This window comes from Eleginops maclovinus, chromosome 23 (assembly GCF_036324505.1).
Source record: "Eleginops maclovinus isolate JMC-PN-2008 ecotype Puerto Natales chromosome 23, JC_Emac_rtc_rv5, whole genome shotgun sequence".
Lineage (NCBI taxonomy): Eukaryota > Metazoa > Chordata > Actinopteri > Perciformes > Eleginopidae > Eleginops > Eleginops maclovinus.
In genome coordinates this window covers 20,701,438-20,818,683 of record NC_086371.1, presented here as the reverse complement: position 1 = coordinate 20,818,683, position 117,246 = coordinate 20,701,438, and the positions used below count along the sequence as shown (strand labels likewise).

The following is a 117,246-nucleotide window of genomic DNA, read 5'->3' as shown; positions in this document are numbered from 1 at the left end:
TGTTTATTTCACTTAGTATGTAGTTAATATTACATAAGGCCTCATTTTATTGGGTATTGGGGTAGTTTCATGTTGCCCTAATAGTTAAATATTTTACCCTCTTCTCTTGTTATTACGAGCAGCAAGACATGGAAAAGCAGTGTGTCGCATTGGTAGTATTATTGGAGCACATTATTGATCTATAACATCGTTCTGTATTACTACAGCATCTCACTGCTTGCTTGGACTCTATTGAAAAGCAAGTCAGAAGAAAAATGGAAACACTCAAACAGCAGTTACAGTGTAGAATTATGTAAATGTCTCCTCAAACTTCGTTCATGTCATAAACCCATTCATCTTATTTATTTCAGAAAAGTAGCCCCCACTGTAAACTGTAGTGCAGTACTCGTGTACGCCCTGACCTCCCTCCCAGCAGCTATTTTGCTGAGTCATGTCTGCCTGATGTCGATGAACAGCTGTGACTACTTCAAAGCTCCTTCCTGATTATAACCTGCCAGTTCTTACATCATCACCCTTTGAGACTTGTCGAGGGGGAAAAAAATAGCCAAGTGCAAAGATTTATTGTTGGAGCCACAGCGTGCAACTTTTTCCCCTCAAGGCAGAAAAAGGGAATTGTTGGTTCCTGCCCCGATACTTGTCACTCACCTTGATGAGCTGTCCGCCTTGAAACAGCATCTCGCCCGGGGCTAAGATCACTGACATCCCCCCAAGGTGCAACGGAGGAGCAGCTGCCAAAGTGGGGATGGGGTGGAAAAAAGCACCGCTGGAGTTCAGTTAGTTGTGAGTTTTTTACTGCGCGCATCACACTTTTTTGTTTTGCTGCTAGTTGGTGTGACTCACCTTGACAGGCACAACCTCGACGTTGAGCATACCCACAGAAAACTGAATTTAAATGCCCTGAACATCATTGAAAAGTCAGACAAACAAGAGGATTTACATTTGAATACACAGGGTCACTGTCAGACAAGTGCTGCATATGGATCACTTCAGCTCGTCTGCATCAGAAGCAGGTTTCCACTTTGAGCTGTTAAAACTCCAAGCTGAAAGCACCCTTTCTAAATTGACAGCATAGTGTTGTCAAGTGCCTTCTTCCCTATTCAGTTTAACAGAAATAAAGTTTGATGGAAATAGTTTATGAACCAGGTTATAATACCAGTAAAATCTACAAAAGGGCGGTCAGTGGAGTGCAGATCTCCCCCAGGTGTGTCTTTCCCCTCCGTTCAAACAATGACGGTTTAATCGCACTATATCGTGACTCCCTTACAGTCAAGATAATGCTTTTCATGCCTAACTTCAATGGATCATAATTTACCAGCCATGGAATTAATCTGCGTAGGCCCAGTTCATTTAAAATTTTGTGAGCTCCAGCAAAAGTCAAAATGTGGCCGTCAAAATCGAGGCTTGAGGCTGACTTTTCAATGATGTTCAGGGCATTTAAATTCAGTTTTCTGTGGGTATGCTCAACATCGAGGTTGTGCATGTCAAGGTGAGTCACAGCAACTAGCAGCAAAACCAAAAAGTGTGATGCGCGCAGTAAAACACTCTGAAACTAACTGAGCCTCGATTTGGATGCTGTCCTTACAGCCATGTCGTGTGAAAACTTGAGCAGTGTGTGAATCTCGACCGGGTAGTGTTGTCTCAAATCGCACACTGCTGCTGTGCCCCGACCACAATAGACAATCGCCACTGTAAGCTAGCTAACCAACAGCGGCTAGCTAGATAGCTAACTATCAACGTTATCGTTTATAATTATCAACTGCCAAATTATTCCAATAAAACGTGGGTGTAGGCTTCTATTTGACACTCGTGTAGTGGTACGAGTGTCAAATATTTAAAAAATCACATGTATAACTACTCTGTGTGTTGCTGTGTTAACCAGAGCGTCCGCAGTCGCGGCTGGCCCGACAACTTCCATTGCTTAGCCAAGATGGCGATTGTTGATTGTGAGTTAAGCATTCCACTCTTGACTTTTTGAACGTCATACATAATTTGACATACTTAGCATTGGGACGCACTCGGAGAACTTATTACAGAAGTCAGAGAATTGAGCCGATTGCTGGAAATGCCTTTAAACAGAAGCAGTTGTTGATAACAGGATGTCTCTACCGGCCCTTTGAGAGGAGTAAGAACTCAATAATGGTATAAAAATAAAAAGGATATTTGAAAACTGTTATAATAGAGGGAAAATATTTTGCTAACAGGTCAAATTGAATGAGAGATTTGTATGTAGACAGACACACGTTTTACAGCTGGTGAGGATGATCAGTGTTTAGGATGCTTCATGTCACTTTGCTTGACTATCGGCCATCATAATGACTAATTATGAATAAATGGCATCCTCAACCAATAGAATAATAGCCAAATATATAATTATGTTGACATATAATACAACCCTCCATCTTTTGTTAATAATATCTCAGTTTCTCATATAATTGTAACACATATGATTAATAAACTGAACAGCATCACATCTTTTCTGAGGTAGGATCTTCTGTTCTGAAAGGTAAAAAGGAATGTAGTCGTGTCATGTCGTGTCGCACTCTGCTTGTTTTGAAGCACTGACGATGAATTATGTTTGATAGGGCAGCGTCCCTTTGCATCTCATCAGCTAACTTGGACTAAAACAAAAGCTGTGACACCACTTTAGTTTGGTGGAGTTTGAAAAACTTGTGAAGTACTTCGGGACACTGAGTTTGATAATATCATTACATCGATCGTTTGTCTCCGTGTTGGCAGCAGATTTAGCGCCAGCGGCCAGCAATGTGATTTGTTATTCCTCTGGTTTTCTGCTGATGGAGTTCTGTGAGGGGCATTTTTCAGGTTATTTTCTTTTTCCATTCATATTTACACAAGTATTCATTCTTGAAGTGACATAAACTTATTGAAGGACATCAACATTACCCATAGTGACTCTTAGCTGTTGTCAGGTACAAGTACAGAAGCCAAAAAAGGGTCTTTATTTACACAAAAACCATGGAATCTGAATAGCTAGAGGGTCAAACAGTAATGAACTCTAATGAAAATCCTTCGCTCACAGAGAAAATAATAATCCGGGTAATAACAACAGGTGCATCAGAGCTCTCTTTAAATAGTTGTATTTTTTCTTCCTCCTGGAGCCTTGAGTAAAACCTGACTGCAGCAGTGCAAGAAGAAGCCTCAGTGCAGCTTCTCACAAATCTGATGGGACCACACTTCCTGTGTGAAATCATTCCTCTGTATCCAAAAACTACCAGGCTGTGAAATGGATCAGAATAATTGTAGTTTCCACCTGGTTGAGAACATTTAAACACATGTTGCCAATGCAGTTATACATCCCAGGAAAGGTGGACTGATTTTTGTGTTGATGTTTATTTCGAAATTTGTAGAAATGAGGGTACAGCTTATCAGCCTTCACATCAATATCCTGCCTCGTTTCGTGGCAGTTTGTCTTGTTATGTGTGTGTATTTGTATTATTGTTTTTTCTTAAAGGTTAATGTTGTCCTTTTTCTGATCCTGTATAATCTGGGTGGAGGTGGGTGTTTGCCTTTTTTGTTTTTTTTGAAAATGAACAAAAGTGATGGATGAATTTTTCCCTCATTATTTTAATCAACTCCTCCTGAATTATTTATGTCCCTATTAATGAAATAAATGATTTCCAACACCGTACAATTTGAGTTTCTGTGTCATTTTTCAGCTGTAACAAACACCAGAAGAAAGCCCTGACATTCACATTCTTTAAAGCAGACATTTTAATAAGAACCCATGCTGTAATATTAGTGATTATCTGCGCATTAAATTGTCTTTCTGCTCAGTGCAGCCTTGCTGGAGCCCCATCTGTCTGCTCCGGAGGACGGCTGACATATGAGCCACTTTTCACCGGAGTTTCTCCTTGTTGAAGTTTCCTACTGACTTTGTAAAAAAGTGGACACGAAACCATCTGTGAAAGGGCGCCTAGCGTAGCTCCACGCACGGTGTAGTTGTAGGAGGATGATAATTTAGTATCATCCTCCCATCCACCCACTAAACAATTATTTTATGCCTTCAGGAGCCGGACTCCAATGCCATCATTAAAGGAGACTCATCGTTTTATGTGGTGCTCACTTCAGAGTGAGAGTCTCTCTGAAAACACCTTCAAAGTGAAGATTGCCCTGAAGAGCTAAACTCAATAAGTTTTCAAACAAAAATATCCATAAATGTCGATATTTGCAAGCATCAATAAATTACCCAAGACTGCATTTATTTCATACATTAAAACATATATTTGACTATTTTCTTTTTGCTTTTTATTTATATATTCAAAGATATCACTCATGAATGTATGCAATGGTGGAAAAAGTACTCAAAACCATCATTTATGTCAAAGTAATTAAACAATTAATATTAGATAAATATGATAAAGGTAAATAAATATAATACATTTCAATTTCAAGTAAACATGAGTCAAAATAAACTTGAATTTTTTTAAATAAGGTACCCATTATACGGAATGGCACATTTGAAAGTTTAGTATTTATAATAATATATTATTATGACTTACAAATATATGAAAGGGTTTTTTTTATGTTAGTAATTAGTCCATTTCGAGCAGAGTTTTGATATTGTGTGTACTACTGAACAGCATATGTATCATATAAAACACAATCTGGAATTTATGTAAAAAGTAACTACATTACAAGTGTCAAATAAAAGTAGTGGAGTAAATAGTACATTATGTTCCTCTGAGCTGTTGTAGAGTAGAAGGAAAAGGTGGTAGAATATGTTAATATTGAAGTAAAGTCCCTTAAAAGAATTCTTTAGTACATTACTTACTTGAGTGAAGGTACATCCTTCACTCGGCCTGGGTCCCAGGGCCTTCTCACAGTTTGACATGTTCTGATCAGATAGCGATCCTGGAGCTTTCTGCTGCAGCCATGTGTCACAGACAGACAACACTTCACTCTCCACAGACAAGTCTGGGCAGCCCTGCTTCCTGCGGCGTCTGTCGCTTGGCTGGAACCAAAAGTCATTAGGCTCGTGGTTTGTGATTCTGCAACCTAAGAGGCTGCAGCCCTTTTGGCCTGCGAACACCAGTCGGCACGTCCAACAGTTTGTTAGGAGCCCAAAAATCCATTCAGCAGATGTTTTTTGGGCTTCTATTACAACCAAATACAGCTGTGCTTTTCTCTATGCTAAAACACAGTGGTTGTTTTGCACACTTCCTTGCTATCACCGAGGTCTGATGCTGCTTTCCAGACAACTTAGAGCTCCAAAACTATTGCTACCAAAAAAGGCAAATTGAGTGCCTCTCAAAGGTGGCCTTGATAACTTGGGGCAAATCCATGAATTCATAAGAGATTTTGACATTTTCAAAGAACTGTCTCGCTTCACACAAAAATGGAAGTGCATATTGTAAATATGTTGTAAAAAAGACACGATAAACAGGAAATATGAATGTATTCAGATTGACTAATACATAGCATTTAGTAAAAGCTGCTCTGCAGATAAAACACATGCTAATGTTGCAATTGCAATTGTTCGCTGACAGGTTGCCATATCAACTTATTAGACAATAATACCGCTTTCTGTTCAGCGCTCCCAAGGGACAGAATGGGTGAGGCTTCCTATCTTTGTGCGATGTCTCTTTAAAAAACAGTTTCATGAGCTTTATCAGCACAGATCAAGTCATCATAAATCAGTAAACATGTGGAGCCTTCTCAGCATGCATGCTGTTGGAATATATATCTGAAACATGTTGATGTATGTGTCTTCCTCATCCCTCTTCCATGTGCAGTGAGGACTAATGGCTGCCCGTCCAGCAGAAAACTAATTGCAGGAGTAGAGCAGCTGGAGGACTAAATTTGGGCCTTTTGAGTTGAAGCTGTCCGTGTGAAAGCGAGCTCACCTCAGCTGCACCGCTCGGCTCTTTTGATGCTCAAGCAGTTGTCTGCTAAGTGGCAGATGGCATGGAGCCAAAGAGGTTATTGCAAGTTTAGAGCTGGCTGGCTCTGAAAACACAGTCACTGCAGGAGCTATTGATTGACGCCCAGCTCTCTCGGTGGCTGCAGACGCTGCTAGGGTTCCCCCTTCCTTCTCCCCTCACCCCATCTCACTTTCTGCTCTAAGTTGCTGAGAGGAGTCCAGCTCACTAAAGCTCTGCTCGGTTGTGAAGAAGCCTGGAGGGGAACACTTGCTGTTTGCGTTAAATTACTACTGGCAGCAAAGCTGCTTGTTAACCCCATTAGGTTGCGTGTCCTAAATGTTAGAGGCAATTCTAAAGGGAAAATGGAATGCATTTGTATAGTGCTATAGGTCTTTGCGACCCCTCAAAGTGCTTGTGGATATACAATTCACCATTCATACAGAGGCAGGGGCTGCCATGAACCAAGGAAACTAACCATCGCACCAACCTTCACACACTGCTGGCCATCTGGAGCAATTTGCCATTAAGTGTCTTGCCCAAGTACACATCGTCATGTTGACTGCAGAGGCTGGGTACCAAACCGACGACTTTCGATAGGTTGACGGTCACTATGCATCCTGAGCCCCCAATTCTGTATTTTTTTTGTCATTATATATGCAGACTGCTCTCTGGCCCTTACATAATGGCTCCTCTGGAATAATATACTAGTGTGTCTCTTGGAGAATTTTTAGGCGAGAAACTACACCCTCAGCAATCCCATTGACATTCAAATTTCCAGTGTTAAAAAGTGGCTGAAAAAACTTGACAGGAGTTTTGCGACAATAGGAAACACCTTTCTGTGCTCCACTGATGGCAGACTCACGGATAAACAGACATCTGGTGCAGGGAGTTTGGGTCACACTGAGTAACTAAAAAAAGAAAAGAGTTAATTAAACATCAACAGCAGGGAAAAGTTTCCATTATTATTCATTCAGCAGGCGGCGGTGTGAGAGGAGTCGATTGCAATCCACAGATCCAGCTGCAGGTCGGTCATTAGGGAGTGTTTACCTAGTCATCCATGACACTCATCGACCACTTTTGGGCAACCAGCAGGAGGTCAATAGAAGTTTTTCTCCTCTTATACAAAGTATTTCAACCTTTTAGATCACAGTGAAGGTGGTTTGTGATACAAACTTCTTATCAAATATAGTATAGGTGATACAGTCATATATGTATATTTAATAGTCCTACTGAATAGAAAATAGCCTGCACTTAGCTGTCATCACTAAATCACTGCTCATCAATCGACAACTTCCTGCAGCATCATCTGCACCTGTGTGGTCGGAGTCCAGTAAACGATCATTGACATTCACATTAAAGGTAGTGATGACTATGGAAACTGTATTCAATCGCATGGTCTTCATCTGTGGAGGAGATGCATTTGGAGTCAGATTTCATCGCACTTTAAGGACTTCTCGTCCATCTGGTTAATCCTCTCACACAGGTATCATAAGCAGATCACAACCGTCTGGTTCTACATGAATGGGAAGATAAAGCTTGTGATGGGATTTGGAGAAAAAAACATGTTTAAGCCCGACATCCTCTGGTTCCAGCTTCTAATGATTTAAGATTTGTTGTTTTTTCGGTTTTGTAAATTAACTTTGGGTTTGTCACTTTGAGCTGGACAGAAAGAATGTTTAAAGACATCATCTTTTCACATCATGATCCGCAATTTTTCAGTGTATTTTCTCAATAAATAGACACAATTATTCAGTTTAAAAGCAATCATTAGATTAATCCATTTTGTAAGTTACTTGCTCTTCCATAGACCACTACGCGCTCCCCCTCTTGTTATCTCTCTCCTTACTGCAAAGCTGCACCTGCTCTGCTCCTGGCTCCGCCTCTGCCCAGGTGTCCCTGATCTCAGATAATCCCCGTATTAAAGGAAGGCTGGAGGAGAAGGAGCTCTTTCTGACACTCGCTGACACTCTGCTGCCTGACTTAGTTATTTCATGTGTTTTGTTTATTCTTTTAGACTGAAGGACCTGGTAGTCCAGTTTTTGCGGCTTTGTTTATCAGTTTAGTTTATACATTTGCCTTTTAGTTTAGGGTGGGAGTTTTGGGTCCTACAGCCCATGGTGTGGCTGGCTCAGGCTTTCTCCATCTTTTTGTTCTTTTTGGCCAGTCCTCCAGACTTCTATAATTTAAGTTAGTTTTCTCAATAAAATGATGTGGTTGTTGTTAACTCTATGGGTTTGGCGTTTTAAATCTATGTTGCGGGTCAACAGGGAAACTCCCTCTGGAGGGAACACAGAGATTTTAGCCACAGGACACTACAGGAAAGGGAAAACTCGATTAAGCATAATAAGGCCCCTTTAAGTTAATACAAGTCCACTGACACCAACGACAGAGATGATGTTTTTCAAAAGCATACAACATCAGTGTATCACCTTCTTGTGATTATGATTCAGCTCGTAAAGCCACAAGCTATAAATTCACAATCATCCACAAATAACCTGAATATACGGTACACATGTTTTTTTGCTGCGAAACAAACTTGAAGTCTTTTTTAGGCTTTTGTTGCGCATTCAGTCATAACACTGTTGCTCCTGCTGAGGAGAATTCTTCTGTACACTACAAAGAGGAGTCTGGCACTAATGGCTTAGAAGCTCACACATAGGTAATGAACCACATTTCTGTCAGGAAATGCCCAGTGTTGGCTTTTAAAAGCCACTGGAGCTTTTCCAGACAAGTTTTCCTGGCAGCTGCACACAGACAAATGGATATGTGTCTAATGAAAGGCTTTTAGAGGGTATTGATTTTTTTTTCTTTCCATAAGTTTGGATGGGCAGTTTTGTCCTTGACATACATTCGGACAAGTATGCAGATGGGAGAAAACAATGTAAAGCAAGATATGTGCGTTTCATCCTTTTGTGTTTCTCTCAGCAGTACGGCAATTTTCTTTCAGTGTGAGCGGCAACCAAATTAGATCTTTTAGCTCCTCTGATTGGCCAATTGAAACGTGCGTGTGAGCCTTTTATGTTTCTCTCAGCAGCACAACTGTTATTTTCTCTGTGTGAGCGGCTTCCAAATGAGATCATTTAAAACATTATTACACGCGTTAATGAGCTATCTGTCTCGCGTAGCACCAAATACGTTTTGATCTCCCTTCCTCCATCAGCTGTACTCTCCTGTCCACGTACATCACTCATCCAAATATCTGCAGAGTCATCAGTTGTGCTGAAACCCTCCCTCAGACTCCTCAGAGTGAGGAACCTAAAGATGCGAGTCAGCGCTTTTTCTTACTTTGTGTGACCAGAGCTGGGGGCTGTCATTACACTAATGCAGCTCCGCTATCCAACAAAGCATCAGCCACCAGGACACAAAAAAAAAAGACCGCACAAGATCTTAAGATAATACACTGCGCTACATTACAGCCTGACATGTCTTTGCTTTTTATAAATGTGCAATTATTCATCATTATGAGCTGCGTGTGAAACAGCAGGACTTGTTCATATGAAAATATAACATGAGTTATCTTTGGGGGCACAGTTTGTACAGTAAAGGAACTAATGACTTACAGATGCACCCTGACAATGGCATTTTTATATTGCATTAATGTTATTGTAAGTTCCAATTTCTGAAATAAGTAGGCACGTGAACAGAAAGGTCGACAGGTGGATTGTGATGAAAAGATGCACTAAGCAAGGCTCTAACCCCTCTAATGCCCATCGGAAGTAAACACTGACGCATATGTTCACCATTGTTAAGTTGCTCTTAAATGCATACTGCCTGTTCAACGCGTTCATTTTGTTTTATCTTTTATAAGTGTGATATGTACGGTGGCCGAAAAGTGTAAACATACTACAAAACATATCCATTAGGAGAAATGCACTGCAGCTTCAGCACTGATGCAAATGTAAAAACACAGTGCCAAAACAAATGCAAATGAAGAAACATCTTCCCCAACTTGACGACACATGCTCACAATTTAAAAAACATTCACCAACTTCACGAAACATGCAATGCATACGCCAAACGTTGCAAATGCTGGGACACTTAAAAACATAATTCTTTTCCCCTGTGTTGTCAAGTTGGTGAAGGTCTTTCTTCATTTGCATGTGTTTTGGCACATTTGCGTCCATATATTTGCATCGTTTCGGAAGGGAATATTTTGGGCCATTATAACGCGTTTGCACGCGTCGGCCGCCGTAGTACAGTATGTATTTAGATAAACTGAATATCCATATATTGTTCTCTAATTGATGATTAGACTCGGTGAGTTAGTTTTTCTGTCACCGTTGATTTTGGAAACTCGGGGTATGCATAATATAACTACCTGGGGATATCTACTATAAGATATTATGTTGAAATGCCTCTTAGCAAGATGCTCTCTGGTAGGCAGTGATTGAGTGTATGTGTCTAGGGCTTTTATTGTGAGAGTGAGAACACTACCCGAAGGTAGACAGAATGAGTTGTAGAGTGAGGCTTCCAGGGAAATAGAAACGATGGTGTCATTATTCTACAGGCGTTACATAGCGCAATGATAATTTAATTTATTATGATTAGTTGAAGCACCATTGTTGCTACTTTAATTTATCAAATAGCTAAAGCTGTGTAAGGAAACAGTCTGCATGGAGTGATCCTTGGGTGTGCAAAGGTGACCCTCTGGTGCTCTCCGGTACAAAAACTATATCTGTCAAATAAATGTAGTCTTTAGTAGTAAAAAGAGTCATGTTCTCCTGGACTGTAGTGGAATATAAGTTTTAAGTGGCATGAAATGGACACACACTGAAGTATTCAAATGTCCAATGTAGGATAGGTGCCATAGCATTGAGGTTGCAGATAGCACCGACTGAATACTCCACCGCCCTACATCTCCATTTTCTAAGCATGTGGAAGAATCTATGGTGGCACTAAAGGTAACTTGTAAAGCAATGATACAGGAAACTATATTCTATGGATTCAACTAAATGACCACTACAGGTTCAGCTCTGAAAACTACACCATAGACTGCCATCTTTAAAATGCCCAACTTTACAGCAGAAATAAACATGTTTCCAGGCTGGTACAAAAGGTTTTTAGACTCAACCCTAACTTTTAAAATGTTTATGTAACCCACCTGTCGAGATTACATCAATGCTAAATATTACATATTAAAGGTTCGTGGCCTCTATGAGTGACACGCAGGATGTCCGATCTGCTGTGTCAGGCTGGCCCGCCTCAACTCCAACGACAATCCACGTCTTTGGCCAGTTTTTAAAATGCCTTGGTTACAGAGGTGTAGTCACTGCCACGATGACTTTGAAAAAAGGCTCTTCAGAAAGCTATAGGTTACATCACAGAGGGTACGTCTGATATTTATTTGACCTTTTTTACGTGTATGTACTTCTTAGTTTCATACACAAATGAAAACAGAGTTATAAATATTATATTCAATTTATGCTAATAAATTCCTTTAAAGCTTTCCTACTGCTCCTTCAAATTGGATGTGGCATATCCAGCTCTGCAAAATCATTGAATACTGAATAGAATTTTTTGCTTGAGTTTCACCATTCTCCATGTGATAAGAATTTCTGTACAATGTATGATTGACGTGCCTGCAAACTGCAGAGAACTGTTTTCCCAATGTCCTGAACAAATCATACCCTATAGAAAACTGGGTTCCAAACTATGTGCCCAGTCTGTTGTGATGGCAGTAGCTAAAGTCTATGTTAAAAGTGTCATAATGGACATGATTACAGGTTTTAGTGCTGTGAAATGAAATGTTACAGGGTCCTATAGGAGCATGAAGACTGCCCAGTCCTAATTAAATCACTCTGTTGCTGTGAGTAAAAACAACCTCCTTGTGTTGTCAATGCGATTGATTTAATCTGTAAATGTCAAAAAATGCTATTCTGGGCATCTGTGTGTGTCTCTTAAGCAGCAATTTAACTAAATATTAGGATGATGTTTGGCTTCTATGCATATATTCTGGACATTATTTCAATGATTCCATATGTAGATAGACCTTGTGCATATCTCTCTATGCTTAACTTAACCAGACAATCAGCTCGAAAATGGAAAAGGGGAAAATGGAAAACATCTTCGCTCCAATACCTCCCCATGCAAACAAAGCCAGCGCTAAAGTCCCAGTGATTTAATAACGGCGATCACAGCACCATCGCAGACTGGATTTCCATATACCACCACAGTCTATATTTAAGATTTATTTATACCACATTAAGTCTCCGCAAGATCCAATTCATAGGCAGCCAAGCAAAACCAAAGATGCCTATTTGCCTCATCTTCTCGCCATATTATTTCGACTTCAGTTACTGAATGTTGGACCATTTTTTGTGAGTAAAAAAATATGTAATATAAGCACCAACCAGCTCCTTTTACAAAAAAAATTAACTTATGTTTCAAAGTGTTAAGAAAGAAGACCGAAAACAGTCTCTTGCACTTTTCTCCAAAGGTAAATCTATGATGTGCCCAATTAAAAGTCGTTTTCCAAACAGATTAAAAAAGGAAGAGCTACCTTAGTAGTTTTGTTGTGATACTGCTGACCTGTTATGTGCTGCAGTTTGAGGACTTGCTGCTGGCAAGGGCACACACCTTATCTGTTTGAAAGGCTCTGAACCCATAGACTTGATTTTCTGTTTTCTGTCTGTGGAAAAAGCTCTTACCATTAGCTTTGTTTGCATCTTTCTTTGGAAGCACCTCCATGAAACTTTTAGGACATCAGCTCTCTTTTGTTCCCTTGTCGGTCGCTGGCTAGATCTTGGGTTTATATTTTTACTGGCATGAAGCAGAGAGTAGCAGTTTTTTTTAAATTTTTATCCTGTATTCAGCTCTGGCACTTAAAGCCCAACTTAAGTAGAATGAGAGAGTGGTTTTGAAAAGGATAAGAGGAAGATTATTACACGGAAGCAGAGAACTTATTAAAGTTTTTCCCTCAGAAATCTGGCTGTGGAAACCCTTTTGAGGGCTTTAATTTGAGTGAAAAGGGACCATAATGATGAAACAGCTTCCTTCTGTCACTCTTAGCTTTAAAGTGAAATTAATAACACTGAGGCTGAGTGTTTTGATGGTCCCGGGAGGATGCATGCTGAGGGCGGATGTGGTTATTTGTGTGCGCTGGAGTTCATCAATTATTTCAAGTCACATCAAACAATATGGGGAGCTGTGCAGCACATCTTCAATTTTTTACATTGAAAAAGGTGCAGGACGACCTTCAGTCTGTATCATATGTGACCAGCCTGCTACATTTTGGATGCATTAAAAGACCCCCAAAATGAAGGGTTTTGTATCATTACCCCTCATGCTACTTAAATGCAAATGAGGTGCTTTCAGCTTCCAACTCCTAATCTTTCCCACATTATCGTTATCATTAATACCATTAATCTTACCAGCTACGTGACTTTTTGAAAAAGAAAACTTTAAAGGGGCGCCCCACAATTTTATAATGATTTCTGTAACTATTTGTTCTCTATGAGACAATTATTTTGATAATATCATTGTTAAAGTTAATCAAAAATGACAGAAAATGCTGTTAACATCTTCTCAAATATTGAAATGTCCTTTCTTTGGTTTAGGACAAATAGAACAGGACATGGATTTCTCACTATTTTCAGACATGTTGTAAATCAAATGACTTAACAGTTTATGCTGAAAAGAATCTACAGAATAATCAATAATGAAAATAATCATAAGTCATAGCCCTATAGCAGCAAGACTTGAATAAGTTACCATGATGATGTCATAGTGATCACTGGGGTTGCTTCAGTTTTGGCTTGGAGACACATTTACTGTCTAACACAAGGAGGCTCTAAAATGTGTCCCTGTTGCATTGGAAAGGAAGAGCAAAGTGTTTATGGTGCTAACCAACATTTGGGACTTTTAGCATCAGCTACTTTGATTTCGGTTGTTTTACTTGTTTTTACTTCACCAGCTTTTTAAACAAATAATTAAATGTGTGGGCGTCCTTTGGTTTTTCCTCAATAATATGGCATAGTGGTGATGTGTTCACAGTATCTTCTCAGATCATGGCTCTAGATTATTTTCTAAAATCAATTGATCAACGAAAAACTGAATGGATTATCTACAGTATATTGGCAGCAGCTTCATGACGTCAGTTGAGGTTAAATACACTTTTTATTCACAAGTAAAAATGTTAACAGCAAACATTCAGAACACAAACTCTGCTTTTGTCATACTAGCAAGCTGTTGCGTTTATGGGCCTGCACTGTCTGGGCCTGTATCACTTATGATTAGTTCATATTCTCACTGCTGATGTACAATACCAGGCAGATGTAAGAAAATATCAGAATGAGAAGGAATCAGGTGAATTACATCCACTGCTGTAGTCCTCCTTTGTAACTTACTGCTTTTTGTTGTTGTGTGAGTTGGAAGAAGAACATGAAGGATGGGATTGTTTAAGCACAAAGTCACTGATTGTCACAGCAGAGGAAAAAGAGAAAGCTGTTCCAGGGCGGCTATGTGTTGCATGCCTCAGCGGGGAAAATGTCCTCGTATGCGGGTGGCAGTTCGCTGGGGAGCGGGTATGAGAAAGGGAAGCAATGGTTGAGCTCCGGGTCTGTTGGTGAGTATCCCGGCAGCTCTATTGACGGATGCCCCCCGCACTGCACTTCTGCACCTGTCTCGTCAAACACGTTAAAAACACCCAGATTGATGTAAGACACCGGCTGGAAATCCGCCAAGGAGCAGTCGCGCTCCTCGCTGAAGATGATCGCCTCCGCTCGCTGCCTCTGTCGGCTCCTAGAAAACTGCGCTGTGTTGTACCTTTTGATAGCCACCAGGTTGATGAGCCCGAGGAGGCACTCCAAGGTGCTGAGAACAGTTGAGATGACCAAACTCCGCTGGTAATCCCTCAGCTGCTCGCAGGCATGGTTCACTTCCAAAGAGTGGAAGCAGTAGTGGGTGTATTTCCTCTCCACCAGAGAAGCAGTGTCCCCGTCCACCACAGCGCCCGAGAAGGCAGTGAGCACCCCCAACAAGAAGACCACAATCCCGAGGAGGAAGAAATTCCTGCAGCCGGGCTTCTCCATGCAAAAGAGCAGCGCGGAGCCCAGCAGCACCTGCCCGATTCCCACAAGTAGCCCGGAGTAGAAAGCTCCGGCCGCGGCGCCGAGGTGGAAATGCGCCCTCACCGTAGATCCCAAAGAGACGCATCTTAATCCAACCACAACTTCGCTCAGGGCGCACACGAAGAGGAGGGTGCTGGTGAACACGGTGCACAGTCCTTTCCCACTCAACTTCATTATATTCCACCTCTGCCGCTCCAGAGCCCTCTTCCCCCTTCTTCATCCTCCCTCGTCTCCTCTGGAAGCACTCTCACATCGGGACATCATCTGCCGGTGACTCCTCCGGTTCAGCGCGGGCGATCCTCGCCACTGTGGCGTCTCTCTCGCATCCCCGCCGCTTTACAGGAATATATTAATAACTAATGCCCTCTTTTTTTGCACTTATCGATAATCCATGCACACGAAATGATCACTTTACCCCTCACCGCCTATCAGACTCCTGTTGAGGAAAAGTTATCCCTTTATTCCTGCTCTTGAGGAGCTAGTCTGCAGTCCGCAAAGTCGTCGAGTTGAATGCTGTGTGGCGTTTTTGTGGCGGAGGAGGAGGCGGCTGCTTGATTCGGAGATGCTCAAGGGTCCTGTGGACCAATGACCGATGACCCACTGGCCTTTTAAATCCCTGCAACACTCCTTCGGGGACTTTAAATGTGTCTTAGCTGCCCCGTGGTGACTTTGTAGCGACGTTGTGGTAAATGATAAGGTGGGTTAACTATTTTTGGTTGGTGCCTGGGAAAGCAAACACGAGCAGGAGCAGAAATCATTGGCTTTCAGGAACATCAGTTTCTCCACACCCCCTTTACAGCCCCAAACCTGGTCATAAAATCAATTTGGGAGCAGTATGAATGTAATTAGTGCTCAACTGTATTCCTGAAAATAAGCCGAGATATGAGCGTTTTTTTATTTCTAAAATGATATAACTCTACTCAACTGGGTGATATAAAAGCTAAACATGTTTTTGCGTTATCCTTGCATAGTGTTCTCTTGAGGGTTGCTGTTTTTCAGGTGGATCTTTCTGCAAATCCTCACCAGGAGCATTAATAATGGATCTGCTCGGTGCGCTGTCCGTGGTGCTGAAACATCCAGATGGCAGCTGAGTCTCAACCAAACTCCACATAGAAAATACGTAGGAAAAACTATAATTCTCATGTTTTATTTAGCACATATAATGACACTTTTGTGGAGGTGTGGATGGTATGTTTGTTAAAAGGCTAAAGGACCTTGGTGTGAAGGAGATTGTGAGGGCAAAAAAACATCACAGAGAAACATAAGAAGCAGCAGATTTAGATTAAAGTTCAGAAATTACCTTTAGCACCAAAACCAATAAGGACAGTGTGAGTCATCCAAAGTTGATACTGTAATGACTAACAGAAGCTGACTCACAGTCTAAAAGTAAATATGTGAATAGATAGAGGTGCATGACGTCAGATGAAGTTTGTTAAGAAACAGCGGTGCTTTGAACTAAATGCTCACCATGATGACGCTAAGATGTTAATGTTTAACAGGAATAAAGTGAACCAAACTCACATTTATTATTACAAATCCTAAAGAACATTTAAGGGTATTTATGAGTGATAACTATTCTTAGAGGCTAAAGCCAAAAGCAGATTATAACACATTATAAGCATATTTATAATACATTATAGACATGGGAATTATAGAAAGTTCCACCAACATTTCATGGCAATCCATCCTGTAGCTTAGTTGTTGAGGGATTTCCGTCCGGAACAAAGTGGAGTGCCAGTTGAAAAACGTTTCCAAACTTAAGAAGCAACCATGTGAGAAAAGGTTCAAGGGTATGTAAAAATGATCCCATGGTTTGACCTGCTGCCAGATTGCTGCAGGTTGTTGGATTTGATTTGTTTCCAATTCATTTACCCTGAAAATGAAAACTTTCACAGGACAGGTTTGACTTTTTGAATTAATGAACCAAACATTTGATGGGTGCAGGTGAGAGAATTACACCAGGGAAAACCCTCGCCGAGCCATTCATCACAATGAACCACCTCATTGACTGTACCAGTACAGCTGCCAGTGTGTGTGTGTGTGTGTGTGTGTGTGTGTGTGTGTGTGTGTGTGTGTGTGTGTGTGTGTGTGTGTGTGTGTGTGTGTGTGTGTGTGTGTGTGTGTGTGTGTGTGTGAGTGAGAGAGAGAGAGAGCAGGACTCTAATTAGGTCATTGCTACTTTCCCTATGTTTGCAGATAAGAGAAGGTGCAGTGAATGATGTTTTGATGATCAGCTGATTGCTTGATTGATTGGCAGTCTTGCTTGCTGGCAGTGGGTGTGTGTCGCTCCAACAGCAGCGCTGAGGATGCCAACACCATCACCAGCAACGATGAGACGGACTGAAAGTTTTCACCCCAAGTCTTTTGACTCAGAAACACTAGGTTTCAGCAAGAAAAATAACGCTTTTGCTACCCTATTGTTTAGTGTCCACACTTTGTCAATCAACAGATTCAAACTAATTTCCACATTTGTTGCTCAATAATGTGGGCGTTGCAAAGCCTTTTGAGACTGTAACTGTGATTAAGTGCTATACAAATGGACTTGGCCCTATGAGGCGCCCCTAGGGACATTATTCAGAAATACCGTTCACACACACATGTGAAACACTCTCACACACACAACTGAAACCAAAAGCTCTCATAAACACATATGAAATGGTCTTACACACACATGTGAAACACTCTCACACACACATATGAAACGCTCTCACACACACATATGAAACGCTCTCACACACATATGAAACGCTCTCACACACATGTATGAAACGCTCTCACACACACATATGAAACGCTCTCACACACACATATGAAACGCTCTCACACACACATATGAAACGCTCTCACACACCCGTGAAAATATTTTTTTAAATGTATATATTAATTTCAGTATGTTGTGTGAGAGGAATTTCAGTATGTTGTGTGAGAGGAATTTCAGTATGTTGTGTGAGAGGAATTTCAGTATGTTGTGTGAGAGGAATTTCACTTGAAACGGAAGGCATTTCACTTGAAACGGAAGGCATTTCACTTGAAACGGAAGGCATTTCACTTGAAACGGAAGGCATTTCACTTGAAACGGAAGGCGTTCCAATTAAACAGGAAACGGTTGAGAACAAACAGCGCATTGCAAAATACAGGCGAAATACTATTGTTTGTTGGTTCGCTACACCGATGTCTTCTCAACACCCCGCACGTAGCCTAACTGAGGCAGCAGCGTTGCTCAACACTATATTGGCCTCAGCGGAGACCATTAGAACGCTGTCAAGTGCAACCACAATGGTGCAGCAACCGACCGTTCCAACTCGAGGTGAGGACACCGTGGACGGTCACCTAGCATCGCTCTTCCCATCCCGCAGCGGGCAGCGGCCAGCTACAGCTCCTCTTAGGAGAGATTGTGCACCACGTTATCAAGCACAACATTGCTTTGGCACATGGACATCTGGCACGAGGAAAACAAGGTAATTATAAATATCCGGAGTTTGAAATTATCTTTATATATAGCATGAACATCGTTTCCACTGCTAACAGACTGTCAATCCGTTTTCACTTCAAAAACGAAAAAAACAACATTTTGAGTGTTTTGGTCTGATGTCATTTTAATTTGTCAACTTTTGCTTGCGTATTGGAGACAAAACTTGACTGAAGTTAATAAAAATGATATGTGAGATAACTTTACTGCCAGGAGAACCAGGCTATTAGCTCCAGAGTAAGCGGAAGTTAGCTAGCTAGTGTGCTAAATAAAGTTATATTATTTTAGTTCAGTGGCATTAATTAATAATGTGGAAACTGTTATTTCCTTCCCAAATGAAGAGCATTGTCGGTTTTATCATTATTATTAATAACAATAATAATAATAACATTAACATTGTTATAACCTTCACAGTGGGAGATATGGACCTGTGCTGGTGACTCAGATGCACTTAATTTTTGGTTTAAAACGGGGAAAAAAAACATTTGCTCGTTTTATCGTTTTTAATTAAGGGGAAAACTGATTATACTTTAGTACCCTGACTTACTGTTTTCTCATTATTGTTTTATTATAGCAGTATGACTTAACTGTCTGCCTTCATGTAGTCGAATAGTAGACTTATAATGCATAATACATTCTTATTTCAGAGCTAGGGCACAGCAGCATGGCCATTTCAATAAGGACGTGATACTACTCCCCAATCCATCATTGGATGTAGTGTGCAAACAACGTCCAAAGGTACGGTTACACAAACATGGACATATCCTCAGTGCCTTTGAGTTCCAGAAGGCCTGGGACCACCGGACTGTTATTGATCGTATCAGACAAGGCTTTGGTGAGCATATTCCGGAGGACGTCAGGTAAACCTTTTTCTTTTTCCTTCTTGCGTTGTTAATAATACAATAATCTTTATTTAAAGAGCACTTTTAAAACGTAGTTTCAAATTGCAATCATCATTTATAAAAACACATAAAGTTGAATTTGGCTCAAAATGTACAGGATTCAGTCACACACCTTATAGGAGCAAGAACCTGACAGACAGACAGACACACACTAACACAAGCATACTGTTACATCATATTGTTAAGCCCTTAGCCGTAAAGTATTTCTTGTTGTTGTAATATCCTACATCTTCTTTGTAGCCTCCAGCTTGTAATGTCTTGTGGCAATAAGTTGGTGTCCCCTAAGATCCAGGAGGGTCAGGAGCTGAATGGGATGCTAATCCACAAGGTTTTTAAAACCAAAGCCCTGTATGTAAGACCATCAAGGACCCTTTTAGTAAGTTTGCTTTTTTGTTTGTTTTACCACTTAATTAAATTCAGTATAATTACCTTTTGAAAAGAAAATGTTAACTGTTACCTGCTTATAGCAATTTAAAGTTTATATTAAATTAAAATAGAGCAATTTAATTGAGAAGAGTGTGAACAAAGGCTCCCTATTTTAATCGGTTATGTAATAACTTGTTTTTTATTTAAGGTTATTTAATTTCAAAGTCTTGCTTTTTTTGCTTTTGATATATCATTTTGGGTTTTCTTTCTTTCTGTTTCAAAGACTGACTCAGAGGAGGAAAGTGAACTTTCTGCCACTGACAGATCAACTGCTAAGGACAGTGATGAGGATTGTTGTGAAATCCTGCAAATCCCTGCAGGCATGAGCAGCTGTGTCACCACCAGGGCAGCCTCAAGAGCAATGAGAAATAATGATCCCTGTACTGGCAATATTGATGGTGAAGGCAATCCTGGCACTGGCACTGGTATTGACGATGATTATAATGATGATGCCACCAACCACCCAGCTACCAGTGCTGTTAAAAGGAGTAGATTAGTAGTGGAAGGAGTGGATGGCGGCCCTGGCACAAGCAGTCAAGATGGAGGCTGCCTTCCAAGGAGTGATGGCAACCATGGGACTAGCGGCCATGATGACTACTCATCATATTTAGCACTTGTGTCAACTCTTCCTGACGACTCCTCAGATGACGAGGAATTAAACAAGGCCATTATTGCCAGTATGGAGTGTCCAATGTGAGTAGCTCACACAGACTGCGAGCGTGACAGATCAGGATAACTAATAAGGATGTCATCTGACAATTGAACTTTAAATTATTGTGACGTACACATTGAGGATTATTTGGATGCTTGCAATGACGAAAAAAGGGTTATTCTAAAATGTGTAACTTTACTGTGTTTTTGATCATTTTTGTCTTTATAGTGCAGAAAAGGTCCCGAGTCAGGAGATACTGCTGGAACTGTCAAGCAAAATTATTACAAAACGACAGTGCAGGTTCAATATAAATCGCTCTGCTGTCTGGGAAGGAGCCATGCGGGGTTTCCAAAGGGTATCCTACGACCCAAACTTGATGATTTCTGTAAAGTTCTCAGATGACATGGGGAGAAATGAGGAAGGGATTGATTTAGGAGGGCCAAGGAGGGAATTCTTGAGGCTGCTGATGGAGACCATTGCCAGATCCGCCATGTTTGAGGGAAAAGAAAACAGCAAGAACTTCGCTCTTGACAGTACTGGTAATGTCTTGTTGTTTTTTTATTTTATAGCTATTTTAGTGTATGGTGATTTTTACATGCAAACTGATCTACAATGTATTTAATAACACATAAAATCCATGATAATATGTAGCAATGAGTCTTTACTCATTTTTCAATATTACATTTCCTTTTATGTGATTGTTTTGCAGCTCTAAGAGAGGACCGGTACTACAACGCTGGCAGAGCCATTGCAGTGAGTTTGGTGCATGGTGGTCCACCACCAAACTTCCTGTCACCAACAGTGTTTTCGCTTCTTGTTGATGGTTCAGCAAATCCAGCTGTAGAAGACATAGCTGACCCAGAACTCCTTGAGAAAGTCAAAAAGGTCAGTTGGTAGTTTTACATGTTATATTCCATTAGAATGAGGTAATATTACAATGTTCTCTTGCTGTTTTACATTTTGAGAGGCAGTATCGGTCCTGCCCAGTCCATTGCTGAATGCCCACTTTCCATGTGTTGTAGTTTGAATTTCACCACAATCCAACAGACAAGCCAATTATAATTTCTATGTTTTCTGTGACATTGTAGCTATGTGGGAAAAAAAACCCTGAACCTCAATGAACTGTTAAGGGACCTTTTGTTATCATGTAATTATGCAGTCCTCTAGTGTCTGTTTTTTTAACCGTTAAGTTATAAGCATAACAAGTAGCCCCCATAACAAGCCAACCTGCTGCTCCTTGTGATGCTAGGTATCTGAAAGTACCACGGTTGAGGAGCTTGAGGAGTCAAAGGCACCTCTACTTGAGTACCTGGCTAATGCAGGATGTCTAAGGCCTGTGCAGTCAATCAGGGACAGGGAGCTGCTGGTACAGGACATAGTGATGTTTCAGGTTGTCCACAGGGTCCAAGGTCCATTTCAAAGGTATTCAGTGTTGGTTATTTCGTCAGGTTAATCAGAATAGGAATCAGAATTTGAATTATTGACCAACATGTTGTAGGATTAACTTCACTAAAACTTAAAACTATTATTTGTATATACAAGTAAGTCACAAATTGACAATTCATAAGTGAATTAGGAACCCTATTTAAATTATGCAAAATTAGTAAAATGTTTCCATGTACTTTGTACAGATTCTGTGAAGGTCTGAAGACTCTTGGGGTTCTTGAAAAAATCAGGAGACATCCTGACAGCTTTAAGCCCCTGTTTTGCTATGAGGCAAGTCTTCTCACTGCTGACCAGATGGACAATCTCTTCAGCATTCCACTCTCTCCAGAAGGGAGCAACAAGAGAACTGCAGAAGAAATGGTTGTAATCTTCTGGAGAGACTATCTCCAGGATGCAGAAGGTAATTGATAGTTTATACTACTCGTAAAATGATGCATCTATTTATATTTTTACTTTAAAAATAGTTTTTCATACAAAGAATACATGCCATCATCAGCTAATGATAATAACTCAAGAGATGTTCAATAAACATGTTAATTGGACCAACTACCACTTAAATTGTTTTTCTGTTTTTTTGTATAGAAGAAGAAGGGCCATCCAAACTACAAAAAATATTGGCCTTCGCAACAGGAGCCTCTGTGGTGCCACCCATCGGCTTTTCCCCAACACCTTCTGTGGAGTTCATTCACAAGGGAGAGGACGACTATGCCTCGACACCATTGTTCCCTATGGCCAACACATGTGTCAACTGCATCAGGTTGCCGCTACATGTGTCATATGAACTCTTTAAAGACAAGTTTGACTTTGCTTTAGGGAACACTCATGGGTTTGGCAGGTCATGAATATACAGTGGTGGAAATAAGTTTTGAACGTGTCAACATTTATTTCTTTAAATGTTTTAATATTTTTCTGATGCAGCTATTCATTTGAAATGTATACCACATATTGGAATTGACTCAATAAAAGTCAATAAGTAAAGCTACACAGGTAAAGACATTTACATGTGTGTTTAATACTTTTTCCTGTGTTATTTCACTTTGTTAAACACTTTTTATGGAATGGAATGTTACGTTTCCTTTACCTGTGTAGTTTTATTAAGTCAATACCAATATCTGGTTCATATTTATTTCACATTCATTCATTTATTTCATTTCATATTTAGTTCATAATATTGCTGTTGCAATAAAGTTTGCAATCTTTAAAGTCTCAGTCTCTGCTTGTCTCGCAGTATGTCTTTTTGAAAAAAACACTTTGAACAAATGCTTCTTATAGTTTTGAAAACATGTTTACTAGGTTCATTTAGTGTTGGGAAACAGCTTATTTACAAAGTAACTCCTATGTGGACTGAATATACTGCAAGAGTGACAAAAATAAATGTATTCCATGGTTTCCATCATTTTCAAGTGGATTCACTTGTTGAATATTGTTCATTGTGGTCTCATTAATGGCAAGATCAATGTCTGGAATGATAACATTATTATTGGTTTGAAGTTCAGGTAATGGTCCTTCTTCATCAATACCATAATGGGTGTCAACATCAATAATGTCATTTATAACCGGATGGATTCCTACGCTGTTTATGACACCTGTATGCCACAGCTGTAGTGGTGTCTGCCCCCCTTGTGTGGAGAGGCCATGGTTGTTCCACTGGTTGATGAATTCTGTTACTGCCCTTTCAATTCTTGGTAAATAGACATAATGCAGACAAAAAAGATGAAGTTCATTCAATGAATCCAGTATACCCTGTTCCTCCATAAAGTTAAAAATATTTGCAAAGTGTTTTGATACAACTCTATTGAGTTCTGCCCATAGTCTCTCAATCCTTTGGTTGTGTACTGAAACACCTGTAATAACGCTACGACTGTTCAACCCCCTTCTTTCCAACATAAAACGGGCAACATGTATATTTTCCATACCGTGATCACATCTGACCCTTAAAGGCAAACCAAAGTTTTCTACTGCTTCTATAAATAATGACAAGACACTTGAAGCTCTGTTGTTAGATAAGCACCGTAAGTATATAATAGTCCGGCTAAAGCCATCGACACAGCCATGAAAGACCATCCGCCACGTAACCAGCTTGTGGTTGCCGTCAAAATGCCTGTTGGGAGATATACACTACCTTAAAGAAAGTATGTACTTAAAATGTGCACATCTGAACAGTTTACAAGTCAACTTACCATAATTGGTTGGGGACCTGAACACTGTAGACCCTTCGTCGTATAGCATGACGACGTCTAAATGACCGCCCAATGGGATCAACTTGATGCAGGCTCTGTCTGACCCGCCAACGCTGAACTCTTAGGCCACGTGATCGCAGGCTTCCAATTACATATGCTTCACCTGCATTTGGAGTGTTCTGCAGTATATTTGTCACAATGCTGTCCAGATCTTGGTTTGACAATACTGCATATCTTAATGGCTCAACTTCCAGAGTTTGCCTGTGTCTGTATAGGGTTCTTCGACTGATTCCAAAGCATGATGCAATTCCCTGCCATGTCATACCAATGGACACACAATGAGAAATCTGTTCAGCGGTTATGCTGTATTGGGGTCGACCTGGATGGCCAGTCAAGGTTGTTGGGGGTATTAGATTGTTTGTCACATCAGTGGATCTCCGTCTGGCCTCATGTTCATGCAGCAAGTTGCGAAAGCATCTATATAATGATCCTAGTAGCTCACTGACATCCCTATTATCATGACCATACCTTAACACAGCAAGAAATGCAGATATAGTTCGTGTGTGGTCATCGAGCACTCGAAAAAGCCTCTCCTGATCCAAATTGTTGGATTCTTCACTTTGCAGTGACTCAATGCATTGCAAAGCACTACTGAAAAAACTTAAAACATCCTCTTCATTACCTCTCACTGCAAAAAATAAAGTTTGGACTTGGAAAATAATGAGGATCAGATGAACATTCATTGTGGTTGAAGTTGACTTCCTTGAAATTTAGCATCCTGCTTCCTTCATGTGACAGGAAGGCCTTCCTTTTTAACTGTAATGCACTCCTAATTCCCTACTGAACTCAACATTTCATATGTGTATGTGAGAGCGTTTCACATGTGAGTGTGAGAGCGTTTCATATGTGAGTGTGAGAGCGTTTCATATGTGTGTGTGAGAGCGTTTCATATGTGAGTGTGAGAGCGTTTCATATGTGTATGTGAGAGCGTTTCACATGTGAGTGTGAGAGCGTTTCATATGTGTGTGTGAGAGCGTTTCATATGTGTGTGTGAGAGCGTTTCATATGTGTGTGTGAGAGCGTTTCATATGTGTGTGTGAGAGCGTTTCATATGTGTGTGTGAGAGCGTTTCATATGTGTGTGTGAGAGCGTTTCATATGTGTGTGTGAGAGTGTTTCACATGTGAGTGTGAGAGCGTTTCATATGTGTGTGTGAGAGCGTTTCATATGTGTGTGTGAGAGCGTTTCATATGTGTGTGTGAGAGCGTTTCATATGTGTGTGTGAGAGTGTTTCACATGTGAGTGTGAGAGCGTTTCATATGTGTGTGTGAGAGCGTTTCATATGTGTGTGTGAGAGCATTTCATATGTGTGTGTGAGAGCGTTTCACATGTGTGTGTGAGAGCTTTTGGTTTCAGTTGTGTGTGTGAGAGTGTTTCACATGTGTGTGTGAGACCATTTCATATGTGTGTGTGAGAGATTTTCACCTGTGTTTATGAGAGCTTTTGGTTTCAGTTGTGTGTGTGAGAGTGTTTCACATGTGTGTGTGAACGGTATTTCTGAATAATGTCCCTAGGGGCCCCTCATATGGCCCCGACCAGCACAGAAAATGGCTTCAGTTCACTCCGGTTTGTTAAAGCACCGGTATACGCAGCATGTATTTTAATCTGAGGGAAAACCACTGAATTCAATTGTCCGGCAAATTTGATGAGGCAGAAGCTGTCAACAGCATATGTCCTTCGTTAGGGCACACGCCTGCACACCTCCATAACACAGACAATCACCCTGTCTTGGTCACAAACCTGAAAGATGCTGCTACTGAGGAGGAAACAAATTCCTAACATAAGTGGTCAAATTCTAGGCACGCACGCACGCACGCACGCACGCACACACACACACACACACACACACACACACACACACACACACACACACACACACACACACACACACACCAAAAAGGATGCAACAGCAATGTGAAGAAAACATGAACATAAACCAGACCTATTCAGTCCTCGCATTGTGTAAAATCACCTTTCCCTTTCAGGACCAGCATTTTAACTAAATTCATGAGAAGTGACTGTGTGTGTGGGAATGTGTGTGTGTGTGTTTAGGGCTTCAGCTGTGCCAGAAGTAAGCTGTGAATGGACTGTCGGGCATCTGAGATGCATTTTTACAGCAGCAGTTACAACAGCGGTGACAGGTCGGCCTGTAAAAACCTGCGTTAGCCTATAAATATTAATGAATCTAAAGCAGTCTCTCTCCCCTGTTGTTGGCTGGTGCTGGGATGGACTCTAACTATGTTTATTTTAGAACTGTATGTAATCAATAGAGAGGCAGAGGAGCTGTCCATCCAGGATGGGACAAAGAACAGGGACTGTCCAATTGTGAGGATTGTGAGGCAGCTGAGCAAAGAAAAAAGGTGGTCAGGGGGAAGAGTATTATTGTATAGCTGTGCCAGTCAATCATTCTATATGAACAATGTATCGATGGCAATGTGAAACCTGAAATGTGCTGCTGGTTGCGACAATCAGAAAATCATAACTTATCTCTGCAGATTTTAGCTGAGGAGCATTTAGCCTCTTTTAGCTTTAGTTTTAGTTTCCAGACCGTAACTCCTGCTCTCATTTACCTCATTTACAGCCACTGCTGTAGTCAGGAAAAACAATGTGAATGACCAGCTGTACCTGACCTATATTTTAGATAGACCCTTATCTAAATAGAGAGTTGCGGACAAAAAGTGGGGGAGGGGGCTTGAAATAAAAAGTATTTCCTGGACTCTTATCTAGAAAGTTTACATTTTATATGAATCTTTTTTTCATTAGTTAAAAAGTATGAAAAAAAACATGTACTTTTTAATGTTGCACAAAGAGCAACATTAACTAAATCCAGGAAAAATCAATCAATCAAAACGATTTAAAACAATTAATTTGAGAGAATTGTGTTCATTTAATATCCCACTATTATTTTGGTGATAGTCACACTATGACTGTGCTTTAGAAAGCAACGTATGTTATCATAATGATCACATGTGCGAGGTTTACAATTAATATCTTAACAGAATATCTTTATAGAGGATTATATTTTTCAGACCTGTCACTTTTCAAAAGGTGAAAAAGGGTCCGGATCTGTTGAAGAGTAAAAAAAAACACAGGTCCAAACCTATTGAAAAAGTAAAATAACATCGGTGCCCTTTTACACCAGTGTCATATGACTGTTGTGCTCAGTCATGAAATAACAGTTTGATGTAAACGTACCAATCTGTGTCCTCCACACTGAAGGAGCAAAGAAAAGCACGAGTCCCCACTCTAATAGCATACGTTTACTGAAGCTGCTATTACACACTGCTGGCAAAACAACTGCTCGGTTAGAACGCGGAGGGATGTCAACAGAGGTAGAAACAGCTGCATCTAGTGGAGAAAACTCATATCCTACCTCCAAAGGACTGTGGACATGAGGCTGTCAGTCATACATGTGTCACACACATGCAGGCTCGCTGCTACGCTCACTTTTCTGTAAACTGAAAGTGGCTCATTTAGAGTAACGGATAAAGATTTAGATTTATTGTCAGTGATAAAGTGTTTCAAACAACTCTCAGTATTACTGCAAACTGTTTTATTTTATTTGTCTCGGTACTCCTCCATTAAAACAAAATGACAGTACATGTCACAACACAACCAAACACTGCCCTAGAGTGGTACATGCAGACTATGCTTCACTTCAGTCGTTTTTGGAGTTAAAGGTATCATCCTTTTGGCAATAAAATGTCAAAGAACTAGAGCTGTTATCTCTTTTGTTGTCTGCTTTTTAACCAGTTTCAAACCACATTTTTACACTTTTTACATCTGAAGTCATTCTTTACTATAATTTCAACCCGGATGAAGGACATTAGACAGCTTGGCTTTAAGTTATCAGAGTTATCAGTTAGCAGCAGCCATACACTGATATTTTTATCCCCCTGAACAATGAAGACATCCTAACCATGAGAAGCTGGCTGCAAAAACAGCAATAGTGGTAAAGACAGCAATTCCCATGATGTCACACCATTTCACAACCCACCAAACTATATCTTTATTATTGTTTTGATTTGGGGGAAATATATCATAGTGACCAATGAGTGTCCTCAGGAAATAGCACGGTTACCAAACTGACTTAAGTTATATATATTTTTTAAACCAACACAACACAACATAACAATGAGAAAAGATGTTGTTTTCTTACAACAGATAATAACGCTAGATGTGAACCCCCCCTCACTCTAAGACACTATAATGAATTCAGTATGCATGGAATAACTGACGGGGCTTTATCAGTACAGGGTCTGCTGTCAAACACAGAGGTTCATAAGCAAACAGGAAGTTGTGTTGAAACAAAGTGAGAACAGCCGCTTGGTGACCCGGTGGTTTAGCTCATCTCCTGCTGCCCCGACGCTGGGACCGATGGTTCCTCCGGCTCATCAGCTCCATGTTTGTTCTTTAAAGAACGTCCCAAAAACAGCCAGTACTCTTTACGGATGGTGTCTTTCTCATGGGCCAACAGATGACAAATCTAAGAAGGGGGAGAGCAATCACAGGAAGGGTCAATAACCCACAATAATGGAAAATGCTTCGTTTGTTTCTATTAAAAAAACATCCAGATCTGGAGACTAGATTTTAAAATGTCCCGCATTAATGACTTATTTTTGTAGGCCAAAAACCTAAATGGGACTTTTCAATTAGATTGTTAATCATTGCAAGAAAAAACAAGTTATCTTTAGAAATAAACACCACTTGTATGATTTTTTAAGCCTAAATGGAGTGTCCCACGTGTTGACGAGATGGCGTTTAATGTCCAAAGCAAGCACTTTCAGACATTTATTAGCAACAGCCCTTATTTAAGACGCATAAAAGCTACACATTTACGGGTTGAGTACTTACTGACATTTCTAATGTCACAAAATAAATAAAAAAGGATATTATTATTAATATGCATTTATTCAAAAAAACCTTGACCTTGCAACAAGGGACCAGAAGTACAAAAATGCGGACTCATTTCCAGGTTTCAGGATTCCCCCCCAGTGCTCTATAATCCCAGTTAGAATCATTTTCTAAATTTGTATTTCCACTCACTTCAAGTGCCCTTTTTAAAGTCTCCTTTAGCTCCTCATCTGACTTGTTTTCCTTTTGATTGCTGTTCTCTAAGGCGTCCTCGTAGCAATCAAACAGAAAAGCAAGAAGATAGGGTGAGCAGTGTGTCTCCTTCAGCTCGAGGACCCTCTCCAGCAGGCCCGGCGCGGACGACAGACCCTGGTCTTGCAGCATCCTTAAGGAGGAAAAGAGGAAAACTGTCAATGAGCTTTTCTACTTTTAGCTGTGTCACTTGATGAAGAAATATAGGTTAAATAGTATTTACTTGTATTAGCGGGGAAGATAAAGCAAATACTAATTTGGTTTTGTGAGAAAGAAATTCATGACAAACTGGTAATAATATAGATTTCATTCAAATAGCGCCTTTCAAGGGACCCAAGGCCGCTTCACAAGAGGTAAGGATTGGGACAACAATACATGTCACACTGTTACGACCCAGCCAGAGCTCTCAGATCATCAGGAGCAGATGTACTCCCCAGGGTCAGAACTACATCTGCTGAGGCAGCTTCTAGCTTCTATGCGCCGCAAACCTGGAACAAACTGCCTGAAAATCTGAGGTCCGCCCCAACCCTGAGTTCTTTTAAATCAAGGTTAAAAATCTTTCTTTTTAATGCTGCCTCTCCAGAGATCCTCTAACTGTGTTTTATCATTGCACTTCAGCACTTTTTGCTGCCATCATTCTTTTATCCCTTTTATGAATTGTCTTCTTGTTTGTTTTGTTTTTAATTATCATGTGTTTATGCATATGTAAAGCACTTTGAATTGCCTCTGTATAGAAACTGTGCTATATAAACAAACTAACCTTAACTTGTAACCCTGTCAGCCCTAATTTTTAAATCCAGTCCAATTTCTCCAGTAGCATGTCACATATTGTACATTTCTGAATTAGGAATGGCAGACTGAAATATCAGTGATTTCTCCAGAAGAAGTTCTTGGTCAGTCATAGCAAATGAAAGAAGACTAAATACTGTTTTGCTGTTTGAAAAACATGTGACAGCTTACCCTTTCAAATAGTTCCATGCACTCTCATTGTGGGGAGCCTTCTTGATCTGGGTCAGACAATACCTTTCGTAGAGAGAGGGAAATCAGTCGAATGAATGCAACAGAAAACGTAAAGAGCTTGCAGAAACCATGTTTGGTTGTATTGGCAAGTAAATAACAGCATGACTTTAAAAAGGTGTGCAGGTCAAAAACTTGCCATCACTTTTCCTCCAATACTCACTGAATCTCTCTCTCGACTAATGCAGGTTCAGAGAATCCTGTAGTGTGAGAAATGACAAAATGCCTCTGGTTCCACGCAGAGTTATTCCTCACATCATCGTCCAGAAGATTCTCCACATACTCCAGCTCATTGTCCCACAGTTTGTACTCCTGCAGGTAAAAAAGGACAATGTCGATGGTGCTAGCAACATACTTGTATCATGAAGTGCTGTTGGTCGTGGCCCTGCAAATCTAAATACTGACCACAGAGGGACTTCACATCATCTAAAACCACATTTATAAGTAAAGCATTCATTCTGGCCAAGTTCACTTTGAGCATAAAATTGGATTTCTGTCCTTTTTTTTTTCTCGGCAAAGTGCTCCAACACCCACCTGGATGACCCACTGCCTGTGCTGCCAGGCGTGGTAGTTTTTGGCATCTTGGCTGAGAATGTCTGCAATGAACTCCAATTCCTCTGAGGGGTCACTCAGCCACTCAACCACCATACGTCTGTGATGCCTGGAGGAGGAGGAAGAATAGTAGTGTGATTATAATGCCGCAATCAGTCAGCCTTTGTGCATTTCTTGAGTCCAAGTTAATGGATTTTTGGTTAGATTTTACCATGACCTATAACATAAACTTAAAACCTGTCGATAAATTCCCCATTCATACAATTTGAATCTTTTAAATGTCTTTAAAAAGTGGCTAAATTAGTCTCTATCTAGCAAAACATAAGTCCACCTTTAGCTTAGCGATGGTCACGCAAGTTTTTTTATAGCCCAACATTACCTCTTACTTCTGGCGATAGCATTTATGATTCAAAAATCATAGTGGTGTTGTGAAAGACTCCTTCTGGATGTAACTTCGGGATTTTAGCCTTTGCAAACCATTTAAATGCACCAAATAACCTATATAGCACACTACAGGAAAGGGAAAAACCCAAAGATCATGATAGGACCCCTTTATCAAAACATAAAACTTGACAAAAACAGTCCTTTGCCAACAAACACTATACATATATTAACAGACCTGATGATGAAGATTTCCTTAAGGAATGCAGCATTCTTTGAAAAACAGCTACATAAATGTGTGACCTGAAATTAATTTGACAGCACTCACCAGACTTGATAGTTTTTGGGTTGCTCCTCAATGATGGCCGTGATGTACCTCATCTCCTCCCTAAGGTCCTTTGCTAGGGCTTGCAGCAGCACTCGCCTGTAGTGCCTGAACAAACCCAACACAAGAACGGTCAATACATTTTCATTCAGGAGGTGAAGAAGTGTAAATGAATTAAATAGCTGACAACTCATGAGAGTGTGCTTTTCAAGGTATGGCTCCATCCAAACACATCCTGAGATCGAAAGATTAAATGTCATGGTGCACCTTTAGTGATCCACAGCCCAATTAACAATCCCCTTTACTCTAAAGTACCACTTTTACGCAGTTTTAGACAGTATTTATAGTTTTTTTCTGAAAATGAGACCCTACTGTATGGTGAACATTGGTTTTCCATATTCCAAACATGCAGCCTGCTTACCAAACTGTGTAATTGGCTGCATTTAGCTCGATTGCTTCTGCTGTCAAGGCGAAAGCCCGATCGCTTCTTTCATCGTTTTTCAAGAGTGCACGGAAATAGTCATACACATCGGAGACTGTGGGAAGAAATATAAGCACATTTAGTATAAACCACAAAGTTGTGACTGCAACAGATCATAGTAATGTTAATAATTCAGTTATTACAAATGTGTCATGTTTACAGACAGTACATTTGAAATTAAACAGCGTGTTTTAAATCTTACACTTTTCAGAGTAGGCGATCTTCACTACAGGACTGGGACCATCATCCTGAGGGACTGGCTCTAGGTCAGCCCACTCCTTTCTGTCCCTGAAAGACAAAAACACGGGGGTGGATTAAATGGCTGTGACCTATCATTCTGAATGAAGGAAGCTAATGCAGCTAGCACTACTTACAGTTCCTACTGCTTTGTTAAACAAACACAATACCCATGTTTATGCGTTTATCCGTAGATAATTTAAATGAACGTATTGCTATTGCGGCTTCGGGACAGTTTAGTTGTGCCCTGTTAAAGGTTAGAGTCTTAACTTCTTACTCTGCAGGGGTGTGGCGGACTAACAGAAAGTAATACTGGTTACCTTAATAACAAACGGTTGAAAATCAAAAACTAAACAAACATTAAGCTAGAAGTTACCAAACATTACTGCGTTTAACTAAAGTTAAAGAATAAGTGGTTACCGTTAGAGCAGCTATCAAGCTAGCCTGCAGAATATTCAAGATAAACAAGCATTACCTGTAAAACATATATCGGGTCGGGTCAACAAAATAATCATCTTCGAGGTTTTCTTCAGCCTCTACATCAAACTCTTTGTTTTCTTTCAGATCTACAGACTCATTTGAAAGGTCTTCAGCACCTGACATGATCACTTTGTAGCCTAAACGCTGCTGTGTTCCGCGAGGAAGGAAGAAAACGTCATATCCGGTGTAGCAGAGTTGCTTTCAAGTAGTGCGGGAATTAATCATTTAGCTACCACCAAAGTAGGTGTAAAACATTAAGATATAGTGAAAATAAAAAACTCACTTGTGTCCTTCAAGGCAATTGTATAGTAATTTGCAATCCTGTAACCACTCATATTTCCTCAGACACGCTGTTGAGATGTGACGTTTATGAAACAGAAAAGTTGCGAACGCTTTCAAACACCGTCCCGAAGTGTATGTTTTCACTAATCTGTATTTGATGGCTGCCTCTTTATACATTAGTTAATATTTATTAGGCGTGTAGGTCAATAACTGCAACTTCTTTTTTGTCTTTACCTGCTTGATACATTTGCTTAACACGCTATGACAATTTGACTTTCAAGTTGCACCTTCATATTTGATCACATCATCTGTTACACTCATAGAGCAATGACAGCTTTTGCTCGCCAGCCCAGTCTTGAATATTTTGGCTTTTATTGTTGGTATGCATCTGTCCAAATGACTACATATGAGTTTATATGATTCTTATTTTTACTGTTTAGCTCCATCATATGGCAGCATTTATTGTAGTTCTTATATTTGGGAGAAATGCATCTAAATATTATGTACAGTATTCCATATATTAATTACCTTTTAAAATACAGATTATATGTAAATCAGATCAAAGTTAAATTATTTCCTACTTCTTCAAAGTTGTGGACTTTTGCTTCAACCTTTAATCGAAACAGTATCAGTGACACACTTCTTAAGGTCAAGCTGAACTTTATTTTTCATCAACGACTCTGGACATTATAAAAATAAATAGATGATTCACAGTCAGTGGATCGTAATACAAATTGTTATCAAAATTATGTACCAGCCAGGATGAAGAATTAAACACATGCATAATCACCATTCCATCAACATAACATGTTCTAAACACTCTCCTTTATTTGCAATTAACAAGATCTGTTTTGCACAGAACCTGTTGACAGAATATAAAATCACCATTCAAATTAGACAGCTATGCAGGTTGAATATGCTTCTCTCGGACATATTATCAATGATGGCTTGACCCAAAGCGTGTTCAGTGACTGTCTTCTTGATCCAATCCGTGTTTTTCTATGTAGCGTCTGGATGAGAAAAAACAGATAGAACAGTCAGTGCTTCTTTATGCATTACAACGCCGAACAAACACTACATTACAGACGGTTCAGTTATCCATTTTCTAACTGCTTCAATCAATCCTGTTTGGACCAATTTAAAATGTATGCATTACGATTATTATTGACCAGAGAGTAAATTCTAAAGGGGTGTTTTTTAAGAATACAGAAAAGAAAAATTAAAAATTCTCAAAAGAGAGCAAATACAAACTAAATAGCTATACGTACGTTTAAACTGGGTAAATATGCTTTCCGGAGTATGGTGACCTGCACGCTACTGGCTGACTATGCGTAATGCTAGAGAGAGTATAGTAGGGAGGGTGGGTCAGTCCAAATTTCTCTCAATTTTCACCTTCGCTGACTTTTCAGAAATAATCTTAAATGACCATAGAAAAGGAATTCAAAGTAAATCTCGAACCAAATGAAGATTGCAAACCTTCTGCAAAACGGCAAGATGTTGTGCATAATGATAGCTTTACTCGGAGGTGTCTTTATCACATGAACCAAACAGATTATTCCACAATACATTACTAAAACAATGGTGGAGGGTATAATAGAAGCTTTTATTCCACCATGGCTGACCTTTCTGCTGAAATATCAACACACATTCAGCTCGTCTTGCTTAAAATACTATTTTCTCTGTGATGTAATTATGTGACACTGCTTATGGACGGAATATCTCACCTTCTTGCAAAATTATACAGTGCTTCTTTTCTCTCTTGGAGAGACAAGTGTCTGTCAACTGGTGATCTCCCGAAACATTTGGCAGCAGGCTGTGGACGAGAAGACATTTTATAATAATAAGTCAAAAACAGTTGGATGGATTTACAGACAAATCAAAAACACTTGCATAAGACAGATGGTGGACCTAACTGTTTAGTAACATTTTAAGAATCCTTTTGATGCTTTTTGGCATCCCCTCCAGAGGGAGTTTCTCTCCCACACCCCTCCATTGGGACTACTTTTGTTTACTTCTGCAACATAATGACATCACTATGTAACACGTGCACTTATTGCCTAATGCTCCACAGATGGTATGTGATAGGCTAAGTAAGAGGCAAGAAATCTCTAAGTTATTGACCAATCACAAATGCGCTGGCATGCTAACTAATCAGAGCAGACTGGGCTCTGGTTTCAGACAGAGGGTGAAAAGAGGTGCTGCAGCACAGGCAGTATGAGAAACATAAAGAGCTTTATGAACATTAAAGCAGGGAGACATGTCCCAGAAGAGGAACTAAATACAGATATGAAACTGAAAATGAGCATGATAGTGTTTACAATATTATTCTAGCAAATACAAACTAAATAGCTATACGTACATTTAAAATAGATACTAATAAATTCACTCTCCATTCAGAGAGCTCTGACAAACCTTTATGGTGGGGGCAGGGTCAGAAGAGTAGGAGCTGTTCATAGAAGACCCAAACGTTGACGTCCCGGTTGCTTCCATCGGACCTTCCTCCTTGTTCTCCAGCAGATTAGTTATGGTGGTGTCCACACAATTGGTTTTAGCTGAAGACAATCAAAAGACAACATTAAGTCCACAGATATTCAAACCCTGCTCAAGTTTATGAAGGATGTGTTATAAATTGAAAGAAAGGATAAAGCAGAGTTAGCAATAGCGACCCTACCTAGGTCCTTTGCGATGACATTCAGCGGGACATGAGGCAGCACGTCTTTCACCTGTTGGGCCATTTTGGCAATCCTATGATCATCCGTACCCAAACTCTGGACCATGAATCCAAGGCCGATAGATGCAGGTCTGACACCTAGGGGGTAAGGAGAGGAACGGCTTGAATCATTCTTTTATTTCATTTTGAAATGGAGCAGCTGTCACAAAACACATGTTCTCCTGGGATACATCCAGTATTTAGATCCTTTAGATTTTGTAATTGACTTACTTGTAGAGGTTTGTGGTACGGTGTGTCTTTTCCGTTTGATGTGCTCTGCTTTATCAGCTTTAGTGATCTTAGTGGAGACCACACCAAGTTCCCCGGCTAGGAGCTGAGAGACACAAACAGACACACCTCTAGTTCAGGACTGCAGCACCAAGGCAAACTAGAATAACCGCTTTGCAATTAAAGCTTCGCCAACCAGCCAAGTGGTAATTTACATCCATGTTTGTCCAAAATGTCTTCACTTGGTCATTTTATTATATTAGACATAGGTGGTTAATTTTTCCAATTAGAATATCATTTCTTAGCCAAAATCATTTTGTTTTGTCACAGCGATTTTTACCTTTGCCGACGGAATTTAAATGAGGATTGTATTTCATTAATAAGAATGGGAGAGACTAAAAACCCCACAACACATTTTAATAACACTAAAATGTTTTAATTTATTTCACTGCAATTGCAAAGGAATAAACTGTTTTCCATCTTTTTTATTTTTAATAATACTTCAAAACCACTGTTTATATTGTAATATTTACATATGTATTCGTGTTTAATATTATAATACAACATTTTTGTAAAACGTCTTATGCTGATGTATTTTTTATTATGTTTGATTAATATTTTTAAAGCACATTTTTACTAAAACATTTTATAATTATATAAATATATATATTGATTCCATTTATTTGATCTTATTTCATTTTGGTATGTTATCTTAAAGAGGGAGCAAATTTCACAAAGCGTCATTTCCCAACAGGTTGAATAAGTTATCTGATTCTGATAAATGCTCTCAGCCAGAGCTGTAAAAAAACGTACAGGGGGAAATCGTCTCATTAAAGCAAGGTCTTTGAGGTTTCCCAGCGGGGGACCTGGGTATGTGTGCTTGGGACAGGACATTGAATAAATTGTCTAAATAGTGTAACTTTTTATTTGTTTGTATTGTTAGGAAATGTTGGCTTTTGCAAATCCACTCATCCAGCAAATCTTGGTTTTACCTCCTGGACTTTGTTGGCAAACTCCTGTGTGGACTCGCCGTCTTGTCTGGATACTGTTGGGAGCCAACTGGGATGAAAATGAACAACAAAGCACAACATTTGAAGTACAAGAACTATTATTGCAGCAGAAATATTGAAAATAGTTTGAAACTCAAAGCACGAAGCAAGCATTTTAGTCTTAAAATATTGAGTGAGTGGATACGGTTTACATACATCACAAAACAACCTCAATGTATAAGAAAATGAATCTAAACTATTTGTTATTATTGATCATTAGGCTGCAATATCTGGATTCCAAGCAATTGCCGAAGAAATAATGATACAAATTATTTAGTACCTTACATGATACACTGTACATGGAGCAAAAAATGTCCATAAGAGCTCCTTCAGCCAGCTCGACTCAGGTGTGCTCTGTGAACAGACAAAACACACTACAGTCAACCACATGGATGTGTAACAGCGTAGTGGGACAGTCACAGGGAGAATTTGGACAATCAGGGTCCTGCTGCCCCAAACAATCCTGCAGCTATTTAAAAATATCTGCAGCAAACGTCAATACTCAACGCAATTATTCCCGGCACTGAGATGTCTGGATTAGATTAAAGCAGCACACACTAATCCGCTTGCTCCTTCCAGGAAAGTTCACCCATTTTGAAATCATATTCCACAGTTGAGAATCCTTATAAAATCTCTGTGTTAACACTTCTACGATTATATTAGGGAAATATCTTCTCCTTATACTCTGGAGATGTAGAAAATGTAAGGTTCAAACAGTTAATGCTATAAATACAAAATAATCATAGATCTTATTGTTTATTTATCCCTTCACTAAGCTGATGTCTTAAATAACACTCACACAGAAGATTGACTGACATAAATGCAAGTTCAAATGTAATTACCAAAGCAATCAATGGTCTGGTCACTCGTAAGGCCACAGGTTGAATGGAGTCAGTCAGTGAGAAAGGCCAAGAACTGAGAAAGGAAAATATATATAATTAGTTTGGTAGTTGTTGAGGATGTATATTTGAACTAATACTTAAATATAGGCCTTTTTAACTGAAGAGAAATGGATTTCTGAAAATGTCAAATTTCTTTAGTTATAAAAAGTAAATAATCAGAAGGCAAACTGTCAGGCAACTGGTAGGAGGTTGAAGACATTATTAACAAATGTAAGACTTCACCAAACAAAGACATTGTAATATTCTTGATGTTGAGCGTTTTAAATGTTTGTTAGCATCTCGTTTTGAGTCACTATTGCTGCCGTCTCGGACAGGGCTTCTTTAGAACAAAATAATTGAATGTTAATGAAATGCACCTGGTTAAAAATGTTTTATGTATATTAGAAATAATGATGCATCTCGAGTTAACTTCAGCTAAAGATACAGGACTCTTTATAGTACACTGGTTCTGAGTGACTCAAATAAACAGTTGAACTGAAACAATTTTGCTGCTGTTTTTCACTGCCTTATACCAATTTGCTTGGAGAACTCTAGATGGAAATTAGTGAGGGGTAAATTATATCCAAGAAATTCATGTTTTTTTTCAAAGTGCTTTGGAAGAGAGATGATAATTGCGAGACTAGCTTGATTATATCACTTCCTACAACTACGGAATATTTCCAAAACACTGTCTCTCTCTAAGTGCAGATAATGATAGATACCAAAACATAAATCACTAGCAAAAACAGAAAAAAAGATGGCTAAAGATAGAACTTGCAGGAACAACACTACATTTTTGTCAGCGAGTCATACTTTCTGCTTGCATTGAATCAACCAAATTCCACAGTTCCTCAGTGACATTAATCAAACATCAAGCAGATCCTGATCGCACTAACCTGAACTTCAGCAGGCCAGCGCGGCCGTTTGTGGTCTCCTCTTCAGGGAACAGGAGCAGAGGTGGGGTGCCTTCAGTGGAGCAGTACCTCTGAAGAGTCTCTCCTATGGCTCCCTGGCCTGATGTTGAATGGATCTCCATGAAGCCTCTGGCCCAGCACACAAAGCCGGTGGAGCCCCCTAACTGGGGCTAAAGGAGCAGAGACAGACAGAGCAAGCTCACCAACACTGCATTTAGCAGAAAACAATATCAGCATCTGCACTGGTTCAGCAAAAACATTTGGAGTTGCATAAGCGCTGAAAGTCTGGAAAGGTGCACACTACAGGAAACAGGTGGCATTCTAACAACTGAGACGAGGTTTATACCAAACTGTACGACATAGTTTAGCACCTTTAAAAGTCAAACACTCACAGTATGGCAGGGGGTCAGAAGGTTGATTATGTTGTGGTCGAACTCTGTCACATGGTTGCATACGTAGAGCTTGGTGTTTTTGTCCCTGGAGCGAGGGTTCTTCTGTCTCACGTGCATCCCCAGGACTGAGCACATAATCCTGACAATAAATCTAAAAGAGCAAAAGGAATGAAGGTGGAGTTAATCGGGATGCTTATCTTAATATGTAGCGAGCCATTATCTATAACATACATGGTTTATCACTGCTGTATGGCTGTTCTTTCCCACAATCATTACCTTTAAGGTGACATTGAAATTACTAGAAGTCCCATTTGAAAAAGGTTAGAGTGTTACAGATTTATATACCATATAAAATACAATGCAACTAGCCTTAACAGTGCTTTATGGGGTGGAAGTGACTAATAGGGTCCTTATAACTGAGAGGCAGCCATTATGCAATTATTTGAATGAATTACAAAGTATGCATTGTATAGTTTATGATAGCATAAACAGTTTCGGTTTTCTTCATATAATTAATATTTCAATTATCATGGATAAACACCTTTAAATTACAAAAAGGTTCATTTTGATTCTGTAACTACAACAGCTACTTCTGCCACATCTTTGACCGTCATGAATGTTGAGAGTAAAATTGGCCACAGAGAAATGTATACTGTATGTTAAATACTTGCCTTCTGACAAAACTCTCCGGAAGTGCACAGCTGACCAAGAACACATGAACACCGATAAAAATCCGTATTAGCATCAAACAGATACCAACTGGAAAGTAAATCAGCAACAGCATGAGGACTACAGCATCTTTGGGAAACCTGTCCAAAGAAAAGACGCAAACGTTTTAGAATTCAGTGCACAGAACTTTAAAAGAAAGGTGAAATTTGTATAGCAGATTACATATGGACAGTGCACAGGAATAACATTGTGACTTAAAGCATTCATCAGACTTTGCATTTATTCCAATAGTGTATGTACATTTACTGAACCACCAAATAAACCAACATATAACCCAGCAGGGAAAATGTGTCCCTTCTAGACTACTACTACTCTGGTACTATTAGAGTTAACGCTACATGATGACTTTGAGCATTTCTCTCAGGTTTAGTATGGTAATTATTCTCTACCAGATGAATAATTGTTTAAAACTCCAGTTTCCCTTCTTGCATTACAGCCCGAGGCGTATATTTTTCAAGTTATTACACGTGTCGCTACTTGATGTCACTGCGGTTGGGTGCTTGACAACCCAGGGGATGTTTTATATCAAAGTAGTCCTATTGTGGCCTGAAATCCGAAACCATAATATGCACTGGTGCACCTACAGGCCCCATGTCCTACCTACCTGCATTGATGTGAAATATACTTGTATTGTTGTGTAGTATATATTGTCAAAGCACAACATATACTCTTCAACTCGGAGGTAACGAGTAATGGCCATGTACTCCACATGCAGAGGTTAGACATTATCTCAGACTACTGTGCACGCTTTAGAAGTTCACAAAACTTAACTCTGAGCTTTAAGACAGTCATTTAACGAAGTCAACTTTAACCACCATGTAAGGCCAAGCTAGCCTCCATTACAAGGCACGTTTAAAGCTACTGTGAATGGCAGTGCGACGTGTTTACTGAAATGAGCATTGCAGAAGGTTGCATAACAAAAGTTAGCAATAAAAGGTTAACGTCACCAAACCACAGCTATGATAGCTAGCTGGCTCAAGTTAATAAAAGACTAAATAGCCTCTCGTTTGGACTAAGAAGCATTTAGCAACATGTTGACGCTAGCGGGCAAACACTACACGTCAATGTAGATAATGTTACTGTATTTTTATAAGACACTTGCTAACATTCGTGCTAACGCATACTAACATCCGTGCTAATGCGGCTAATTAGCGTTAGCATGTTAACAACAGCTTGCATATGCTAGCTGCAGTTAGCTGACTTACCGACGAAAGTCAAACATGTCTTCAATCTCCCGGTTCTCCATGTCTGCCAGTCAGACCTTTGCTCGGAGGCTAATGCTAAGAATACAACCTGATCCCTAAAAATAAATTAGTCATTACGTTCAGGGCAGCTATGTTGTCGCACGGCGGGCTTAAGCGACAGCTAACGTTTTTATGCTCACGATGCCCCCGGGAATAACTAGCAGTCTATTTTTCAAGTTTGAAATGTTAGCTTAGCTAAAATGTTGCTGTACGCGGTGCTAGCATCGCTAGCGCCTGTGCTCCGCCCCGTGCTCCGCCAGCAGACACAACATCAACACTTCCGGAGAGAATCCTCCAGAATAAAAGTGCCATAAATGTAAACTGAATAAAGTTTACCTATTTTTGCCATATAAATGCAAAATAATACTCATCTGACCTGCACCATTTGCCCATGTTTTATGCATCTAGAACCGTGAAAGAAATAACTGAGAACCTTTAAAACCACATTAGTTTATGACTGGTCGCCTGGTCGCCTGGTCTTTGAATTTCAAAGTAGAGGTCCCCTCAATAAAAATTGTCGAGATGTGGTGTACTCTGTCGCCATCTGGTGGCTGTATTATATTATAATTGGTAATTGAGTGCTACGACAATGATGTGTTACTTAAGAAAACATTACATTATGCCATATTTTCAGGTATATTATTTTGAAAATACTATGCAGTGTCTGATTGATTGATGTTATTTTGTGTGGGATGACCCATATTCATTTCAAAAGATAGGGATTGCCACACATTTAGTGGTAGAAAAACAAATTTAACCTATTTAAATAACACATATTTAAAATATATTATACTTTACAATGTCACTTATATATGATAGCCAGGTAATTTCCATTTTTAGTAATTTTAATGTATATAGCAATCTTTATCTGTTATTACGGATTTGCAACATTGTTACATCGTGTGTGTTGTTAAGCATAGCACGTTTCTTGAACACAACCCGCCTCTGTCTCCTCCCACATCCTCACTCCAGTTCTGTTTGGCAACAACGCTATAGCCTCTTGTATAACCACAGCTGATTTGTTTGAGTTGGAAATAGATTCATCAGCTAAGGAACAGATCACATATATCTTTTAACTGGAGCATTTCTTACTGACAATACACTGAAACCAACATGATGGTCGGATTCGGCTGTCCTGTAATCCTGTGGCTGGCCTTGGCCGCCGTGCTGGGCTCGGTACTCGGGCTCGGTGAGAACATAGACCGGCCTCTGATCGGGCCTCCAGGCTCTCCCATTCGGCTGCTGGAGTCCGACACTGGGCTGAAGAAGGCTCTGCAGTTCGCGGAGGAGCGCTACAACCAGGGCTCCAACGCCATGCACCTTCGCAAAGTCAGCCGGCTCCTCTCTGCCACCAAACAGGTACACAAACGGTTTATTTTTTACAGTATTTACATGTTTAATTAATGACGTCATTGTGTCGTCATTATATAATTTGCTATGTCAATGGTCGTCTGTACGGAGTGATTTGTGGCATTGTAGTAAGAGTTATATGTTCTCCATTCTTTGTAAACAATATCACCATTTAAATCTGCGTGATGCTAGCAAGAGTTAGCTAAACAACGACCGGAAATACGGTGACTTACCTTCAAAGTAATGGCCTAAACTCGTCTGCGTTATAAATGTTTCTTACGTACAGGTATACAATTAAAAAATAAAATGTGTTTTTAGTTTTATCTTTGACAGACTTAACATTGAGTTTGTCATATATTTACATGTTTGCACTTGTCTACAGAGAAAGATTTTTGGCATTTCCCCCTCAATTATTTTTGTTTTGTCCGGAAGTCATTTGGTTGAAATACACCTGACTTGACACTACAGCCAAATTGCCTTATCCATTTGTGCAAGTCAAGCTCCCTTTGGCTAGTGCCACCAGAGTCTCTCCATACAGCATGGAAGCATCCAGAAACAACAACAATAGTCGATAAAAATCACTAAAATTTGGTAAATTCAAATAAACACATACTGAATAACCACTAATAAACTAGGCCTCCCCACTCTTAGAGTTGTAAATGAATTAATGCTTTATTTAAGTATTTTTTTCTTGTTTGTACATTGAAATTGACCACTGTATGTATTTGTCCCCTTGTCAGCTTGTTAAGGGTATCCGCTACTCCATAACAGTGGAACTGAGTAACACTCAATGCAAGAAATCCACCATGCTCAGGACATGTGACTTCTATCCCGAGTTACAGAAACTCAAGGTAGGGTGTGTGTGTGTGTGTGTGTGTGTGTGTAAGAGAGTGTTTTTGTTAATAATCTAATGGATGTCATGGATATGTAAGGAGATACAATGATGACATTTTTTGGGGGGTATCATTTATTTTGCAGAGTGGTGTTTTATTTTTGTGTTTAATCAGCGGATATGTCACCGGTTATATGATCTTGTGACTTGAGTTTGACTTCAAGTGAACCCAAGCATGCTAACGCCTTATGCCTAGAGGCATACACTTACAAATACGTTTCTTTGTTTCCTTTCTTCTTTACAGTGATGATCCGTTCCCATTTTTAAAAACACCTTTTATAAAAGTGTCGAAAACAGATAATCTGAAAGGAGATGTTTTACTCTTGAAAATATGTAGGAATAGAAGAGAGATGAAACTAACTAACACGTTTAGGCTGCAGTGTGCTAAACAGATTATTCCACTTCTTTAATCATTTTTCAATAGTTCCAATATACACTGTACATGAAAACCATGTTAATTAACCATTGATATCTCTGCCTTGTTTCATGTTTATGTCAGACGGAGGTGTGTTTGTTTGAAGTGTGGGACATTCCCTGGCAGGGCACTTCCACTCTGCTCAGGCAGAAGTGCCAGCCTAAAGGTGAGTTTGACCTTTGACACTAATCAGTCCACTCATGGTTTAGTCTAACAAAAGCTGAATAACACATCTGTGTTCCTCTGCACCGGTATCTTACTTTTGTTCTTACCCTAATACATCAGGGTTAACAGCAATTACTATTAGCCTGCGGTTTATATTATCTTTGTAATATCCCACGGTGCTTTGCTTCTTCTGTAGAAGCAGTAAGTTCCAGGATAACAGTGGCTCTTAAAAATGGGTTAAATAATCTTTAAAATGTGGTTTTAGATCACAAATGTTATAAGTTCCTGAAAATGTTATGAATGTTTGCACTTAACTGATCAAAATGTTATAAAGTGTTTACCGATATAGTGTTATACGTTTTTACTATATGTGGAATTTAAAATAATTATTTTTAGAAATATTACGTAAAAATCTGCTACCCGAAAGGTATAACATTATTGGTCCAATGTTACTACAATATAAATCAGAACATTCTATTACATTATTCATTAAGTTATTACATTTATGGGTTTATATGTATCAAGTCAAGTGCACATTTAATTACATTTTCAAAAAATGTATTACATTATTGGTTGCTAAAGAATTCAAATAATCTTATGAATCTTATTTTTAAAAAATCCCAATTTAGGATTTAATAAAGTATATCTTATCTGATGAGGAATACATCATTGACTGATGATTTACAAGCACAAAAAAAAAAGAAGCCAAATAATAGGCATACTCATTGGACACATTAATCAAGATGGTGTGCACACTGACTCATAACATGTCGTGATTTCTTTCTCATCAGTTGAAGTTCAACAAGAAGAGACCAACAAGGTCGTCGGTGCATCGACCAGTCAGCCTCTGGAGGTAAGAAATAATGTCTGAGGACTGACAAAAATGTTGTTCAATCTTGATTCTGAAAAAATTTACCTGGATGTAAATCATTTATGGCCTGATTTATAAAACATTTAGCTACAAAATGTATTTCTTTAAAGGCTATTGATAGTATTTTCAGAATTATTACTCACAACATTTGACTGTAATATAAGAACTTTGATCCTCATTATCCGATGTTCATGTTTCTATTGTGGAAGTTTATGCAAATATAAAATACAAAATAAAACTGTCTTTACAAAATTAATATATTGAGGAAGTTTCATAGTGATGTCAAAATGTCATTTCAAATACCTTATTCATCTTTATTGTCTCTTATTCTCAGGTGTTCCATTGTCTTAGTAAACTGCCGTCATCAGCAGGTTTCAGGTTGTTGATTCTGTGTGTTTGTTTGTCTCCTCTTCATCTGCCAGGAGTCTGTGGAGCTTTTGGGCCAGTTCAAAGAGTTCATGGTCAAATACAACAAGGACTACAGCAGCCAGGAGGGTGAGTGACTGACACTAATGTATTGCACACCACAAACATTGCAACGTGCGTGTTCTTTCCTCTTTACACAACCTGCCTTTATGTGCCCACAGCCATCTCGTAACAAAAGACTGCACAGATAATGCACAGAGAAAAAAGTCATTAGCTCTGACCTGTAATCACAGATGGTTTCAAATAACATAGAGGCGTGAAAACTGTTGACAAAAACAAACATATAATATTACTAATACAATTAATATAATAGGTCTTTAGATTTAGATTTCCATCAACTATGCTGTAGCTTTTGTGCAAATGACAAATAAAGCCTTTGAGTCTTTAAATCAATAAAGACCCATAATATGGTATGTAAGCCTAAACATAAGGCTTAATAACCCACACCCCTTCAGCACCTTTGGAATGAATCAATCCTGTGTTAAGATATATAAAAACATGATAAACAGGGATAGACAAAGTAGGGGTTTATATCTCAATCAGTAAGTCAGCACATCATTTTATAAAAAAGGATAAAAGATTGAATAACATGAATAGAAAATAGATGTATGAGGCTGGAGTTATCCCCTGGATTCTAGCTTAAAATTCTATGTAGATTTCTTGTTTATGAACATTTATTTATAATTATGTGGAAAACAAGGACTCCATCAAATTCCAAAAATTAATAAGTAGGGACGGCCACAGGAAATTAAAGTGTATGTGTTGCTTTGCATACAGAATTGTGTGTCCTGTCAAATGAACCAACACACCAGTGCGTTTTCCACATCACTTAACATGTAAAATATTGAAGAAACAGAGTGTTTGACTGTCACATGCCAAATCATTCTTTAAGTAGTAGTCTATGTTTCATTGTTGGAGGAGACATAAGATTGCCAAGAGCTGTTCTGTGTATGACAAATAAAGCCTTTGAATTTCTTTGAAGCTTTTAAAAAGTTTGTCTTGATTTGACCTTTGATCCTGCAGAGGCAGACTATCGCCTGCGCGTCTTCCACGAGAACCTGAAGACTGCAGAGAAGCTCCAGACATTAGACCAAGGCTCAGCCGAGTATGGAGTCACCAAGTTCAGCGACCTTACTGGTACGTGTGTGTGTGTTAGTGTGTGTGTGTGTGTGTGTGTGTGTGTGTGTGTGTGTGTGTGTGTGTGTGTGTGTGTGTGTGTGTGTGTGTGTGTGTGTGTGTGTGTGTGTGTTTACTTGTATCTACTTTCAAGTGAGGGAAGGCACCTTCTGCTTTTCTTGTGTTGCATCAGCTTTTCTTCAGTGAGATCCTTTTGAAATAACACTAAAGTGTTTCTGCTCTTCTTCTGTTTTCCTCCAGAGGAAGAGTTCCAGTCTGCATACTTGAACCCGCTACTGAGTCAATGGAATCTTCACCGATTAATGAAACCCGCTCCTCCTGCCCGAGTTCCCGCTCCTGCCAGCTGGGATTGGAGGGATCAGGGGGCTGTCAGTTCCATCAAGAACCAGGTAGGTTTATGTGAGTCACTGTTATTAACAGGGGATACATTGAATACATTACACCTCCTACCCACTTCATACTGGTACTGTGTGTGTGTGTGTGTGTGTGTGTGTGTGTGTGTGTGTGTGTGTGTGTGTGTGTGTGTGTGTGTGTGTGTGTGTTTCACGCAGGGTATGTGTGGATCCTGCTGGGCATTTTCTGTGACAGGCAACATTGAAGGCCAGTGGTTCCTGAAAAATGGGACGCTGCTGTCCCTCTCCGAACAAGGTAACACACACACACACACACACACGCACGCACGCACACACACACACACACACACACACACACACACACACACACACACACACACACACACACAAACACACACGTGCACAGACCTCAACAAACACAAATGATACAATAATTCAGAATCTTACTCCTGCTCAAAAAAACATCTCTCCTTATATTACGAGATACAAGCCATGTTTTGAACGGTTCATTTTGTTGTCCTTCTCAGAGCTGGTTGACTGTGATGGGCTGGACCAGGCGTGCAGAGGAGGGCTGCCGTCCAACGCTTACGAAGCAATAGAGAAGCTGGGTAACAAATACTTGAGATAAAATATTTAAGCTTCAAATACCCAATAGTTTTACTTTGGAAGGGACAGCTTTTTATTGACACTGATTTAGGGATGGAATGATGTAGGATTTTATTGCAACTCATGGTAAAAAAACACAACGAACAATCTGATCTTTGTATATTTACTTTATTGGTTTAATTTAAGCTTAAACTATCATTGTAGAGAAGGAGAAAAATAGACCCTCAAATACAAGATGTTTAAATAACAAATTGCTATGCTGTTTTTTATTTATGCAGATGGGCCTATAATTATGATTCTTAGTTTTTTACTCAAAAGGATGTTCATTATCTTAACAAAGTTACGTGGTTTAGTGTCATTTTAATAAATAATAATATTATGAATATTGTGAATCACAACTCTTTTGGTCAGAATAATCAGGACATGAAATGTTTTCATCATCCCATGGGTAATCTAAACACCCTGCAGAAGTTTACTTGTGATCAATGATACTACGATGTGCAAGCTCTTCACTTTTTATCCCCCTACATGTGATGTTTAGGTGGCCTGGAGACAGAAACAGACTACTCCTACACCGGGAAGAAGCAGAGCTGTGACTTCACCTCCATGAAGGTGGCCGCCTACATCAACAGCTCTGTGGAGCTGTCCAAGGACGAGAAGGGTGAGGGGGCTGAGCGTATAGAGAGGGAATAAAGACATCATTTTATATTTAATATACTAAATACACATTTTCAAAAAACGGCAATTATGTCAGGGGTTCTGCAGGAATATGTCGCCCCTATAATAAATACTGTTCAGTTGGCTAAAATTATTATATTTAAAGCTCAGTCAAGTAAGCTGAATCTAATTTTCAAAATACTTGACAAAGAACATTTATTGTGGATAAAATCATTGCAAAACAAAATTAAGTAGCACAACAGGACATGAAATTAGAAAACTTTGTTCTAGTGTAAGGTAGATCTTACAAAACACTAAATACATATACTGTACCTCTTAGCATTGATAAACAGGTCAAATGAAAATATGACTACAATAGGTTGCAGTGCAAACGAGTAGGTGTTGATTTTTATTGTTACTAGATAATGTATCTGTGTATCAATATGTAACAAAGATTTATTAAATGGACTACATGTTAATTATATTTTTTACAGAAATTGCCGCTTGGCTGGCTGAGAATGGACCCATCTCTGTTGCACTGAATGCCTTTGCCATGCAGGTAAGCAGTCCTGTCTGAAACACTTTAACACTGTCCCATTAACTCTATGTAAATTATACATAAACAGATAAGATTATGTCAAATTGCCCCTTATTTTTGCTGAAATGTGAGCATCAACCTGCAGTCACATTTAATTCATCTTGTCTTTTGCATTTCCGCAGTTCTACAGGAAGGGTGTGTCTCACCCTCTGAAGATCTTCTGCAACCCCTGGATGATCGACCACGCTGTGCTGATGGTGGGATACGGAGAACGTAAGTGTTTTTGTGGCATTTTTTTCCCTCATACGCACTTACTGCCGGTGTAATAATGCTTCTGTGATTTCAGGTAACAGTATCCCATTCTGGGCCATCAAAAACAGCTGGGGAGAGGATTATGGAGAGAAGGTAAGACAACCTCACCTTCTTATAGTCTTTTTTTGATGATTAGGGACAGAGTCAAATAAAATTGTATTTATTATTTTTGGGAAATATAGCAATGGCAACCCAAATTCAGAATTTTGAAAGAAAGATCAGCAGAATTTCTTGATTTGACAATAGGACAATGAGTGATGTTGTTCTGTTGGGATGCATAATACTTTACAAAACAAATGACTGTATGTGTATTTGTTTCTCTCTTTGTCTCATACAGGGTTACTACTACCTATACAGGGGCTCCAATGCGTGTGGGATCAACAAGATGTGCTCATCTGCTGTAGTCAACTAAACAACAACACCAGATATTCACACACTCAAACACAATTGAACAAGAGCACTTGATGATAACAACCACATACACACACACACACACACACACACACACACACACACACACACACACACACACACACACACACACACACACACACACACACAAAGTCCTACTCATGTTACTTTTCCATTTAACCAAACTAACATCTTCATACCTCACACCACGAAAAAATACCAGCTCTAATAAAGTTAGCTGCTGTGGACTTTTATGCTTATTTTAAAGTAAATTATATGTGCAAATGTTATTCCGTTAGCCCTGCAGGTCATTGTGATTGCTGTGTTATATGCAGTTTTGGTTTTAACTCATTTTTCCTCACAGTAGCTGATTCCATGTTTGATAAAGAGCGTGCAATATTGTAGTTAGTATTCTGTCTTGTGAGTTTGCTTTGATGTTTTTAACAGTGTTAATGCTAGTGCTATTTAGTACTGGAGTTTTTAAAGATGGGAGTTATACCTTGTTTTGGTCTGCACATATGCTCCGATCATAACTGCAATGAAATTGTAAAAACTGCTGTAAGAGAGTGACACTTTAATGAAGGTTGAATAAAAAAGTGTGGAATCCAATTCTTAATCTACAGTTTTCTTTTCTTATACGCACTTGAACAACAGAAAACATTGTAACCAATTGAAAATACAAAGAAATACAACATCACATTTTACTGTGATTTCATTAATATTATTCATAAACTGCAAAAAAACTGTTGTAGTGAAAAGTATATGCACTACTTTTTTGTTGAATACTTGCGTTTCTTACGTATTTAACAATGATTTGGCCAAATAAGTAGAAAATAGGTAACATTTGAAATTCTCAAAGAAGAACTTGCTTTACACCAATTTTACTTTGTGAATAATGCGGGAGCAGTTGGTAACATGACCGCTATTGATCTTGAATGCTTCTCAAACTAAGAAAACAACAAAACTCTATTTCCCACAATGCCAAAGCAAAGACCCCCCTTCTTTTTTGAACAATTATCTGATCTTATTAGTTTTAGTTAGTTTAGTGATTAGTTTTAGTGAGGTGTTAACAAAGTAATGACACATTTATTGGTAATTCATTGGCTTTTATTTCAAATAATTAAGTCAGGTGCATAAATATTTGGACATTGACACAATTATCATTATTTTAACTCTGTACACCTCTATAATGGACTTGAAATCAAAACCCCCATATGTGCTTTAAGTGCAGACTTTCAGCTTTATTTTGAGGGTATTTACATCCAAATTAGATGAATGGTGTAGGAATTACAAAACTTTTTTTTTACACGGTATCCCCCTTTTTATTTATGATTCCATTTATAATCATAAATACATATTTATTGTTTAATTTCAAATCCTTTGTTCTGGGTTACAGAGCCAAAAATGTTTTTGTTTTTTAATGGTGTCAATGTCCAAATATTTATGGACCTGACTGTATATATATATATATATAGACCTTTATTTTGAAAGGGATAAGCTTGACACCGGAAGTGTAACATTCGGTGAAGCAAGAAAACAGAAACCCATGTGGCTCGGCTCTAAATTACTTATTATTATTATTACGTGTTTGAAAGTGATTTTTAGCTGCTGTCGAGCTGCCTTTAAACACTCCCTTCTTTACAGTCACCATTACTCTTCTCTGTCTTTCAAGGTATTTATGTTACCTACTATCGCTGTTGAACCTGAGCTATGTTTTGAGGCAGCTAATGTTAGCTTACTCAGATCAGGCACTCGTTTTATTATTGTAGCAAAACAGCTTTTTTTCTTACGTTGCTCTTAGAAGCTAGCTCAAACAGTTAAGGTAATGTTGTTATTCGTCCATTATTGAAATCGCAGGGGTAGTTAAAAGCTGCCAAGTAACCGGTGACTAGTTTGTTTGAGCTTAGCTTGTTGTCATGTTACCTTTTCAGTTTACATTTTTATATTATCGTTTGTCAAATCTGCTGTTATAGTTTGTCTACTTGACCAGCGGTGGAAGAAGTTCGCAGATGATTTACCTAAGTAAAAGCAGAAATACTCAAGAAAAGTAGCAATACTTCAGAGTAAAGTACACAGTCACGGGTTAAAGTCCTGCTTTTAAAAATGTACTTAAGCAAAAGTAAAAAAAGTACTACCAACTAAATATACTTTGAGTACCAAAAGTAAAAGTACTCATTAAGCAGAATTGGCCCTACGACTTGCTTAACTTATAAAAATATATTATAATGATGAGTTTTGTATTAATAATATAATTCTGCAGAGTAGCTAGTAACTTTATACTAAAAATAAATGTAGTAGAAATGAAATGGAGCAACGGTTTAATGTAGAATAATGTGAACATACTGAAGTAAAAGTACAAGTACCTCCATTCTTTACTTAAGTACGGTACTTGGGTAAATGTGCTTAGTTACCATCCGCCACTGTACTTATTGTTTCGTCATTTGACCGCAGCTGGACTGAATTAATGTTAACCAATACTTTAAACACTCTGCTTGTCTCAGCTGGCGAAGGAACCTGAAGCTCACCATTGATAATGTCACAGGCCACCAAACGCAAGCATGTTGTGTATGAAGTTCTTGGAGACTTTGTCCTGCCCACTGAGAACCAGCAGATAGTGAAGGTGAACCATGTGACCACTGATTTGTATTTATCGCACACCCCACCCACATCAATGCACAACACTTTCCTCAATCTGTTTCTCTCCTTTGGCACGTCTAGGTTACTGGTAGCCGTGGTAACAACCTCCATGAAGCTGTCACGGCGCAGGGTGTGACGTTCCTGGTGAGCATGCCCCCCAAGTTCCGCAAGAACCTCTGGATCAAGAGAGGTAAGACAGGGGTTCACAAACACTTCAGCTCAAGATACAGAAGAAAATGTATGCGTCTCACAGGCACCCTCACTTACGATACTATCAGGGGTTGCCATAAAATCTACACTAATAAACTGCCGATAAAGAAATCAACACGCATTGAATTTAATATGTATGTGACGTGTGTTTGTTTCATAATTAAAGTCACCGCTATAACCAAATGTCTTGGGTTCCAAACCAAATCAAAACGAGCTTGCACTATGAACTTGGAACACTGGAAAATGAGGACATAGAAGCAACAAGGCAAACTCTAGTTACGATAGCATTACTATATTTTTACAACAGGGGACTCAATAAAAACGGTTTCTTAACTATAATACACTAGTAATGGATGTTTAAAATGAAAATATATATCATTACAGAGCTCAGTTATCAAAAAAGCTCATAAAATAACTGCTCGATATTGCTAATTGCGATGTAATACATCAATTTAAAAAAAACTGCAATATCATAAGGATATGTAAAGTTTCATTCTGTATGCAGCTAAACAATGGGTATATACATACTATAATATATATGTAAATACATACTATAATATATAGTAAATACATACTATACCATCAGACTGATATTTTTTTAAATACCTGCTGATATTATATCCAGCAGTATATTTTACAAAATGTTACATTATGCTAATATGATGTCCGTACATGCGGGACTTTTGACTCAATATTTAGCTTGTCTGTGGCTTTAGAAAATATACAGCTTGGAAGCTTTGTAATTAGGGCTTTTAAAAGAGAATAGATATTGATATAAAATCCAAACAAAAGGTGCAATATCAGTCATTAGCTGATAATGCAATTAGTAAGTACGGTCTCAAAGAAAAGTCTCTCATTCTATTTATGAGCTTTCTTTTTTGGTTCATCTTTCATATCCGTCTGCTTTCTCATCCCCAAGGTGACTTTGTGATTGTGGATCCCATTGAGGAAGGAGAGAAGGTGAAGGCAGAGATCAGCTTCATTCTCTACAAAGATCACATTCAGAACCTTAAAAAGCAAAAGCTCTGGTAAGTGGGAACACACACACACACACACACACACACACACACACACACACACACACACACAATCAGTTTGTCAAGAGTAACTGAGTGTTTTTATTTTGTTTCCTTCACTTCCTCCAGGCCGGAGGGGTTCACAGAGGAGCTGCTGGAGCCGGAAAGGACAAAAAAAGGGCAGGAAAAGGGGGAAGAAACAGAGGAGAAAGACGAAGAAGACTTCAGTGACTCTGAGGATGACGAGAGCGATCTCTTTGTAAACACCAACCGCTGTAACTACCAGTACATTGAGAGCGAAGAGGAGGACAGTGATGAGGAAGGAGAAGATGGCAAAGAGGAAAGGACAGAAAATGGTTTGTAGTGGCAGAGCTGAGGAGGACACGGACAATCACGAGGAGCAACGAGAGCTCTTAAAAATAACAGTCAGCACCCTGCGGATATCGCTGACTAAGTGATGATGATCTGACATCTCAATCCTCATGCAACAGCTGCATATCAAACTTTGACTGAAATTGAAAAGAATGCTGTATTACTTCATCATCACTTTCTACTGTACTCTCATTGTCTCACTGAAAATGACCTCCAGTGCAGCCTGAACTTTATTAGCAATATAACAGGTGATACTGTTCATATGCAGGAATGATGTATATGTAAACTGTTTATTGAATCATACCCCATAGGATGAATAAAATCAGTTAGACACTCACACAAATGAAAGACTCAAAACTTTGGCACATTGACAGAACACTTAAGTTTTGATGTTGTTATTTTAGTAAATGAGTTGGGTGTGTTGTTTAAACGCCCTTCCAGTTCGGCCACTCCTCAGGAGATCATTGTGTGGACTTCTGCCGCTCCTTTAATGAGGTCCTAGTATTCATTTTCAGCTTGATCTTAAACTGTTGTACTTGATAAGCTGCCAATCTGCATCATCTGACATTCCTTACCCGTTCTCTGATTTTTGTTTGGAAATAGATCTTATCCTTGTAAAGAATGCTATTTATTTCAGAGAACTATCTCTTCTTGAAACAGTAAGTCACTGAAGCATGGAAATGAATGGCCACAATTTACACATGTGTAAATTCCCCTAAGATGAGCTCACAATTCTTGAAAAAAAAAGGATACATGTGGCTCCACTGGAATTTCAATCATCCTTTTTTTTCAACAATTGTGAGCTCATCTTAGGGGAATTTACATATGTATACATGTGTAAATTCCCCTAAGATGAGCTCACAATTCTTGAAAAAAAAAGGATGATTGTAATTCCAGTGGAGCCAGTTTTAGAGGGACTTTCTGACGCATGACTCCCCCAGGTGTAAGCAGGGACCTGAATGTAATGAGTCAAGATGCAGACACTGTTGCTGAATCTTTCATTACATTTTGGAACATAAGGACACTCCTTCTGCTGTGAAATAAGAATGTGGATGAAGATATTCGATCCTAAATATTCTTTTAATATTAAAAGTCCCTTATTCAGAAAGTCACTTGAGTTTCTCAGATTTGAAACGAATTACAGTACAGAAAGCCAATTTAGCTGAATTTACACCACTGAAAATAACTCGAGAATATATATTTATTAAAAGAGTTACAATTATTACATTTTGGTGGTCAAAATTCAAGGTCACCGACAAAGATCCCAAAGATTTGGCCATAACTCAAGAATGCTAATTTTGATGAAATTTCATACACATGAAAAAATGCTGACATTTTATATCCAAAAGGTCCACCTCACTGTGACGTTATAATATTTTACAAAAACACTTTTCTTGCAGTAGTGGAGATTGACCATATTTCACAACTTGATGGAAACTGAATTTGTGTCAATAATTTTGGGTGATGGGGGTGTGTGGAGCAACCGCGTATTAAAATGTCTCTTTGGACATCCATGTTTTAAAGCATTGTTTACCGTCATGCTTTGGCCATACTGTGAGATAATAACTCGTCCTTTCTTCCAGGACATATAAAATAGTTTAAAAAACTAATGAAAAAGTACAAATCAAACATCGGCACAGTTGACCAAACACTTTTTTTCATGTTTTATTTTATTTGTTGGTTTAGAAGTCGGGGATCTGGAGTGATAACGTAAACACCTTTACCAGTTCCACAGGTCCTCTAAAGGATTTCCTTTGGACTTGCTGGAATGGTAGCGCTCCTTGTATTGATTTTGTTTTCTAACAAAGGGACCTGATAGCCTTTGGGGTTTACTTTTTCACAAGCACAGTAAGAACGTAATAGTTTACATTCAAACAGGCGTTGTCAGGTTTCTGTACCTAATAGCTGTGCTAGTCTTTTGTGCCGTATCTTTTTTTACACTCGTTCCCTACTTTCTGATATAAGGAATTTCACTTCAATGATTCTTTCAATGATCATCTCCCCCTCAAGCTCACTGGTTTCACTGATATTGAGTTTCAGGTCCTCCATGATAAACATACTCTTCATTTGAAGACAGCAATCTTCCTCAGTGGTTATCCATTTAGTAATAACTTGGTTGTTACAAAGAAAATCCAACTGTTATTAGGTTTCATCAAAGGCTTCCAAAGGGTGTTTGTACTAGTTTCGGCATCACTTTTACGATAAAGTTTGCATACGTTGACTAATGTAACTAATGTTAGCAAACATTAGCTAAACAGAAAGAAAATAAGTCTGTTGGGTAAATTGAACATTTATTGGGATAACAAGGAAGAGGAAATAAACAAATAAACAAGAAAGTATTTAAGTCATTCATCATACTGGATTCACAGTTCTCTATCAAAGCCTACCTTGAATGGTGCCAGACATTTCAATTATGAATCAGTGGAAGCTACATAAGCTACACTAGCTCACATTTAATTCAGATGGCATATAAACATTCTGCAAATCTGGCTAAACCACTTTTAACTCAAATGATCCCAACAGTGGTTTCATTGACAGTTGTATTCAGCATACTTTTTGTACATACAGTAAATAAGATACAATAAAGATGATGCATAAAAAAATGCATTAAAAAAAAAACAGAGGCTCATTACAGATAGTGATAGTATAACAAATAATGACGAGACATATATATATATATATAAACAATTAGAATAAAAACTATAGAAAAGTAGCTGGAGACCTAATTGCAAGGGCCACATGTTACATAAAGAGAGGTAACATGATATTTCACTAGCCCTTAAAGGTCTCCTATTATGCTATATTTCAACAATATATTGTAGGGCAATATCTATACAAAACCTGTCTGTGAAGTGTTTTGCTCAAAATACCAAACAGATCCCCCATTGTAGCATGCCTCATACCCCTCTATTTCAGCCCTGTTCCTGAAGTGCTGATTTTGTGACTGTAGCTTTAAATTTGTTCTGACCTGAAGCTGGTCACGCCCCTTTGGAGCGTCATGCAGCTCTCTGTGAAGAGAGAAGTTTCTAACGGAGAAACTCAGCGAAACGCTGCCGTGATTAAACTCCATATTATGTTCCAAACCACATCAATCATTATTTCTGAAACACTTCTCAGTGTTTACCTCTAAAACAGAGACATTATATTTATTATATACAACAACTCTAAGTCCCTCCTGCAGACATCCTGCTGAACACACAGAGGTGCTGCGGAGGGGACCATAGGTTAGGACGTGTCACGCCAGCCCACATTTCTGACATGACGTCATAACCGAAGCAAATCTGGATCAGCTCGTTTTTAGAGATGTGGGTAAGGAGGAAAAGAGAGAGGGTTGTATTTTCTGACACTTTGTGAGTCTCCTTACACACCGGGGAGACATATTTATGTATAAAAGACATCAAAAAGTGCATTTTGCATAATAGGGGACCTTTAAAACAAGACTACTGTATACATTTTTTAGGAAAAGCTAACACATTGTTCTGCTTACCAACAATATGAATTCACAGGAAATAAAACATTGCTCTCTAGAATACACATGGTTGTTTTGCTACTTCAACCTCACATTATCTGATATGACCACAAGCTTAGGCTTAGCTAATGGCTGAAGTTAGCCATCAGTGCCAGAAAGGGTCCAGTTTTACCCGAACCATGATTCTTAATGTGTTTTATTATTTATATTCAACAAAATAGTTTGATTGCCTAAACCCTTTTTCCAGAAAGGATAACATCTCCCATCTGCATACTTTGGCTGGTGTAGCAAATGTTAGCAAGCTTGGCTAAATTTAGAAAAGACATAACATCAATGATAATGCTTTAATCTAATCAAAACAGATTATTTGTATATAATGCGAATACTAATAATTGTTATTTCCAATTATATTTCTTATTTGTAGTGAATTTTCAAACAATCATTTTTAATATTGATCCGTCTGTTGGTATGTTGATGGACCTCAGGGTTTTCACAGTGTCTAAGATAATTAAATATAGCCCCAGAACATGGATGCCTGCAGTAAATAAATACAGCGTAATACAGTGTCACCTCTTCATGACAGATCAACAAAAGCTTTAGAGAATCTTTAATATAGAGAAATGGAGGATTAGCTTACAGCTGTTGTGTTTCTTCTATCAGCTCCTCTCAGGGGCATATCCAAACACTGTGCCTCTGTTTGTTTCATGTTGGCCCACAGTTTTAATACTTGGTTGGGGAGTCGTCTGTGGACCAACAGGATTCCATGATACGAACATAGTTGGTCTTCCTCCTTTCCACGAAAATCAAACGTAAGGAAGGCGGGGTGGTGGACTGGACCAGCATTTAGTCTAACCATACACATTCCCACATAAACGTCATCAATGGGATACAGGGTAACCCTTTCAGACACATCATGTAGGCGTTTGGCCAATAGGCCTGAGTACACCACCCCTCCACCACCTGCATAGCTAGGATACTGGCCCTTGAAGAAGCTTTCTGGGACATAGTACTTAGACTTGTTGGCTCGGTTGGGTAACGCTGAAACTATGACATCGCCAACCATAAAGCCTTTCATTGTCTCATGTGCTTGTAGCTTCTTTATCTCACCCTTTAGGTAGCTCAACATATTTGGGGTGTTAACAAAGACATCGTCATCCCCTTTAAACACAAAGCTAGTCTGGCCGCACGAGCTTGAGAACCACTTCCAGAACAGCACATCTTTCAAGGTGAGGTTGAAAAATGTGTCCCTAAAGTCCCACTGCAAAAGGTCTCCATAGCGTTTACTCTCCATCTGCAGTATCTCAGATAGATCCACACCCAGCTCATCTGTATTTTCCTTGCCTAGCAGGAAGACCCTGCGGACGTACCCTCCACCATTGCTGTTTCTCTTGTGTCCATCTACCCATCCTCCCTGGCCCCATGTCTGTCGAATGACATGCCGGTTCTTAAAATTCAGCAGTGTTGACTTGATAGCCAGAAGAAGAAGTGGGGGCTCCTTCTCATCCTGTGCTCCGGCTCCACATACTCCATCTGGCTGGAGGAGCAATGGGTAGTCTCTCCTGTGCATATATCTTTGAAAATCTTTTATCTGCTGTGGTAGATTGTCATCATTTTTGTTTGCGTCGGTAACTTCAGAGTAAACATTCTTCAGTATGGACTCATTACAAATACTATTTTTAAATCCCCTCATGCGTTTGTTAGGGCGGAGGATGGGGTTGAAACGGCGTTCAATGGTCAGCTGGAGGCGGTTCCATATGGCTTGACCAGGCAGGTTGGTATCCCAGAAACTTTTAGGGAGTGGGGCGTAGCTTTCATTCTTGAAAGTCCCTGGGGCAACAAAGTGAGGATTTTGCGGCATTGTCCCAGGTACTGAACTTATGGCAGTACACAACATGACCATAATGTAAACTAGCAGCAGTGCCAGGGAGATGAAGGGTGTGCACACACAGATCAGTGCTCTGCGCCAGTGACAGAAACAGTTTGCCATTTACCTTCAAAGATATAAAAAGGATGTTAGTGGCCAATAATACATTTGTGTAAAAAAGACATGTTTTTGAGTACCAAAATAAATTGAAAGGGATTTGTGGGCTTGTGCACAAACATTTGTTTCCCTGGAGTCCCTACCAACCAACACACTGTAAGTTAAGACAACTATGTTTTTCTGTGTTGTCTGTTTTGAAAAAAAACATCTCCACCCACTGATGAATTTATTTTTGCTTTTGACGTTAATAAACAAGTTTCTAAAACCAATCATTTTAAGTCAGAGGGTGAAAACAGATATCCTTGGACATAGTATTTTTTTTTTAAATCAACAATAAAACATGTATACATGTTCGAGTAGAAACCCAAGTACAAGTATGAACCTAAAATTAAAAACACTTTTCATCTGTAAATGTACCATTGAAGCCCAGAGTTGTACATGGACAGAATAAAACCCACGAGGGAGAACAAGGCTATATTTCAAAGTTGAATAAATAATCTCCAAAATTGTCAATTTAGCAGCAATTCTGACATTTTCAAATATGTCACCTGATCATTGTCAGTAGAGGATTTTGCCTAATATGATATTAAACACATAAATGTTCTAATTGCCATTCCCCTGAGGACTGGTGTATCTACAACTTTATCACAGCTGGGATAAGTCCGTTCTGTCAACTCATGCTCACGAAGTCAAGCTTTAATGCCCAGGAATAAACTTTTATACACAGATATATTTGAAACTATGGAAAGAGATTCTACAAAATAGGTTGATAACCATACTTTATCAAATTACTTATTAAAGTTATTAACAAAGTGGTCATTTGACACGATGAAATCATCTCCTCTAAAAGTCCTCGAATATCAATAAAGAGTCAGCAGCTTTCTTTGCTTACCTGTCTTAAGTGAAGACTCCAAAATTCACTTTATTTCGTCTATTTTTGTTAGAAATCCAATGGGCCCATTATTTTTAAGAAAAAATAATCAAGATTGACTTCTTCTCTCACAAGATGAAAGTCTCTTCTAATGTTGAGTCAGCATTATTTGTCTTCCCTGGCTTCTGTCATGTCATCTGACAAGCTCATAAGACTGCTGTTCCTTCGCAAAAGGAAACATGTTCTGCAAATGCCTTTTACCAAGATGACACTAACAGCTAAGTTGTCAGGTACAGGTAAACACCCACTGACAAAGTGAGCAAACAGGAAGGACATTACTTCACAGGTAATGAATGGAATTGCCTAAAGCCAACCAATAATCACCAACGCAAATCAATACGTAGAAGTCTTATATCAAACAAATATAGTTTTATTTTTAGCTGCTGTTGCCCCAATTGCAATAAATGTACCAAAAATGGCAACATATGTTTTGGAGATTATTAGATCTAAAATATACTGAGTAATTTCTGTTTAAAAATAATAATATTTTCACCTTCTATGCAACAGCATTGTTATATGATATTTGTTTCATAATTATAATCCATGTTTTATATTTGTCTTTATTACGTGTTGTATGTTATTCCTGTGTAAGGGATTTGTGTTCTACATGATGTTGTGAAAACATACTATATAAATGAAGTGTTATCACTTTTAATATATCTTATATAGCACCTTTAACACAAAGGTTAGAAAGTGCTTTTACAGACAAACCAAAGCAGGATACTCTAATATTATAACAACCCAACAACCTTGCCTTACTGTAAAGCAATGCAAACTGAAGATACTAAAAGCCCATCCTCCACTTTGAAAGATCCTGCTGAGTGAAACCTGGGGACCAACAAAACAGGTCTATAGCCTCTTCCCCCCCCCTGATATGTGTCATATCTTCAGGATGCAATTAATCCCTCAGTGAGCTTGAAAAAGACAGAAAACCTGCTGAAAATATTTGTATAACCTGCTGGTGAAAGACAGGTCAAAAAAGACTGAAAGACAATAAAACCCTTTAAACTGGTGAGGTTGGTATGATGTTTTTAAACTGATCGACAATGTCATAAAAGGCTCAATTAGGACCAGGGTTTGTGTGACAGGTGTGCAATTTGTATTCTCTTTATCCGGTAAGTGATAAAGAGAATACAAATTGCACACCTGGCATCTATGTCCCTCTCTCACAAATGCATTTTCGGAAGTGAGCAGCTGAAATAATGTGTGTATAGATGTGTGTGTGTGTGTGTGTGTGTGTGTGTGTGTGTGTGTGTGTGTGTGTGTGTGTGTGTGTGTGTGTGTGTGTGTGTGTGTGTGTGTGTGTTTACACAAATGGTGTTTGGGTTGATGGCGTTCAGCTCAGGTGTTGACTTAAGTAATTTGGCAAACAACCAAATATGCGTGACTCTCTTTTACTTACAACAGTATTACAAAATGTATGAGCAATGCATTACTAAACTGTGCACCATTGTTTCTTACAAGTTTTACAAATCTGGGTCATCTGGGCGGGGGTCATTTATCTTTTCAAAATTTCCAGTCAACGCATAGTTCGAAAATGCCCTAGAATACCTTTAAAATGTTATATATTCTGACTGGAGTACGATATGGCACACGCTGTTACGGTTGCAGTTGAGATTTAGAGATACAGAGCGGTGAAGAACAGGGCCGAGTCTGTGCTCATCAGATCTGTCATCAGCTAGTGTGAGAGTAGCTTAAAACATGTAATCCGTCACATACATTTGAATGAGTCATCATTCATCCATTCACTCTTTTCATAGAGAGCAAGGTGCCAGTTGCTCAAGGAAGCTAACACTCACTTACGTTCTGGGATCGAACCATCAGATTGTGTATGACAAGCTGTAAAAAATGAACTTGTTAATTCTACTTTAAATATTAGATCAAAAACTCGCACATGACTTATGCAGCATAATACAAATCTCACTTACCAATCCGATGCATTTTCACTGAAACCTGACTATATAGTATAATATCATTTTTGGACATTTTAAATAATTTAAACAAGAAAAACACCGGTGTTGCTAAAAATGCTGATAAACAATGGTTATATTGAAGAGTGGCAGTAAGATATGACAGTGTGACACATGTAACAAGAGCCTGGAAGGGGCAAAGCGGGATAAATAACTCCATAATGAAGTATTATTATTAATCAAGCCTGTTCTTTTCATGATATGTTATATCAGAATGTCTGCTGTGCCTATTTAAATGAACTAGATTTGAAACTAAATACCCATCATACATCTACAATGAGTCGTTTGTCAAAAGTAAAACAATCCATTTGATTTCCTCTAAATTTCGTTCATTTGCTGCTATCACACAGAAGGTTCCAGTTCATGGCACGTTCAATTCAAGTTGAGGTGAGTGCTGCCATCTGTTGGTCATATGGCAACTCCACGTTTGTACACTTGATGCACTGGCTTCTTGACTTTATCCCTTCTTCATAAAAACATAGCAGATTCTAAAGCACTGTAAATTTAAAACAACATACTTCAGTTGTTTTTAGTTAGAAAGATGACAGGACAGTTCCAAAATGGTAGGAATAAAGTTTTATTTTTCATATGAAGGGATGGTTTTGGATTTTTCTTCTTTTACAAGTCGTATGTTTTTGATAAAACTTGCAAAAAATCTTCTAGCATATTCCAAGAAATGATGGACATGAAGAGAAAGGGGATTTATTGCTGAATGTTAAAATGAAGACACATTTTTTTTTTTTTTCACCGAGTGGAAAAACGATTTGCTTGCTGCTTTTTCCATGCACCCAACTACCAGTACCACTAGGACATGCAGAGGGGTTGGGGTGATAGGAGAGGGGTTTGGGGAGGGGGGAGGGGAGAGAAGGAAGGTGGGAGAGAGTAGGGAGGAGAGAGGGAGTCGGGAGGTAAAAAAGACAAAGGCAAACTTTTTGACAAACACAAACATGGTAAAGGCTTTGTGTGTGCGTGTGTGTGTGTGTGTGTGTGTGTGTGTGTGTGTGTGTGTGTGTGTGTGTGTGTGTGTGTGTGTGTGTGTGTGTGTGTGTGTGTGTGTGTGTGTGTGTGTGTGCTTCATAATGTGCGATCAGTGTCTGGTGTGTGGTATGTATGTGTGCATGTAAAGGGGGCAAAGGGGGGAGTGCAGGGTGAGGAGAAAGAGGGTGGGGGGTGTTAACAATTCAACTAGCTCTAGAAGCACACTACCCTCACTTGCAGTATTTCCACATTGCAAATCCCAGATTGATTACAGTGATAGTAAGACAAAACTAGCCAGAACTTTGAGTCGTGAACCCAAATAATGTTTTTTTTTTAAATATAAATGTCTAACATGATTTCCCCTGAATCTGAGGGGTTGGTCGCCATTTTAAGATAATTTATATATCTGTGATCCATGCGTCTCCTGTGTGAAGGAAGAAAACAAAAGAAATAGGAAATTAACTCTAATAGGGACACGTATTGTATTTGACACAGTTTCATTATCCTCAGTGAGCTTGAAAGGATGGCTAAACCCGGAGGTGGAGATTTTTCTGACATGATCAGCCTAATGTTACTGTGCTGTTCAGCATGGGGCCTAAACTCATCTGCTAGTTGCTTCTGAAGGTCTGTAAGGCGGGTGAGAAAGGCGTGGAGAGGCGAGGGGCGATGTGAGGTGGAGGGGGGACAGACAGAGACAGACAGATAACAGATCATTCAGTCAATATGACCAAGCAAAAGGAGTTCAATTCATAAAAGGTATAGGAATGCAAAATGCAGAAATCAGTATTATCATATACCACCGTTTGGCTGTGAGCTAAAGAAAAAGTAAAATCGGTCTCAGAAAAAAAAACGTTCTACCCGCTTTTTCCCTTCAGAGCAGTGCCGTCGCTACAGGGGGTGAAAGGTGGAGGCGGTTCCATGGGGCCCACAGAGAAAGCTCATAAAGTAGTAGATTCGTATGAGTAACAAAACAAAACAAAACAAAAAAACAAACACAAGGGGACCCAGAGCAATATCCTCCTCTCAGGGGGCCCATAACTCCTGTTCCCGCCCCTGCAACGTAGTGAACAGATGAGGTCTCTGCATCTTTTTTCATCATCATCATCATCATCATCAGCCACACACACACACACACACACACACACACACACACACACACACACACACACACACACACACACACACACACACACACACACACAAAGTAAAAAACTGAATCTCATTTCGGATTCCAAGAGTTCTTTTTTTAAAGCCTACGCTCCTTTAATCGTGGCCTCGAGTGAACGCAACAAACCTGACGGACGAACGGACGGACAGGAAGTACAGTGAGGGATGTGGATCTGGCCTGCGGACTGAACTGTGACTGGGATGGCGTGCGCTCTCTGCTTTGAGTCTCTTGGCGGTGATGTGATGGGGAAGTCCTGAGACACAGTGCGGCTCTAAGCTGCTGGCATAGGAAACGGGCGGGCTGGGCAGTCCACGGGAGGCCAGAGTCAGGCTGGATTACAACTGGATTGGTTCGGTTTGGATCGGCAGCTCCCCGGCCAATGGCTGCTCATGGAGGGAGGGTCTTACAGTGCAATGGAGCTTCTGGCAGCGTGAGGATTGGTGACAGGAGCAAACACTTTCCAAGGTGAGGCGTCAACCAAATGAGGCTTCATGAAATGTACATACAGGCGCGCGCGCGCGCACACACACACACACACACACACACACACACACACACACACACACACACACACACACACACACACACACACACACACACACACACACACACACACACACACACAGCATCCACAACCAATGTCATGGCAGCACCCTGAACACCTACACAGGAATCTGAAATTACTTCCCCTCAACAACTCCCTAACACTCTTGTTTCCACAGAAATAACAACAAATGACTGACAGGCAGCGAACGACGACATGAATGGCCGATGGGATTCATCCGAAAATCATCCAAGAAAAAACTACCCTTCACTTCCGGTTGCGTCAGTGACTAATGTCCCTGTGGAACGAGCGCATCGCGCAGATCATACTCATGTAAACAGACACCTTTTACACAGGAGGAATCAATATTGCATGATGACATAATCAGATCACAGTTCAAAAAAGAGGAAGATCCCAAATCAGAGAAAAAACAAAGCAAAAGGAAGAGGAAGAGGGTTGGTCTCTATAAAAAACGAGGAGTCTTTATAAGAAAGGCTACAAAAACTCAATGGGACCTCCGACTTCAGCATACAGCAAAAGGCACCACAATATTATTCTATTTATCTAACTTGTGAAAAAATTGGCACGTAATTCTCTTATTTTTTTCATCTCTCATAATGCTGTAAATCAAAAAACTTTACATATAAATATTTCCCCCCCGTTATAAAAAAAGTCTTTGCTGTTAGCTAGTAGACAATTTTTGCTGAAATGAAAATAAATATTTCATTTGTTTAGAATATCTGTCTGTTATACAAAATAAAAATATTTCTCCTAGGTGCAGGTCTCTAGTCCACTGGTTGTGTGTAGGAGGAGGGAGAGTGTGTGAGGTGGAGGGGTGGGTGGTGGCAGGGGGGGTTAAGTCTTAAAGGGGCATGTTGTCAGCCTTGGAGCGGTGCGACTGGGAGCCGCGGCTCTGCCCGTTGCTGCGCGTCCCCGGTCGACTCAGCCCGCGGTGAGTCCGTGTGTCCGCGCCGGAGGACGAACGGTGGCCCGGCACAGTTAAGGGCGGGTCCATGTTCATGTTCTGCATACTAAGGAAAGGCGTGCTCTCCCCGTGAGTGTCCTCTTCCTCCTCCTCTTCCTCCTCTTCTTCTGACTGGCTGAAGCTCTGCGAGCTGTAGTCCCGTAGGCCTGTAGAACGCTGCGAGATGTGTCCGTTGAGGCGGTTGCGTCGCGGGCGGCGCCGGCTGCGGATGGGTTCTCGCGAAGAGGCGTACTCCTGCGTTGTCTCGTAGGCCTCCTCGTCAGGGAGTCGGTAGGGGCTTGAAGGTAGACTTCCTGTGCTCTCGGTCAGGTAAGGTCGCCTCGGACGCCGGGGCTGCCTGTATAAACTTCCATCCTGAAACAGAAAACAGATAAATGATAGAAACTGCTTATCATCCTAATAAGAAGCAGTGGTGGAAGAACTTATATATCTGGTGTATAAATACTCTAAAACGTCCTGCATTCCAAACCAAACCTTAGAAGGAAGTACAGCCAAATATAGCAGAAGTCCCACCAATTTGTGTCTGTTATACCTTTGGATTTTTATCATCGATGCATAAACATGCGTGCAATATTGTAACAAAATGAGGAAGAGCAATTTGTATTCATTTTAAATACTTTAAAGTGGTTTCTTCTGTTTTGTAAAAAATAATTCTATTTTTTAGGATAAATATATGTTTTAATACCCTAATCTGAGAAGTTACATGAAACCAAATATATCGTAGTGGACTAAAAAGTATTATTATAAATATTTTCCTCTGAGGTGAAGTAAAATAATAAAGTTCCATAAAATACAAGTACTTTAGAATAGTACAGTACTAAAGGAAATGTCCTACACCAATACTAGCAAGTATATTTACGTTAAACCTGACTGGTTTACTCTGTGCCTATACGTACATCTGGGCATCGTAGCAGCGGCTGATCATCCTCTCTGTGGTAGGCTGCAGCGGCGGGGGGCAGGGAGAGGGCGTGGCTTGTGTTGGGCGAGGTGATCTGGAAGGTGGGCACCTGGGGCGGCAACGGGGGATAGTGGAACTCCACCGGAGACAGGCGTGCTGGGGTGGTCAGGGCCGAAACATACCTAGAGAGGAAAGTTAAGAGCAAATTATTACTCTGTCTAAGTCACGTCTTTTTTTGCTACTGCTATGACAAGGTCTACTCAAACCAGCTGTTAGCCGATAGTTAGACAATAGATACCGAAACAACTCAAAAATATGGATTACCTCCCCAATGTTGCATTTCATATGTATTTCAATTAAGCACTAATGTACAGTAGTTTGATTGCCAGTAACCTTAGAGTACACATTTTCACAATTATCCTGGCCAAAATAACTGCGAGTAATCATCCCAAGAATCATCAAAATATGCTTAAAACTTTTAAAGTCATCAAAACAGTCAAATCATTTTACCAAACATTGTGGGTAATAAAGATTTGTGTTACTGCATTACAGATAGGACACTTTTTTTTGTTAGAAAAATAAACCTTCAAAAAATCATAAATGATAAGGTCCCCCTGCAAAGACCTTTACATTTCAAAATCAACGTTATTTAAGTGTGTTTTTACTTACTTAATATTTCAGTATTTTAAAAAAGTCTCTTTCTGCTACTTTACAAAGATATTAAGCTAGACAGCGTTTTAAATCTGAGGATAATATCCTTAAATGTCACATCCCATAGGGTACAACATTCTGATATAGGATGCAGACACACTTTGTGGCTTGAACTGATTGCAGTCGCTCGTCAGTATCAACCATTCTGTCAGAGAGTTTCATCCATCTGTTTTCTAAACCACTTTCCTACTTCAGGGCCGGAGGACAGGAGACTAACCAGCATGCACTGGGCAAGAGGAAGAGGGTAAACAATGGACAGGTTACCAGTCATTCACAGTGCTAACACACATACACAGACAAACAACAACATATACATGCTATTAAGTTTTTCCAGTCTATCTGACCTGCAGGACTTTGGACTGATGATGGAATTATACAAACTGAACACAAACACACACACACTGCAGGCAGATGGCTCCAGCTCACACTCAGGATCTTTTTAGCCATAAAACAACAGTGTTGGCTGCTGAGCCAACTCACCACCCACTCAGGGCTTCTCAAGAACATCAAAACATTCCTGAACATGTGCCATCAAAAAGAGTGTTTGACTGCTGCCCCTCGTTAAGTTGTTAATGCACAGTTTTCCCACAGGAGGGATCCCAAATAATCCAACTCTAAGAAACATTTTGAGCACTAAATAATGTAGGCTTATTAGGGCTGCACATTTCAATGTCAACCTGCTCCAACTATTGCTTCGTAAAAATCAAGACATCGCAAACAAGGATAAGGATAAGGACAATGATATTGCACTTATTTCTTATGGTTAGTTGAGATCATCAATAAACACTTCTTTAGTGGTGTTTTCTGTTTTCTGTTTAATGCTCAAATACTGCAATAAAAGAATGATGAAAATAATAGTAATTCAACAAGAAACTTTTATAATTGGTATAATGAAAAAAAAACCCACAGAAAACCTCAAGTGAGTCCACTTAAGCAACTGTTGAGTTATCACCAGGAATATCATTATGGGAAGATACAAAGCAGTTCACCGCTAGTTTGAGACAAATCAATTTCAAAATATTATTGTTAAAATCGTTTTTTTATTAACACATAGTTTATTTACGGTATCAAATAGTCTGAAATACGTTTTCAATATTAATAAACTGTATTATTGTTAGTAGGATGTTGCATATACGTGTAGTTACAATAATCACAATGTTCAAAAGATGAACTATAGATTTCCTGTTATGAATGCACACATGACAATATTGTTTAAATAACCAAGCATCTCTTAATTCATTGTGTTTTTCCTTTTTTCCTTACCTTCACTACCTCAACAACACTGGTTTAAGATCACAGTACTGTATACAGTACAGTATCTGGGCGATGAAGTCCTTGACATTGAAATATTCCTGACAACCACTAGGACGCGCCAAAGAGTAACAAGGCTAGTGCGAAAAATTCAATGTAAAGTAAATGTTTTGTAGAGTCATCAACAAAGACTTAAAGAGTTAAGACACTCTCACAGACACACACACAGAGAGACACACACACATTTCCATCCCTTTAGAGGACACTAAACTTTAACTGCTGCTTTTCCTCTTTCTTAGTTTGAACACTCTTTTTAAAAGCCTTTTTGGTATTTGTAGTCCCCGAACTAAATCTAAACCTAACCCTAATCTAAAAGTAAGTTTTCGCCATAAAACTTAATATGGCAAATGGGGACTCCCATGATGTCCCCAAAAGAATGGTATCCCCACAATGTTAGTGATACAAATACACACTCACACATTACCACCTTCCCTACCTGTCACTGTGAGGCGAGTCTCTTAGAGAGTCGTAGGAATCCCCGTACTGCATTCCTGGACCGGACATATCCCCACATCCCCAGTGGGCGGCCCTCCTTGCCATGCATGCGGGGCTGCTGCACTTACTGGTTCCCACAGAGCTGGACAGCCCTCCTGACTGGCAGTCTGAGTTCATACTCTCTGTTCGCTCCATGCTCCACGTCTGTTCCTCGTGTCTGCAGGTATGGATGTTAGAAGAGCAAGTTTAAAAGGTTACAACAGCAGTGACGTAAAGGATAGGATAACGATGAGGTAAGGATACTATACTGCAATACTGGTCAAATACATTTTTCATGGAAGAACCATAAAGTGATTGTTTTTATTAAAAATAAACATTACAGGGCTCTTAGAACTGCTGATCCTATTAACAATCAATAACCATCTGTTCAACTTACACATTATCATTGTACCAGTGGAATTGCCTGGCCTAGGCATTCAGGGCTGTAACCATAAAAAGAAAATCTACAGGCCAGCAAACTGTAAACACACAGAGTAACATTAGCCTATGCCATTACTGAAATACTTACTGACAAATTACTTTTTGTGTTATTTTAGAAGAAACACAATGATAGGAATTACTCAATGTGTTAGACAACTCACATGGAGTCTTTTACTTTCTCTACTGGTGATTAAAAAAAGTGTGTTGCTTTGACTGTACTCTAGATCCTGCCACAAACACATCGAATCACCTGCATAATAATGATGATATTAATGTTGAGTTACTTTAATCAATATAAGTGCCATAGTTATAAGAATCCTTAGCTTCCCCACAGATGTCAAAAGCATTCTTTAAAGATTTAAGATAATATTTAATGTATGCCAAAGTCATACATTGCAGTAAAATTAAATTCAGGCTGTAGTGTTCCAGACAGAACAGCAGGGAGCACCCAACAAAAAAAAAATTGCCCTTACCCTGACCTCAGCCCCAAACTTTGTATCTCCTAGAAAAACCTCTGAATTGTAAACTATTTGTCCAGCATGAAGTAGAGACAACACAAAATAAACAAGTTGCTGGTGTCAACAGTCCGAGCATCTACAAGGCAAAGACAGACTTTTTTTTTTCAGGATTGGGCGGGCCAAAGGTGATACTGAAAGACAGTGATAGACTCTTGTGATGATTTTGTGTGAGTAAAAGAGATAGACACGTTTTGTGGGTCATTATAGCCTGATACATTATATCAGAGCTCACTGCATTGAGAGGTGATTTTCTGCCCTCTAGTGGTGAATCATTTCATCATTTTGCTTTAAAAATACATTGCATACAATCACAAAACTTTGCTGGTTGTCCACAGCAAAGTGTTTCTCCTTTTGATTCAGTATATATTAGGGAATGTCCAAAGATTTAAATCTTCTGCAAGGAAGTCAGAGATATTTAATTACAAAGTCTGTTTAAATGTCAAATGATGTGTACTTGGAATAAAACTGGAGGACTTAATTTAAAAATCTCAACAGACTAAACTTTATGATTTGAAAGGAGCGTTCAGATTGTATTGGTCTAAAAAGAGAAAAACACATAGCTAACATATTTTTGTAGATTATTTGATAGCAGTGCAAGTTGTGTGTGTATGAACTGTGTTGTAACTGTATGTTTCTCTGATGTTATGTTATAACATAAGGGCAGTACAATAAACATATTATGGGGAAAACTGTTCAGGTTTTGAGAGAGTAGTCCCAATAGGTGAGGAAACTATTGTTATTTTGCACAATATAGTTATTCCTGAAACAATTTCACTATTACTCTGGATGATCAACATATTGCTTTAAGAGTGCTCAATTAAGCTACTTTCTAAAAAAGAGATAATCCCTATAAATACAAATAACAGAAAATATAGGAAGAAAAATTAGGAACAAATGCTTTCCAATCATTGCTTGTGTATATATCTAAATGTGTGTGTGTGCGTGTGCGTGTGCGTGTGCCAGGTCTACCTGGAAGCATGTGAGGCAGTGGTTGAGTGGTGGGAGCGGGTAGACATTCGGCTGCCTGCGTAGTTTCCTGCACCCTCAGCTCCGTGGCTGATCACACACTCTGTCGTTGGGACGCTCTTGGAGATGTACTGCAATACAAACACACAGACACACACATACTGTATAAACTCATCTCAATACTTGTTACTTATGTTATCATTTCCCTGATAACAATTAAATCATACAGTTAATGTTTACATAATAATAAGGTGATATCTAATGGTAAGAGGATTCTCCGGCACAGATCTCATCCTCACTTCTCTGTCATTGTTGGTGTTATGCTGACTCATGCACACATTATGTCTTCAGGAGAATGGTAGGAGTTTTTCCACTCTCTTTACTGTCTGTCAGCTTCATATTGCCCTTAGTTTACAGTGGATCAGAGTATTTATTTACACAAAGGCTCTTTTGAAGGCAAAACTGCTCTGGAGGCTCAAAGAAAAGCTTCATGGTGGAGTTCAAATCCAAGCACCAAAGCTAAATAAAGTCTAGCAGTGACTTCATTAACCGAGCAAGGCTCTGCATGCTCAGGTGAACCTGACATCCAGTTCTAATGTCTTCTGTATTCTTCTTTTTCCTTTTCAAGCATTAATGAATATCTGAGGAGATTCTGGAAAATTTGAAACCAAAATCCTATTTATAGGATGGGGAATTTAATTAAAAACACTGACATAACTGGATTTATTTCAGCAGCACTTTAATAAGAAAGGGAAGTCTGCCTGGAGATTACAAATGTGAATTCTATGTGTCCTGAATGGATAATTGTAAATGTATTGCTACCAGATGCTTAAACAAAACGATAGGTGCCAAAGTGTCTTTGGTAACTAGACCCAGTCTGGCATAAACTCTATCATAGCAAGTGTCTCTAATAAAAACAAATCTAAAAAAGATACAAAAAGGTACATAAGAACAATACATCTGTTTTGCCATTAAGAGCTTATGCCATTCAATCTTGTGTTGGGAACTTATTTTTCGTGCCTTGAGAGCAGCTCTGCCTATGAAAATATGTTGACCCTGTAGTGTGTTTCTCCTCAGCAGGAAGTGCAGTTGCTCAAAAAGTGACTTTACTTCCAGTAATTTAACCCTTAGCATCTCCTCTCCTGTACCTGATTCTGGAGTGTATTTCTACAGTTTTGACTCACGTCGACCATGGGGATCTCCTCGGGGCCGGGCCCAGGGTGATTGGGCCCATTGGCCAGCATGCGGTTGGGTTGCTCCACACACTGGTTCTGGTTCTGGTGCAGGTGACTGTGCATCTTCTTCCTCTGTTTCCTGGAGGAGTGTTGATGAGGGAAAAATACGTGATCTGGCAAATATGCTAAACTGATTGATCGCTATAACTGCTCTTTGATAAATCTCGCTCACGCACTTTACTTTTTAGATAATCGTTTTACAGTTACGGTTTATTATCAAGGTTAGGCAACAGTGTCGGAATTGAACAGGATTGGAGGTCCAGATAAACTTGGTAGTATGCAGTGTGTTGCAGATGTCAGCGAATTATAAATAGTTTAATTAAGTACATCCTGAGGAATCATCCAATGTTTCACAAATGATTATTTTCTTCATTCCGCATTTCTTCCTTTAGTTGACCTGCACCCTAGGTTAGGAACTATTATAATTAATTACCTCCACCTTGCCCTGCTGCAACAGTGAATTGTTACTTGAACAGCAATACATTAGTAATAATCATCTAGTAATGCATCATATTATAATATTTGACTCACAGGAGACAATTGAATCACCAGTGTCTTAAAAACTTTAAAGAACATTTTAGCCACTGTGTGGGTTAATAGAGAGTCATTTATGTTCCCTTCAAAGACACATACTTGGTTTTGCAGTAGGCCACCACACAAACGATGCCAACCACCAGCAGCGCCACACAGATGCCTGTGATCGTAAGCACCCGCCTCTGGTAGAGCTCCTCCGCCTCTGTGGATTGAAACACACACACACACACACACACACACACACACACACACACACACACACACACACACACACACACACACACACACACACATCCATGGCAGACAGACAATCACAACACACACACACACACACACACACACACACACACACACACACACACACACACACACACACACACACAGCATGAGCGCTACTCCATTGATGGTGACTACAGAAACATTTTTCTAACAATTAACTGCTGCCACCCTATCCCCTGTGCTGACTGTAAAACTACTCCTGCTCTGATAAGACACATGCCTTTCATTTTAAACTGTACTATAGTCAAACAGTGCTGCTACACAGGAGTAATTCTCAAAGTTCAAGAATGTTATGATGAAAAGCAGAGCTACATCCTGACACAGTCTTCCTGCTGTCCCTGTACACATGTATTTAAAACGGACGTTAGATGTAATGCTACAGTAGACACTGGATGGGATCTGAATGCATGCCTGTATGGATGAAATCCTCAAAAGATAAGTTGTCCAGATGAAAAAGAATTAAATAAGCATATTTTGTTCAAAGTGTTGACACCACAATGGGCGGAGAGCATAAATGTTAAGTATTCAAAAAGCTCAGCACAAGTATAACCGTCACAAAAAGTGACAGAAAAATGGGAAACATGACACTTAATAATCATTTGTATTTTTCTCTGGTTTCTGCTTTTGTTTCAAGTTTGACTATTCACAGATTTGACATGAATCTGATGGGATCAAAATGCAGCCTGGTCTCTTAAAACATATATTCCTAAAAAGGTATTTTTTACGTACGACTTGTAAAAAAAACTGTTAATCTTTAACTTAGTTATTTTGCTAATTTTACTAGAGAAGTAAGTTTGTAGCAATTAAGTTTTGCATGAAAAACTCTAAAAACATAAACCATGGTATTATGGTATTCGGTTTTTTTTTGTCATGAAATGTATTACATGTGATATTTTGGCATAATTGGTTTTTCACCTAAATTTGAAAACACATCTTAGCTACCATAAACGAAAATTAATATTTCCATTGGTTAGCTATTGTATTGACCAAAAACTGTAAAAAAAAATAAAAAAAAATAAATGAAGCCTAAATAAAGATTTTTTGAATTCTAGATTCACGATTTGCTCATTCAAATTTCTCCTGACAACACTTGTAAAGATAGAACTCGTTACAGCACTTTTATGTCAAAGTGAACCCTTTCCTTTGGGAGCATCTTAAGACAGATTTAGATCATGTTACACTGAACTACATTCAACTCTATTAACAAGTTTGTGAATACTTCAACATATTGGTTTATCTAGGTTAATTCAAATTTTTTTGGGCCCGCTGTGGTGTAACACTCTGTGTCTGAAGCGCGACGTCACAATGACAGGGAGCAACAAACAGAACAGAACATGGGGGAATAAAAGGAGAAAAGGCTAAGTGGAGAGGAAGGAGGAGCAGAAGGAAACAAGTAGACAGAGGGAGAGGAGGGGGAGGCGTGTCCGGGAGAAAGGCCCGGGGAGAAACTAGTCCCCAGAAACCAGACTGTCATGACTTTGTCCTCTTATCAGCTAAAACTAGATTAAAAAAGGCCCTTGGATTGTTAGTCACGGCTGAATTAAAGTCCCAGAAGATCCCTGTTTCTCAATGTCATGAACCCACTGTTATGCAAATATGTTAGTTTTAATGTTTCTTATTACTTTGTACCTAAACTGATGCTGTCCGCTTTACACAGTGATACCTATAGGCTGAAAACTCTGTTTATTTATCTACCAGTGGTTTATATGATATAATGTTGACTGAAAGTATGGTAAAATACATCAGAATGTAGTGATTGATTGGGTTTAGTAAGATCAGCTGGGGTAGATTAATTAAACTGTTATGACCTAACGAATCCCATAACCTTTATCCGTCTCCCCTACAGACACGCCACTGAAGAGGAAGGAAGGGGGTTAAAGGAGGGGGTTCTAAATAAAGGGCCTCTGTAGAGATTGACAAGCCCATGAGAGCCCTGGCCCGGCATTGTGTGTGTGTCACAGGGTACTGATACAGAAAAGCGAAAGGGGAAATGGAAAACCACTCGCTGGCACAGTGGAGCCAACAGCGATGGTGATTTAGGACAGGCGAGCTCTTGACTCTGACACGGAGTCAATCAAGGGCAGAATAATAAGGACGGACTATGTGCTCAGGCCTTTGGCTCGCTTTTGGCAACGCTTTGCAAAAATACTCGCAGCTTGCATGTTTTTATTCGACAGGCTGCTGAAGCCAATATGCAAATTGCCAAAGCCCAGGGGACGGGCCAGAGACTTGTAGGTATCGATGAAGCGAAACGTTCTCTGATTGTTGAGGAAAGAAGGCAGCTTTTGCTCCGATACAGTGTCCAATTTCACTTTGATTCACAGCAGACCTGTTTCATTGTGTTCTAATTCACTTCTGCACTATCTTTCATTTACATTTCCTTCTTAGTTAATTTTTCTCTTCTTAATTTGTAATGTCAGTAAGGGGGATGCATGCAGAGAAGGGAGGTCACGTGTTAAAGCGGGTTGGTGGGCAGGAGAAAAAGAGGGACAGGTTGAGGGAGACCTAGTTGTTTTAGAAAGAAGATGGTACAATAATGTGTGACTGTGAGAGGATCTTGGCAAAGCTTTTAAGCACAGCAAAATGAATAATAATGTTCCATACCCATAAATTCAATTCTGAGAAGCTCTGCCAGCGCAGAAAGTTGTCGTGGTAAAAGGAAAGAGACAGATAGGGTCAGGTGTAATGTCCACTTTGGAGCAGATAAATAGTTTTCATGTCTTGTATACGCTGAACCAGGATATAAGTTAATTAGTGCCGTCAATCATAGTGATTGACGCGTGTACCGTCCAGTAACAGACAGACAACTCAGACAGCCTCAGCTCTGTGACCCCCAGAAATGATCAACTGAAATGACACGAAATCAAAAGCGAAGGGAGAAAAATGAACCAAAGGCAGAAGGAAAGAGAAGCCAACGGGCGGGAAAAGGCATGCGGAGACAGACGGACAAAGAGAGCAAGACAAGAAGCCACATCACTTACTGCTATATTTACTAGACCTCATTTCTGGAGTACAGAACAACAGACAGAAACAAAAATAATAATAGAAAAAACAACAAGACAAAAGAAAAGAAAAGATAAAAAGCAGTGAGTTACTCTCCAACATAAAAACAGTACAGTCGATGAGGCTGGCACAGCGAATGGGGGCGTTGACTAATGGCAATTGTGCGCCTTTGTATTGATTACAGCCTACCTCTTGTGTAGCACTTTGTCCCACTACAGCTGGGTACAGCTATTATAACCTTTCATATGATTTATGCGGAAATCGTCTCGGCATTCCCAATTTCCATTGCTTTGCATGCATTACTGGCAGTAGAGAGAAATGTCCATACACATTATCTTCTGTCCACCCTAACCTTAAGTACTTTGCACTTTGACAGGGCCCTATGTTCGTAGCACTAGAAAAAAGCAGGCAGTAACATATCCACATGGATTCGAAACAGCAGCAAGTGTTGCTTCGACTGACTGAGAGCGTCACAAAGCAAAATAAAAGCACACAGACAGATATTAGCAGGTAGAAGAGGCTTCATGGTGGGGTAAAAAATAAGCAGATATTACATATAGTATGATATTCCCTGATATAAAACCTGGTCTTATGGTAAATTTGACATTATCTAAACACCAAAACAAAACCACATTGCATGGAGTAACTGTGTTTAACCCATGGAAACAAGAAGAAGAGGTGTTTTTATACCTCGATGTTAATCTCCCTGTGATTGCTGGAGCATGACAGGCAATAAAGAAAAGAGGGGGATGTTTCTTTTCTGTATGAAAGCAGCCAAAGCTACAGATATCATAGAAGCTTCTGCACATTGTCCTTCTTCTGATTGTCCCAATGTTGGCTAAATGCGGTTCAATGTCACTGCCCGTGCAATCACAGGAGTGATGAAACATGCCCGCTTACATCCCTAGGATATAAAGCAATAGTTTGAAATGTATGGAATATGTGTTATCTTGCTTTCTTGCTGAGAGTTAAATGAGAAAATTAATACCACTCTCACGTCTGTACGGTGAATATGAAGCTGGGGCCAGGATGATGTTAGCATTAACGTTTGCATTAGCATAAGTAGCTATAAAGACTTGAAGCAGGGGGACACAATTAGGCTGGCTCTGTCCTTACATAAAAAACTTAAACCAGTACTCTTCAGCACCAATGGTTTCCAAGTAGGTCAATGCTATCGATAATACAGTAGGTCATTGCTCCTAGCCAAAATATGGTTTGGCACATAACTTCCTGTAAAACAAGTTTTTACACGTTAGATTTCAATTTAGTGATACCAACATGATATAATGTGTAAGTCAATGAGCTTAAGAGGTGCTTTTTGGTGGATTCTGTTACTGTCGGACAGTGTCATGCTAACCGTTTCCCTCCGTTTTAAGTCTTTGTGCTAAGCTAAGCTAAGCTAAATGTTGGGTGTACTATCACACACAAGAGGTGGCACCTTCTATAATGCCCATGTATATGCTGCATAATTAACATACTTATAATGTGTTTAATCTGCCTATAGCTCCGTAAAATTTGAATTTGAATTATATAAATATTCATAATGCTTTATTAAAACCATCATTTTACAATGGCTTATGAGGTCAAGTATCATAATACTTCATAATTGCTGGTCACTCAGTGACATTTTAGATTCAATGAAGTTTCCCCAATTACTTTAAGCACTCAATGACCAATTATAATGACCAGCTTGTGATGTATTATACCGAATGCAGCCGTAACTCAGGAATTGTATTACTTAAAGCACCCAATGACCACTTAGTGCAGGGTTATGATGTATTACAATGCGTTTTATTTCACTATTATCTTTTTAATGTCAGAAATATTTTACTTGACCATTTATGTCATTATTAAATGCTTTCTAATGAATGAGTTATGATGCGTTTTATAAATAATTCTGAATTTTTTACGCGTAAAATAAATATTTATCTACTCAATTAGTTTATGATGCATTGCAGACATGAGAACCATAGAAAGTATTACCCAACATACTGACAAAATTGTATTTTCACAAAAAATGCCTAATTAATATTTTAAATTGATAACACTGTTATGAGAAGCAAAACACGTGACACCATTAAGAACATATTAGAGGTTACCCTAAAACATTTTCAAGCAGCATTTTTGTTAGCCACATGCTACTAAGTCAGATTTTATCCGATGATCCATGGATGCTCTGAGTGAAAACAACATTGAATGTTGTGGAATTTTTTCTTAATTTCTTAGTACAGTCATTTTGGAAACTTTTATTTGGATGTTTTCTATGTTTCTCCTTCTAATGCACTTAAAATGTTCAAAACAATGTCAGATGGACACAGAATCTGAAGATTGAAGTATAATCAAGGAAATATTATAACTTTGTTTGAAAGAAGCACAGCAAAGATTGACAACTTTCACCCTTGTACAATAATATATATTAACATAACTTAGCAATCAGCATTTGTCAACCTAAACAGCACCAATGGACCATCTGCAGAGAAAAAATAACAAATAAAAGAAGAAAGCTCCTCCTGTATTTATATTGTGTTAATTCTGTCTCCTCTGCTTCTTTATGTGCAGTTTTAGTGATCAAGTATTTTTTTGTGCAAATTAAGCTCAAAAATACAGAACTTCAAAATGTCAGAGTGTAAACATGTGGTGCTTATTGTTGAGTTGTCAATTCTGGGGTAATTTCAAACAGCTTTCTAGGGCAATCATCCAGAATGAAATGTGTAAGGTTAGAGCGGTGTGAAACTGATTTCATGTGTAAATTACAAAAAATATCCCTTGTTATTTTTTAGTGGCCAGAGGAGCACCACGGAGGAACCAGGGGAGACAGGGAGGAAGGGGCGGACACAGAGGCATGCAATCTCTCTCTTTCTCTCTGTCACACACACACACACACACACACACACACACACACACACACACACACACACACACACACACACACACACACACACACACACACACACACACATACACACACACACACACACACACACACACACACACACACACACACACACACACACACACACACACACACACACACACACAGAGTGCTCCCTTCATCCAACCCCTCCGATGTAGCATGCAGCATCTCAGTGAGAAGGAGACAGACAAGAGCAAATGGACATACTGTAGAAACCGGCCATGACGGAGTTTTGACAGCGGTCCCCCGTATAGTCATTGGGACACCTGATGGAGGGAAAACAAGACACAGAGGGTGGGGGGGAGGGAGGCAGGGAGGGGTTAGAGATACAGAGGGAAGATAAAACAGGAGGAAAGAGAAGGAGGAGGAGTACACAAAGACAGAAAGAAGGGAGTGGGGGGGGGGGAAGGGGAGAGGGAGGGAGACATAAGAGAGCAGAGAGATGAGGGATTAGAAACAGCACAATCCACCAACTACAGAGAGAGATGACTTGCATACCGTGACATCACCGCCATCAATATGACATCACCGCTACAGTTAACACATCATCACAGTCATGAGGGTCATGTGATGGTGGGGCAGGAAGTAGGAGGGGTCAAACGTACAGTCGTTAACCTCCAACCTGTCTCACACACAAACACAATCACAAATGGCTCATATGGACTAAACGGAATATAAAAGGCAAAGTGCAGGATAAAATAGGTCTGTGCAACTGTAAAACGACAACCTTTCAAATATTTGTGAGGTTTTCATTTTGTTGCAAATCTCATGTAAATTCTGTAAAATGATGTTCAAGTCATATATGAGTCTCATAAAGTAGATGCAAAGCTCATGCAAAACAAACTTCATGTTATCCACACATTTTCAGTGACAGAATACTTAGGCTTGTCCATGACTTTTCAAAGACCCATAACATTCTTCATGCCCATTCTCTTTCTATAAGTACACAAAAATAACTGTAAAGAAAACCTTTTTCCATCTCTAATTATTGGATATGTTTATACTTAAAAAACAGATTAACGCATATAAAAACATACAAAATAAATAAAAGCCATGTTACATCAACAGCTACAGCTTAAAAAGACTACATCAAGTGGAAAGTTATACAATTAATGCAACAGAATTGAATTACTTTTCAAAAAGGGTTTACTAATTTCATCAGTTTCTAGGCATGGAATATGGGATTTGGAAAGACCCTCACTTTTATGGGATTTGCATGAATGTGGTAATTCTAAACCTGAGTCGAGTGGAAGATTGTTACAGTCAGAAGATCACTGTCTAACATGTCAGCCAGGATATGATAAGCAACAGGCCTGGGGTCTGGGTGAAAAATATTTCTCTAATAATGGACTTAGCGCAGAAAACAGCATGTCAGGGATAGACATATCTCTGTCTATTGAATAACGGCAAAAAAGTATCTGTACACTGAACTGATTTTGACGCAATTTGATTTAATAGAGTGACGTGTTGATTTGATCAAATAAATTTGTCAGACGGAATACCCATCACAAAGCAGAAAAAGCACTATGTGGTATACTTTATGTACATACACATTAATAACACATCATTCACTTTAGGTTTTTGTGATTGGCAAAGAAACTACTCTCAAACTGTTCCAATCAGAGCTAAGCTGGACAACACTGTCTGATTCTCCCATGTAGGGGACAAAGCATTTGTCAATGTTGATCAGAGCAGCTTCAAAGCAGCTTTAAATATTTGACAGGAGTAATGTACAAATCAATGACATCATTGACATACATAATGTGAATGGGATTAGGAATACTTGCTTCCTGGATATGTTCTACGATGCTTATGACCAGGGATAGGACGGTTGCCTTAAAGGGGCACTGTTATGCTCATTTTCAGGTTTATAAATACAGGGAGTGTAGAACTACAGTAAAGAGAAAACCCCCAAAACAAAATAGGGCCACTTTAACAATTGTTTTTTTCAAGCTGGGATGCCTTTCAAAAAAATGTACAATCTTGATGAACTGGAAAGTACAAACCCTCATGTATTGCGAAGACTTACAGCTCTTTCACTTTTTACAAAATAGGACAGAAATGTCTTCCCACCGAAAGCAATTACTTTCAATAATGTAAGTGGCCAGTGTGAGACTCGAGTCAAGAAGTGCTGCGTTGTGTGGACAAAGTGACTTGCTAGTAAATTGTTAATAATTTTTTTTAATGTATTTTAAAATTGTATTTCTGATTATAAAACAGATTTTCACAAAATTGTCAGGATAAGGTCACACAGTACAATTAGTAGGAAGTTATAGCTGTGGTTAGAACTGGTGCAAACACATAGTAGTATATACAGTGATCAGCGTATTTTGAAGTCAAGGTTTAATAAAGCTTGGGTTAGAAATCAAAGCAGAAAAAATGAAAACAACATTCTTGCTTTGACCCAACGCACTTGTAATGACAAAAATCCCGAGATAAACCCTGCAAACTAAGCTATAGAAAGAATGACCTTCTGAGAAAATGTGCAAAAATGTGAAAAACGTAACTGGTTTTCACAAATAAAAGTATCGGACTGACACACACACAAACACACAGGGCCCTCCACAGTGTGTGAGCATGAAAATGGTTGGAATAGGTTTTGGTATTTCTCGAGCGTAAATAACAGCAACAGTTTACATGCAGCTGCAGAATGTGCTGTTTTGTTTCTGGATGGGTGGCGAGCTGTCAGCGATACCACGGGCTGAATATGATTCATATTCAGGCAACAGCCATCAAACTGAAACGCTGAAACTAACAAGTAGGCTCTTAGCTGCGTCACAATTCAAACAAAGGCCAATATATTGTTTTTCAACGCTGACTGCCATTCTTTTATGTTGCATCTTATCAGCTCTTTAACCCTTAAAAGGGCGATAACAATGTTTCTGAAAATAAATTGGTCTCTATTTTCTACATTACCCCCTTAGGACAATGTTATTACACCCACTCTACACATGAATACACCCCTATTGCACTGTTATTACACATATATTACTATTTTATTAAACCCATATTACACATAATAACTCCCCTATTAAATCCATGTTACACCACACCCATATTATACCAATGATACACTATTATTACATCTTTATTACAATGTTATTAGACCAGAATTACCCCCACCCAACACTAATATTACAGTGTTTTTACACACGTTTTACGCATGGAAACAGCCTGTGAAATGACTCCCCAGGATACAGAAGCCATTTAACGGTTAAATGAAAACACGAAAACAAAGAGGCCCTCATTTCAATATAAGTCCTTGAGAAAATGTGGTAAAAAATATATTTTTGAGAGTGCTTCAAAACCTAAAATGTCTTGAATTATGAGTTATAATGAGTGTCATGGCTTTTACCCGGCCAGACGTAATTGATTTAATCTCTTTACTGCTATAATTGATAGTAGATCAGCTTTTACTGCAGCGAAATGAAAAGAAGACATGACATAGAAAATCTCTTCCAATGGCAGTGCACATTATACTGGAGATGAATCACAGCAGGAGGAACCATAGTGTTATGATATCATGGGTGTGGCTCCGTTACAGTCATTACAGCTCTCGGGCTCTAATAGCCATATTGTATTTATTACAGTGATTTAGTGTCTGGTCAACAAATGTATCCGGTTTTAAAAGGCAAAGGGCCTCCGTGTTATACTGCCCATGTAACTGACCGGGGATCCTTTCCTCCTCTTTTTCACCACTAAAGAGACAACTTGCATTTTGAATCAATTACAGCAAAAACCCTTGGAAGAGCCCACTCAGCAATTTCCCATAGAGTTATAAATAGAGCAGAGAGAAAGAGAGAGGGGGGAGACACGGGGAGCAGAGGCAGCCCTATGCCGGCAGAGCTTTTACTGTATATCATTTTCTCTTTCTCCTTCTCCTCTTTTCCCTTCTTCTCTCCCTCCACCCTTTCTTTATCTGCACATGCTTGCCTCCCCTCACCCCCCGCCCCCACGACTGTACTGCTCTGAGAACAAGCATAGAGGCAAAAGAAAATCCAACACACCTTTTGTTTCAGAGTAAGAGCAAAGCCGGGGATTCAACTTGATAGATTCATTATGCAAAGTCTCCATAAATATGAGGAATAAAAACACTGTGTGTTTGTGACAGCTGTGGACATTACGCTCAGGCATCAGCACTAGACTGTGCCATTTGTTGATGACAATAGATTAAATTAACTTCATTGATTCAAAAGCGGAATCTATAAATCTCTATCAATCTATAGCTGGGAATACACGAGCTAATGTTGCTTCCAGACTGGAGTCTCGCAACAAAATTCAGATTAATGAGAGCTATCTGCGACTCTACACAGAAAGCTATACCGTGGACTGAAGGCAACATTGAGCACTCTGAGTTTTCACTAACAACAGCTTGCCAGGGGGCACGTTTGTATGTCCTGATGTTCACTTCAACCTCCACACTGTTTTATCCAGGGTGCCTTTCTTTATGGGCTGTCCTCCACTTTAACCTACAGACTCCATTTTGCAGTTCCCCCTTTAGGGGATTATACGTTTCCATGGTCGGCACAAAAGGAGCTTCCAAATACCACCTCAACTTTCAGGGATATTAACAATCTGCTGCCTGCAGGAGCCTCGCAGTGATGCAGCAGCGGCAGAATCGTGAGTGTGTGAGCGTGAGCGGGGGTCTACATATCTCTGAAGGGAACAAGCCCGAGCAGACAGTCTACTGACAGCGGTCTTATTTACGTCCTGTTATCCACTGGGTCTTACAGACAGGCCAACAAAGGATGACAAAGCTGAGGAGGTACTGTAACTCTCTGGAAGCTGCTACACCTTGATAGCCCTGCTGAAGGTCCTTGAAATATGCAGTGTATGTAGCACCATGATGCACAGAAGGTTGTACAATCCTGCCCATTTTGTAGCCCTACCTTGATATATATGCGTGTAGTAATGAGCGTATGCACCCGCTCCAACAAAGTTTTCTGCTTGTCAGCATTATGAAAAAAATCCTGATTTATCCTTCAGCAATGACCGGGAGGTATATCAGATGAGAGATAGAGAGAAAGGCAGGGGAAGAGGAGAGGGGAACCAAGGGATATATATATATATATATATATATATATAAAAAGGTAGAGAGAGAGAAATGGAAATGAAGGAACAAAGAGTATAGATCTGACACCAAAGGATCTAAGGAAGGATTTCTAGCAGATACATCCAATTGTACAGGAAGCAGAACAACAAAGCTCTTGATCATGCACGACTATACGAGCCATCTGTTATCCACACTGTCAGGGGAAGTGTTTGTTACACGTTGACAAAATGACCCGGCATGTATGGCAAGATGGAACTTAAAGGTAACTCCCTCCAGTTCAGAATATATCATTTCACAAAGTGGCAAACAAAGCGTTTTTCTCGGCTGAGGTAAATGCAAAGCTTTGGTTGCATACAGTTTGTATTGCATCACAGCCGATGGCATGCTGCGCCTCTTATTGTGTGCATAGTTACCAGGTAATTGCTAGAATGATGTCATATGCCTCCTTTATTACATGAGTGTAAGATGCTACAAAGTCCAGTTACCCCCAATGTAACCAGAGGTTTATTGTTGCACCCGGTGTCAGAAAATAAGAAGGGCAAAAATAACCAAAGATAATGTAGAATGCCCCCAGAAAACGCGATCAAAGGGCATTTTTAAAGTTAGTTTTTTACTAGTTTATGCTAATAAATCCTAACCCAACAATTAAACAGCATTTTAATTTGATTAAATTCATTTAATTGCCATTTTGTTTCTTACACATTGAATAAACAGCAATCTAATCAGGGCTTATTACACATTTGTGCACTAAATGTTTTTTTCTATCATGACGTGCCTACACATCTTTGTACATGTCCAACTGGGGACACTAGGGGAAAAGGTTTCCAACTAGCTTAAAGAGGAAATATAATGCTAATTTTCACATTGCTTTTTGTGTTTTGTGTCTCTACTGTGACATGTTTACATACTTTAATGTTCAAAAAGCTCTTTATATACTGCCTGTGCTGCCTATATAACACTCCACAGGATAGGGAACACCCCAAAAGAATAATGGGTCCCCTTTCATTTCCAACACTGGTTATACCACATGGTCCACATGCTTTAACTGTAACTGGTGACAATGTTCTTTTAAATAAATCTCTATTAATCTTGGAAATAAGTTAATATCACAGCAGTGACTAATGTAATACACAGTTCATGGAAATGTTTGGCACTGGCTGTTCTAAACACCTACCAGTCTGGTAGCCCTTTCCTGGGAAAAATCCTCCCACTCACAGGAAGTGGTGCGTTTTATGTTAGCAGTTTATTTCAAATAGACAGAAAAAGGAGGACTATATACTTAGCAAGCAGTGAACCCTGTTAACCACTCTGCAGCAAGGCAGAAATAGCTATGGCATTTCCATTACTATATTTCAGATCTAGTTTGCCATGTATGTGATGCTTAGTTTGTCTCAGCTCCTCCTCTTTCGTCCCCACAGGGACAACGAAAAACATGGAGACAAAAACAGTTGCAGAGCAAAGGGAGAAAAGGGGTAAAAAAAAAAGAAGGGAAGACTAAGGTTTATCCAGCCTGGGTGTGTGTGAGCTTCATCTAGGACTTGAGCCTTGTCTGCCAAACAACATAACGTTTCTTTTCACTAAATCTAAGTTGAAATTCAAACAATAGGAACATTTGAAATGATGTGGATTTGGTTGAGTTTTGTACTTTAAATGTGCATCAGAAGAACTCTTTTGCTAGTCGTAGAAGTCCAACGTTTACACTGCATGTGACGCAGCACGGGGCAACACCAAGTTTAATAATAATGCAACCTACCAAGAGCAGGATAAGTGTGATGCATTGATATCAATATTGGTATCGTCAGTAGTAGAGGTGTTCATTTTTAACAGGCAGAAGGTTTTTTTTATTCACCTGCAAATAAAAAAATTGAGGAATAGAATCCCTACATAAGAGAATATCTTTGATCCAAGCATTAACTGACAGAAGGGTGGGAATAACACACATATCACAATTACAAATATGTGTGCTACTTCAGCACCATGGACAGCTTAATGGATTCCTCAATTTACAGCACAGATCGGCTACTGACAGTGTGGCCCAATTCCAAACCACAACCTACCCGTTTGCATGTTCGCGTGGAGGGGCCGCCACGCTAAGTGATGTTCCAAACCAACAAATGTGGAGGGGTAGTGGGCTATCAAGCCCTCCAACAGCGAGTCTGCATCACACCTGACCGGACACATGGCTGTGTGTATCCGTTATGAAACACGCTGTTAACAAACAGTTCCTGCAAACATTTTGGCTACTGGTAAACTGCCTAAAACAAGATAGACATAAATATCGTCATACAGATTTGTTACCTCGTTTTTTTACTTAGTAATATATACACTACCCGTGTCTAGTGTAGAAAATGGTCAACGTGTGAATTTAATTATAATGTTGGGTATATTTACAGGGACTGTTGCAAAAACCAAGCAGTTTATAAACATCATATTCAAAAACAGAGGAGGTTCGCAAATAAAGAAACTGTTTTATTTTAGTTATTTTATTTTTTGTCCAAGAGATGCTGATTTGAAACCGTTGTTACGAAAAGTTACGGCATTTCCTGTTTCTGCCACAGAGAGGGGAGTTTGTTCCAAAGCTTGCCGCTGTGTCTACACCCTCCACCTGGAAGAAGGGAGCCTCATTCAGCTCCCTTCTCAGAGTGGGAGTGGGTAGGTTGTGGTTTGGAGTTGGGCCTGTATATCAGAGCATGGTTAGGGCCATAGAATCTACTATGCTAATAAGCTAGCGACAGGCCTACATTCCTGTCCTTTTGCTCATAAAGAGTTTGGTTTTCCTCCACAAATTGCTTACTATTTGCAAGAAAGTAGACAAATAAGAAGTAATAAAATTACAGCAATGTAGGAAAGTTTATCAAAACCAAAGGGAGGCAACTTCAAAACAGATGGACAATGCATTAATTATTCAATTGTCACATTTGTGTAAATCATAACACAAAAACAGTTAAGAAATGTAATAAAGTGTTTATATTAAATATTACAAATAAAATCAGATTTTATGAATATCATCACCAACGTACCGCTGACTGTTACTTTTTTTTATGCATTTCTACCCAGTTTTTCACATGGCTCCCACACAAGCAGTTTTTGTGGGGTTGTCAAGACTGTATATATTGTCACAAGGTAAAGTATTCCACTTGAAGCAAAATGTAATGCATGCAGATATTGTGTCTAATATTAAATCTGTTCAAGCCATCTGCTTTACACAAACCCTTTTAAATGTTCTGTAAGTAACAAGCTGCACACGCTGCACAGTGAGTGGGTTGCAGGTGCATGTAGGTGGGGAGGGAACAACAAGACAAGGTGCAGTGAGCAGCGACACACTGAGACCAGAGGGACGGAGACAGAGATAGAGAGGGGAGGGGGAGAGACGGGGGAGCGACCACACAGTGATGACTGAGGGGACGGGGGCCGACTGAGCAACAGACTTACTTGCAGGACAGCTGGTTAATGCCATGTATGATGTAACAGTCGCCTCCGTTGACGCAGTACGCTTTCTCCGAGTCGTTGCAGCGCCTCGCATGACTCACACCTGAAGACGGGGTGGTGGTGGTCACTACAAGGGAAATCACAAGGTGTTGAAAATTTAAGTAGTCCTAAATATAATACCTCTGAAAAAAAAGTTTGCCACAATACAGTATCTTTTCAGAATTTCAAAGAGCTTAATGTGACGAATCTGACTACTTTCTGGGAAGGCTTCAGTGACTTTGGTACTACTGCACCGCTGCAGCTCACAGCTGATGGTTTGTGAGTGCAGAGAGCTGGATTCACTTGGATACTCCTGCTCTCATACACGCAACATACTACCAACTTTCTTTTAGCTTGAAACATAAATAAATATGTACAACTAATTCACTCCAATATTCAGATTTTGCCACATATGAGTTTTGAAAATGTTGAGATTACTCTACTTCCACAGCATACTAAAGGGACCCAATTATGCTCATTTTTAGTATCGTGTGCCTTTGCTGTGACATGTCTCCATGCTTTAATGTTCAAAAAGCTCTTTATTTTTCTCACACTGCCTATGCTGCAGCTCCACTTTTCACCCTCTGTTTGAAACCAGAGCCCAGTCTGCTCTGATTGGTCAACCGCTTAGAGACGTCCCGCCCCTTAGCCTATCACATTCAATTTGTCGGAGTGCTAGCCAATAGAAGCGTAAGTTTTACATAGTGATGTCTTTATTTCCAGGAAGTAAACAAAGTAGTCCAAGAGAGGCGTTTCAGGCCGGGGCGGTGTGTCGGAGAGAAACTCCCTCTGGAGGGATCTTTGGGATTTTAGCCTTTGCAAACCATTTACATGCACACAAACCTACATTACACAGTACAGGAAAGGGAAAACCCCCCAAAAAGCCTAATAGGGCCTCTTTAAATAATCTGATAGAAGATACTGTACGATATTGATATACTGAGATCAAATTATTTTTTTCAGAAAGTCAAAATCCCTGTGGAAAGATGCAGTTGCTACTTGTAATTGCTATCTGAAAAACAGCCCTCATGTTATGTTTCAGGGAAACAGAGGGTGATCAAAGTTTACTAGCTAGGCTTAGAGGCTAAACAAACAAGTCATATAGGACCTTTATATTTGTGAGGTATAATAATTCAAAGTCAACAGATTGCTCACAGATCTGCACGCTGATTATACTCGTGGCGTTGTCTTGTCCTAGTGAGTTTTCAGCCACACAGGTGTAGTTGCCAGAGTCTTCCACACGGACTCGACTGATCTGCAGTTTGGAGTTTTTTCTTCAGAGAAGAGGAAAGGCAGAGAGGGATAAAGAGCAGATAAAAAGACAGTGTCAGTTATTGTTGTTTCAAACAAGCAGTTGACTCATCTCTGACTAAAAGGGAAATTATTTCTAGTTTCCAGCCCAGACAGGCAATAAATGACTGATCATTACATACAAATGTCCACTGTGAATGGCCATCAAAGCAAATGGACAAGTATTAAGTTCAAACGAAAGACAGGCTTAACCTAATCTGCAGGATAAAAGAAACTGAGAAAATAAATGGCACTGCACTCCCTTAAAGGGATAGTTCAAGTGTTTTTGAAGTGGGGTTGCATGAGGTACTTATCCATAGTCTGTGTGTTTCCTACAGTAGATGGAGAAAGCTAAGTAATACTGCAGTGGGCAGGGGCAGCACAACCAATTTGAAACACCTAAATAAATCTATATCAATTAAAGTTTATGCTATATATAGAATATTTTCCCTTTGGGATTTTATATGGTTAGTTTTGGTTTCTCCAAATTGACAAAAAAACACAAACAATCTAGGTGGTAGTAGACCAGCAACTAATGTGTTCTTAAAAGTAAATTTACTGTTTTTTAGTGGAGTTTGGTGGCTTTGAAAGGAGCAATGGTGGGAAGTTACTAGAACATTTACTAAAGCACTGTAATGAAAAATCGAGGTGCTTGTACTTTAGCTGAGGATTTTTCCGTTATGCTACTTCATCATTTTACTCTACTACACTGTGTAGGCAAATGCTGTACTTTTTACTCCAATACAGTTATTTTACATATTTAGTAACTAGTTATAAGTCAACTAATACATAGCCATATATTATTATAGGTTAAGCTACGTATATAAGGAAATTAAAATAAATCCATCTTTCAACTGCAACATTGTAGTTCTATATAGTTCAAGTACTTTTACTTTTGGTATTTAAACTATACTTTGGATGCTATTCATTTTGTACTTTTACTTCATTTTCAATGCAGGACTTTTACTTGTTACGGAGTACTTTTACACCGTAGTATTGCAGCTTTCACTCAAGTAGATAGCCTAAGTACTTCTTTCACCACTGGAAAAGAGCATTCAGTTTGACGTATTAAAGGGCAGTCTGACATAAAGTCCAAAAACATTTTGAATATAGCGTAACCTGGTATAGCTTGTTTTATATGTTTCTAATTAGGTGCGACTATGGATAATCACCCTGTGCAACCCCATTTCAAACTGTTAAACCTGTCATATTGCCGTGTTGATGAACGAAATAGAAACAGGTCATCAGAAAAAATCAAACGTTCTACCCGAAAGACAGTTTGGATGCAATGTGTAGTTACTCAGGGTCACAAAAACAGAGCTGCATGCCAAGACCCATCGCAGTAAAAGAAGCAGTCGTTTGTCTTGTGGTATATGGAGTGTGAATATTAAGGTAAAAAATATCCAGACTCACTTGTTGGTCTTTATTTTGAGGTCTCTGCCTTTCTGAAGCTCGTGTCCATCTTTGTACCAGCGGAAGGAAGGGCTGGGATTCCCCGACGCCTCGCACTTCAAGTACAGCTTGTCCCCTTCCACTAGAGACTGGCCTCGCATCAGCCGGAGCTTAGGAGCAGAGGCTGGACACAGAGAGGGGGGGGGGTTAGAGGAAGGGAGCAGAGAAAGAAAATCAAAGCCTGCATTATTGAGATTAACTACGGACATTCAATTAATCTATTCATTTAATTGTTTGAGTGTGCATGTACTCGAGTGACTTGGACTATGTGTGTGTGTGTTCGTATGCAGGGACAATGAAAATTGTGAGGGTGTAAATGTCGGGATGGAAACCTGATGCAACAGGTCAGGGTTCACATGAGAAATCGCAAAAGAATTTAGGAAAATCAGTGACACACACAGACACACACAAGCGCACGCACTCAGGAAAAGCACTTTGGTATGGTCTGAGTCCTAAAAAGCAAAGTCAAAGTGAAAGCTTACAGAGAAAAAAATCTTCCCTCAGAAACTCTCTGCAGTAGATTTTCACTTTAGAGCACTGTGGTAGCGTTAAGGTATGTGTGTGTGGGTGTGTGTGTGGGTGTGTCTGTGGGTGTGTGTGTGAGGGTGTGTGTGTGCATGTGCTTCATCAGTCTCAGGAGAGTTTCCCTCTCTCTCTCTTCTCGTCTTAAAAACTACAACAGACTGCATCACTGACGCCAGCGCAGGCAGCACAAGCACACCGAAACTAAAGCAAAGAGACAACTCAGCACAGCATCACAGCGCCTCACAGCACTGCTGCATCCTTCCACTTACTCCTCACAGTAGATACTGCATGTGCATGTTAAGCCTCGACAAGATGCTGGTCTTATTGTCAGGTATGGACTGTCTTGTAAATCTTCCACATTTTACATAACATACTGACTATCCATTGACAGCATGAACAATTGGTCATATACGCTGTAATGTCTTCCATTGGTTTGTTCACTACTGTTTTGAAGCCTCAAGTTTGGCAATTTGGACATTGCCATCTTGTTTTTTGGATTTAGCAGTGACAAGAGGGATGGAGAAAAATCCAAATGCTAAACAAGAAATGTAACTTTTATTCTGTGAAAACACACTTTAAAAGGTTTCAAATTCTAAGACATGAACGCAGAAAACACCCAAACGGGACAAGACAGTGGTAGCGACCTGTCAATCAAGCTAGCACTACCATAATAGTCTTTTTTTGCATTAAATGTTTCCAAATGTATAATAATAACAATATGCTATATTGTAGAAGCATTGAAACCATTATCTCATAAGGGGAAAGTATTTAATTTTCTCGTACACTGCTATACAATCTGACTTATTTTTGCAACCAATGGAATTGCCCCATGCTATTATCCCTTCAAACCTCATTACTAAATTATATATAGTTTCCATTTCAATGAGAGAGATCCTTTGTCCTCTATGTCGTCCCCTCACAAGTGAATATAATGAAGGGTGCACCTGCTAAATACTCCCAGATTGTCTGGTTTCAGCCTGTTACATTAGGCATTTTGCTTAAGATACTTTTGACAGCAGCAACTGACAGAAAAAAATGTGGCTGAGGGACATGGTACAAAGGTTCAGACTCAAAGTGAGAACATGGCATCTCAGTCTGCTGAGGGAGGCCGTTCCTGCTGAATTACAGATGCTAACTTATATATAGCTCTAAATGTGTTTCAGTGATGTAAATAAATCTGGAATAGGGATATTGACGGATTTTCCAGTTGGAAATATAACCAACCAATCAGACCTTGATAGATGGAACTGAGTCCTGTTCCAGAGTTAGAAATATGGCAGCAGAAACATTTGTAGAGAGGAGAAACACACAGCCATACAGCCGGATAGTCAACCTCTGATCCACATAACAAACATCAAAGTAATCAGTCCTCATACTAAATAAAAAAACAAACTGCTCATATAAACCACCACTACTAATGTCAATAGGCCAGATATGTCGCTCACTACTATGAGGGGAAAATATCTCATAAGAAAGCAGATAAAGCAAACAGTGGATACAGAATACAGTTTGTAAAGTAGGTTACATAACGTCTCATCTTTAGCTGGTGACATTTTCTTTTTTTAATAGAAAATATTTCATGAAAAGACCAAGGCTAATACGTATTGTAGCCAAAGCCTGGTATGACTGATATTAATCCACCTCTAAAAATAGTTCCGAACAATAAAATAAGTGGTTCCGAAATGTACATGAACAGCAGCCCTTATTCTTAAATTGTGTGAGCTAATGAGGGGAAAAATCTGAGAATGGAGGTGTGAAAGAGAACCTCTATGGAGTACCATCCGAGCAGCTTGCCGTTATGTAAGTAGGATTTAAGTAGGATTTCTAGACTCAAAACAGAACAAGCAGCACATCTTTAAATCCAGTTCTCACATTTCGTGAGATTTAGTCTTGTCACGGACTCGACACACACTCTTGATGTATAATTCCACGTCACACTAAAGTAAATCTTCTCAACATCACTAGATGCTCTCTGGCTCTGTCTTTCTCTCTAATCATCCATCCCAAATTGTGCACCATTACACCATATTCTAACAATATAGTATCTCCAACCAACTACACTTGCTTGTCACCACACAGCAGGGGAAACAGCCATAAACAATTTGCCGGACATACCATCACAAGAGCTTCTTCTTACACATCCCAACCCTTATACTCGTGGTTTATACTCCTCACCACACCAGGTGAATGCTACAGGAGACACACATAAATCCACATACATTATGCTTCTTTAAATCAATACGATAGGCCAGGCTGAGCCTTCTCTAAGCCACGCTTCAGACAGTTCCTTACAGGAAACATCCTGTGTGTAACTCACAGTTAATACAAGGATGAGTTACCAGAAATATTTATTATTTTAGCGAATATGCAGAACCCTTGTCATGACAAATGGCTTGCTATAGGAATATTAGCAGCCTTCTTGCTTTTTCATGCAGCATTTTGCCATGGATGTTTTGCAGGAGATAATAAGGATATCATGGGAACTGTAATCTAATAACAATGTACCATGTGTGGAAAGGAGATGAGATTCCTGTGTGGGAGGGGCAACTTTAGGACAATTCCAGCAGTACAGATTTGACATTTAGACTCACAATGACAAAATACCTCTGAGAATAATAATCTTTGGTTTGTATTGCACTTTTCAAAAGCAACTTACAAAGTGCTTCACAGTCAGTAAATACATTAGAAATAATCAAGAGTAAATTAGCAAGAAATGCCACCAAACAAAAGGAGGAAACAATTGCAAAGGGACACAAAAAAGGGGGGAGTAGAGTCAGAGACATGCATGAAATGTCTTGAGAAAAATACTGAAACACATACAGTATCAGTTACAGATGAACAAATCCAGTTACTGCACTACAAGGTTACTCAGTAAATACTACAGTTCAGATATTTCTATCATTTCTTTGCGGCAGTACAGGAAACGTGAAGCACGACCAACGTTAAAAACCAGACAGAAATGATAGCTGTGACTTCTCCAAAACCAGTGAGTTCATTTCAAATATGTGTGGGAGAAAGCGAGTGAGGTGTTAAAATGAAATTTAGGTCTCCACAGATTGGAATATTTTTCTGAGGCTTGGCAAAACACACGAGTAGGAGGTTAGGACACACAGTAGGAAAAGGAGAGGACAGCCAGTTTGTCCATACATCCAGTGTTAAATATCAGCCAACCCTTCTGTCAATCCATGAATCAATCCCTCCAAATTATCTCAAGTGGTCAATTCAATCACCTTTGCAAGAGCCACAAACAGCCTCATTTTCCCTGTGCTGCTCCCAGTGTGTGGCCAGAGCTCTGCTAGCTGCAGAATATCTTTAAACGTATATACAATCATCCTGTGTTCATCAGCACATTTTTAAGTGTTAATATCTCATTTAAAGGGGTCAACAAAGAATTCGGAGCATATTTAGGGTTGAGAATTGCTACATTTGGCTATCATTTGGCTATCGTTTATGCAGCATGGCTAGCAGCTAACAGTGCCATCTTTGGTCAGACCTGGAGGATGAAATGTATGTTTCCATGACCAAAAGCCATCGTATGAGCGTAGTGCAGAGGGATGGTAATAAGCTAGCCAGTGGGGAACACAGAGGGACTTACATGAACTGACATCTACTCACAGAGAAGCTTGGATAACAACCAACACACACACACACACACACACACACACACACACACACACACACACACACACACACACACACACACACACACACATACACACACCCATGCAAATACACTTACACATGCGTACACACACACACACACACACACACACACACACACACACACACACACACACACACACACACCTCGGTTATACATGTTAGAACCTAATTAATACTCTATGCCATAATTTCTACATTTCCCAAAATTACTTTTGGCCATTCGCAAGCAAATGCCCAGACTCCTACATGGAAGCAAAGTCATAATAGTGGAGAACAAAAATGTTAAGTAATATATACAGCTCTGGAAAAAATTAAGAGACCATTCCAAGTTGTTCTTAAATCTTTATCTCTACATGTATGGCAGCCATTCCAGTGTCTGTTGAATTTCAACACAGAGAAAATGTGTCAGTAGTTTAAAGAATAAGAGTGAAGAGAAAGGACATCTATGACTGGATTGTTTCACAAGTAATTCATTTGCAAGCTATTTTCTAGCTAATAAATTAGAAAGGTAGCTGATAGGTTCCGAAAGGTAGCTAGAAAAGTAAATAAGAGTATATTTTATTTCTAAGAGAAACAGTTAAAGCAAAAGAGCCACAGATAGTACAATTTATTTCATCCTGAACGATTGTTTAATATAAGTCCTACAGGGCGAGTCCAGAGAGAAAACCTGATGTTTACTTTTGAAGTTTGAGGAAGCGCAAATATTTCCTCCTATTAAACTCTATTTGTAAAACCAGGAGTAACTGCACAGTGGAACCACAGCTCCTTCTAATTTTATCAGTGACATTATGACCAACAGGTCTTCCTCGAGCAAACAGGAAGGAAATGAGAGATATATATAGCACAATGACCAGTGACATCATAATCATATAATCAAATTAAACCCTATTTACCTGCCGTAAATGCCCTGACATGTTATAATGTCATCTGCATTTTGAAGCTAAGTAGATAATCCAAAATGGCTTTTCAAGGGGAGTTTCCATAAAAGACAAGATAACATTTTGCCGGTTGGATATGATATAGTGAGAAATCTATTTCAAGAAAAAACCTTGCAAAATAGAAAAGCGTATCCTTGAAACAATGAGGATTTGCATTGGAATAAGTGATTATTTTAACCCACTGGCACATACACTTTTTTACTTTTAAGAAAAGAAACACTTCCAGACTATATTTGCGAAGGCGGAAACTAACAAGGAGGCTTCACTTAACAACCATCCAGATGAGCCTCATCAGCCTCTGAGTGTGAGGTGAGGCGGTCAGGCTTTTATGGAGGTAAGTGTTGAATTGAGTGGTGAAGTCAGCCTGAAGCAGCTGTGAGTGGTGAGCCTGGTTACCAATGAGCGCATCCCTCTGTGGGACGCTCTCCTCAGGCAACATGGAAGTTTTGTCGGCTTGGGAATGTTAGCTGAAAGCAAGAAGGAAATTACCCTTCACGGATGTGACGTCCACATTTCATGGGTGTGACGGTGTCGAATCGATTGAATTGCCACAATTCCCCTTACAATTTGAGCTCATTTTTAACATATGACCTTACACTTAAAGAAATGTGTTATGTTTGAGATTATTTCAATCAATTGCAATTGATCATAATAAAAATAGCAATAATGCATTATATCTTTATTTTAAAGGGACTGTATTATGCCTCTTTGGGTTTTCACTCTCTTATAGTGTGTTATAGAGGGTGTTTGTGCATGTAAATTGTCTGGAAAGGATAAAAAAAAAGGATGTTCCCTCCAAAGGGAGTTTCTCTCCATCACACTCCCCCATGCCTGAAACGCCTCCATTGGACTCCTTTGTGTTCTTCAGTGACATCACTACGTAACACTCACACTTCTTTTGGCTAGCGCTCCAACACAATGTACGTGGGTGGGACATCACTAAGTGGTTGACAAATCAGAACAGAGCCGGCCAGCTAACCAATCAGAGCAGACTGAGCTCTGGTTTCAGACAGAGGGTGAAAAGAGGTGCTGCAACACAGGCAGTAAGAGAAAAATAAAGAGCTTTATTAACATTAAGGCATGGAGACATGTCCCCATAGCACAAAATACAAATATGAACCTAAAAATGAGCATAACAGGGCCCCTTTAACAGCTATTTTATTGACCACTGTCATCAAATAACCTTAACCTCAAAGTGCATTAATTTCAAATTAATTCAAAAATAGGGTTGACCAATATAAACCTTCCCTGATATTATTTTAGTGATAATTCATTCATAAATTATTATCTTTTTCTTAATATTGAGATCTTGCAGCTGCTTATAGGTTTACAAAGCTGTAAAACAAATAAACAGCCCTGCTGCAATCTCTACTGTTGCTGCTTGATGCTCCAAAACAAGATCACAAATGCTGAGGAGGAGGAATTTTAACTGTGAAGGGTTCTGCATTAAAGTCATAAAAGCACTCTCTCTATGCCAGAAACACATTAGCACCTATAGGCTACATTAGGATGTTGGACAGATGATGTTTTAAATAAGTCATTTCATTGATATTTCTATCTTGCCTCATTGCCTAGACCTTCATTTTCTCTGCATTAATTACCAGGAACACATGTAAGGGAGCATGAGGATCACACTCTGGGGGAGAAAGGTGACTCTGAGAATGGTTTAAACACAATACAGTGGTGCAGGGATAATGTATTTTATAGGCCAACTAGGAAGTTAGCATCATTCGGGCTCCCTCGACTAAAAGCCATGAGATTTACCACTGGACTTTAGCATATTGCATAAAATAAGATCTGTGGCTTACACATGTTTATAATACTTACACATTTTGTTCAGCAGGATAATCTCCACATATTAACACTATCTCTAGGATTTTTTAAAATGTAAATACAATCGTAAAAAAGACATAGCTATTTAGGCCATGAACAAGCAGCCTCACGGTAAAATAGCAGCACCTCACTAGCGCTAAGCTAAAGACGGCTAATCTACGATGTGATGACACTTGGTAGTCTCATTTAGTTGTTAACAGTTGTTTTATGATATGTAAAAGCTTTGATATTCACCAGTGGGGTAATTACTGACATATTTTAAGTCCTAGAACAAAACGTGAAAATCTCTTATTTCAGGCTTCTAACCAAAACATGTTTAAAAAAGACAAGGGTACCGGAAATGGTACAATTCTAACTCATTGTGGGTGAAAAGAGTAATTCATGCACCGCTATATATGATATAAACATCTGTTACTCACTTACTTTAATTGCACAATATATGAGAATCAGCTCAAAGCTTTAAAGACTGTGACTACTCCGCATTGCTCCATATCCCTACAATAAATGACACTTTGTGTTACTATCTGATGTCGACCTTTGAATGGCTGTAAAATCCAAATGTGAAACCGTATTTACCATCCACTTTATTTTTTACCTGTAAAATTATTAGTGAATAGACTGGAGAACATCCAAGTCCGCTTATAAATCCTGTGGGCCCTGTCAAAACTTTTTTTATGGTCTCACAAAAACAGTCTATTTTTGGCAGCACTGCTCGCTAACAAGCACGGAAGAAATATTGTGGATAAAACAGAAATAGACTTTAAATGGACTTTAAATGTTGTGTTGGAGGTGCAGTTTGATAAGGAAATAGTCGTACCACTGCAGACAATAAAAAAAAGCAAAGCCTGCACAACAATTTATGTTAAGCACAAAGAGAGAGGTAGAGAGGGAGAGACAGTGAAATACATGTGCACCAACACAATTAGAGTAGATTCACACATCCCACACACCACAGGCACCGAGCAGGCCATAACAAGTCTAATTCTGCAGCTGCAAATTACACAGAGATTTCCACAGCAATGTACACGAGTTTGCATGAATGTGTGTGTATGTGTTACATAGGAACATGTGTGATGCACAGGGGCGCATGTGAGCATTTTATTGTCGGCTGATGGATCCGTGTGATTGTCTGAGTGTGTATTGAATGAATGTGTGTGTGTGCAATGTAAGTTGCTGATCCAAGCCTTCTGTATGACTGAGTGATGAGAGAATTCCTCAGTGAGCATGGTGGGGGGGGGGGGGGGGGGCAGTTGGTAGTTGGAGAAGCGGGGTGGGAGGGGAGCCACAAATGGACAGCATAGTCTGGCCAATAGCTTGTGACCGGCCTGCTCCACTAACCAATCACACGTGAGCAGAGCTCCCATCAGCCGTCCATCAAGAGGTCCTTGTTTCAAGGTCAGCTGATGCTCCCTCCCTTCCTTCCCCCCAGTCATCCCTCTTCCTCCCTCCCTGTTCAGTAAAGCAAGCATCAACAAAATTGATCTGATTTCTTGCTAAGCATGATCCAATAACAGAGAGTGATATGGAAGCCAAGCCAATTAGGTGTGTTCGCAGACAGGTATGGCACCACTAGAAGGCACGGTCAGCAACATGTCTGCTCACATGGGCTAAATGTGTGTGTGTGTGTGTGTGTGTGTGTGTGTGTGTGTGTGTGTGTGTGTGTGTGTGTGTGTGTGTGTGTGTGTGTGTGTGTGTGTGTGTGTGTGTGTGTGTGTGTTTGTTTGTCAGCTGACAGCAAGTGACACAGCTAGTAAAGACTACATTCATAAATGCATAGAGAGGAACCCAATGTGTCATAATGGAGGAATCTGCAAAACACACTATGCTTTATATTTGTTGTATGTGTTCAATTTGTGTGTGTGTGTGTGTGTGTGTGTGTGTGTGTGTGTGTGTGTGTGTGTGTGTGTGTGTGTGTGTGTGTGTGTGTGTGTGTGTGTGTGTGTGTGTGTGTGTGTGTGTGTGTGTGTGTGTGTGTGTGTGTGTGTGTGTGTGGGTGTGTGTGTGTCCGCCTGTGTGTTCATATATAAAAGAGAGAAGCTCCTTCTATCTCATTCTCCCATCAGTGTGATTTCTGCAGCGCACAGCTGTCACCATGGAAACCAGGGAGGGAGTAGAGAGAGGATGTAAGGCAGTAAGAAAGGGGAAAAAAAGATTGAGAAAGAGTAGGAGAGACTGTGAGAGAAAGAGAGAGTGTGTGTGAGGAAAAGAGGAAAGGAGGGAGGGAGGAAAGGAGGGAGGGAAGAAAGAAAGAGATGAGCATTGGTTGTTGAATGATAGCAGTCACAACAGGCCCTCATCCAGTTTCACCAAGCTAACCTGCACAGCAGCAATACCAAACCCTGGGCAACCCTATGTGTGTGTAAGTGTGTCGCAAACAGAGAATTCTGGGAAATGTGTGCCTGTCACATGCTCATTTGAGAGGAAAAAACATTCTGTGTGGTTGTGTGTGCGAGCTTGCAAGAGGGAGTGTCAATAAATCATACCCTTTCCTCCCCTTTCAGTTTTTTGTATTTACACAAATAAGTATATACTGACACACACACACACACACACACACACACACACACACACACACACACACACACACACACACACACACACACACACACACACACACACACAGACACACACACACACACACACACACACACACACACACACACACACACTGACATGACCTTGTCTCTCATGGCTGGCGTTGTGCATTGTTCTATTGGCTGCAGTGAGATCTATTTAAGTATAAATAAACACACCCTTCAGATTCATCAGAAATGGGGTTCTTTGGAAAAGACACACACAACTACACACAGGAGAAATGTGGGTGATACAGAGGAAGAGGGAGGATGTTAGGATGGATAGATGGATAGATAGAGAGGATGTGCAGAGTTGGTAATGAATAGTTAATGAAGGGCTTGCGGGCAGAACGGTGGGGAAAAGCTATTCTCTCCGTCACTCCTTCCTCCTCTTTTTCTTTCTCAGTGTTTGGAGTCGTGTGCAAGTCGTTCGGTGCTCCACCTGCCCCCCCCAACACTTTCTATTCTTTCTTTCCTCTTTCACCTCTCATCCATCCATCTCTCACCTCCTTTCCTGTTTTCATCCATCCCGCACTCTTGCCTCTCTTATCCTTCAACCCTCACCCCACCATTTCTCACCTCTCATCTCACCCATCAACCCCCCCACCTGCCCCCCCCCCCCTACACACACCATTAACTGCAGGCTTGTAAAGCAGACTAACAGACACAATTCTCCTGATAAGAGGATTGAAGCATTGATCACATCCGTCCTCCACAAGGAGCTAAAGATTCTTCAGAAGAAAGATGTCCCACTGCCACTTTGAGGGGCCAATGAAGACGCCTCAAGAGGATACTACTGCAGCTTAGAAAGACACACTAAACACGTCATTGTTGTGGTGTACCACAGGGTACTGTGCGGGTTCCCTTTCTTTCCGTCTTTTCTTACTGTTATTATCTTAAATTATTTGAAATCACTGTCGATTTTGTGATGAAACACATCTCTACATGTCTGATTCACCTGAATATGAGAGAACTGTTAACAAATCTGGCATTTTGCTAACAGTTAATGGATCACACAAACGGTTTTGCATTTAACAAAAGGCAAAATACAAGACAATCATCAAGACTGCATTATTTTTTGCGACAAAAGTGTACCTTACCTTAATAACTTGATCAAACATCAACTTCATATACCTACACTGAATTCCTATTGGCTGTGAGCTAAACATTAATTAAAAAGGTGGGCAACAGACAGCTAGCGTTTCAAAGTGGTATTTTTGTTGGTTTTGGTTTCGTAAAAGACAACCAGATCTATTTACGTGGAGCTACCACACAACCGTTATCTTATTCTATGTTCTTTACTACTACTGTGCGATCAATGTTAACGTCACAGTGATTTGATGGACTCATTTTTATTCACTTAAATTAAGACCAACCAAGCAATAAGCAGTCCGTCAATCAGAGGCTGAGAAAAAATGTCGACCTTTCATTTTTAATAAAAACAACTCTGACTGATTGTGTTCCATATCCCATTAGAGTGGAGATTTTAAACGTTACTTTGTGAGTTGTTTTTCTGTCCCGAGATATATGATCAAAAGTTTCATTCACAACTGTGTAAAAGTGATGGTGTACAATTTCCCTACAAGTTTGATTTAAAGGTGTAGAATGTAGATATAATACAGACTGTAATTATTACCTGGGAGACCTAAGCACAAAACGGACACACGCTAAGAAAGTCAGATCTTAGTCAGCTTATTTGTTCTAGATGAGCAGTCATTTCTTTCTTAAAAGACTTGCAGGACTGTTTTTCATCGCACACTGCACTCACTGGTGCTTTTTTCTAGTCTTTAGTTTTTAGATTGTTGGATCTACTCTATTGTGAACCTAGGGCATGTTTACTTTACCGGGAGTAACTTTTTAAAGATATCATTTGATTGTGCTAGTATTTAGTTATGCTAAATTAAAATCCTCTGGCCCTAGTGACTGTCATTGGATTTGTCTTGCTCAGTGCTTATTTTCATAATGAGAAGAAAATAATGTTTTTCTGAAAATGTTTTTCTCCCTACTGGAATGAAAGTTGTCAGTCACGCTAGTAAGTTACCTTCAGTAAAAATATATAACTGTATTTATATAAACCTAATCATGATAGTTGATATGTCAAGGTTGATGTATTCTTTCATGATGTAAACATTGTTTATAAGAATACCAAGTGTTAGAATAAAAGAAGAAGCTCTGCTGGGAAAAGTGTTGTCTTTATAGAATTCTGCACACTTATGTTAAACCTTACTATTATTGTCATATATGTACAGAACACAGCATAGCCAGACGAAATGTAACCTCTACATTTAACACATCCTAGTACCAGGAGCAGTGGGCAGCTTTGCAGACCATTTACATGCACAAAAACCTATAACACATTACAGGAAAGGGAAAACCCCAAAAAGCTAAATAAGGCCCCTTTAAGAATTGTGCAACTAAACATTTAAACCTACTTTGACTGTGTTTTCTGAGCAAACTGCTCACCTAAAGGTACTCTCTATTGTATTGAAGGAGAAATGTCTCCATTCATTTTGTAACATGAACCTAATTACATGTGAGATTTGAAACAAAATGAAGTCTCACCAGCACCTTGGCCTTTGGTTTGACTGGCACTGCTGTGCATTTATGTCCCATTGGCATTTCCATATCCACCAAAATAAACTTGCTACACTGACAAAAGTTGGTTAAGGATGAAATCTGCACTTGGCAACTTTGCATTTTGGCAGAACTAAATGACAGTGAGAGGAACCCGTTTTTATAATTGAAGTTGAATTCCCAGAAACCCTCAGTGATGTAACCTCAGTGAACTGATCACTGCGTGCTCCTTTATCAGCCGCTCGGCCTGTGATGCTTCACACCAAAGAGACAAGAGCAACAAAAGATTTATTATAAGCAATTCCAACTTTCCCTGGACAGGCTGCTCATTTACTGCCGCTAAAGAGACACTACCTCATTTTAAATTGTGTTGTGTCATTTCCAGTCGGTTTTTAGGAGACCATAGTTGACACTTGTTTCTTTTTAGCAAATATTGTGCCTCTATGAAATATAAAACAAGGGAAAAAAGCTACATTAACATTAAACACAATTTACTCTTTGCTCACCGCGAGATTGGGCAAAGAACCTTGCTGTGAAAACAGCCAGTTAGGTTTAATTTCTGTGGGTACCTCCATTTCTAGCTTGCGCCGCTACATACAGCTGATTGGTTTCGCATGGAAAGGTCAGCGGTTACTAGGTCAACGTTTATTTAATTTGAACTTTGAGTGCGGCACACTTTGGAGCAATGCGCCACCATTAGAAACGTGGACATGTATTTTTACCCCAAATCCTGTCTCGGTTTGTTTTAAATATGCCAACAGTAACTGAAGAAAAATAAAGAGTAACTTGACTTGTCAGAAGTAAGTGTTTTTTTGTTTATTTTTACAATTGTTAGATACTGTATGATGAATTGAAAGGATCAGCTTATTAAGTCAGAACAATATTAAAAACAAGAGATAAAAATCTTCGCATTTTATCTTGCAATTGCAGTCAAACATAGCGATAGACACACCCGTCTTATTTTAAAACATTTGTATAACTAAAGATAACAAAAATCCTGAGGATATAAACAAAACAGCACACAGCTTATTTAAGGCTGAAATGTGTGCACTGCTACCCATCTGACACATGGTGTATAAATGGATGACACAAATGGAGACAGACAGTGAATGAGGTTAATAAAGGTAATGACATCCTGGACCACTGAGAGGAAGGACGACTACTCTGAAAAAACAGCAGAATAAAGGATCAGATACACCTTGGGATCATTTCCCATCATTCTCGCTGATGAATTCCATACATTCTGTTCAAGTGTATGTGGGTTTCATATTCTTTTGTGGTTAAAGTATGAAACATACGGTACAGTATGACTATACTGGCTGTAGCAAAGTGATGGCTAAGAAAATATTATGTTATTTCACATTGCTGAAAACAAATGAAAAAAAGTGTTTATGAAAAAACAGGGATACAGCATCCTGTGAGGGTAAGGCTGCAGCTTATCCATATATCCACATTTTTGCGCTACCTGGTGGCTTTTCACCTATAAATCTAGTCTATTGTGATTTTAAGAAACATAATCTACATATTATAAATAAATGATAAAACCAACCACATTTTTTAAGGAATTATTTGTCTTTCTGAAGGCAAATTAGGGAACTTGCTCTATTCCTCTACTACAAAGATATTTGATCAAAATATACAGCATCTAAATGTCCCCTCTTAAGTTGGGATGTGCAAAGATTCAGCGATTTTATTTATTAGACGACGGTGATGCACCTGCTGCGCAGCTCCAATTCTACACTGTTGTACCTCCTTGCAGATAGAAATGAGGCAAAATCAATCTTGGGAGTTGTTGGAATTGCGGCGTGATTGCCAAATCACAAACAACAAACTTCAATATCTCGAAACCAACTGACAAGGGAAGCAGAAATATTGTTTCATAAGTTAAAATTAGGCAATGTTCTGCCAACATCTACTCAATTAATGAGCAGAATGTTGCCTCAGAAGAAAAACACCACTTGTTCTCTAAAAAACCAAACATAAAGTACAAACAGGAAGTATCTACCACAAGCTTATAATAGTTCAGAGATAACATCCAGAGAGGCAGAGGAGGACATCTGGAAGACAGATGAAGATACTCCACCTGTCACCATCAAAGATCGCCACAACAAAGACAGATAAAGATAGCCCACGCCTTTCCGAGCCTCAGATAGCCTGATATAGAACCAAAGGGATGTTTTAACCCTTTAACCGCCCAGAGAAATGTTTGCAGAGCTCACATTCTGTTTCAGAACCACTATTCCTTGTGTATACATGGAGCAGAACAGCCTTGCTAAAAAGCACCTTGGATAAGAGAGAGAAAACAGTTCATGCTCACGAAGCGTTACCACGAGTGACAGTTGAAAATGGCATTTTACAACTTCATGAATATCAGGCGGTCGCTGACTGCATGCCAACCCCTCTCAGTCGGCCACAGCGAGGATACTAAAGAATGCCAAAGATTGAAAAGGCTTTCCAAGGAAACAGTGAAAAAGACTCAGATTTATTGAAACAGCAGCAAACTTGTCATTTTTTAAACGTTTTATGGGGAATGCAAAGTGACACGTTCTTTGCATAAACATTTCTAATTATTCAATTCTGAATTTGATGTCTGATCTAATTCTGCGGTGGAATAATCCGAGCAAGAGAAATCCATCCTGTGTGAAACAGGCACTTTGCTGATGCAGCGAGGAGGGTGTGTGCAGTGGCAGCCGCATTAGTGTGTGGGTGGTGCGTGTGTAGTACATCTGCATGTGTGTGCTTGTGTGATTCTGTGTGTGTGTGTGGGGGGGGTTACACAAAGACCTCTCTCATTCACAAACTGTGCCATGTGGCGCTGGGGCTGGTCATTTTTAAGAAGCATGTGTCAGAGTTTTTCTACTAAGGCTGACTGCTGGAAAAGGTGAGTGCTCATATATTATTCACAAGCAGGGACACACACACACAGTCTCACACACACGCTACACATCTGAAGGACATGTACACGAGTAAGGAGCGCGCTCAGGGATGGAAAAGCGTGCTAATACGCACACTTCGACAAGAAAAGTTGATCAGTATAATGTCAGTAGTACATCAATAAGCAAAAACATGGTTCTAAACATCCTCTCTCCACACACACACACACACACACACACACACACACACACACACACACACACACACACACACACACACACACACACACACACACACACACACACACACACACACACACACACACTTGCAGGCAGCAGCAGAGGGGAGAAATCCTCAGCCTTCTGTTATTCAGTGTGCATAATTTATAGCAGCCCCAGATCTCCCTGCTAATGACAGCACACTGGGGCATCTGCAGCACAGCAGCAACAGCTACAGCTAGCTGCTAGGTGTGTGTGTGTGTGTGTGTGTGTGTGTGTGTGTGTGTGTGTGTGTGTGTGTGTGTGTGTGTGTGTGTGTGTGTGTGTGTGTGTGTGTGTGTGTGTGTGTGTGTGTGTGTGTGTGTGTGTGTGTGTGTGTGTGTGTGTGTGTGAGGGGAGGTATAATGCTCAGTTGAGACAAGGACAGTGAGAGAGACAGAAGAGAAAAAGACACACAGAGGGTGTCTGAAATAGACACAGATAACGCTACAAAGAGGGGTAAAGGAATAGACAGGCACACACACACACACACACACACACACACACACACACACACACACACACACACACACACACACACACGCACACACACACACACCTGTCAAGTCACTAATTCCACCAGTAAATCTCATTGCATGTGCCTTGATATAAATGTACGTTAGTCTAAGCGCTACCGTGTCTCGGTCTTAATGTGGAAGGCCTTTTTTTATGTTTATTTTTCATGCTTCAATGTTATAGTTAAACAGACCTGAAAGGCAGGGGGGAGATTAAAGGTCCCTTGGCCAGACATGAACCCACTCTGCCATAATGGTGAGCTTCCAGGCGCCCGGATGGAATGTCTCTTAATTAAAGAATTCCCAAAGTGTTGTCCCGGGTACAAACAGCAGTGTGATCATGTGATGCACTGACTCAGATTCAGATGCCTCTAAAAACACCTCGCTGTCATTCCGGGCTAACAGAGACAATTATTCACTGCAGAACTAAAGGGTGTTAGCATCTTAATGAAAATGCACAGGGGTTGCTTTGACGGCTTGTACAAGGGTGTGACCTCAGGATGTGCTTCCTGTTGCAAGGATTGTTTTGACATCCAGCACCAGAGCAAAATTCTCCTAATTCTGGGATTTGGAGATCAATGCCACAGTGGTTCTGCCTCCAGCTGCTGTACACACTGATCTGAGTGTGATCTGAGAGGCAGCCGTGTGCACGTTAGCCCAGAGAAATTATACTGCCGCTGATAAGGTGCTGGTGTTAAGCACATGCAAACACAGTCTGCTATGCACAGGTCAGCATAGTCCCGTATGCATGATATGCAATTACACTTTATTTACGCATTCGATACCATTTAGACGTAATTATACACATTTTGCATGTACCTGAATTCCAATTTAGGAAGAAATCATAGATGCCAGACTGGTTGCTAGTTTGAGAGTTGTAACTGAGGAGTGGTTTGATATTTAAAGCAAATGTTCTGCTTTCTTTCTGAGTGTAAGATAAGAATTATGTAACCTTTATCATGTTTAAGTGAAGAGCTGAAGTTCAGGCGTGGTTAGAGTAGCTTAGCATAAGGACCGGAATAAAGAAAGTTAGCCTGACTCTGTTCAATCTAGACCTCCAAAGGTTGATAAAATATAAATAGATAGATTTATCCACAAATAAGCTGAAAATATAATGAAATGATTGAGGTTACAGAAGCTAAATACTGTAACTATTCCTTGAAAAATGCAGTGCAACATCAACCGCTTCGAGCACAGGTTTTTGTACACACTTGGCAACTTAAATGTGACAGCATGAAAAGATAACAGCCACTACCTAAAGTAAAACTTAACCCTCAGCACTAAGGTATACATAAACCATGATAATAATAATAATAATAATAATAATAATAATAATAATAATAATAATAATAATAATAATAATAATAATAATAATAAAAATAATACATACATACAATTTATATAGTGCTTTTCCAAATGCTCAAAGACGCTTTACATAAAATCAAAACAGAATCAACAGAAAAATATAGAAAAAACAACAAAAGTAACATGGGGGGGAGATTGAAAGCTATAGTGAATAAGTGAGTTTTGAAAGATTTTTTGAAGGATTCCAGAGTGTTGGCCTTTCAGATGTGACTGGGAAGGGAGTTCCAGAGGGTGGGGGAGGCTGCAGTAAAGGCCCTGTCACCCCAGGTCCGGAGCTTTGTCCTGATGGGCTGCAGTAGATTAGCGTCAGCAGACCTGAGGCAACCGGTAGGGTGTGTTGTTGGATAAAGTCTTTCAATTATTGAGCTTAACAAGAGGATATTTTTTAACTAATCTACATGGTTTGGCTGACTACAATACTACATTCGACATAAAACACACACCATATTAAACTAAGCTAAAACTAATAAGTATGTATCTCAAAATGTTAAGTCATTCAAGTAATGATGATAAACCAGTCAGCAGTTTGGTTTCAATTTAGCTAACAGGAATTTATGGGAAATTACGAGAATAAATTGTAAATATAAAGGTTAATTGCTCCAGCTGTATTTGTCCTATTATGTGAGGACATCATTCTTTCATTTGCCAAATAAACCGATTCATTTTTCAACTACGTACAGAGTGAAATGTGCCGTTTGGCGAGTAAGCTAACTAGCAACGTTACTAACCTGAGGCAGAAATATGTGTGCAATCTAAGGGTTTAAAAGAAACAACTTATCTATACATGTGGTTACAGTTTAATGGGCTTACTTTTTACTAACCATGCCATTAAATCTATTAAACATTCTTGTATTTCCTCCCTATGTAAATTCACTTGTAAAAAGGTACGATTTTCAAGTTTTATTGTTCAGAACTCCCCGAATTCCCAAGCTCTACTTCCCCTGTAAAACTTCCTCCATTGCCCCCTATACATTTTTAAACTGTAAAGTCTCAATAAAACTGGCCCTGGTCTTAGTGTCATTACTATCAATGAGGTGAAAAAGAGGCCCTGGCTATTATTGGAGGTCTTACATATGCATTATTGCGGCATCTATTTGTAATCTCGAGCTAAAGATCTCACCCTCACTTTCCCTCCCTCCCTCCCTCTCTCTCTCTGCTTCTCTCCTCCTCTGTGGCTGACTGACAGCAGGGCAGGAATAAGCTGAACCACACACTTCAGCTACAGTCAGCTACAGCATGAGGAGGGAGACAGAAAAGGAGAGGGGGGAGGGTTGAGGTATGCAGCACTAGATACAGCATCAGTGACAGGAGCATGTTTGGGCATCAGATAACGCTATTTTAGGAAGAAACTGTCAATGTATCTCAAAAGGCACACCAACGGTGGTGATCAGAGGAGACCTACATTACGCTTTACACTGCCGGGGATGTGAGATAGGATTGGTTTTGTACTTTTTAAGAAGGGAGTGTGAGCCATCCAAACTTCAGTTATTTCTTTCCGAGTGAGGGAAAGGCAGTGAAGGCCAGTTGAGCTCAGTGGAGACAGAGATCTGGTTTGAGTAGCTCAAGAAAAAACAAAGACTCCTATCAATTACTAAACTACTGTAGCCTTGAATTCCACATTAGTTTGTACTTTGTTTTCTCACTGTCTGATCTGCTTTGCCTCTGAAGTTTTGGTCCGAGGATTGGATTGGGGGTGAAGTGGAAAGAGTGGCAAATTACGTTTTCTTAAAACTCATGGAATGCATTCTCAATAACGCTTTGAGGGGGAAACTTATTTCCTCCTGGACTAGTTTTAAACATGTGGTTAAACTCCAACAAAGCTCAACAAAACTGCTTGGTTAGATCTAGTAAAAGATCATGGTTTGGCCTGAATTTAAAATGTCTTTGTTTTGTTATTAAAGTTGAGATGTGAACCAAACAAAGTCCATTTTGACTTTTGCAAAAAGAGACTCGAACAGCTGGTTGAAAGTACTGTGTATGTGGACACACCTATACACTATGACCTCCATCTGGCACAAACCTACATGGAATTATGATTTGACGTTGATATAAAACCTATTTGTGTTACATTAAAACCACAAATGGAGGACATGTGTCGTAGTAAAAACAGCTCCTGACTTTCCTCATTAACGTATTAGCTTGCTTTTTTGAAAATGGCTTTGCTAACGATTACAGCGGGAAAAAATGACTGTCTCAAGTTTCTCACAGTGAGGGGGTCTTCACACTTTGCCTGCTGTAAGTGTTGCTTTAAAAATAAAATATCGTAAAAAGGTACGTATATAAATGGTTTGAACAGATATTATCTTATATTACATATCATAGTCTGTTTTATTGTTGACAGAGCTGACATCCTGTGGCTTCTACATATTTGTGTAGCCCAAAAAATATCAAGAAAACATCTCAAAATGTCAGCAAGTCTGTCAGACAGGTGCTGAACTAGGCAAGCCAACTGAACGATGGAGCTTTAATGGATACTCTTTTGCTGTCTTATATTAATGTTTGCACTTTGCAGTTAGGCTATAGCAAGTGGAAATTGATGCACAGACATTTATCCAGAAAAGCTTAGCAAATGGTAATGATGTAATGTTGTACATTGTTATTGTCTTTAGGTGTTGCACTTTGGAGTTGCCATACAGAATGCTTGTTTGTACATATAGGTCTTGATAAACACAATTTACAAAAATGTAAGAATCAAGTTTCTACTCCTGGCACGACTAAATATTTCAACAAGTTTGTTGAGCTTTTAAGTCACTGTGCCACCGAGAACAGAACAGCTGCAATGTTGTTGTTCCTTACAAAAATGCCAAGCTACTACTATCCCTCCTCATTCAGCATTTTACACCAAACGTTCCATTTTACTGGGGTTATAAAAGGCAGTGAGAGGGGACAGGAGCACCTCATACTAGTGGGTATCATTCCTTTAAATAAGAGTGTCTGAAATAACAGATAACAATTTTAACATAAAACTGCATGAAATCAAATTTTAAAATGTAATTCTCAGTTATGACCTTGCTCAAAAAAGTCACAGCACAGGTTGTCATATATAAGATAAGCAACTGTAGATGAGAGCATGACAGTAATAAAAGTGTGTTAGATAGGAGTGTGTACAGAAGTGGGCGTTACAACAGATCGTCTGTGATTGGCCGGCTGTGTTTAGAAGCAGGTTTGTGATTGGTTGTGCTCACGGTGTGTGTCTGTTGACACGCCCCTTGCCTATTCCCATCTTCAAACTGCAGTTACTTCTGCCCAAATTAAATTCGTCTACAGTATCCTCTCATGCACGTCTCCGGCCTGATCACCGGCCAAGAGTCGTAGCTCACTCACTGGCTACTCTGACATTTGTGCATCGGCCCAATGAAAAGTGGCAATGTGGCAACGGAGAGAAGGCCGGGCCAATAAGCAGTTGTTCGCATTTACTAGTGGGGGATTATTTTGTAACACATAACAAGACATTTCTGTGTTTGACACAGATTACCCATAGACATGTGAAGTATGAAATAGGGTTTTCCTCAACAAAATAGATTTCTAGTCGAATAACACACAAAAACAATGTTTGATTATTCGCGTTTTTTGATCAGAAAGAATCAAACAAAAGCGCCACCTTAAATCTTGTGTTGAATATACGTTTCTTGGAAGGAAAAAAGCTATTAAAACTTGAAGAAATATTAGTTGGCTAATATCAAAATGGCCACTTATTTGATGAATAAAGGGTAACCATGTGATTAACTGGGTCCCAACTCTAATTCATCATAGCATTTGGCTATGAGTGGAAACATTTTCATAAAACATTCAGGGCTACCAATTGCAAGTGATACGTTTTTTTGGTTGACTGTGTGACTAATTTAGGCCTTAGATTTTGTATTTCTTTGTTTAGTTTTGGCAGATTTATCCACCCTAGGACAGAAACGGAGGTGACAAAAACTGTGTTCTTATGATGCTGTGGACATTCAGAGGCCACTGGTTGCCACAGTGCATGTTATGTGTCAGCACACACTCTGCAGTTTCTAATTAGGTTGAGTTTTCTCCCCGTTTCTCTAGCTTTCGGTGTGTGTGTGCGCGTGTATGTTTGCGTGTGCGCGGGGTGATTCAGCTCATAAGTGGGTATCTCCTCTCCTGAGCATACCCCTTGTCTGCAAAAATGGGCTTTAGACAGAAGCCTGATTGCAACAGCCCTGTCATAAATAAATGACTCGATAATTTTAGCATGACACAGAGGTAAAAATAGAACATCACGCTGTTAGCTCAAACGCTGGATGAACCCTTTGTTGAGACTTCTGAGTTACTTCCTGTTAGGATTTAACACTTTACAGGAGCGGGTGATTTTATTGCAATGTTTCAATGGTATTGAATTTAAATTAAAATAACAAAGGTAATGATGTCCACGGAGATGCTCTTGAAGCTTGTACTGTGGAAATGTGCAATCTTTTTACAGTGTTAATCTAATTCCCCTCTCTTTTGTGTAGCAGGGGAAATCTCTACCTGGTAGTGTACTTCCTGCCACATTTGCCACAGGAAAAGCAAATACTTAAACTCAGCAGTGGGTGGTATTATTTGTAATTTATTAAAAGTAAGATACCTGAGAGTAGTAGATTTAATGATGTACAAATATCACACTGTAAAGAGAGCAGTTTATGTGTTATACGAGCTAAGGACACGGTTCTGAAACTTCAACCCTTTTGTAAGTTAAGGGGTCATGTCAAGTTTTTTTACTTCTCTGACAGAAAGAAACCAAAGGAGGAAATGTCGGAAAGAAAATAGAAAAAGTGCTCAACCCTAATCTTAAATCTTTCTCTCTTGGTTCATGTTTAGATTGTTCATACGTAAAAGCCACCCTGTTGACAATAACTTCAACAGACAGGCCAGCTGCTCAACATTTAGTTTTAGAAATTAGTTATTTAAAACCCAGGAAGTGCTAAAGGAGTTTCTGTTGTTGGGGCAATGCAAGAAAAAATAGCAACATTTGAGATAGCAATGTTGGGAACCTGCAACAAGTTTAGAAATGTCAACGGTTACCAGAACCCAGCACTGCAGTCATCACTGGCACAGTCTCATATATAACAGCAGCAGATCTGACATGTAAAACTGGCTGTAGGTAACTTTTCAAAGTTCGGAGAGGAGGTTATGTCCCTGATTCCCCTCAAATGTTCTGCCTATCTCTGACACACACACACATGAGCTGCTGTTCCACCTTAAGCCTACACATGCAGACTTACTGTATGTGATGAGGCAGATCTCACACTTAACTTTTAGTCTCCCCTGATCATCAGGGCTGTTGAAGGAACCTGCTGTTTTTGGTTTAACCGGGTTAAACTTACACAGACACAGCTGCCTTGCTTCTCATTTCAGTATGGGTTATGCAGGATTAAAAAGTGTCAACCGGCTAACGCGCATGCACATGTGTACGCACGCTGACACACTGTATAGACTCCACACGTGCACGCGCAGCCAGAGAGCGGGGACTGTCTCCTTACATCGCCATGGAAGCCTCAGTGGCCCTATGGTGCGGTGTGAGTGTAGGGCAGGTGGAGAGGGGGGAAAGCCTTAAACTTACCGCAGTCCTCGCACAACACTCGCTCCACATCCTTTTTCAGCTCCGGCTCGCTGGCGTCCACAGGGGCGTACGATGCTTTGAATACCAAGGGCTCCGCTGTGGGGTCCATGAAAAAGATATATCTGTGGTCCTTCTCCACCGTGGTGCACGGGGCCTCGGAGCCGAAGTCCCCGACCGTCACGAGCTGCTCCCTCTCGAGGCCGCCGCTGTTGACGGGCCACACGTCCAGCACTTTGACATTCACACTGTAGGGCTCCCGGGAGGAGACGTTCTCCGGGGAGGAGCGCACCTCGCCCTCGATGACCACGGCGGATCGGTACGCCTGGTCCTGGAGGGAGTTGAGACTCGGGGCGTAACAGGCGAAGGAGACCCCGATGACCAGCATGGAGAAATGCACTGGATCAAGCCTCATGCCGTCAGCCTGTGCTGTGCTGCAGTGCTGCTGGGCGGCGGAGCGAGTTGGAAGAGAGAGACGGCGGCGAACGGGCTCCGGCAGAGCAGGCAGGGCAGAGCGGCAGACCTTGTGGAAGTGTCCATGCCATCTGTGTCTGCCGCTGCTCTCCCCATACGGCTGCTGGCCTCGGATGGGGGACACACACACCAGCCTAGGAACCGGAAACGGCCCGCTTCTGCATGCTTAAAAATGTGATTGCTGCATTCTCCTTCACCAACCACCCTCCCCCTCTTATCTCCCCTTTTTCCTGAAAGGCAAAACAAGACTCGTAAATTAGCCTCCTCTCGAATCCAGGGATGAAACCTCTCTCAATCTCTCTCTCTCTCTCTCTCTCTCTCTCTCTCTCTCTCTCTCTCTCTCTCTCTCTCTCTCTCTCTCTCTCTCTCTCTGTCTCTCTCTCTCTCTCTCTTTCGCTCTCTCTCACTCTCTCTCCAGCTAATAGGCTAGCATCGCATGGGTGGGCGCATTGCCTCTCTGGTATGAAAAAAAGCAGCTTGCGCGTACAGAGGAATCACAAGAAACGATATGCACTCCACGCACACGCAAGGTCGGGTCCTTTATCCACGTATTGCGCTTGTGAAAATAGTTCCGCTCCTCTAAGCAAAAAAATTAATAAAAAAAAGAACAGAAAAACCCGGGGAGGAAGAGACGGACAGGATGAGATAGCAGCGGTTATCCGGTGAGGCGATGCAACAGTAGCGCGCACCCTCCAACCGCGTCCCCTGCGCCCCTCATCAAACGCGAGCAGCTTACGTGAGCAAACATCACCTGCCCGGTCACTGGCGTCGGGTCGCCACGTCCTGCGCAAACACCCTAATGACCCGGGCACACACCGGCACACCGCCACCGACCCAACCGGCGTGTGAGCATGCCGGCCGCCTGAGTTAAACCTCTGCGGGTGGTGGGTGCGGGAGAAATCACGCAAGTGGTGCACGGTGCGTCTGTAGCCAAGCCCTGCGCAGCGCCCACTGTGGATCTCCAGTGCGAAAGGTGCAAGAGAGGCTATAGGCGACTGCTACACACACTGCGGATAGTTGTCGCGATGACTAACGCTGCGAAATTCTCTCAATGGATTCCTCAGCGTGGCGATGCGAGCTGCGAGTTACGAGACTTCAGCTTTAAATGTCCTCACTCATATATACGCAGGAGAGCACACCCAAAAGCTGACATTGACCACTATTTGAGTCATTGCAGTTCACTATGCTTTGAGAAACTGTGCAGTTTTACGACTCTGTAATGCAACAAGTGGGGGCATCAGTTGCCCCAACTTAAAGGTGCTATGCTGGAAAGATACTCTACGCAAATGTGTTGCCAATCCTGCTCAGCTACAGCTAATAAAACCACTTTTTTCATTGAACACATCTCCACCAATGAAATGAGAGCTTGACACAATATGCTCAGGCTTTTTTTTAATGATGACCACAAGTATCCCCCTCCCTCCTCAGCAGAACCAGCCCCTGCTTTCACCTGTGTATCAATCAAACAAGCCATTCATAAGATTCTCCTTTCGCTCTCCATCAGGAGCTGCACGCCCTTCTGTAGAGGTCAGAAAGTCTTTGATTGTCCATGCTGAGAAAGGGATAAAATATAATGTCATATAGGGGACACATAGGCAGCATTTTTCTTACTATAGATGATAAAGAAAATGTGAGAGGCCATTTCATCACAGTATGCACCGACATGATGGCCTCATACACCCGTTTCTCAAGCAGAAGGGTCATCTTGAGACATACTCTGTCCATGGTGCTGAAATGCTTGACAGGTTTAGTGCTGGCCCCAACAAAGCCAGTCACATGACACCTCGTAGAGATTGAAGGCCACAATGTTTGTTCACTGTAAAATATTAACCCAAGATCCAAAGCGTCAAGTCTTTTAGTCAAAGGTAAAAAGCAGTGTCTGTCCTGTGTGCTGTTCATGGTGCTGAATGCTATCAAACGTGGAGGTTTATCTTCAAATAGTGACGGTTCCTTATTCTTAGGATGGCTTTTCCAGTCCAGGGATCACCAAAGCATTTGAAGAGTATGTGATGTGTTCAGTGACCCACCCCCACCTTTCTCCCTCTCCGCCCACTGCCCACCCATTAACTGATCAGTCTCTCCTTCATCCATTCAAGCGCTCATGCATTCATTAGAGAAGCCCATTCAGAGACATCAGTCACAATTTAGGAATTTCTAAATCAGCCTTGAAAGCAAGTCATTTGTTGACAAAGTGAAGGGGAGGAAAAACCCTTTCCTGCTGACTAACCCCGGGGGAGGACTGCCACCAATTGCCGTTTCCCCTGATACTAATGCTTGGAATTATCAGAGGGGCTGTTTTTGGTGACGCACCTTAATTCAAGCGGTTTTGATGAGGTTTCTAAATCACTTTCTATCTGTAATACTCCACTATCTATCTGTCAGGATGTCTTTGCAAACTTGTCCCTGATTACCTTTTTCCAGTCATCACTCCGTCATGTTCTACACTGTGAGCAATACTCTAAGCAAACTCAATTCAATATGTTTTTATGGCTGGCCTCCGCTGTCTGTGGTGCTGAAAACAGACATCAGTGACTTGTCCACTCAAAAAACTATGGAAATTACTGGGTATGCTAACCGTTCACAACCCAGCTCAAACCAAATGAAAAGAGTGTATGTTATATTTGTGAGTCTGCTTTTTATGATAAAAAAAAATGGTGATGATTTTTTAGGAAATCTGCTAAAAATAAAAATGCTAATCCATTTACAACTAAAAACACTTTGTGTTTTGTGTTCCTTTCCCAAATTATACAATGTTATTTCACATCCTTCAAATCCTACTAAACTGTCATCCTATCAACATCAAGTCACCCACATCCTTCTACCTGCTCCTCCTTTGTAGGACAATGAAGGCGAAAGACCTTATAACATCGCCTGGTATGTTTTATTGTTATTGTGGTGGTACTTTATATGACCCTTATAAACAGGATCACTCTCACTTGAAAAACTAATAAACTGGAAATAAGCAACTGGTAAAACAAAGAACAAATTGTAACTGAAATAGGGATTATGTGTCACATGGATATGGGTGGCACTCATAGGAATTATAATCACCTGTTCCCCTGCGTGAGTGTGTGTGTGTGTTATAATTATATATTTTTTCGTCTACGTTGTACTAACTTGATCATCTTGGTTTTCATTAAATTACGTTATTTTTTATCTAAGCAAGTCATTTTTTGATAGCGTGTCAGACAAGTGCAACCAGGCCGGGCCTCAGCTTCTCAGCAACTTTGTTTGTTTCCTGAAGTCGCTACAGCTATACCAAGCTATCGGAACACATATTGCATGAAAATATAATTGTAAATCAGTATAATTCTAAAACCTGATGAGTTAGGGTTATGCCTTTGTTGTTTTTAATGTGAATTTAAAAAATGTATATGAATGTCATGTTGTATGTCGATTATAGTAGTTTTCATCCAACAGTTGGCGTTTTGTTTCTTCTTTTAACTGATAAACCCTTTCAAGGCCATTGAAAAACAGCGGCAGGCAAGCAAGTCCAATCCCAGGGTAATGATTCATGATGCTTCACAATGAATCAGCCCCTCCCTCAGACACCTACACAGCTATCATCCACTGTTCATTCAGAAATGTATCTTTCCCCTTGATCTTTCTCTTTATTTCTGTGTCCTTCTCAAGGGACTTTTCGGGATCGCTGTCCGTGGTGCTGAAAGACCCCAAAACGATAATCATCAGGTAGGAATTTTCTTCCAGTTCTGTCATTACTTTTTCAACAGGGTGCAAACAGGTGTGTTATTTATGTACTTCAATGGGTAGCCACTATCAAGCTATCTGTTGCTCTATCTATGTATCACTCTATCTATGTATCACTCTATCTATGTATCTATCTGTCTGTCTGTCTGTCTGTCTGTCTGTCTGTCTGTCTGTCTGTCTGTCTGTCTGTCTGTCTGTCTGTCTGTCTGTCTGTCTGTCTGTCTGTCTGTCTGTCTGTCTGTCTGTCTGTCTGTCTGTCTGTCTATCTATCTATCTATCTATCTATCTATCTATCTATCTATCCATCCATCCATCCATCTATCTATCTATCTATCTATCTATCTATCTATCTATCTATCTACGTTTGAT

At 39.8% G+C, this 117,246-nt stretch overlaps 8 protein-coding genes across 8 annotated transcripts; 3 read left to right on the top strand and 5 right to left on the bottom strand.

Annotated features, from left to right (window-relative positions):
* Nucleotides 1–14,084: 14,084 nt before the first annotated feature.
* On the bottom strand, nt 14,085–15,587 carry LOC134860153 (transmembrane protein 271-like). Its single transcript, XM_063876999.1, has one exon. It carries the CDS (start codon nt 15,119–15,121, stop codon nt 14,336–14,338), a length of 786 nt encoding a protein of 261 aa, XP_063733069.1. The 5' UTR covers nt 15,122–15,587; the 3' UTR covers nt 14,085–14,335.
* A 2,256-nt stretch (nt 15,588–17,843) lies between these two features.
* Nucleotides 17,844–23,182, top strand: LOC134859448 (uncharacterized). The gene is made up of 9 exons (XM_063875945.1): nt 17,844–18,405; nt 19,064–19,276; nt 19,559–19,694; nt 19,968–20,437; nt 20,625–20,935; nt 21,106–21,281; nt 21,646–21,818; nt 22,028–22,242; nt 22,425–23,182. The coding sequence occupies exons 1-9, from the start codon at nt 18,119–18,121 to the stop codon at nt 22,682–22,684; spliced, it is 2,241 nt and encodes a 746-aa protein (XP_063732015.1). The 5' UTR covers nt 17,844–18,118; the 3' UTR covers nt 22,685–23,182.
* A 4,435-nt stretch (nt 23,183–27,617) lies between these two features.
* On the bottom strand, nt 27,618–32,838 carry fnta (farnesyltransferase, CAAX box, subunit alpha). The gene is made up of 9 exons (XM_063877300.1): nt 32,656–32,838; nt 32,146–32,231; nt 31,884–31,998; nt 31,466–31,570; nt 30,739–30,865; nt 30,368–30,516; nt 30,148–30,210; nt 29,128–29,320; nt 27,618–28,567 (listed from the first exon to the last, which is right to left on the bottom strand). Exons 1-9 carry the CDS (start codon nt 32,781–32,783, stop codon nt 28,424–28,426), a joined length of 1,110 nt encoding a protein of 369 aa, XP_063733370.1. The 5' UTR covers nt 32,784–32,838; the 3' UTR covers nt 27,618–28,423.
* A 912-nt stretch (nt 32,839–33,750) lies between these two features.
* aup1 (AUP1 lipid droplet regulating VLDL assembly factor) lies at nt 33,751–41,366 on the bottom strand. The gene is made up of 12 exons (XM_063876024.1): nt 41,051–41,366; nt 39,788–39,925; nt 39,117–39,267; nt 38,707–38,894; nt 37,772–37,844; nt 37,210–37,283; nt 36,873–36,939; nt 35,884–35,986; nt 35,614–35,751; nt 35,355–35,494; nt 34,667–34,755; nt 33,751–33,952 (listed from the first exon to the last, which is right to left on the bottom strand). Exons 1-12 carry the CDS (start codon nt 41,089–41,091, stop codon nt 33,907–33,909), a joined length of 1,248 nt encoding a protein of 415 aa, XP_063732094.1. The 5' UTR covers nt 41,092–41,366; the 3' UTR covers nt 33,751–33,906.
* A 678-nt stretch (nt 41,367–42,044) lies between these two features.
* ctsf (cathepsin F) lies at nt 42,045–49,831 on the top strand. Its single transcript, XM_063876023.1, has 14 exons — nt 42,045–42,448; nt 43,180–43,290; nt 43,831–43,912; nt 44,703–44,764; nt 45,205–45,277; nt 46,232–46,345; nt 46,586–46,734; nt 46,897–46,993; nt 47,226–47,306; nt 47,846–47,965; nt 48,456–48,520; nt 48,682–48,772; nt 48,846–48,904; nt 49,149–49,831. Exons 1-14 carry the CDS (start codon nt 42,203–42,205, stop codon nt 49,221–49,223), a joined length of 1,425 nt encoding a protein of 474 aa, XP_063732093.1. The 5' UTR covers nt 42,045–42,202; the 3' UTR covers nt 49,224–49,831.
* Nucleotides 49,832–50,724: 893 nt separating this feature from the next.
* Nucleotides 50,725–54,008, top strand: eif1ad (eukaryotic translation initiation factor 1A domain containing). Its single transcript, XM_063876025.1, has 5 exons — nt 50,725–50,894; nt 51,724–51,842; nt 51,941–52,049; nt 52,989–53,097; nt 53,215–54,008. The coding sequence occupies exons 2-5, from the start codon at nt 51,756–51,758 to the stop codon at nt 53,447–53,449; spliced, it is 540 nt and encodes a 179-aa protein (XP_063732095.1). The 5' UTR covers nt 50,725–50,894; nt 51,724–51,755; the 3' UTR covers nt 53,450–54,008.
* A 2,824-nt stretch (nt 54,009–56,832) lies between these two features.
* si:dkey-160o24.3 (N-acetyllactosaminide beta-1,3-N-acetylglucosaminyltransferase 2) lies at nt 56,833–59,941 on the bottom strand. Its single transcript, XM_063876872.1, has 2 exons — nt 59,800–59,941; nt 56,833–58,917 (listed from the first exon to the last, which is right to left on the bottom strand). Exon 2 carries the CDS (start codon nt 58,911–58,913, stop codon nt 57,555–57,557), a length of 1,359 nt encoding a protein of 452 aa, XP_063732942.1. The 5' UTR covers nt 58,914–58,917; nt 59,800–59,941; the 3' UTR covers nt 56,833–57,554.
* A 4,672-nt stretch (nt 59,942–64,613) lies between these two features.
* Nucleotides 64,614–113,110, bottom strand: nrg2b (neuregulin 2b). The gene is made up of 12 exons (XM_063876606.1): nt 112,699–113,110; nt 89,992–90,154; nt 88,433–88,562; nt 87,253–87,416; nt 78,975–79,033; nt 75,455–75,478; nt 72,671–72,773; nt 71,987–72,116; nt 70,806–70,933; nt 68,840–69,055; nt 66,363–66,563; nt 64,614–65,829 (listed from the first exon to the last, which is right to left on the bottom strand). The coding sequence occupies exons 1-12, from the start codon at nt 113,108–113,110 to the stop codon at nt 65,361–65,363; spliced, it is 2,199 nt and encodes a 732-aa protein (XP_063732676.1). The 3' UTR covers nt 64,614–65,360.
* Between the last annotated feature and the right edge of the window lie 4,136 nt (nt 113,111–117,246).

Excerpts from the sequence above, each read along its gene's own strand:
- aup1 (XM_063876024.1), bottom strand. The coding sequence starts at position 41,091 with ATGGAGAACCGGGAGATTGAAGACATGTTTGACTTTCGTCG. Across the intron at positions 36,940-37,209 it reads TGTACAGTGTATCATGTAAG|TTGGCTCCCAACAGTATCCA; the intron begins GTACTAAATAAT and ends TTTTCATCCCAG. Across the intron at positions 35,495-35,613 it reads TGTCATCGCAAAGGACCTAG|CTAAAACCAATTGTGTGGAC; the intron begins GTAGGGTCGCTA and ends GATTGTCTTCAG.
- fnta (XM_063877300.1), bottom strand. The coding sequence starts at position 32,783 with ATGTCAGGTGCTGAAGACCTTTCAAATGAGTCTGTAGATCTGAAAGAA. Across the intron at positions 30,211-30,367 it reads TTAGTCGAGAGAGAGATTCA|GTATTGTCTGACCCAGATCA; the intron begins GTGAGTATTGGA and ends TCTCTACGAAAG. Across the intron at positions 29,321-30,147 it reads GCATGGAACTATTTGAAAGG|GATGCTGCAAGACCAGGGTC; the intron begins GTAAGCTGTCAC and ends TTCCTCCTTAAG.
- LOC134860153 (XM_063876999.1), bottom strand. The coding sequence starts at position 15,121 with ATGAAGTTGAGTGGGAAAGGACTGTGCACCGTGTTCACCAGCACCCTC.
- nrg2b (XM_063876606.1), bottom strand. The coding sequence starts at position 113,110 with ATGAGGCTTGATCCAGTGCATTTCTCCATGCTGGTCATCGGGGTCTCC. Across the intron at positions 88,563-89,991 it reads CTCAAAATAAAGACCAACAA|AAAAAACTCCAAACTGCAGA; the intron begins GTGAGTCTGGAT and ends TCTTCTCTGAAG. Across the intron at positions 87,417-88,432 it reads TGCAGATCTGTGAGCAATCT|GACTACTTAAATTTTCAACA; the intron begins GTTGACTTTGAA and ends TATTATATTTAG.
- eif1ad (XM_063876025.1), top strand. The coding sequence starts at position 51,756 with ATGTCACAGGCCACCAAACGCAAGCATGTTGTGTATGAAGTTCTTGGA. Across the intron at positions 52,050-52,988 it reads GAACCTCTGGATCAAGAGAG|GTGACTTTGTGATTGTGGAT; the intron begins GTAAGACAGGGG and ends CTCATCCCCAAG. Across the intron at positions 53,098-53,214 it reads CTTAAAAAGCAAAAGCTCTG|GCCGGAGGGGTTCACAGAGG; the intron begins GTAAGTGGGAAC and ends CACTTCCTCCAG.
- LOC134859448 (XM_063875945.1), top strand. The coding sequence starts at position 18,119 with ATGTCTTCTCAACACCCCGCACGTAGCCTAACTGAGGCAGCAGCGTTG. Across the intron at positions 19,277-19,558 it reads CATATTCCGGAGGACGTCAG|CCTCCAGCTTGTAATGTCTT; the intron begins GTAAACCTTTTT and ends TCTTCTTTGTAG. Across the intron at positions 22,243-22,424 it reads CTATCTCCAGGATGCAGAAG|AAGAAGAAGGGCCATCCAAA; the intron begins GTAATTGATAGT and ends TTTTTTGTATAG.
- si:dkey-160o24.3 (XM_063876872.1), bottom strand. The coding sequence starts at position 58,913 with ATGGCAAACTGTTTCTGTCACTGGCGCAGAGCACTGATCTGTGTGTGC.
- ctsf (XM_063876023.1), top strand. The coding sequence starts at position 42,203 with ATGATGGTCGGATTCGGCTGTCCTGTAATCCTGTGGCTGGCCTTGGCC. Across the intron at positions 43,913-44,702 it reads GCAGAAGTGCCAGCCTAAAG|TTGAAGTTCAACAAGAAGAG; the intron begins GTGAGTTTGACC and ends CTTTCTCATCAG. Across the intron at positions 46,735-46,896 it reads TCAGTTCCATCAAGAACCAG|GGTATGTGTGGATCCTGCTG; the intron begins GTAGGTTTATGT and ends TGTTTCACGCAG.